The 144,179-nt window shown below is 37.5% G+C and overlaps 8 protein-coding genes, 2 long non-coding RNA genes, 2 other non-coding genes and 1 pseudogene across 18 annotated transcripts; 9 read left to right on the top strand and 4 right to left on the bottom strand.

Annotated features, from left to right (window-relative positions):
- Positions 1 to 40,249: 40,249 nt before the first annotated feature.
- Positions 40,250 to 42,782, top strand: LOC122009783 (annotated as a pseudogene).
- A 3,923-nt stretch (positions 42,783 to 46,705) lies between these two features.
- On the top strand, positions 46,706 to 48,034 carry LOC122009780 (protein LURP-one-related 8-like). The gene is made up of 2 exons (XM_042566070.1): positions 46,706 to 47,218; positions 47,588 to 48,034. Exons 1-2 carry the CDS (start codon positions 46,970 to 46,972, stop codon positions 47,963 to 47,965), a joined length of 627 nt encoding a protein of 208 aa, XP_042422004.1. The 5' UTR covers positions 46,706 to 46,969; the 3' UTR covers positions 47,966 to 48,034.
- A 237-nt stretch (positions 48,035 to 48,271) lies between these two features.
- On the bottom strand, positions 48,272 to 49,116 carry LOC122009781 (probable calcium-binding protein CML27). Its single transcript, XM_042566071.1, has one exon. The coding sequence runs from the start codon at positions 49,024 to 49,026 to the stop codon at positions 48,448 to 48,450; it is 579 nt and encodes a 192-aa protein (XP_042422005.1). The 5' UTR covers positions 49,027 to 49,116; the 3' UTR covers positions 48,272 to 48,447.
- Positions 49,117 to 77,419: 28,303 nt separating this feature from the next.
- LOC122009782 lies at positions 77,420 to 80,596 on the top strand. Its single transcript, XR_006119654.1, has 4 exons — positions 77,420 to 78,326; positions 78,521 to 78,600; positions 79,825 to 79,974; positions 80,360 to 80,596. It is a non-coding gene; the product is annotated as an uncharacterized LOC122009782 (long non-coding RNA).
- A 9,788-nt stretch (positions 80,597 to 90,384) lies between these two features.
- LOC122009779 (E3 ubiquitin-protein ligase RNFT1-like) lies at positions 90,385 to 103,274 on the bottom strand. The gene is made up of 8 exons (XM_042566068.1): positions 102,434 to 103,274; positions 101,800 to 101,876; positions 100,874 to 101,042; positions 93,177 to 93,265; positions 92,194 to 92,358; positions 91,993 to 92,067; positions 90,992 to 91,095; positions 90,385 to 90,783 (listed from the first exon to the last, which is right to left on the bottom strand). Exons 1-8 carry the CDS (start codon positions 103,068 to 103,070, stop codon positions 90,678 to 90,680), a joined length of 1,422 nt encoding a protein of 473 aa, XP_042422002.1. The 5' UTR covers positions 103,071 to 103,274; the 3' UTR covers positions 90,385 to 90,677.
- A 1,835-nt stretch (positions 103,275 to 105,109) lies between these two features.
- LOC122009778 (eukaryotic translation initiation factor 2 subunit beta) lies at positions 105,110 to 111,083 on the top strand. 6 transcript variants are annotated; one of them, XM_042566065.1, is made up of 11 exons: positions 105,111 to 105,316; positions 105,396 to 105,493; positions 105,576 to 105,653; positions 105,815 to 105,920; positions 105,999 to 106,054; positions 106,147 to 106,195; positions 106,714 to 106,811; positions 108,235 to 108,380; positions 109,087 to 109,229; positions 109,680 to 109,765; positions 110,801 to 111,083. In XM_042566065.1, exons 3-11 carry the CDS (start codon positions 105,609 to 105,611, stop codon positions 110,873 to 110,875), a joined length of 804 nt encoding a protein of 267 aa, XP_042421999.1. In that variant the 5' UTR covers positions 105,111 to 105,316; positions 105,396 to 105,493; positions 105,576 to 105,608; the 3' UTR covers positions 110,876 to 111,083. The 6 variants fall into 6 exon arrangements, with proteins under 6 accessions (XP_042422000.1, XP_042421999.1, XP_042421997.1 ...); XM_042566063.1 differs by lacking the exon at positions 105,396 to 105,493; XM_042566064.1 differs by lacking the exon at positions 105,396 to 105,493 and having other exon boundaries at positions 105,111 to 105,325.
- On the top strand, positions 110,156 to 110,238 carry LOC122013198. Its single transcript, XR_006120524.1, has one exon. It is a non-coding gene; the product is annotated as a small nucleolar RNA SNORD34 (small nucleolar RNA).
- LOC122013199 lies at positions 110,477 to 110,561 on the top strand. The gene has a single exon (XR_006120525.1). It is a non-coding gene; the product is annotated as a small nucleolar RNA SNORD34 (small nucleolar RNA).
- Positions 111,084 to 111,866: 783 nt separating the features above from the next.
- On the bottom strand, positions 111,867 to 115,212 carry LOC122009777 (receptor-like protein kinase FERONIA). 2 transcript variants are annotated; one of them, XM_042566060.1, is made up of 2 exons: positions 115,055 to 115,212; positions 111,867 to 114,919 (listed from the first exon to the last, which is right to left on the bottom strand). In XM_042566060.1, the coding sequence occupies exon 2, from the start codon at positions 114,753 to 114,755 to the stop codon at positions 112,092 to 112,094; it is 2,664 nt and encodes an 887-aa protein (XP_042421994.1). In that variant the 5' UTR covers positions 114,756 to 114,919; positions 115,055 to 115,212; the 3' UTR covers positions 111,867 to 112,091. The 2 variants fall into 2 exon arrangements, with proteins under 2 accessions (XP_042421994.1, XP_042421995.1); XM_042566061.1 differs by having other exon boundaries at positions 115,058 to 115,183.
- A 4,942-nt stretch (positions 115,213 to 120,154) lies between these two features.
- On the top strand, positions 120,155 to 121,916 carry LOC122009776 (WRKY transcription factor 55-like). Its single transcript, XM_042566058.1, has 3 exons — positions 120,155 to 120,469; positions 121,094 to 121,219; positions 121,349 to 121,916. The coding sequence occupies exons 1-3, from the start codon at positions 120,201 to 120,203 to the stop codon at positions 121,740 to 121,742; spliced, it is 789 nt and encodes a 262-aa protein (XP_042421992.1). The 5' UTR covers positions 120,155 to 120,200; the 3' UTR covers positions 121,743 to 121,916.
- A 70-nt stretch (positions 121,917 to 121,986) lies between these two features.
- On the top strand, positions 121,987 to 125,222 carry LOC122009775. The gene is made up of 4 exons (XR_006119653.1): positions 121,987 to 122,517; positions 122,596 to 122,655; positions 123,875 to 123,897; positions 124,013 to 125,222. It is a non-coding gene; the product is annotated as an uncharacterized LOC122009775 (long non-coding RNA).
- A 90-nt stretch (positions 125,223 to 125,312) lies between these two features.
- LOC122009772 lies at positions 125,313 to 134,486 on the top strand. The gene is made up of 16 exons (XM_042566056.1): positions 125,313 to 125,463; positions 125,617 to 125,718; positions 127,661 to 127,712; positions 129,764 to 129,851; positions 130,789 to 130,996; positions 131,467 to 131,629; positions 131,712 to 131,749; positions 132,579 to 132,654; positions 132,730 to 132,798; positions 132,903 to 132,928; positions 133,025 to 133,168; positions 133,241 to 133,366; positions 133,473 to 133,902; positions 134,028 to 134,080; positions 134,173 to 134,226; positions 134,348 to 134,486. Exons 3-16 carry the CDS (start codon positions 127,678 to 127,680, stop codon positions 134,449 to 134,451), a joined length of 1,614 nt encoding a protein of 537 aa, XP_042421990.1. The 5' UTR covers positions 125,313 to 125,463; positions 125,617 to 125,718; positions 127,661 to 127,677; the 3' UTR covers positions 134,452 to 134,486.
- Positions 134,487 to 134,598: 112 nt separating this feature from the next.
- Positions 134,599 to 136,545, bottom strand: LOC122009774 (protein trichome birefringence-like 28). Its single transcript, XM_042566057.1, has 5 exons — positions 135,918 to 136,545; positions 135,662 to 135,833; positions 135,385 to 135,584; positions 135,151 to 135,309; positions 134,599 to 135,076 (listed from the first exon to the last, which is right to left on the bottom strand). Exons 1-5 carry the CDS (start codon positions 136,433 to 136,435, stop codon positions 134,728 to 134,730), a joined length of 1,398 nt encoding a protein of 465 aa, XP_042421991.1. The 5' UTR covers positions 136,436 to 136,545; the 3' UTR covers positions 134,599 to 134,727.
- Between the last annotated feature and the right edge of the window lie 7,634 nt (positions 136,546 to 144,179).

Here is a 144,179-nt window from a genome sequence, read left to right as displayed (position 1 = left end):
ACGACAAAGGTATAATCTCTACCATGTAGATCTAGTGTAGATCTAGGAGAACAAAACTATGTATATGTAAATTTTTATCTTCGCACGGATCCGTGACAAGAACTTCGAGGTTTTTCGCAACGCAAAAAGTGATTTTTGTGGCTCGAAAGTTCCTACAGTGGTATCAGAGCCACGTGCGAAGCATATACTAGTTTTATTTGCATTTTATATAAAATTTGCAAATCTGTAAATTTCTATAAATTTACTAAATTTTAACATCTTTATGAGTATATTTCTCTTGGGGGCAAAACAACAAGTGTATAGTCACTTGGAGGTTTCGGCCACTAAGAGAAAATTTTCGCAAACGAGTTGGTCTCGGCCAAATCGGTGATCTAAATGATTTTAGGTAATGTAAGGTCTTTGTAACACTGACAAAATTAATTTTATGAGTAGGGGTGCTGCCCCTAACCCCGCAAGGGGAGTTGTTACTTGACCTCGGCCGAAAAATCAATAAACTAGATCGCCGCGAAGTTGCAGATCATAAAGGGTTATTAGAATAGTAGTAAATTTATGAAAAAAATGCATATTTTGAATATGTGTGTGATGTGTTCATGGTTATGGCCCAAAAGACCCAATATGATTGGAAATTATGTGTTGTAATTCATAATACGTCCTGCGAGCCGTCATTTGGTTGTGAATGTTGTATTTTGTTACACGACCTGTGTGTCGTGCCCTCCTTCTTTTAATATTCCTGTTGTAAAATAGTTTTAGACTCGAATGTAACTCGAGTTTCACTTTTGTAATGTACAATTTGAAGATGGAGTTACAAGAAGGAAGCCAACAACACAAGGTGGTCAAATGAAGACCTTAGAGAAGGTGCTATCCCTAGGTTGACCATTCGATCTTCTCTTTGGCTAGAGAGGATCGTAGTAGGGCCATAACCATGTCACATTATCTTTGAATATTGATATATTCTTTGTGTGTATGTGATGCATGCTATTGTAGGGTAATTAGTGCCTTAATGCGTATATAATACACATTAACGATTAGATTAGATCTTAATCGAGTCAACTCGAAATGCCTACCATGTTTTGATACCCATCACTACCTCGATCATTTGTTGTTGTTGAATCTGCCAAAGCAGAGCAACGCATATTATCTTGGTAGGGTGCGGAGGGACAATCTTGGTCCCGCCTATCAAAGCTTGGGTGAGTACAAACTCAATTAGATTGAGTACAACTAGTTAACTCAATTTGATCGGGTATAACTATAGGCATTTTCCAACGGTTGGAAGATAGGATAAAAATCACATTTATACTAAATCTTGGGCGATTTAGTCAAAGATAACTCAAGTTTTCTTATAAATGAGGATCTTGATCCTATAAACAAGAGTTGCATAGAGATGTAATTGATAATTCGTTATCTACCGATCATACTAAGTCTTGGGCGATTTAGCCAAAGCTAACTCAAGTCATAGTATGATGTGGATATTGTCCCACGAGAATTATAGCTAATTGGTAAGAATCTAGTAGTGTGGTTTTGACCACATCCATGACTTGATTCTTCAAAAAGTCCTATAATTCAGTGGGAGTATCATTTAGTTAAAGACCTAATTAAATGATAAATGAAATATGATATTTACTTTTTGCATTATTTCTGTTGTAGATTGCCATGTTGACAAACATGAACACTTTCTCCCTGCGTTATGTCCTTGACAAGGACAAGCTCAATGGAGCTAATTTCCTGGACTGATACAGGAATCTGAGAATTGTTCTCATACAAGAAAGAAAATTGTACGTCCTGGAGCAGCCCATTCCGGAGGCACCTCCTGTCATTGCCACGCGAGCCGACCGAGATGCTTATAAGAAGCATCAAGATGATGCATTAGATGTGTCATGCCTCATACTCGTGACCATGAACTCTGAGCTTTAGAAGCAACACGAGTAGATGCCTGCTTATGATATGGTTGAACATGTTCGTCAACTATATCAAGGACAAGCGAGGCACGAGAGATTCGAGATCTCCAAGGCACTATTTCAGTGCAAGATGCAAGATGGGACTCCCGTAGGTCCATATGTGCTCAAGATGATTGGGTACATAGAAAACCTACAGAGGTTGGGATTCCCACTTGGCCAAGAACTGGCCACTGACTTGATCTTGCAATCCTTGCCAGAGAGCTACAGTCAATTTGTCATAAATTACAACATGAACGAAATTGACAAGCCACTGCCTAAGCTGTTAAGCATGTTGAGAACTGCTGAGCTCAACCTTAAGAAGGTAAAACCCAACTCCATTTTGATGGTGCAAAAGCATAAAGGCAAGGGCAAGCCTAAAGGTAAGGGAAAATCCAAAGCCAAGGGCAAAGGCAAGGTAATGAAACCTAAAGGAGGGGTTGCCAAGGATGCTACCTGTTTCCACTGCGGTTAGACCAGACACTGGAAGAGGAACTGCAAAGGATACCTGGAAGATCTTAAGAAGAAGAGAAGTGAGACTTCTACTTCAGGTATATATATTATAGAAGTCAATTTATCTATTTCTGCATCGTGGGTATTGGATACCGGATGTGCTTCTCACATTTGTACTAATGTCAAGGTGCTGAGAAATAGCAGGGCATTGACGAAGGGCGAGGTGGACCTACGAGTAGGCAATGGAGCACGGGTTGCTGCTGTTGCTGTAGGAACTTACTTTCTATCTCTGCCCTCTGGGCTTGTACTAGAATTAGATGAATGTTGTTATGTGCCTACTCTCACAAAGAACATCATTTCAATTTGTTGTTTAGACAAGAAAGGTTTTTCATTTATAATAAAGAACAAATGTTGTTCTATTTACTTAAACGATATGTTCTATTGTAGTGCACCTCTGATGAACGGACTCTACATTCTAGACTTAGAGAACCCCATCTATAACATAAGTACCAAAAGGTTCAAGTCAAATAATATGAACTGAACCTATCTCTGGCATTGTCACTTAGGTCATATAAATGAGAATCGCTTATCCCATCTCCATAAAGATGGTTTGCTGGACTCATTTGATTTCGAATCATATGAGACATGCGAGTCATGCCTACTGGGCAAGATGACCAAGACTCCCTTTAGTGGACACAGCGAAAGAGCAACTGACTTGTTAGAACTTATACATAGTGATGTATGTGGCTCTTTCAATGTCGCTGCCAGAGGTGGTTATAGGTACTTCATTACATTTACTGATGACTTCAGTAGATATGGTTATGTGTATCTGATGACACATAAGTCTCAATCCTTTGAAAAGTTTAAAGAATTCAAGAATCAAGTACAAAACCAACTAGGCAAGAGTATTAAGATACTTCGATCAAATCGAGGTGGTGAATACCTTAGCCATGAGTTTCATAACTATCTAGCTGAGTGTGGGATTCTATCCCAACTCACTCCTCCTGGAACACCACAGTGGAATGGTGTATCCGAAAGGAGAAATCATACCTTATTAGATTTGGTACGGTCTATGATGAGTCACACAGATCTTCCTATGTCTTTTTGGGGATATGATCTAGACACAGCAACCTTCACACTTAACCGTGTTCCATCCAAAGCTATGATAAAGACACCATATAAGATATGGACTGAGAAAGATGCCCAGATGTCTTTTATGAGAATTTGGGGTTGTGAGGCTTACGTTAGACGTCAAGTCTCAGACAAGTTAGGACTCAAATCCGACAAGTGCTATTTTATAGGATATCCCAAGGAAACTAAGGGATATTACTTCTACATTCCCAGTCAGCACAAGGTAGTTGTGGCAAAGACTGGGGTCTTTCTAGAAAGGGACTTTGTTTCTAGAAAGACTAGTGGGAGCGCGTTCGATCTTGAAGAAGTTCAAGATGCGAACAATAGCACTGATGCCTCGATGGAAGTTGAACTGGAACCACAAAGTGTTGTGGATGATGATGTTCCACAAAGAGTTGAGGAACAACAACCAGTTCAAGTAGACATACCTCTTCGCAGGTCTGATAGGGTACGTCGTCAGCCTGAGAGATACTCATTTCTCTTGTCTGACCATGATGACGTTATACTCATAGATGATGAGCCTACCACCTATCAGGAAGCTGTGATGAGACCAGATTTCGAGAAATGGCTAGAAGCCATGAGATCCGAGATAGAATCCATGTACACCAACCAAGTATGGACTTTGGTTGATCCACCTGAAGGGGTAAAACCCATTGGGTGCAAGTGGGTCTTCAAGAGAAAGACTAACATGGATGGACTTATCTATAAGGGTCGCTTGGTAGCTAAAGGTTTCAAGCAGATTCATGGTATTGAATATGATGAAACTTTTTCTCTAGTAGCGATGTTTAAGTCCATTCGGATCATGCTTGCTATTGCAACTTACCACGATTACAAGATCTGGCAGATGGATGTCAAAACCGTGTTTCTGAATGGAAACATACTCAAGGATGTGTACATGACACAACCTGAGGGTTTTGTAGATCCACGGTATACTAGCAGAGTATGTAAGCTGCATAGGCCCATTTATGGACTAAAGCAAGCTTCTCGGAGCTGGAATCTTTGATTCGATGATGCAATCAAACAGTTTGGTTTCATCAAGAATGAAGATGAACCTTGTGTCTACAAGAAGGTTGTAGGGGACATAGTTGTCTTCCTCATATTGTATGTGGATGACATACTGCTCATTGGGAAGGGCATCCCTATGCTTCAGTCTGTCAAGACTTGGCTAGGGAGTTGCTTCTCAATGAAGGACTTAGGTGAGGCATCCCGCATTCTAGGGATACAGATCTATAGAGATAGATCTAAGAGATTGCTTGGCCTAAGTCAGAGTATATATATTGACAAGGTACTTCTTCGGTTTGCCATGAAGAACTCCAAGAAGGGATTTCTGCCGATGTCACATGGCGTGAGTCTTTCGAAGACACAAGGTCCCTCTTCTAGAGAGGAGAGAGACTGCATGGATCGGATCCCTTATGCCTCAACCATAGGATCTATCATGTACGCCATGCTATGTACTCGACCTGATGTCTCGTATGCTTTGAGCATGACGAGCAGATACCAGTCAGATCCAGGTGAAAGTCACTGGATAGCGGTCAAGAATATTCTTAAGTACTTAAGAAGGACTAAAGAATATTTCTTAATATATGGAGGCAATGATGAGCTAGCTGTAAAGGGTTACAGTGATGCTAGCTTCCAGACCGACCAGGATGACTATAGATCGCAGTCGGGGTTCGTGTTTTGCATTAATGGTGGTGCTGTGAGCTGGAAGAGTTCGAAGCAGGACACAGTAGCTGATTCTACGATAGAGGTCGAGTATATTGCTGCATCAGAGGCAGCAAAGGAGGCAGTTTGGATTTGCAAGTTCATCACTGAACTTGGGGTGGTTCCTAGCATTGTTGACCCTATTGAGCTCTATTGTGACAACAATGGAGCTATAGCACAGGCAAAGGAACCTCGCTCACACCAGCGGACCAAACACATACTACGGCGCTTCCATCTCATTCGAGAGATCATTGAGAGAGGAGATGTGAAGATTTGCAGAGTACCTACAGAGGCTAACATCGCAGATCCCTTGACCAAGGCTTTGGCACAGAGGAAACATGATGGTCACACTAGGTCATTGGGGCTTATAGACTACACTGATTGGCACTAGTGCTAGTGGGAGATTGTTAGCTAGAGCCCTAGATCCAATCATTTGATGATTGTATTTTGGACTTGTTGGATCATATTCTATATAAATAAAGGCATTTGGTTTTTGGTTATTATACTTACTTATATTGGTACCAAATAAACTAAGTATAATAACGTCCTTGAGTAGAAGGTTCTCACCTATATTAATCGGTTAGTTGAACCGATAGTGAGATGATATAGGGAACACTACTCTTAATCATTCCTAGTCGAGTATTAACATTCAGGGACAATGTTAATGCAATAAGACTAGCATATAGGTCAACTCGATGACTTGATCTCACAAGTCATGGATATAGAGATATCAAGTTGACACATGGGTATGCATTGGAGAATGTATACTGAATGACCCACCATGAGAAAGTATCATGGATCGTTATATGAGTGTCATATACTTTCTCATGTGGCTATTAGTATGACTATTAGTCCTTAGACCTGAAGTCACCATGGTTCCCTACATAAGGAGTTATGTACTTTGGTTTCATCAAACGTCACCCATAACTGGGTGGACTATAAAGGCGATTACTGGGTATGTAACAAATTATGCGGAGGGATGTGAGTGATGTAGATGGGATCTATCCCTCCTATATGACGGGAGAGACATCGGTATTCTTGATAGAGTGAGACCACGAAGTGCATGGCCATGCCCAAATGAGTCAATATGAGATATTGAACTCATTTGATTGAGTGAGTCTACTTGGAGTTCAAGATTTAGATTGATTAGAGGATGACACGGTCTATGCCTCACATTGATCAATCTAGATGTCTAAGATAGAAGGACACTTGTCATATATTGTGAGAAGTCACAATTAGTAGTCACAAGGTGATGTTGGATCTCAACATTCTTGTAACTTGGGTAGTAATGATGTATTGCTAGATACCGCTCATTACTTATGTTTCTAAATGAGTTTAGGGGCATTGCCAACGTTACAAGAACCTATTGGGTCACACACAAAGAACAAGTGGATGGAGATTAGGTTCATATGATGAACCAAGAGGATTAGATTCATTTGATGAATCAAATTGGATTAAGAGTAATCCTAATTGGGCTAATTGAGTTGGACTCAAGTTGATTCATGTGTTCAATGAGTCTAATTTAGATTATGACTCATTGAATCAATTTAATTAAATGAATTAGATTCATTATATTAAATTGGCTTGAATTAAATGGTTGGATTAGATCAACCATGAGAGAGATTAAGTCAAGTTTGACTTGACTTTATGCCACCTCATTGGTGAGTTGGCATTAAGTGGACCAATGATGATGCTCCACATCATCATGGTTACTCAAGTGAAGTGCCACCTCATGGGAGTTACCAAGAGTTGTGACTCTTGGTATCCCATGGAGGTTACAAACCACTTAATTAGATGAAAAGAGTTTCATTTTGCAAGTGTAACTCTCATTCAAGTGATCTTCCTCCTCCTAAGCTCTCTTCTTGCTCCTTCTCTTCTCTTGGTCGTGGGTTTCAAGCAAGGGAGAAGAAAGGAGAGTGAATCTAATCCAAGAAGAAAGGTTAGTGAAAGTCACATAGAGATTTTAGAGGAGTGTGTTCTCTTCTTTTCCTTTCTTCTTCTTCCAATCCTACCCGAGAGCCCTAGAGAGTGCTAGCACACTTGTGGTGCTCTCTTCTCCATCCTGTGTGTTAGAGAACACATCTTGTTCGTGTGGATACTTCTAGAGGATTGTCTACGTTGACAATCACGAGATCCGGCGTACCTTGGACGAGCGGGATTCGCGAAGGGCACGCATCGAAGGTATAAGATTTTCTCCATGTAGATCTAAGTGTAGATCTAGGTAAACTCGTATTCGTATGTTTTCGAAATTTTTCTTCGCACGGATCCATTAGCTAAGGGGTTTCGGGGTTTCCACGATGCGAAAAAGCGGTTTTCGCGGCTCGAAAAACCCAACATTGTCAACGTTACAAGAACCTACAGGGTCACACACAAAGGGCAATTAGATGGAGAATAGGTTCATATGATGGACCAAGAGGATTAGGTTCATATGATGAACCAAATTGGATTAAGAGTAATCCAAATTAGACTAATTGAGTTGGACTTAATTTGATTCATGTGTCTAATGAGTCTAATTTTGATTATGATTTATTGAGTCAATTTAAATCAATGAATAGAGATTCATTGAATTAAGTTGACTTGAATTAAAGGTTGGATTTGATCAACCGTGGGAGATAAGAGGTCAAGTTTGACTTGACTTGAGAGGGAAGATGAAGGGTCAAGTTTGACTTGACCAATTGCCACCTCATTGTGACTTGGCATAGGGCTGGCCAATGATGATGGTCCACATCATCAAGGCTACATCAAGTGTGTGCCACCTCATGAAGGAGACCAAGAGTCATGACTCTTGGTATTACATGGAGGTTTAAAACCTCTCAAGAGTGGCCGACCACATATTGATTGGAATTCAAGTTGGAATTCAAGTCTTCTTCTTCCTCCTCTCTTCTTCCCTCTCCCTCATCCTCCATTGCCGAAACCCCTTGAGAGTGCTAGCACACTCTAAGTGATTTTTCTCCACCTTTTGTCCGTGTGGATACTTTTAGAGGAGTGTTCACTTGACACTCTACGAGATCCTGCAACTTTTGGACGAGCGGGATAAGCGAAGGGCTTCGCGACAAAGGTATAATCTCTACCATGTAGATCTAGTGTAGATCTAGGATAAAAAAACTATGTATATGTAAATTTTTATCTTCGCACGGATCCGTGGCAAGAACTTCGAGGTTTTTCGCAACGCAAAAAGCGGTTTTTGCGGCTTGAAAGTTCCTACAATTGCCTGGCTCCTCAACAGGACTTTCTCCTTTACCAAGATCACACTTGGACTTTCCAACTGCTTGGCTCCTCACCAGGACTTTCCAGTTGTCTGACTGCTCACCAGGACCTTCCTTTGCCTAGCTCCTCACTAGGACTTTCCCAGTCAAGTCTCCTGTCAACTTTGACCTACTTGACTTGTATTCTCATCAACCTGGTCAACCCTTTGACCATCTCCATAACCGGACGATTGCTCCAGCAATCTCCTTATATTGTCAAATATCAAAACTCAAATCCTGACTCAAGCTTGACTTAACTCAAGTTTAGTCAAATTGATCATCCTTGACTTAGGGATATATATATATATGTATTATAAAAATGAGGTAGGACTTTGAAAAAGAGATTTTAAAAAGAAGTTTGATAAGGAATAAAAAAAAATTGAGGGATTTTAAAGAGAAGTTTAAATAAATAAAAAAAATTGATCCTTTTCCTGAATTTATTACTCCCCTGATTTTATTACTCCCCCTGATTTTATTACTCCTACTTTATTTATTACTCCCCCTTAATTTAATACTAAGGTTTGGGTATGTTAAATTTCATAGCCTTGACAAATTTTTCTGCCTAAATGTTTTAGGTGATTTAGAATTAGTAACACTTACGTTGATAAAGTTTATTATTTACATAATTTAAATGAGTAAATGATTTAACTTTTCACTTACTTCATTTTGGATTTAACTTAAGTAGGATTAACTAAGTTTAAAGTTAGTATTAATTCAAAGTTAAATTTATTCAAGTTATTAAACCAAGTTAAGTAAGGTTCAATTTAAGTCAACCTTTAATTAAGATAAATTATGATTGAATTAAAGTAGTTAACGTTTTAATGTAAAGTCAAATTTGATTTAAGATAATTTAGAGTAGAGTTAATATTTTGATTAGGTTAAATCTAGAAACTAATCAAGTCAACTTTAGTTTTCGAGTAAGGTTAGAGATAATTGAGTTTTAGTTTTTTAATTATTAATTATTTAATTAAGTTTATAGTTTAAGTTAATTGCATTTTGATTAATTACTTATTAATTAAGATTTAAGCTTTTAAGTTAGGTGTCTAAGTTTTAAATGAATTTAAAATAATTTTTTTTAAAAGGATTTCTAAAATAAACTTTAAAAGGATTTTTTTTAAAAAAAAATTAAAATATGTTTAATGTTAATTAACATATGTTTAATTCAGTTTTCATTTTAGATTTAAATTAATATTAGTGGTTAATTTAATTTTAATTTTAAGTTTTAGTTAAGTTAATTAAATATGGTTTTTAGGTTTTTTTTTTTATAATTTTTAGGTTAAAATAATTTTTCAAATAATTTTTAATTTAAAATAGTTTTTAAATTAAAATAATTTTTAAGATAATTTTTTAACTAATTTTTAAGATAATTTTTGAAATAATTTTAAAAATGATTTTTGAGTTAAAAAGATTTAAAATAAGTTTAAAAAGATTTAAAATCATTTTAAGTCTAAAAAGATTTAAAATAATTTTTAAGTTTAAAAAGACTTAAGTTTAAAAAAGATTTAAAATAATTTTAAATTTAAAGAGATTTAAAATAATTTTTAAGTTTAAAAAGATTTAAAATGATTTTAAGTTTAAAAAGATTTAAAATAATTTTTAAGTTTAAAAAGATTTAAAATAATTTTAAGTTAAAAAGATTTTTTTTAAAAAAACTTAAAATAAATTTTGAGTTAAAATAATTTAATTTCATTTCATTTCATTTCATTTTAATTTCATTTCATTTCAATTAAAATTTAATTTAATTTGATTTAATTTAATTTTAATTTAATTTTAATGTTCAATTCTTAATCATCTCACCCGATCTAAGTTTTCAATCAGGGAATCCTATAATGTTGTGAGATGAATTAGGTTCAGTTTTAGGATTTGGTTTAACTTTGTGTTAGATTCAGGTTAAGCTTTGAGTTCAACAAATAGATATTTTTTGGATAAACTTTTGGGTTATGGTGAGTCACTTGGACATCATTAGAGTAACTATGCCTTCGAGGTTTTCCAAATAGTCCTATCCACTAAACTTAATACAAAATCTTGGTCTAACTGGTTAGGATCCGTAAAGGATAGTTTCGGTTAGTTCCACTAAGTCAAATGCACCAGGTCGAAGTCATATCTTCCTAAACATGCATAGACACAGCTTCCCTAACGTACTATCATCCAAAACTTCACCAGTACCGTAGGTCAAGTTAAATTTTGTCCCTTTTTACTCTAATCCTAATGACCCTGCCAGGTAGGTCAGTTTTAGTTATCCTGTGAGTAAGTTAGTTTTGGAGGTGCAAACTATTCTGGAGTCTCCCCTAAATTATTAATTTTTCTTTTAAGATTTTTGTATAATTAAGATTAGTTTTAATTAAGATTTAATGTTTGATTTTGAATTTAGTTTTAAGTTTTAATTTAATTTTTAAGTTTTAATTCAATTTAAGTTTTAAATTTTATTTTTAAGTCAATTTAACTTTTAATTTAATTTTTGAATTAATTAAATTGATCAAATTTTCCTTCTTTAAAGGAGTGTATTTAATGTTTAAGTTTTTATTAATTCTTAATTTTGAATTAATTGAATTGTTTGAATTATATCTCTTTAAAGGTTTATCTTTTAACCTTTTATTAATTATTAATTTTGAATTTTCTAGATTATCTTTATTTAACATGTTATCTTTAACATTTAATTTTGTTAAATTTAGTTTTGATTTTGTCAAAGTGTTTGATTTTATCCTTATATTATATTTTATTTGCCTTTTAAGTTGATATTATTAGTTTAATTTATTAGATTAGTCTTGTCTTTAAAATTTAATTTTTTGTTAATTAAATTATCTTGGGTTTGGATAGAATTTTCTGGATTAATATTGTCTAGATTATTAAATAATTTATTAAGAAATTTATGAATTTTATCTAGATACCTTGTCATCATTATCATTTGAATTTTCAGATTTATTTAAGTTTAAATTTGAATTTTTCTCAGAGGTAGAGTCATTCAAATTGATTTGGTTATCATTTAAATTTTTAGAGTTATTAATTATTTTCTGATTTTCTGAATTTTCTAAATTAATTAGATTTGTTTTATCAGATAATATCTTAGGGGTATTTTTACATGTATTATCAAATAAACTATTTTCACGTATATTTTTAGAAATATTTACATGCATAATTTTTAAACTACTACTAGTAGGGTATTTTGGTAAATATTACTAACATTTAGTGCAACCCCTAATTCAGTAGGTTTTTCGATTAGATTTGACTCGAGTCCAGATTTGATTTTGACTTGATCTTCTAGTTCCATCGGCTCCTCGTGAAGCTTGATCAACTGAGTCCAAAGCTCATGTGCATTCTTGTATTTTTCTACTCTGCATAAAACATTGTTAGGTAAAATATTACAAATAATTTTACTTACATTTTTGTTTAGTTCTGAGTTTTGAGAAGGTTTTCTCAATATCAGCCAATAATCAAAGTCTAGACTTCCTAAGAAACATTCCATTCTTCGCCTACAGTAGTTGAAATCTTCTTGATCGTATGGTGGTAGTTCGTGGATGCTCTGTCCTTCTTGAATAGACATTGGTATATGCAAAAAAAAAATAGACAAGAGACAATTTCCAAGACTTTGTCTTGAGGTAAGCAGTGTGGGAGATAAAGAAATATGCGTGGAAAAATAATATTTTTAAAAAAATAATAAAATATTAAAAAAATATTATTACAAATTTTTGAAAACGACTAATGGTGAAAAGATAAAAATGAAGTTTTCAAAAATGATTTTGGAAAAAAAAAATGAAAGGCGTAAGGATATTTTTTAAACCCAAACGATATCTATTTTACTTTTAAAAAAAAAGACCCCCATTGCTTGATTGGTGGTTGCACCAATTCAGAGTGGTACCGGCTCTGATATCACTTGTTGGATCGTGAAAGTCGATAGAGGGGAGAGGGTGAATATCGATTTAAAAAAAGTCGAAAAGAGATTGAGTACGCAGCAGAAAAAATAAAATTAAAGCAACGCTAACACAAGTAATTTTTTACTTAGTTCGGAGCCTTGGTCGACTCCAACTCCAAGGCCCGCACTCATTGAGTGCTTTCGTTGGGCAATCCACTAGCAATTCAAAATATTATAAGTGAAAGTACAATTGCTTTAAAAAATACCGACAACAATAAGGAATGAAAAAGAGGCGCGTTGTCGGAGGAGCTTCCCAGCATCGCAGGAGTGTAGCACGGCAGAGCAAGCGTTGGAAGATCTTGTTTGTTCGTTGTCCTTTGCTCATGGGTGCATCCTCCTTATATAGGAGGCTCTGGGCGCCCGGATCCCTTCCGGGCGCTTGGAGTGTGACGTAGCCCATCCAACCTGAGTGCTCCACGTGGCGCTGTCGCTTGGGGATAATTTTTGCATTCCGGGCACCCGGACCTTTGTTTTTTCAGCAACTTGCAAAAAAAATTAGTCCGAGGAAAAATGCAAAACTACCCTACAAAACAAAGTATTAGCACAGTTAAGTTATAAGAGTAATAAAAGTAGTAATTAGATTCCGTCTCCTTGAGACCGGAATCTAGTCACGATCTCAACTTAGATTTCTGAAATGGATCTAAGTTGGATCGACGCCTAGTGTTCCCTTCTCGGGAACACGTCCTCATAGTCACTCCCCTCCAGCGACTTACCTTAACTTACCTGTCAAATGCCCGGTCAGCCCTTCGACCCGTCTGGACTTCGTGCCAACTATCAGGTCAGTCCGTCAACCTAGCTAGACTTCGTGCCAGACGTCAGGTTAGCCTATTGACCCGTCTGGACTTCGTGTCAGATATTCGGTCAGCCCATCGACCAGTCTAGGCTTTTTGCCAGCTATTAGGTCGACCCGTTGACCTAGCTGGACTTCTCTTGCACACTTCATCAAAGTGTTTAGATCAATATGAAACTAACTTAACCTACTTTGTCATTCATCAAAACTTGAGTTAGACCGTTAGTGCTCACCGCACTAACAGTTAGTCCTTCTGAGGTGTCCTTGCTCTGATACCACTTGTTGGTCCGTTGTGTTGGTTGCTACTCGGAAAACCTAGAGGTTCCACTGTACAAAAATTTTGTACAAAGGTCTGAACCTTTTTCCTAGCTACCATGTGTTCTTTTAAATTAAATTTTGGATCGCCTGCGGAACTTAACACGTTTGATCTAAAACTTAATCTATTCGTTCTTTTAGGTTTTGACTTGGGTCTCCTGCGGAACTTAACACATTCGACCCAAATCACCTTAAGTTATTAATTCCATTAAATATTAATTTCCATAATTGGTTCCCAGTACTGACGTGGCGAGGCACATAACCTTCTTGGATATGGGAGCAACCACCACCGACTAGACAAAACCTTTTATGGAAAGCTAATATTTAATTTCCTAAAATAACTTTAGGTTAACCGAAAAGAACAATCAAATCACAAGGAAAAAAAACAAAACAAAAGAACATAACATCGAAAAACATATTCGAAACACTAGAATCGTAAGCCTCTTGTATTTGGTATTATTTCCATAAATAACTAGTATGATGCGGAAAGGAAAAATTACTAGTTATACCTTCTAGAAAGACCTCTTGATCTTCTACCGTATTCCTCTTCTAACCTCGGACGTTGTGTGGGCAACGATCTTCCGAGATGAGAACCACCAAGCACCTTCTTCTTCCTTACAAGTTTCGGCCATCAAAACTTCTCCTAGGATGAAGAGGTTCGGCCACCACCACCATGCTCCAAGGGATGCTAGAAAAGAGACTTCTTTTCTCTCCTTCTTCTCCTTCTTAGATCCGGCCACCAAAGCTATCTCCACCATGAGAAGGTTTCGGCCACACAAAGTAGAGGAGAGGAAAGAAAGGGCCGGCCACACCCAAGGAAGAAAAGAGGGAGAAAAATAATAGAGTTGTTCACCCATGAAGACACTTCTACCCCCTCTTTTATAATCCTTGGTCTTGGCAAATAAGGAAATTTAAATAAAAACTTCCTTAATTCTTTTGCCATGAAAAGGAAAATTTATTTAATTAAAAATAATTTTTCTCATCTCAATTTACAATGGCCGGCCATTATACAAATCTCCAAGCAGATAAAATTTTAAACACAAATTAAAACTTCCTTATTTGCTTCCGGAAATTTATAAAATTTTTCCAATAATTTAATCCCTTCATGATTGGTTTATAAAAAGGAAATTTAATAAATTAAAATCTTTCTTTTAAACATGTGGATAAAAAGAAAGTTATCTCTAAAAATTAAAATCTCTTTTAATCTACAAATAAGGAAAGATATCAAATCTTTTCTCAATCTTTCGTAGAAACTAATAAAAGAGAATTATTAATTTTTAAACTTTCTTTTAAATCATGAACATGGTTAAAAAGGAAAATTTTATTAAAATTTAAAATCCTCCTTTAATCAACAAATAAGGAAAGATTTCAAATTTTAAACTCTCTTTTAAACATGTAGATGATTTACAAATAAGGAAAGTTTTTACCAAAAATTAAAATCATCCTTTTAAACTACAAATAAGGAAAGAGATTAATCTCTTCTCTTAATCTTTTGTAGAAAACTATAAAAGGAAATTTTTAATTTTTAAACTCTCTTTTAAAATCATGATATCCACATAAGAAATAATTTTAATAAAAATCCTTTTTAATATTCTAGTGGCCGGCCACCTAAGCTTGGGACCCAAGCTTTGACCGACCACCTACATGGCTCATCAACTTGGCTGGCCCTAGCTTGGGTTCCAAGCTAGCTTGGCCGGCCCCATTGGATGGGTAAGAAGGTGGGTATGCGGTGGGTATAAATCTCTATATACTAGAGGCTACGATAGGGACCGAGAGGAGGAATTGGTTTTGGTCTCCCGATGAAATTAAGCATCCCGTGTTCGCCCTGAACACACAACTTAATTTCATCAATAATAATTCATTCCACTAAAGAACTATTATTGAACTACCGCACCAATCCCAAATTACATTTTGGGCTCCTTCTTATTATGAGTGTGTTAGTCTCTCTGTGTTTAAGATAACAAATGTCCACTAATTAAGTAAGTTACTGACAACTCGCTTAATTAATATCTAGCTCCAAGAGTAGTACCACTCAACTTCATCGTCATGTCGGACTAAGTCCACCTGCAGGGTTTAACATGACAATCCTTATGAGCTCCTCTTGGGGACATTCTCAACCTAGATCACTAGGACACAGTTTCCTTCTATAATTAATAACACACACTATAAGTGATATCATTTCTCAACTTATCGGGCTTATTGATTTATCGAACTAAATCTCACCCATTGATAAATTAAAGAAATAAATATCAAATATATGTGCTTGTTATTATATTAGGATTAAGAGCACACACTTCCATAATAACTGAGGTCTTTGTTCCTTTATAAAGTCAGTATAAAAGGAACGACCTCAAATGGTCCTACTCAATACACTCTAAGTGTACTAGTGTAATTATATAGTTAAGATAAACTAATACCTAATTACACTACGACCTTCCAATGGTTTGTTCCTTTCCATCTTGGTCGTGAGCTACTGTTTATAATTTATAAGGAACCGACAACATGATCTTCTGTATGTGACACCACACACCATGTTATCTACAATATAAATTAATTGAGCAACTACATTTATCATAAATGTAGACATTTGACCAATGTGATTCTTATTTCTAGATAAATGTTTATACCAAAAGCTAGGCTTTTAGTATACACTCTAACAATCTCCCACTTATACTAAAAGACTAAGCTGCCATATCTGCTGCTATACATCTGATTCCCAACCCTTCAACATGTCCATCAAAATCTCTTGCCTTAAGGACCTTAGTAAAAGGATCTATAGGTCATCACCTGATGCAATCTAGGCAGCAACAACTTCTCCTCGTTTATACGATTTCTCGTATTGGGTGGTACTTGCACTCTATTGTGTTTACTTACCTTATAGACTTATGGTTTCTTCGAGTTTGCTACTGTACCAACATTATTACAATAAATTGTAACAATCTTTGGACAAACCAGAAATCATATCTAAGTCTATCTTGAGGTTATTGAGTTATTCAGCTTTTATGGCTACCTCAGAGGCTTGCCATATACTAAGCTTCTATGGTGGAGTCCAGAAAAACACCTATGCTTATCACTCTTCCATAGTTATGACTTTACCTCCTAAAGTAAACACAAAACCCCGAGGTTGACTTATTATTATCCCTATCCGATTGGAAGCCAAAATCCATGCAACCCACTAGGACCAAATTAACTGCCTTGTAAGCTAGCATATAATCTCTAGTGCCTCTAAGGTACTTCAATATATGCTTTACTGCAGTCCACTGTCCTTGTCCAGGGTTATTTTGATATCTGCTAACTATGCCCTTGGCAAAACAGATTTCTGATCTCGTGCATAGCATATATTAGGCTTCCGATAGCCGAAGCATAAAGAACTGCCTTTATTTCCTTTATCTCCTTTGATGTCTACAGAGACATATCTTTAGATAAAGTTACTCCATCCTAAAAAAGTAAGAAACCTTTCTTGGAGTTTTGCATGCTTAAAACGAGCAAGGATTTTTCCGATGTATGAAGCAATAAGTAAAATATTCTTTTCTTGCGATCCCTTATTACTTTGATCTCAAGAATATATACATTCTCCCAAGTCCTTTATATCGAATTGTTTGGACAACCATACCCTTACTTCTGACAACATTTTGATATTATTTCCAACTACCAAAAATGTTATCTACGTATAGTACAAGAAATACCACCACGCTTCCATCACACCTTTTGTATACACAAGACTTATCCAGTTACTAAATGAATCCAAAGGTCTGGATTACTTTGATAAACTGGATATTCCAAGACCTTGAAGCTTTGTATCAATCCATAGACTGATTGAGCTTGCACACAAGATGCTCTTAGCCCTTTGCAATGAACCCTTCTGGTTGCTTTATATGGATGCTTTCTTCAAGACTTCCATTAAGGAATGTTGTCTTGACATCCACTTACCAAATAGATAAAAGAATCCAGATAGACTTAAGCATGGCTACCAGTGAAAAAGTTTCCTTTTTCATCTAGCCTTGCTTTGAAAGTTTCTACCTTCCTGTCTATCCCTCTTTTCTTATTATAGACCTTTTTATACCCAAAGGCTTTTACACCATTTGGTGGTTCTACAAGCTTCCAGATTTTATTAGAATACATATATTCTAATTCTATTATTCATTACTCTTTGCCAAGATGTTGCATCTTTATCTTGGAGTGTTTCATCATATGTCCGGAGATCAGGTTCATGTCCTCTAGGGATCGAGTCCAAAAACTCTCCCAAAACATGAATCTTTTTAGGTTGCCTAACAACCCTCCCACTACGACAAGACACTTTCTGCAATTGTGTATCATTTGTGATACGTGTTGCAATTTCCTTGTGGTATTTCATCTTGTACAGTTGGTACTAGATTAGACATGCCTTTTATTATTTCCTTAAGAACAAATTTTCTTATGGGCACATGGTTTATTACATAGTCCTTTTCTAGAAATCGGTCATTGATGCTAACAATGACCTTTTGATTTTTAAGACTATAAACCTACTTTCATTTCACTAGGATAACCCACAAACAAGTGAATTCCTGTCCAACTTATCATTGTCTCTCTTCTGCATATGTGCTGGACTACCCAAATCCAAATATGCTTCAAAATAAGCTTACGCCTATTGATGTAGCCTGAAATCTATATTAAATGTCACAAATAGGCTTATCAAATTAACAATTTAATATTCCACTGAACCCCTTAATTTTGCAATGACGTTGTAGCAACGAGCCCAGGATCGATCCGAGGAACCAACAGTATGATGTAATTTAGGATTGTATTTTTATTCCTATTTTTGGGATTTTCGATATAAAAATGGAGTTGAGGGTTTTAAAGCTTTGAATATAAATCTATAAAGGAAAACACAGCAGTAAAGAAATTAATCTAAAGCATAACTAAAACCCTATGTATGTGCCAACAATCAAACCTTAACGCATTGTCACTCCTACATTGAGATTAAATCATTGACACACTCTTAAACTAAGGAATGAAATACAAGATGCAAATAAATCTTATCTACAACACCAATTAAAACCCTAGCTTGAATTTAAACTCTAAACACTTAACCAAGCAACAACTAAAACTTAAACTAAGCTTCAACAAGGAAAGAATACTAAATTACTGCTAAAAACATAACAAACAATTAATGAATCCAATCTAAGCTATAAAACAGAAATAAAATGAACTAAAAAGGTAAACCAATCCAATCTCACAATCAATCTCACCAAACTACACACTCTTGCCGTCACACAAGAGTGCCAAAGTCGAGACCACCCAACTTTGGACCTCAGCGGAGAATCTAAGCTGCAAATCAGTTCCAGGTATGCTCAGCAACGCCGACGGACCACCCCCGACGAGTTAGAACAACCCGGAACCCCATGAATGGCCGGAAATCTGCAAATCTAAGCTCTGGATCTGGGATGATGCTGCGGACTGCGGATGGGCATCGGATGAAGCTCAATAACGCCGGCGGACCACCTCCAAGCGCCACTGATGGGAATCGGAGTCGCCGATTGGAAGACCACCTCCAAATCGGGCTGGAACAGAGAAGATCCGAGAGCAGATTTCCGCCGGAGAGAACACCCAACGACGGTTCCAAATGATTGGGATGAGCTGCTGTAGAGATTATCCACCGAGGTTGAAGCTTGGGAAATGGATTGGAGAAGGAAAGGGATCGAAATCCCGGCAAAAGCTCGCCGCGAGCCCATCCGTTTTGTTATATTTATTCTCTTTTTCTTTTTTTTAATTCTTTTTCATTTGCTTTTTTTTCTGATTTTTTTTTTCTATTTTTTTTTCAACATGTTGTGCAACATTATACAACATCATCAATAGCTCAAATAAATAGATACAAAGCATGGTTTACCTATGGTGATCAAGCATGGTTTACCTATGCTTTCCTTAATTCCACTAAGCTATTTCTCTCCCCCCACACTTAAATTTTTGTCCGTCTCGAGCAAAACACTCATCATGTAACATCCAAGATATCCACATCCCAAGAGAGTAAGAGTGAAATAAATGGAAATAAATGGAAGAGAGAAAAGAATGATATGAAAAATGATATGGATTTTATTCAAGAAACATGTGATAACAAAAGGAATGAATGAAAGAAAGTGAGATAGCCTTCATAAAAATCATGCAAAGCCATGATAATGTGGTCTCGAAAGAATTAAGTAAGTTCTAGAGTAGCATTAACCACAAGTGCATCACACATCAATAGGAATAATAGGCTCAAAAATTCCCTCACTAGGTATATCAAAAATTATCATCTCAATCTACCAACATGAAATCCATCATCAAGTTGTAATCACATGTAATCCAAGAATCCAATCATGACAATAAATCATCAAATTCGACAATCAAATTTAACTAACTTTCACAATTTCTAAAATGATAAAAAGAACGCATAGAGAATTTATTATGAAAACCGACAAAGCAAACTCAAAATGAACTACTAAACAAAAGCAATAAAGCAAACAAAGCAACCAAAGTAAAGAAATATATACAAGCAAAAAGGAAAAGTGAGATGGAACAAACTCCCCAGAAATTCTGGCGGTCGGAGTCGATTCAGTTCCAGAAGCCAATCTGGAAGTGGAATGGTTGTAGGTGAAGTGAAGACCGCTCCCTCCACCTTTGACTCCTCAAAAATTTTCTCCGGTGGCCGAAGACGGTTCAGTTGGAGTGTCCACTCCAGAAGCTTCATTATTGTATAAAATGTTAGGGCTTTCTTCAAGTGATAGAATGCATCCTTGAATGATTTACTGCAAATAAAATATCTGAAAAATTCCTGTGAAATAAAAAGAGGATGCAAATCCTGCACGCATGCTATGTGAGATGTATCAGAAACAATATCAATATAAACAGAGCATGAATCAAAAGATATGTCACATCCACTACAATCAAAATGAACTACCTCCATGGTATTTCCTAAATATTCAGAAGAAATATCAACCTTACCATCCTGAAAGATACCTGGAGACTCTAGTATAGTGAAAGTGGCATTATCTTGGTCAGGTGAAAGAACTGGCTCTGGATCAAGTACAATCAATGGAAGTGATTCTTGAGTTTCCCCTACACTTCCATCATCACTAAGTAAAATAGCAGGCTCAACCGATGGTAGAATAATCATTGGAAGCGATTCTTGGGTCTCCCCTACACTTCCATCATCATTAATATCACCTGCAACATCAAGAACATCTGGAACAACAATATCATCAACAACAACAAAATTATCAGGATCAACTACAACATCACAATGTAAAAAACTAGAAAAATCATGTAGAGAAGCAAAATAAAAGTCAGGAATATCACAAACTCTACAATCCATCTCCTCAGAAATTGATGCAGTAGGTTGATCTGATAGCAACTGTAACTGTGTCGATGAATGTATTTTTGGCTGGAACTGTGTTTCTTGATGTTGTACAAGTTGTTGTGATTGCTCCCTAAAATGTCGCTCAGGCTGATGATGCTGAAAGTAAGGCTGGTAATGTTGAGACCACTCAGAATTCCTTTGTTGTGTATTCCCATACCCGAATCCTACAAATGAACTATACCTGTCCTGCTGATGAATCTGATAAGACTGAGGATCAGGCTGGTGATACTGGATCCTGGTCGGGAATACACTGACAAAGGAATGAACATCTTCAGTTATCAATGGTCTAGTCCCATATTGCTGATAATTTGCAGCCATAATCTCGATAAGTTCTCTGGCCTGAGTAGATGTCTTGTTAACTAGAGCCCCTCCACTAGCCGCATCAACCATACTCCTGTCCATGGGAAGCAATCCCTCATAGAAGTATACAATCAGAAGTTGATCGCTTATCTGGTGCTGAGGGCAAATAGCAACAAGTCTTTTAAATCTTTCCCAATAATCTTGAAACGGTTCTCCTATGAATTGTTGGATTCCACAAATACTCCTTCGAATAGCTGCAATCCTAGAAGCAGGAAAGAACCTCGCCAGAAATAATTTCTTCATCTCGGTCCAACTGGAAATTGAATTGGGTGGAAGACAATACAACCAATCTTTTGCTGAATCTGCTACTGAGAATGGAAATGCTCTAAGTCTAACATCTTCTTCTGATATGCCAAGTGGGCTCCATGAAGAACAAATCATCTCCAAATCATGCAGATGTTTGTTGGGATCTTCACCAGAAAGTCCATGAAACTTCGGTAATAAATGTGCAATATCCCATAACTCGAAGTCTGCATCTAAATCAGAATATTGAATACAGAAAGAATCGACTGACAAATCTGGTGCCCAAAGTACAAATGTATTTTCCACTGAACCCCTTAATTTCACAATAACGTTGTAGTAACGAGCCCAGGATCGATCCGAGGAACCAACGGTAGAATGTAGTTTAGGATTGTCTTTTATTCCTATTTTTGGGGTTTTCGATATAAAAATGGAGTTGGGGGTTTTAAAGCTTTGAATATAAATCTATAAAGGAAAACATAGCAGTAAAGAAATTAATCTAAAGCATAACTAAAACCCTATGTATGTGCCAACAATCAAACCTTAACGCATTGTCACTCCTACATTGAGATGAAATCATTGACACACTCTTAAACTAAGGAATGAAATACAAGATGCAAATAAATCTTATCTACAACACCAATTAAAACCCTAGCTTGAATTTAAACTCTAAACACTTAACCAAGCAACAACTAAAACTTAAACTAAGCTTCAACAAGGAAAGAATGCTAACTACTTGCATAAAAATATAACAAAACATAAAAGTAATCTGTGCTAAGCTATAAAAACAATAACAAAATGAATTAAAATGTAAACCAATCCAACTCACAACCAATTCCACAAGTTTCACACTCTTGCCGTCACACAATAGTGCCAAAGTCGAGACCACCCAACTTTGGACCTCAATGGATCGTCTCAGCTGCGTATCAGCTCGAGGAAGGTTTAGCTACACTGACGGACCACCCCCGGTAAGCTAAGAACATCCCGGAACCCCAATAATGGCCGAAATCTGAAAATCTGTCTCTGGATCTGATGGAAAACTGTGGAATGCGGATGAACGTCGAGTGAAGCTCAGGAACACCGGAAGACCACCTCCAAGCGCCACTGATGGGAATCAGAGTCGCCGATTGGAAGACCACCTCCAAATCGGGCTGGAACAGAGAAGATCCAAGAGCAGATTTCCGTCGGAGAGAACACCCAACGACGGTTCCAAATGATCGGGATGAGCTGCTGTAGAGATTATCCACCGAGGTTGAAGCTTGGGAAATGGATTGGAGAAGGAAAGGGGCCGAAATCCGGAAGATTGCCGCGAGGACGAGGCTGCTGTGCGTGGAGGAATCGACGAAGGCACTGTAGCTACTGTAGCTTCTATTTAAATCAGATCTGGATCTGATTGGACGGCTGAGATGATTCTGGGCTAAATCAATGGTGAAAAGTCATCTAAATTCTGATCCGAAGGTACTGATGTTGATCTAGGGTCTGGATCTACCCTCCCGTAGGTCGGATCGATCAGATCATCACTGGATGGCCCAGATCCGCATAGTCTTCAATAAACGGTCCAGATTAAGTCAGGCTGGATCAATAGCTAGATGAACTCAGATCTGCATCAAAACTTCTGGATCTTCATCAATGGCTCAGATCTTCTCCCCATTAAGTTGGATCAGCTAGATCTTCAATGGATGGTTCAGATCTCTCCTATTCTTGATAAACGGCCCAAATCGACCCAAAGCTTGATCTTGTCTTTTGAACTCCGATTTGAGCCCAATTCCGGTCCAAATAGATCCAAATCTAAGATCCTTTGATGCCTACAAAATAAGAATCAAATATTAGCATCAAATAACACCAACAATAATATAATTTGCAATTAAGTCCAAAATCTATGCAATGCACAAAAATGTAATGTAACCATGATTTAAACTATGAAACCAACATCAAAACCATGCATAAATGAATCAAAATAATGCAGTAAAATCATGGTTATCAAATCCCCCACACTTAGTCTTGAACGTCCCGTGCAAGTAAAGAAAACTAAAAATCATCTCCATAGAAAATTCCCTAGCAATATCTAAAAGATAGTAAAAAGAATTTAACTAAGATCATCTTAAAGATCACAAACAATCATGCATACCATTCAAACAATAATCAGTAGGTATGGTAGTTTCAATCCAATTGAACAATTAAGCAAAATGCAATCTCACAAAAGATTTATCTATTCTAGTTCTCACACTCAAAAATGTGTATAAGTGGAGCTCACTCAATGCAACTCACAACATTTCACTACCATAAGCTTGCTCATTTTCTAATTCTCCACCACTATAAACATAGCATACATGAATCAAAAGGATTTTATCATCAAAAATTTAAAATGGAGCAATAAGAACAATTTAAATGAATGAAGTGGCAAAGGAAAAGGCTTAAATGAAGAAAATGAGAGAATGAGAGTATGGGAGGAATATACTTGATGAGTTGACCATTTGATGTGAAAAGAGATGAATACCATTTGTTTTTAACAATTCAACATATCAAGCTAACCTCCCCTTCAATTTGATGGCAAACAAAGAATCTTGATACTCTATCTTCCATATTTGATACTCTTTTGATGTGCCATTTTTAAATTTTTTTTTTCTCACTGTTTTCCATTTTTCCACTTAAATTCCAGCATTTGAAACTCAAAAATAATCTCAAATCATCTCATGGAGAAGAGCTTCCTCCCCCACACTTAAAACATTGTCCGTCTCGGACAAATCAACATATCATGCTATCCATATCTACTGCAGATTCTTTTCTCTGTTTCTGTCATCAGCAGATCAATAAAGATGTGCATCATATTCTTTTCTCATTTCTCTGGTTTGATTAAAGCTTCACTTCAGATCTATGCTAAAGAGGACAGATTAACATTTCCTGCAACTTAGTCTCATAAATATTGCATCCTGCAGATTCTGCTTCTGGAATTTCTGTGCTCACTGCTTCAAAATTAAAAATCCATTCCCAGAATTTCAGTGCTTGAATCTTAACTCCTTTCAGTGACTTCCTTCTGCTTAGAAACAATTTGGTATAAACTTCACCCGTATAAACCAAAGGTAATAACTGAATTCTGGTTTTCCAGATTTCAGAAGTTTGAGTCATTCAAATTTAAATCTGAATAGCATTATTGCAGAGCTAAACTTGGTCCTTGAAATCAGGAATTTAATGGACTGATTCCTGATCAGCTTCCAGCTTTACCAAACTCACAGAATTCAACAATGAAATGCAGCTACCAAAACCAGAATTCAGCTTCTTTCACAAACAGAATTTCTGCATTTCTGCATTTCTACACAATACAATGTCTAGAATTCAGCCATTCCAATCTGCACAATTTAGCCAACCATTCCTCCATTTGAATTTAACAATTTGATTTGATATCTAACTAGATGAAATCTCACAACCTTTTGACTTTTGGAAATCTGGAATTCACTTTAAGAAGTTCAAAATGGGTTCTGATTTCTGTAATCTGCTGCTACAGATTTCAGTTAAAGAAATTGTAAGTCAATGAAAAGCTTTTATAGGACTGCAAGGGCTATTACTGCCTTGATGAAGTATCAATTCAAACTCCATGCACTTGCAACAAGCAGAGTTGAACCTGCTGTTCTCGCGGTTATCTTTGTTCAGAAAATCTGCAGATTCAAACTTTTGTTTCCCATCCATTTCACCAAATTTCCTTAGCTAGTAAACCTTGGAAGTTAGCACATTAACATGAATAAAACAGCTCAAACTCCATTCATTTAAGATTCAAATAGCAAGAGAATTTAGCTCAGATCATCAGATTACCCTTGACACAAAACATATCTGTTTCCAAATCAGGTTACAGTTTCAATTCTGATGCTAACTGTTATTGGCTTAACATCTTTTTCTACAAATTAACCGGCTGCTAGACTTACTTCCTTTTCCTGCAATAGCTCACAAACTCCAGCTTGGATTTTACTTTTTTTTTTCTACTGCATTTGCCATCTAATATCCAATCTGCAGTTGCAATTCTGATATCCAAGCTGCAGATTTGGTCAGTCTTCAACTCCAGCTGTGCTTTTCCATTTGGTATCAAATTCCTTAACTAAAAATCTTGTAAACTCTAGAGAAGAAAAACAACCATTAATCAAAACTAAATAGCAGCTGGGTTTCAAATTTTCATGAATAAAGAGCTTTAAACTCATTTTGTGCAGTACTGATTTCAGTTTATATCATTGATGCCCTTTGTATCACTATATCACTGTCAAGTCACAAAAAACTCTAACACTTCTTTCATCTTGACTCTTAAAACTCTTTACAATGCATCACGGAGAAATCTACAAGTTTCAGCATCTCTCAATATTTACAATCCATATTTCAATTTGGCACAAAACTGCCCTATTCTGCACAATCTACACTTTCTGGAATTTCTGCACTTCAATTCTGTCATTACAGCCCTTTTGTTTTCATTTGTTCCATTCCAGATCTAACATTCCGTTACTTGGATTAAACATCACTTCTCAACATCACTGTCTTCTTTGTGCCAAATGATCACCTTTATCTTCATCACTGCCTTCTAAAGCATAGAATACAGTTTCATAAATTTCTGAACTTGTTTTTCTGAATTCAGAGTATCATCACAGAAATGCTCCAGCAGCAGAAATTTCTGCTCTACTTTTCTGATCTTTTTGAAAATTCTAGCCAAACATTACAGCTTTAACCTTAATTTCCGGTAAACAATTAAGTAGTTCCATCTCTGCAGACTCAGATGATGCAGAAATTTCCAGTTTGAATTCTGGAGTATGGAAGTCATCAACTTAAAATTCAGCACCAGCAGAATTCAGCTACAATAAGCATAGCTTCAACACTCCAAACTGTCAACAAACTTCAAACATAAGTTGAACAATACAATCAAATTTAAAGGAATTCAATCCCAAATCATTTCTGCACTTCTAAAATTCAGAAACAAGTTTCTAATCCACCATTCAATACCACAGCAGCAGTCATTCAATCAGCTTCAGAAATTCAGCTAGGTCCAGCAACTCACTTCCTCTGCAATTTCCAGAATCAACAAAATTCAGCCTTCTTTCATTTCTGAAATTGTTCAAAAGAGTTGCTGGATTGTAATTTCTTCAAAGCACCATCTTGAAATGCTCCACGAGTGGAATGGTGCTTAACAAATGAATTTCGAATTTTGTTCCATTTTGATAAGATTTCAGTAGCTTCAAGAGTTCATTGTTTCTTCATTTCCAAATCTTCTATTTCCAGAACTTGATTCTTCTAGTTTCTGCAAAATTCAGTTTGAAAAGGCATGGAGTGAATTGAGAAACCAATTGTTACTGAAATTAATGGAGTTTCACTTGAGATCTTGCTGATTTTAGGACTGCTAATAAGAATTTGGTACAAACTTGATACATTAGAGTCAAATTACAGATTTCCAAATGCATGCAACTACTGTACGTCAGTTTCAGAAATCAGAATTTCAGAAATCAAATGTCATCTCAACCAAGACACAGCTGCTGTAAATTCAGTTAACAGAAATGCTACATTCCTTGTTCTGTAAAATTCTGCACTCTCCTTCATTTCTGTTCATGCAGAATTCTAGTAGCACTGCCAGAATTAAACAACTACAGAATTGTTGCAGAACTTCAAATGTCCAGATCCAGCCTTGTTAAGCAATCCAACTTCCAGAAACATCTTTGCAGAATCCAGCACATTAACTTCTTCTTCCAACAATTATCTCCTTGAGTTTGAATGTATCATCATTAAATCCTGAAATTCCAGTTTACTAGATTACAGCAGCAGTGTGCCAAAATTCTATCAGTTTGCAACATTCCAGCAACTGACTTAAATTCAGCAACTCCACCAATAGTAGCTGCGAAGACTCCAAGATGGCTTCAATCTTGAAGAAAAGAGAACACCAGATGTCTTTCACAAGGGATCAAAAGCTTCATTTAGACCTCTCAATAATTATAAATCTGCACACCAAAATTGGCACTCACAACTAAAATCCAATTCACTATTCAACTTCTTAACAAATTCAGTTACCACTTAATGGCTTTCAAGTTTTGAAGCATAGAGAAATCGGGAAGGGACAAACACTAACCAACAATGAGTAATAAAAAAACTCTACTATAATTCTTCAGTAATTAAGGAGTTTCAGCAAGAGGTTGTTACTCAATAGGCTAGGTTGATACAAAGTTCACTGTTGAAAACAATTCCCATATTTCTGATCCGTTAATATAACTTTCCATTGGGATTTTCTTTCTCTTTATTTGAAGGCCAGATACGATTTGTTGCTGCACAATATAGGACTCTACATAAGTTTCTCCCTGGTTTAAACTTGCTACTAAATTTTGATACATCTTGATACCAAATCACAGCACTTCTCATGTTCTGCAGTTTAGAAATTTGTTGAAACTGAAGTCCAGGAATCTTAAGGCGTGTCTGCAATTTTAAGCTTCAGAATTCAGAATTCAAAATCAGAATTTCCAGAATTAAGGCCTAAGTTTCAGCATTGAGATTCTTAGGTGGCTTCAGCTTAAATCAAATAGAATCCAACTAAGATGAGGGTATCATTTAGCTCTGGAATGTTAGAAATTTAAATTCAGATTGCTGCTATCCAAAAATAACATAAACATATTGGCACCAAATTCTGCATTTCTGCCACTTCATCAATTCCTGCATAGTTTCTGCTATTCAAAATTAGCATGCAGAATTGACACCAAACAGAATTTCAATTTCAAATTCCAGAATTCAGATTTACAGTTTCAATTGTGTCATTCAAAATACCACACTGCCTTAAGCAGTTTGAACACTTAATAATGCTCCAGCAATTTGATTAACTACAGTCTCTGAATTTTAAACCAAAATTCCAGCAACTAGTTGTTTTTGAAATTGAGTTCAAGAAATACAATCTGTTGCTGCTCAGATGGAGGAATTGCTAACTATACCAACTGCTATAATCCAATTTCAGAAATCAGATTTCAAGAATGCTCACTGATATTGGCACAAAACTTGTATCAAGCACTCTGATTTTAATCCTGCAGCTTGCACAGAATCTCAGCAATTCAACAATCAAATTCAGTTAAACTTCAAGAGTTTGCAACAACTTTCCTAGCTACAAGGTTTTTGTTGATTTGTGTCTGATTCTGACAGAAACTTAACTTCCAGCTTTTCAACTCAACCCAACTCACTGATTAGATTTCCAGTTTCCTGATTTACAACTGCTCACAGACTAATTCCTCAATTTCTCCAAGAATTAAACCTTTATCAATGAGCTAGCACATGTACCCATTCAAATTCTGTAAAGGAGACAAAACCCCTTTTACATTTTTCAGCTACAGCAAATATCAGGTTCATGTATTAAGTTTCAGCAACTGGAATTCAATGTGATTTCAGCTCAATGCATTACAACTGAATTTATCTTCTTATCATCCTGCTCTCTTCAATTTCTGCAGCTTTGTCCATCTTTGTATGGTTTTTGCTTCTCCAAAAATCTGAAGATAGGCTTCCAATTTAGCACTGAACAATTTTCTTTGAAATCATGATACACCAACTGATACTCTTCTAATTTGGATTCTGTTTTCCATGTTCCTCACTGCATATATGATTTCTTTGAGAATTCTGATTCGCATTTCTTTGAAATTCTGCATATATCGATACTCTTCAAATCTAGATTAGCAGCAATTACTTGTGAAGCTATATAGATCAATGAAATTTCTGGAAGTTGCAACTTGATGTGCCTATTTCGAAAATAATTACAACAAGCTAGAGTTGCTAATCTAGTTAGTTCCTATTCAAAATCAGAATTCAGCTTCTTAAAACCCCAATGATTCAAATCAAAGCAATTCTGATCAGTATCAATTTCAGCATCACCAACTCCTGCACCTTTGGTTTAATACATCAAACTTTTGAACCAACAAAACTAAAGAACAGAATCTTCAATTCCTGCCTTAATTACTGCACATTTTACACATCAAGCATCAATAGGAAAACATTGAGTCATCCGAAACCTTCCATACCTCTAATTTCATCCAAATCCTTGCATTTCAAATAAATAGTTATAGCAGAAAAGTCTGATTTCAGAAATTAGATTCTACAACAAATGATTTCACAATTCCATAATTTCCAATCAACTTGTATTAGGAACCTCCATGACTTCATAACATATGTATCTTCCCCCACACTTAAATCTTTGTTCATCTTAGCAATCTAACTGATCAAGGATTCAACCAAAACTCTTAATGAAATTATGACAAGCAAAGATAGTCAAGGGTTTGAATGCTAGATGAAATGAAAATGTTTCAAGAAAATTGTGGAGAAAGAAATGGAAAATATGATGGAACAAGAATGACAATATCCTTTATTTCCATGCATACATATGCTATTGTGACTTTGAAAAGAAATTAAGCAAGTTCTAGAGTTCAATTGTTATGAGTACATGCCACACTACAAGAAAATAAAGTGTAGGCTTGAAGTGGTCCTCTCTAGGCATTTTCATGCAATCAAGCTAAATCGATCAACATAGAATCCACTACCATTTTAACCAAAATCATGTAAGTAGAGTATCCAATCATGTCAAATGACCTAAAGTTGATGATCAAATTTAAGAGAATTTTACCATCTTAAAAGTATCACTAGAAAATTTCATGGAGAATTTTATTCACATGAAATGCTATGTATACTAACAAAATGCAAAGTATGGAAGCAAATGTGGAAATAAAATGCAAAATGTAAAAACAAAGTGCAAATGCAAAGTATGAAACCAAAGAAACGTATAACGAATTTATTAACAAGCATGAATTAAAATGTAAAAGAAAATAAAATTGGAACCAACTCCCCTTTCATTCCCGGTGGTTGAAGAAGGTTTAGAAGTAGAAGCCACCCCGAAAGTGGAGTAATCGTGGTTCCACTCAAATTCGTCTTATTAATCCTTTTTCCTTTCAAAATTCTCTCCGGAGGTCTTAATCGGTTCAGTTTAAGCACCCACTCCGGAAGCTCATGTTCTCCTACAACATCAATAAATATAAACACCTCCCACACACATGTGGGGCAAAAAGAAAATAGGAGAATATTAGTGCGGGCAAAAGATATTTCAAGAAATGATTCACATCTAATAAAATCAATAAATGGTACCTCTATGAAATTTTCTGAAAAATCACACAAAATACTCACCTTGTCATCTTGAGAGGTACCTGGAGTGGTGTTTGTTACCTCTTTCTCCTCAAATAAATGCTCAAAATCCAGTTCTGGCGAATGTTCAACTTCATGTAGTGATTCTTGGGTGCTTGGCTCCATAGCACAAGTCCCTACACTTACATCCTCCATTCTTGGTGATTCTTGAGGTAATGCTTCCAGTAAGCATTCCCCTACACTTAAATTCTCTTCTGCAACAAAACCTGCATCTTCAACAATATCTAAAGCAACATCATTAGTAGAATCAAAAGTAGGTTCAACTACATCATCCCAATAATAAAAAGTACTTAAAGAATCTAGTGAAGAAGTGGATGCAGTGTCAGGCCTGACAAGAGCTCCACAATCCATCCCTTCACTGGCGTTTTGTGTTTGTAACTAATGAATGGATGATGCAATCTGATCCAACTGAATCTGTATATTTTGTATCCTTGCAAATTGTTGCTCTTGATGCTCTCTCATTTGTTGCATAACTTCATTGCATTTCCACATTGATTCTTCAATTTGTTCTTGTGCATCCTCATACCTATTCCGTTGCTCCATAGGTAGGTAGAACTGATATTCAAGCTGGTAAAACTGAGTCTGAGGCTGATAACTTTTCCTCCAATCTCCAAAATACTGATATGGATCCATGGTCACATAAATGTCATGTTCTTACACTGAAACACTAGAAAATAAAATCAGAAGACTCAGGAACAAATAAAATCAAACACATGGATATAATCATGAAAGCAATCAAAACAACAATCCTAAAATTCCTAAACATTGCATATTACAATTTCCCCGGCAACGGCGCCAAAATTTGATAAGGCGAATCTGTCACATCCGCTAATCAAATTGTACAAATGTATTTTCCACTGAACCCCTTAATTTCACAATAACGTTGTAGTAACGAGCCCAGGATCGATCCGAGGAACCAACGGTAGAATGTAGTTTAGGATTGTCTTTTATTCCTATTTTTGGGGTTTTCGATATAAAAATGGAGTTGGGGGTTTTAAAGCTTTGAATATAAATCTATAAAGGAAAACATAGCAGTAAAGAAATTAATCTAAAGCATAACTAAAACCCTATGTATGTGCCAACAATCAAACCTTAACGCATTGTCACTCCTACATTGAGATGAAATCATTGACACACTCTTAAACTAAGGAATGAAATACAAGATGCAAATAAATCTTATCTACAACACCAATTAAAACCCTAGCTTGAATTTAAACTCTAAACACTTAACCAAGCAACAACTAAAACTTAAACTAAGCTTCAACAAGGAAAGAATGCTAACTACTTGCATAAAAATATAACAAAACATAAAAGTAATCTGTGCTAAGCTATAAAAACAATAACAAAATGAATTAAAATATAAACCAATCCAACTCATAACCAATTCCACAAGTTTCACACTCTTGCCGTCACACAATAGTGCCAAAGTCGAGACCACCCAACTTTGGACCTCAATGGATCGTCTCAGCTGCGTATCAGCTCGAGGAAGGTTTAGCTACACCGACGGACCACCCCCGGTAAGCTAAGAACATCCCGGAACCCCAATAATGGCCGAAATCTGAAAATCTGTCTCTGGATCTGATGGAAAGCTGTGGAATGCGGATGAACGTCGAGTGAAGCTCAGGAACACCGGAAGACCACCTCCAAGCGCCACTGATGGGAATCGGAGTCGCCGATTGGAAGACCACCTCCAAATCGGGCTGGAACAGAGAAGATCCAAGAGCATATTTCCGTCGAAGAGAACACCCAACGACGGTTCCAAATGATCGGGATGAGCTGCTGTAGAGATTATCCACCGAGGTTGAAGCTTGGGAAATGGATTGGAGAAGGAAAGGGGCCGAAATCCGGAAGATTGCCGCAAGGACGAGGCTGCTGTGTGTGGAGGAATCGACGAAGGCACTGTAGCTACTGTAGCTTCTATTTAAATCAGATCTGGATCTGATTGGACGGCTGAGATGATTCTGGGCTAAATCAACGGTGAAAAGTCATCTAAATTCTGATCCGAAGGTACTGATGTTGATCTAGGGTCTGGATCTACCCTCCCGTAGGTCGGATCGATCAGATCATCACTGGATGGCCCAGATCTGCCTAGTCTTCAATAAACGGTCCAGATTAAGTCGGGCTGGATCAATAGCTAGATGAACTCAGATCTGCATCAAAACTTCTGGATCTTCATCAATGGCTCAGATCTTCTCCCCATTAAGTTGGATCGGCCAGATCTTCAATGGATGGTTCAGATCTCTCCTATTCTTGATAAACGGCCCAAATCGACCCAAAGCTTGATCTTGTCTTTTGAACTCCGATTTGAGCCCAATTCCGGTCCAAATAGATCCAAATCTAAGATCCTTTGATGCCTACAAAATAAGAATCAAATATTAGCATCAAATAACACCAACAATAATATAATTTGCAATTAAGTCCAAAATCTATGCAATGCACAAAAATGTAATGTAACCATGATTTAAACTATGAAATCAACATCAAAACCATGCATAAATGAATCAAAATAATGCAGTAAAATCATGGTTATCACCTATTCAGCAATTCTATATGAGTAGAGAGTTCTGACTTTGGAAGGTACTATGTTCACTTCCGTTTCCAGAGTATATCCTTAAAATGAATTTGGTAAAATAACTCATCATCAATCTACTTATTTCCATAAGAGTCCTATACCTTCTTTCTACTACACCATTCTGTAGAGGTGTACAAGGTGCAGTTAGTTTGGATTGAATCCTACTTCTGATAAGTGACTCCTAAATTCTCCCAAGAGGTACTTGCCACTATGATTTCACCATAGTGTCTTTTTACTTTGTCGTTTCTCCACATCAGCCTAGTACTCTTTGAACTAATCAAAGTACTTAGTCTTGCGGTACATTAAGTAAATTTATTTGTATCTTGAATAGTTGTCTATAAAATAGACGAAATATTCAATACTACCTCTTGTCTGGATAGTCATAGGATCACACAAATCAGAATGAACCAATTTCAACATATCTTTGACTCCATACCCCTTAGACTTGAAAGCTTCTTGGTTATTTTTCCTTCCAAGTAAGACTCGCAGGTTGGAAAGATTTCCACTACTAATGAACCCAAAAGTTCATCAGCTACCAATGAATCATACTCAAGTTAATATAACCTAGTCTTAGATGCCAAAGATATAATTGGTTTATTTCCGAAGGTTACTTTCTCTTAAAGTTAGAAGATGTGTTACTAATTTCCATTTGTTGCATCGTGAGAGTAATTGGATTTATAAATTGCCAACCAACGTACCAGAACAGATAACTTCCCTCTTTTTCTTAATAACAACTTTGTTATTAAAAGAGGCAGAATATCAAGTTCTTTGAATAGTTTAGAAACTGAAAACTAGTTCTTTCTAAACTTAGTGCATAAAGACAATTACTCAAAAATCCATGTTTTATTCTTATCAAAAGATAAACATCTTCCACTGCAACAGCTACCATTTTTACAGTAGTGCCCATATGGACGGTGTTTTAATTTTCATTTAGTTGCCGGGTTTCCTGGAACCCTGCAATAAATTGCGGACATGATTAATGGCATCTGTATCTACACTCCAGGTTCTGGTAGATAACACCACTAAACATGTTTCAACTAATGAATTAAATACACCTATGTTGTTCTTAGTTTTAAGAAAACAGTCTACATTAATGTCCAAGTCATATTTCCAATTATTACAATTGAGACTACTAAGCCTTTTCTATAGTATGACTACTAGGGGATTGATAAATATTTAAATCCTAAGAATCACAAAAATATTTGGTCAAGATCAACTCCTTAAAAATCCCCATGAATTTTGTATGCCACGATAGTGTGGACGTATACAAAATCGAAGAGGAGATTTTATTCATTAATTTTATTATCTCGTCAACTTTACTTTATGACGAATAAAATTAATAGTTGATCTGTCTTAGATCAAATATTTGGTCAAAACTTTGAATTTAAAAAAATATTGATTCCTCAAACAATATTATTTAAATTCACCAACACCTCAAACACCGTGAATTTTGCATGCCACGTTAGTGTGGACGTATACAAATTCAACATTTGTAAGAGGGTTTTAACCCATTAATTTTATTATCTTGTCAACCTAACTTTTTGACAAATAAAATTAATAGTTGGTATCATTTGGTCACACAAATAATAGCAGTGACTCCGATGGGGAGGATACTGTTAGATGTGTCTAAGTGTATACCATTACTTGACACTAAGTCCATTAATAAGATTATGCCCCTTCCGTTGGGGAAGATCACACGCTCTTAATTAACTTCCTATAGTCATCCAAAAATGGAAGTCTGTTCTAGTGATCCACAAACAAGCTCATCCGTTATGGAGGAAGGCACTCAGAGCCAACGCGCAAGCTTGTTTGCATCACTTACAAACCAGTAATGGAGACCATGGGATTTACTTAAAAAATCCCTCTCCCACTTAGTTATTTATAAATGAGGAATTTTAACTATGCTAGTCTACCTAACATGCATACTAACAAGCAGACACAACACAGCATAAAAAGCAATAAATAGAAAAACTAATTTTCAACTATTATGACTTTTATCTATTGCTGTCCTCCGTGTGTCGCCAACCCTAGCCGCCATCTGGGTCATGCCGTCGCGTCCATCTTGCTTCCATCTCCTTCTTGCCACGCCTCTGGTCCTCAAAAGGTTCCACGCCTTGCGATCCAAGACATAAATAGAATTTTATATTTTTCGATCCTATATTCCTCGAAGGAATGTACATGTAAACTAGATCGAACATAAAATAAAATTTACATCCATCGATCCTATATTCCATAAAAGGAATGTACATGTAACTAGATCAAAAATAAAATCCTAATAAAACTAAATACAGCTCCTGCTGTATTTTATAATACAATCATGCACACACAATAAAATGCCCTTGACATGTCCAAGGGTCCAATCACACACATAATAACTAAAAGCCATAATAGTTGGATCCTGCATCCAGAAAGTTAGCACATCCTACTATTAACCTGCCTAAATTATGTATGACATGTGCATAATTAACCTAATACCAAATACACAGAGGCAAAACCCTAGCTCTGATACCAATTGTTGGTTGCTACTCGGAAAACCTAGAGGTTCCACTGTACAAAAATTTTGTACAAAGGTCTGAACCTTTTTCCTAGCTACCATGTGTTCTTTTAAATTAAATTTTGGATCGCCTGTGAAACTTAACACGTTTGATCTAAAACTTAATATATTCGTTCTTTTAGGTTTTGACTTGGGTCTCCTGCGGAACTTAACACATTCGACCCAAATCACCTTAAGTTATTAATTCCATTAAATATTAATTTCCATAATTGGTTCCCAGTACTGACGTGGCGAGGCACATGACCTTCTTGGATATGGGAGCAACCACCACCGACTAGACAAAAACTTTTATGGAAAGCTAATATTTAATTTCCTAAAATAACTTTAGGTTAACCGAAAAGAACAATCAAATCACAAGGAAAAAAAATAAAACAAAAGAACACAACATCGAAAAACATATTCGAAACACTAGAATCGTAAGCCTCTTGTATTTGGTATTATTTCCATAAATAACTAGTATGATGCGGAAAGGAAAAATTACTAGTTATACCTTCTAGAAAGACCTCTTGATCTTCTACCGTATTCCTCTTCTAACCTCGGACGTTGTGTGGGCAACGATCTTCCGAGATGAGAACCACCAAGCACCTTCTTCTTCCTTACAAGTTTCGGCCATCAAAACTTCTCCTAGGATGAAGAGGTTCGGCCACCACCACCATGCTCCAAGGGATGCTAGAAAAGAGGCTTCTTTTCTCTCCTTCTTCTCCTTCTTAGATCCGGCCACCAAAGCTATCTCCACCATGAGAAGGTTTCGGCCACACAAAGGAGAGGAGAGGAAAGAAAGGGCCGGCCACACCCAAGGTAGAAAAGAGGGAGAAAAATAATAGAGTTGTTCACCCATGAAGGCACCTCTACCCCCTCTTTTATAATCCTTGGTCTTGGCAAATAAGGAAATTTAAATAAAACTTCCTTAATTCTTTTGCCATGAAAAAGAAAATTTATTTAATTAAAAATAATTTTTCTCATCTCAATTTACAATGGTCGGTCATTATACAAATCTCCAAGCAAATAAAATTTTAAACACAAATTAAAATTTCCTTATTTGCTTCCGGAAATTTATAAAATTTTTCCAATAATTTAATCCCTTCATGATTGGTTTATAAAAAGGAAATTTAATAAATTAAAATCTTTCTTTTAAACATGTGGATAAAAAGAAAGTTATCTCTAAAAATTAAAATCTCTTTTAATCTACAAATAAGGAAAGATATCAAATCTTTTCTCAATCTTTTGTAGAAACTAATAAAAGAGAATTATTAATTTTTAAACTTTCTTTTAAATCATGAACATGGTTAAAAAGGAAAATTTTCTTAAAATTTAAAATCCTCCTTTAATCAACAAATAAGGAAAGATTTCAAATTTTAAACTCTCTTTTAAACATGTAGATGATTTACAAATAAGGAAAGTTTTACCAAAATTAAAACCATCCTTTTAAACTACAAATAAGGAAAGAGATTAATCTCTTCTCTTAATCTTTGTAGAAAACTATAAAAGGAAATTTTTAATTTTAAACTCTCTTTAAAATCATGATATCCACATAAGAAATAATTTTAATAAAATCCTTTTTAATATGGTCGGCCACCCAAGCTTGGGACCCAAGCTTTGGCCGCCACCAACTTGGCTCATCCTTGGCCGGGCCTAGCTTGGGTTCCAAGCTAGCTTGGTCGGCCCCATTGGATGGTAAGAAGGTGGGTATGCGGTGGGTATAAATCTCATATACTAGAGGCTACGATAGGGACCGAGAGGAGGAATTGGTTTGGTCTCCGATGAAATTATGTTCGCTTCGAACACACAACTTAATTTCATCAATAATAACTCATTCCACTAAAGAACTATTATTGAACTACCGCACCAATCCCAAATTACATTTTGGGCTCCTTCTTATTATGAGTGTGTTAGTCTCCCTGTGTTTAAGATAACAAATGTCCACTAATTAAGTAAGTTACTGACAACTCGCTTAATTAATATCTAGCTCCAAGAGTAGTACTACTCAACTTCATCGTTATGTCGGACTAAGTCCTTTAACATGACAATCCTTATGAGCTCCTCTTGGGGACATTCTCAACCTAGATCACTAGGACACAGTTTCCTTCTATAATTAACAACACACACTATAAGTGATATCATTTCCCAACTTATCGGGCTTATTGATTTATCGAACTAAATCTCACCCATTGATAAATTAAAGAAATAAATATCAAATATATGTGCTTGTTATTATATTAGGATTAAGAGCACACACTTCCATAATAACTGAGGTCTTTGTTCCTTTATAAAGTCAGTATAAAAGGAACGACCTCAAATGGTCCTACTCAATACACTCTAAGTGTACTAGTGTAATTATATAGTTAAGATAAACTAATACCTAATTACACTACGACCTTCCAATGGTTTGTTCCTTTCCATCTTGGTCGTGAGCTACTGTTTATAATTTATAAGGAACCGACAACATGATCTTCTGTATGTGACACCACACACCATGTTATCTACAATATAAATTAATTGAGCAACTACATTTATCATAAATGTAGACATTTGACCAATGTGATTCTTATTTCTAGATAAATGTTTATACCAAAAGCTAGGCTTTTAGTATACACTCTAACACGTTGGTGGTTGGCTAGAAGTGGGGTTGAATAGCCCTGCACAAATTAAAAACAAATACCCTTCTCGAACTTAAAGAAACACTTGCATAAAATAATTAAATAAATAGAAAGACAAAGCTCATAGGATTTACTTGGTTACAACTGGGGAGGTTGTTAATCCAAGGAAGTTGAAGCGCAATAAAGATCTTCTTCAGGAGGAGAAGCCTCTTACAGCATTCAAGCACAGAAAATGAGAAGCTAAACTAAACAAGAGAAGTGTACAAGTGTTGAATATCAAATTACTTGTTGTTATTTTATGTTCTGGACCAAGACTGTATTTATAATCTTGGTTGGGACGCCTAGAAGCGTTCAGGCGCCTAGAAGGGGATAAAACTTTATCCCTTTCACATAGAACACGTTTGACTGCGTTCTGGATAAAAATCCAGGTCCGGGCGCCCGGACCAAGAAAGTCAACAACATTGACTTTTTCGGTCCGGCCCTTCCACTCCGGTTCTCCTTGCCTCGGTCCGGGTCTTCCACTCCGGCTTCGCTTGCTTGGGTAATTTCGGCCATCCAAAATAGGGCTCACCCGAACCCAACTTCCGGCCTTCTCGAGCAGGCTTCCGCTCTGGCTTCTCGTCCCTCGAAATCGTCGTGTGCTTCCTTCTCATCCGCCAGTGTACTCATCCGCAGCTTTTCGTCCCTCAGACGCACCGAGCCCGTTGGCTCTCTCCCGTGCCGACCTTCTCGCTGGCTACGTCTCTTGCTCCTCGAGCAATCTTCCACTCTGGCTTCTCGTCCCTCGGAAACACCGCACACTCCCTTCTCGTCTGTCGGTGTACTCTTCCACAGCACTTCATCCCTCAGACGCATCGAGCCTGTCGACTCTCTCTTCCGTGTCGTCCTCCTCGCTAGTTGCGTCTTCCACTCGACTTCCTGCGCTCTTAAGTTCCTGCACACTTAGACATATGGTCAAAACGCTACAATACCTAACTTAACTTGTTTGATCATACAAAACAACCTGGGGTTCCAACATATTGAACAAATATAATTAAATTCTTGTCCCTATGGACTAACACATATGGTTCATATAGTGGTGTTATCACAGATAAGCCTTAGGTTGATTTCCATCGAATGCGGAAGTTTCGTGAGTTATCTCATCTCTTGTATGTATTATTGTTGTTGGGTGAAATCTTTTGTTATTTAACTGTTTCTATCTAGTGAGGACCGACGATACTGAGCCACCTGATATTAGCGTTATCATATTTTACTATAGAACATAAACAAATTTTTATCTAGAGAACAATGACAAAATGTCTTCTCTATTCATTAATATTAACGGATAAATTTTTCTTAATAGATGGTTAATCTAAAAAATATTGAGTTGATTTGAGGAGCCGAAGACAAATTTTTATAAGATTGACTCAGTTATTTGTTAAGTTAGATAATTCATCTCAAATAAAAAAAATTTAAAAAAATTGCCAAGTCTTATAGTAAACTTTTTTGAACGTGCGATTCTTTTACAGCTCATGATTGAATGCAAAACAGTCAAAGAGAATGAGGCCAAGAATGAAATCGCTGAAGCAATTTAACTGTGAACTTCTTAGGGGGCATTGTAAACCTTAATGGAATTCGAACCACCCACGTTTACTGTGTTTCCAATCATTTAAGTGGTGGCCTGGAGAAGCTTAATTATTTACCGTTGTTCTTCTCTGCACAGATGCAGATGCAGTGATGCGGCTACTCACAGCACAATGGCTTCATCATCAGTTCCAGTGGACTGGTTCGAAATAGCAACACCACCAGTAGCTCGTCGTGGTTCTTTGCAGCAGTCGAGCGCACAGAGATATTGAACTGCCCTTTCTCATCTTATCTACTACGGTAACCAGCCTCGCTCGTCTTATCTGTCGTGGCTTATCCTGTGAATGCGATCATCGAAGCAAATAAATAACTTAATCCGTTGCGTTGTGTGTTGCATGTGATGTATGCCATGGCAGTACTTGACCGTCTCTGTGAAAGTGGACAGAAAAGGACGGCCAAGGACCAGAACAGGGACAAGACAGAGAGAAGAGAAGATGGGCGTGAAGGCAATTTGAGATTCCATCGAGGTTGAAGACGGCGGTCTTGGGATGGAGGCAGAGAGCAGTAGGTAGTGGTGGTGGTGGTGGTGGTGGTGGTGGTGGAGGTGTAAAGGAGGGAGCTTTGACGGCGAGGGTGTGCTCTGGTGGAGGAGCTTGATCATGGACGCCTACGAGGCGACCAGGGTCGTGTTCGCCAGGTTGCAGAGCTTGGATCCGGAGAACGCTCGCAAGGTCATGGGCTTCCTGCTGCTGCAGGAGAACGGAGAGGAGGATGTCATCCGCCTCGCGCTTGCACCGGAGACGCACCTTCTTGCGTTGGTCGCCAAAGCCAGGGAGGAGCTCGGCCTCGCAGCTGCCGCCGCCTCGCAGGCTCCCTTTCTGCTCCGCCAGAACTCCGCCTCCCGCCAGCTGTCTCCCTCTTGGCACGCGCCCCCCGCCGCCGAGCTCCTGGGCTTGGACGAGCTCGTTAGCCCTAAGAATGTTAACGCGCCGCCCTTTTACGGGGCCGGCGACCTTGCCGATGAGTTCCACTTCGCTGATCGGAGCGCTAGTCGGAACGGCGACCGCGCAGGATTTCACTATGGACTGGGATGGGGAGTCAACGGCTTCCATCACCGCAGGAGCCCCTACGCCGCCGCCGATTTCCGCCTAGGAGAAATTGCCGGCGGCCTCGGCTGGGAGCCGTGCCTCTACTTCGCGAGAGGCTACTGCAAGAATGGCGCTGCTTGCCGGTTCCTCCACGGACTCCCGGAGGACGCGGCGCCGACGGTGGCCGCCAAGATGGACGCTGCGGAGCAGCAGTGGCAGGAGCTGCTACTGAGGTCGAGGAACCAGAGGGTGGCCGGCGCCTCGCAGCTCATGGCCTCAGCAATTCCCTACTCGCCGGCAGTCTACGAGCCACCGTCTCCGCTCTCGCCGCCCACCAAATCTCTCCACTTCCTGCTCCAGCAGCAGCAGAACGAGACCCAAAGGTGCTGCCTTTACACATCAAAAAGCTTATAACCTTCTTCAAATCTCCTCTAAAACAATCTCAAATCACCACAGAGCGGCGGCGGCGGCGCTGTTGCTGAACCGATCGAGAAGCGAGATGATCGCGAATCCTAGCTCGAGGCAGATCTACTTGACCTTCCCTGCCGACAGCACCTTCAGCGAAGACGACGTCTCCAACTACTTCAGGTCGGTAAGAACTCTAGAGCACAAATTGGCAACCAGAAAATCCGACCTTTCCGACTGACTTCCGGCCATCAATTCAATTTCCAAAACCTAAGATCTCCCCCTCTCGGATTCGCAGTATCTATGGGCCGGTGCAGGACGTCCGAATTCCCTACCAGCAGAAGAGGATGTTCGGCTTCGTGACCTTCCTCTACCCCGAGACGGTGAAGCTGATCTTAGCAAAAGGGAACCCTCACTTTGTGTGCGATTCCCGGGTGCTTGTCAAGCCCTACAAAGAGAAAGGAAAGGTCGCCGCCGACAAGTTCAGGTGCTCCTCCATCCTCATCCCCCCGCATCGCATCGTCTTCTTCGTCCCAAATCAAGTTATCGCCATTTGAAAGGTACAGGAAGCCACAGCTCATGGATTTGGGGTTGTACGACGTCAGCTGCCGACAGCCGTCGTTGAGAAGAAAAATGGAGGAGCAGCAACACGCGGCCGAGCTGCAGCAGGCGATTGAGCTGCAAGGGAGGCGATTAATGGGTCTACAACTCCTCGACCTCAAGAACAGAAGCCTGTCCTCTTCCGCCATTGCCACCGCCCACTCCCCCACCTCCGCCGCTTCCCAACCGGCCAATCCCGTGGATGTTAACTGCAATGGCACCACCACCACCAGTAGCTTAGATGAGTCGCCCGCAGAAGGTGAGGTGGATGATCTAAAAACTACTCTTCATTCATTCTTCTAATTAGTTTCGGTTCCCCATCATACAGTTCTCAACGTGAAGTTTCAATGTGAGAACTGAGAATTCAGATCCAGAATATTGTGCATATTTTTTTTATTAGCACCGTTATCCGGCCCCGACCGATTCGGCCCATAGAAATTTCTCATCGACCAGATAAATTCGGATGTGCTTCCGCCGACGGCTCAGCTCAACATCCGCCAAGCAACCCAACATTATCATCTCAGAAAATGTCCTGTTATACGTCTCAGTTAATAATTGAACCGTAATGCATGATTCTTTTGTGGAGGTTCATTATTCTAAAAGTTAGTAGTCATTCGTTATTTATTTTTTCTGTATTGATCCTAGGATAAATTGACAAAGACACTGGGATGAACATATTCACTTTTTTGTCACCATAATACTTTGGTGGAGGGAGTCAAGATCTAGTGATCGGTATTCAATCTATTTTTTTTTATAAAATAAAATAAAGTAAATTAATTAACTTTATAGGTTAAAGCTTATAAGAATGTCTTCCTGTGTTTTGTTTACATTGATCATATATAGAAATTGAATTTGGTGGTGAAATGTATATTTTTTTTTTCAACGAGACATATTTATTTTCTATTTATTTCTCTGTCAATTACAGCGATGTCCATTACTGTGATGTTGTATTAAAAACAGAATGACTAAGATATTGAATTTTATTAACTGTTAGATTTCAAATCTCAGTATCACTTTAATAGTGTATAAATTTTAAAATTATTCTTAAAAATTCAGCATTACAGTGATATTAAAATTCAACACCAAAATAATTGACAAAAAGGGTAAAATGAAAACCTAAGTAGACCAGAATGCCAGCATAATTGAATTATAGCTCAAAATGATTAAAATTAGTTTGATATGAGTTATTCAAATCTTAATTTAAAGATATTTATACTAAAATTATGAAAATAAATAAGTGCTCGCAAGTAACTCTTGAACAATCAATAAAATATTATGATTTTAAATTCGAATTAAAAAAATTATCAAATATATTTAAGTCCAGTTAAAATTTAATAATTTTGAATATAAATTAAATATTTTTTTATCCTAGCTGAGATATTTTATTTTAGTTGTATTTTATAAATAAATAAACAAATATATAGATAAAATGAAAAACACAATCTTAAGACACTTGTGATATTTCTAAAATTTGAAAGAAGAACAATAAACGAGAGGTCATCTTTTAGTCGCCGGAAGTTGGACGGCGACGGCGACGGCAAAGAAGACGTTTCCTTTTCGCATAATTATTGCGACAAATGATTTGACCGAAGAGAAAGGAAATAAAATGGCAAAGAAAGTCAAATATTCTAGCAACACTGCAAAAAAAACAAAATGCCACACATCAACTTTTTTTTTTAATGATCATTTGTAATATAACATGTCTTATGTGTCATGTCGTGATTAGTTATACGATAGAATCTATCGTTGTTAAAAAATCTCAAATAAAGCTATGATCCATCATGTGCGACATCTTCTTGTCATTTTGAATTGATAAAAATTGAATTAATCTTCTTGTCATTTTGAATCGATAAAAATTGAATTAATTTGTTTGATGAAAAGAATCTTCTTATAGTAGCTCGTTAGCCAATCGATCCAGTAAAACATCTTTATTTGACCAAACGCAAGAATTTATGGATGACCCTTGTGTATACCTATCAAATGTAAAGTTAGGGCACTCAATGTAACTTTTTCTAGAACCCACGTTTTTTGTATTCTCCTACTACCATTTAAAAATATTGAATCAAATAACATTTAATTTAATTTAAGGTGACCGATTTAATTTTATAGAAGTTTTTCATTGATTATCACTCGCGATGATGATTCAGAAATCCAATATTCTGTTATATAAATACGTTATAATTAAAGATAGATATCTAGATGATAACTTAATATTCTTTCATTGTACTATAACCTCGGAGGCCTTTGAACACAATTAAAGATTCTTTTGCTCATGGATAACAAATTGATATTTGAGGCATAAGTTTTTAGATAAAAGTTTTTTAAATATGTTATTTTATCTTAAAATTATAGAAATTTTTAAATACATTTTTTCACCTCAAAATTAACATGGTAAGTGAGACCAATAACCAATAGGGTCCACAAATGAAATATAATTTTTTTTATTGTAGAGAATTATAAATTTTGATATAGTATTGAGATGATATATTATAAACTAAAAATAAATAAATAAATTATATAGAACTAAACTAGTGAAGATGTGCTAAGATAACATGGACCATTCGTTAGTCGTGGGGTGGAAAGTAACTTGAACTTCAGTGCACTCGTCTGGTTGGATGATAGAGTTGAGTTGTCCATTGAATAGTGGAAGAGAAAGAATAGTCAGAAATTTAAAATTTGAAGGGGTTGTTTTGAAGATATAAACGGGGTATTATGAAAAGAAACGTAAACTGCGAAGCAAATTTAAAAATCATTTTTTTGACTAACGTAAGGGGCATTTATTGATGACTCTTGTGTATACCTATCAAGTGCAAAGTTAGGGCACTCATTACAACTTTTTGCTCGAACCCATGTGTTTTATATCATTTAACGTAGTGAAGTCACTTTCATTGGGGATCCGAAAGTGAAGTCATTCGTTTTGTATTCTCTAAAGACCATTGAAAATTCTTTTGATCATGGATAAGAAAGTGATTAATTTGAAATTTAGCTTGCTCATCTGGCTAGGCGATTGGATGATGCCATTGAGGAGTTCGAAAAGAGTTGAATAACTTATGTCAATTAAAAAATAAAAAATAACGGAAGAGTTTAAAAAAGAAATAAAGAATAGTCGGGAATTCAGAATTTAAAGGGGTTGTTTTGAAGATGTTAAGGGGTAATATGGCACACAAATTGTAACGTGAATTGAATTTTTTAACAAGTTATAAGCGCAAAAATCACAAAAGCATCCTTTCTGTTTTTACTTTCTAAAAAAGACACGTTATGTTAAAAATTATCAAATGAACGTCTGGCCCTATTTTTTTTATCCCAAAAAATATTTTTTTAATAGACTGATGCATCAATTATAACAATTTTGATTAAAAAAATTAATATTGATAAAAAAATACTCTAATATTAATCAAAATTACTCTCAGGCGTAGCCAGAATTTTAGATCAAAAGAGAGATGATTTTATAAAAATTCTAAATATTAGTATAAATCAATTTTTATCCTCCAAAAATCTAAATTTCAAATTTAAGGAGTTAAAAATGAACTTAAGTTTTAAAAAAATTTAGTTTAGCCCTTGATGTTAGTTGAAACAATGATCTATGGATCCTCAAACCTTATCTATTACTTAAAGCCTAAGAATCAATTTAGATGGAAGAGAGAGAAAGGAGGATGTAGTGAAGGGGGATGCCCTATTTGAAGTAAGTATATCTCATATTTTTTTTAAATACTTCGACATTGTTATTTCACCTAATTTATCATTAATATAATATTTTAGGCACATAATCACTTAATTTAATGTCTATTTTTTTAACCATTCAAAAATAATAATAAAATTGATAGTAAACAAATAAATGTGAATATGAAAAATTGACACTATATATTTTTTTGACACTTATATCCGTAACGAAAAAGAATAAATAAGAAAATTTTACTTTAATCAAAAGGTGTTTGTTGTGGAATATTGGTGTAGCGACAACGATGACACTGGTAGCAAACAATGGCGGTGCTAATAACAATATCGTACGGTGACAATAATGTGTATGGTAGTGACAATGACATGAGATGAAGAATTTTGAGGATAAAATTAGGGTTAGGAAAAAAATAAGAAGGGGATTAGTGGAGAAAAAAAGGAAATAAAGTGAGAGAGGGAAAAATTAAGGAAAAAAATAAAATGCAATATTGAAGAAAAATAAAAAAAAAATAGGAGAGATGGAGGGGGAATTATGGGGGAGAAAAACATATGGTTGATTTTCATTGAATTTTTTTATAAAAGTCTATAAAATTTAAAAATTTATAATTAAATGTTTTTTTTTATTTTTCTTTTCCATATATAGTTTTTCCCCTTAAATTTCAGGAATTTATAATTACATGTTTTTTTTATTTTTCTTTTCCATATATATTTTTTCCCCTCAAATTTCAGGGGGTGTGCTCTCACCCCCAAAACTTCACCTAGCTAACGCCCCTGCTCTCAGATTGGTTAAAATTGCTGAGATATTAATTTAAGTGATTGAGAGTTAATTAAAATTATTTAGGTGGATCAAATTGCTCCAACATGTTAAAGTACTTTTAACTTTATCGGCTTAGAATAATTTTGAAAAAGAGTGCTACAACAATAGTAAACTAATCGAATAAAAAAGAAACATTAGAAGAAAATTTAGGGTGAGATAATTTATAAAGAAAAATTAGAATAGGAGCCTCTTTTTGATATTTTTTTCTAAATACAAAATGTACTTTTTTATGGGGCACAAAATAAGAGGGTACTTTTTTGAATTTTTCCCAAGTTATGGGATATCATCTCGTAGTAATTCCTTCAATGTTTTGAGGGCATTTTCGACTTCCAAAGCTATAAATATGCGTCCCCCTATTCGCGTCTTCTCGCCGGTCATCAAGCAGCCAATTGACCTCCGCCGCCGCCGCCGCCGCCGCCTTCCACTCCCTCCTCCTTCTGCTGCCTCTCCGGAAGCGCACCCGGACTTCGTCGATGGCGAAAGTCCACCCGAGCGCCACCGCTTCGTCGAGGCCTTCCTTGCCCGCCCTCCCTGCATCCTCCGCCGAGGCGGCGTCGCTGACGGTGTGGCGGAAGTCGCTCGTCTTCCACGGGGACGGCTTCACGGTCTTCGACGCCAAGGGAAATCTCGCATTCCGAGTCGAAAATTACCCCTCAGCTAGCAGGGCGGAGATCGTCCTCATGGACGCCGACGGCAAGCCGCTCCTAACGATCCGAAGGAAGGTGAGTTAATCCCCCTCGATATATTCGATTTGGTTCAGTAAGACGAGAAAGATCTGATCTCTGATTCGTTAATCGGATTCAAAGTGCTTTGGATGCAATTGTTCTCCCCAAATTTCGCCATAAACATCTTCCTGTTTCATCCCCAATCTGTGCCCTAAGGAATAAAAGAGATTGCTTCGATTGGTTTTGTTGATAAGCAAATCGAATTCGAAGTGCTTTAGGTGTGATTGTTCTTGCCGAGGGAGCGTAAAAATCCCCAAATTTCGTACGAGCATTCTCCTGTTTCATCCCCAATTTGTGCCCTAATTGATCTGTAATTAGCCCATAAAAGAGCGATCTTTAACTCGCGTTTCCTCTTTCTTGGCGCAGAAGCTGAGCCTGGGAGACCACTGGCTGATCTACGACGGCGAGGCGGCGACCAACCCGCAGTTCGCCGTCAAGAAGCACGTCAACCTCATCGGGTCGAGGTCGCTGGTCCACGTCACAGCGTGTTGCCCCGGCGCCGCCAAGTCCTGCCTCAGCTACGAGGTGGAAGGATCCTACTCGCGGCGGTGCTGCACCGTCTACGATCATCGGCGACGGCAGCTGGCGCAGATCATGCGGAAGGAGGCGTCCCCGGGCGTTGCCCTCGGCGCCGACGTCTTCCGTCTCATTGTGGAACCGGGACTCGACGCGGCCTTCGCCATGGCCGTTGTCATACTCCTCGACCAAATGTTCGAGTCTCGTGGATCGATCCTTAGAGTTTGAGCTTCTCATTGTTCTTCCTCGAGCTTCCATTTTTAAGCTTAATCTTTGACGGCGAGGTGGATCTCTCATCACCATCATCATCAGAAAAATCTCCTTTTTGCTGCTTCCATGCTGCAAAGGAAGCAGTTTCAGAGATTTTGCTAATTTTGGTGTCTTCAATTTCACTTTTTGATGAAGATTTTTTCCCTCTGCTCTATAAAACCATAGTTTAATCTTAATATATTTTTTCTGCCAGAGAAAAATTAGTTGATTTATCAAAACGGTAATTATAGTTCACTTAAGATACAATAAGATCAACTAATAAGATTGATAAGAAAATCAGTTATTTTTTCATATTAAACTTCATTTTGTGATAAATCAAAATAAAATTAAAGTTAAAAGCCAAATCAAACTGACACACACAAAAAGGAAAACTTGAAATAATAAAAAAAAAATCTGAAGTCAGAAATGGAAGGGTGGGTCGGCTGCATCTGGGCCGTTGATCAGGCTCCCCAGACGGTTATACCCTGCATCATGTGCTTGAACTCGCCGAAGTCCACCTGACCGTCGGAATTCCGATCGACGGAGCAGATCATCTCTTGGACGCGGGCGATGCTGCGCCCTTCGGGAAGACCAAGCTTGGACAGCACCGCCTGCAGCTCCGCCGCCGAGATGAACCCGTCGCCGTCCTCGTCGAACACACGGAACGCCTCCCGCATGTCCTCCTCCTCTTCCCCCTCCTCCGCGGCCTCCGGTGGGCCGCCGAAGAGGTCGTCCCCCAGGGCGCGGTGGAGGTCCTCGAAATCGGCGAAGGCGAGCCCGGCGCGGCCGGGAGGGATATACACTTCGACGGTGGCTCGGATCTCTTCGGTGTCGGCTCCGAGGCCCAAGCGGTCTAGGGCGAGCGCGATCTCCTTCACCGTGATCTCGCCGTCGCCGTTGTGGTCGAAGAGGTCGAAGACGCGTCGGAGGCGGAGGGTGTTGAGGCTTTCGGTGCGGAGCCGGAACGACGGCGAAGGCCGCCCGAGGGACTGCGCCGGAACGGATAATTGGCGCTGACCGGCCGTGGCGACTCCTTCCATGGCCAATTCACCCGAGAATTCAAAACCCTAAATTTGAATCAGAGGAAACCGATTTCAGATCTCAGATCGAGGATGGAGCGGAGCAGGAGCTGAACTATATATGCTGAGGCAAAGCGCGTGGCATCCGCGTGAACTCCGGTATCCGCGTGAACTCCGGTAAGCTATTTAATTTGTTACTTTTCTTGTTTCAACTTCTGAATTCTCAAAGTAGGATGTGTTTGAATCTTCTTGAGGTAACTTGGTCAACTTGATTTCATGGCTGCTTCAAGCCTAAAAGTGATGATTAATTTATGGCAATTAAATCTTAATTCTCTTTTTCACTTTTCTTGTTTCATCTTCATCTTCTGAATTCTCAAAGTAGGATGTGTTTCAATCTTCTTGAGGTAACTTGATCAACTTGATTTCATGGTTGCTTCAAGTCTAAAAGTGATGACTATTTTATGCCAACTAAATCTTAATTCTCTTTATCACTTTTCCTGTTTGATCTTCATCTTCTGAATTCTTAAAGTAATTTGTGTTTGGATCTTCTTGAGGTAACTTGATCAACTTGATTTCATGGCTGCTCCAAGTCTAAAAATGATGACTATTTTATGCCAACCAACTAAATGTTAATTCTCTTTTTCACTTTTCCTATTTCATCTTCATCCTCTGAATTCTCAAAGTTGTGTTTGAATCTTCTTGAGGTAACTCTATCAACTTGATTTCATGGTTGCTCAACTCTAAAAATAATGACTAATTTATGCCTATTAAACCTTAATTCCCTTTGTTGATTTTCTTGTTTCATCTTCTGAATTCTCAAAGTAAGTTGTGTTTGAATCATCTTGAGGTAACTCTATCAACATGATTTCATGGTTGCTCGAGTCTAAAAATGATGACTATTTTATGCCAATTAAACCTTAATTCTCTTTGTTACTTTTCTTGTTTCATCTTCATCTTCTGAATTCTCAAAGTAATTTGTGTTTGGATCTTCTTGAGGAACTCGATCAACTTGATTTCATGGTTATTCCAAGTCCAAAAGTTATGACTTTTTTTTATCAACTAAATCTTAATTCTCTTGTCACTGATCTTCTCAATTCTCAAAGTAAAATGTGTTTGAGTCTTCTAGAGGTAGCTTGATTCATGGTTGCTCGAAGTCTACGAATGATGATTATTTATACCAACTAAATCTCAATTCTCTTTGTCACTTTTTCCTGTTTCATCTTCTTAATTCTCAAGTAAGATGTGTTTGAATGATGACTATTTTATACCAACTAAACTTTTTCATTTCATTTTATTTTATTTTAACACCATTTTTTTGCGCTTTTCTAATTTTTAAGATTGCTGCCATAGAAGGCACTTCTTTTCGACTATGAGGAGAGTATTGGCATTTATCATTATCTGAAAAAAGACATTAAAAAGGTTTAGAAATAGAAAATCAATCTATTATGTTTAGACATGATTAAATCATTAAAAAAAAATATAGATTTTTCACTGTTTTTATCTTTGGAGTCTTATGGGATGCCTCAATGTGATTCCAACCTTTGGACCGAGATAATGGAGAACATTCAGACCACATATTTCATATTCAAAGTACTTTGGCTTTTGTTCCCATCAATTCTATCAATTTAAGAACAAATTCCAACCCAAGAATTATCTACTACTAATAGAAGATATATACCAGTTTTTTTTTCTCTAATACGTATAAGGTGATTGACGCAGTTCAATGAAAGGATAAAGATAAGAACCTCACTTAGAGGAATTAAGGAGGTACACAACTTTTAATAAAATTAAATTCTTGACTAGGTTAGCAATAAATTAAGCATACCATTTAAAAAATTAGGCTTGGTTGACACGAATGGCGTGAGTCCATGTTATGAGAAGTTGAAGCCATGTTACTTTTGTCTAAGTGAGAGTTTTAGCTGTTTGTGGATTGGAGGTATTTTTTTTAAAAAAAAAAAATGAAATGAAAATTATATAATTTCTCTTCTCCATGTGGTGCCCCATCATGTGGGAGGCTAGTAATTAATTAGGAATGGTGTTGACTTTTTATCAAGTAGATATGGTACGCGTTGACTTTAGAAAGGCTCTGAATGAACTTTGCTTTTTTAATATTATCTTAAGAAATGACTTGTGGTTAGATTTTCTTCTTTTTTTTTCCTAAAATATCCATGTCGTCGTAAGTGCAAACTTGCGAAGATTATACATCTTTTTGTTTAGTTTAAATAACTTGAGGTTTTCTTTTTCTTTGGATTTCTTGTTTCTTTTAAAAAAAATTGAAGGTATGTGTTCTATTTGAAGAGTTAATGAGGGCAATTAGCATTATGGATGAATCATTTTGTTTATGGGTTGATTATAAGGTTTTTGGATCCAATTTGGATGGAATTTAAAGTTAGAAAGGCCAATTGAGGCTTGGGCCAGTTGTCGATAGACTTCAGTTGCTTCAGGGTCAAATCATAGTCATGAATTGGACTATTTGATGGCTTTTTGTTTTGTTGAACCACTACTGAAACAAGTCGAGCCAATTCAATTCGAACTAGGATGTCACTCTCGGTTAATCATCATCATCATCATCATCATATACATGGTCTTGAAGAATATTTATAGAAGTGTTGCCAGAGGATCAAGTGATCAATACAATTAAAGGCTAGTTCTATCTTATTTTTTTTCCAGTTATGCAGTTGGATTCATAATCAGTTGGTGCGAGAAGAACATGGAGGAAGTGATGTTGCTCGAGTTGAAATCAGCCATGCTGATTAAGAATAAAAAGAGAAGTTGGTTAAAATGCTAGAGGGGTTAAGACGATGTAACCTTTTGTCATTTTACCTGTTTATTGTGTTAGTTGATGCTCTTCGCCGTGTCATAGGGAAAGGTAAGAAAACAGTGCTTGTACTTCAAGTTGGTCGTGAGCTTGTGCTATAAACTTCTCAAATTCTAGAACTCACAGATCATGAACCTGATGGTGATCCCGACTGTGTTTTCGCAATCTGAACACAGACTATATATAATAAGTCATCAGCATCCTACATTAGAAAAGATTCTGAGGAACGGGCATAGCTATTCAGGTATCACCAATGATACTTGCCCTCCATTGTTGTTTTTATTATCTAAATCATGAACCTATATATTCTTTCAGTTTTGAGATACATATGCGTCACTTTTGTATTACTTTTGAATCTAACTTTGGTCACTATAAAACGTTAATCCAGGACTAACCTGGAGGTGAACGGCCCAGTCTGCAAGGTCTGTCACCAGGTAAATTGGAAATGCAACTAGCTTTGGTCGCTATAGACAGATGGATACGAGGAGAAATAAGTGTAATGCTTGCTACGCACCGAGCAAGTTTTTGACTAGTACTTAACATTAAAGCACATGAACTAGACAACATTGAAGACGATGACGGCCTCCTAAGTCAAGATGAGGAAGGATAAAGTAAGGGGGTGTTTGGTTTAGGGGAATAGGAGTAGGAATCATTGATTGTCATTGTTAATGTTTGGATTATAGGAATAGGAATACAAATAAAGAAATGAATCCTTGAAATTAGGTAATAACTCATTTCTATGTATCTCTCCTTCAATGAATCATTACCCTATTTTCATCATCAAAATATTCCCTTATTCCAAAAATACCCTTGACTTAAAATTAAAATTTTCTCCCTTAATATCAAATATCAAAATATATTTATTTATTTTTTCTTTCATATATTACTTCTCTCTCCTTGTTCTCTCTCATCATTTTATCACACACTTTCTCTCTTTAATTTCTCCTATCACACTCTTTTTCCTCTTTTTTTCTCATTACACTTTCTCTCTCATCATACTTTCTCTCTCCTCAATCTCTTCCATCGCACTCTCTTCCTTCTTTTTCTCATCATACTTTCTCTCTCCTTAATCTCTTCCATCACACTCTCTTTTCTCTTTTTTTCTCATCATATTTTCGCTCTCATCACACTCTCTCTCCTCAATCTCTCTTGTCATACTCGCTCCTTTTTTTTTCTCAACACACTTTTTCTCTCATCATACTTTCTCCCTCATCATACTTTCTCTCTCCTCAATTTCTCCCATCACACTCACTATTCTCTTTTTTTCTCATCACGCTTTCTCTCTTATCATACTTTCTCTCTCCTCAATCTCTCTCATCACACTCTCTCTCCTCATTTTTTCTCATTACATTTTCTCTCTCTTCATCCTCTCTCATCATACTTTCTCTCACATCATATTTTCTCTCTGATCTTCTCTCATCATGCTCTCTCCTATCATTCTCTTTTCTCATTTTCTCTCATCACACTTTTTCTCTCTTCATTCTTTCTCATCACACATTCTCTTTCTTCATTCTCTCTCATCATACTTTCTCTCATCATTCTCGTTCATCATATCTTTCTCTCACATTCATCTTTCTCTCACATCTAGTTTTTTCTCTTATTTTAATTTCCTTTAAGGGTAAAAAAGGAAATTTTAATTTATTCCGATAGAAAATATGCAACTAACCAAATATTACTTTTAAGAATGATATTCATGCTCATACTCATTCTCATTCTCATTCCACAATATAATGATTACGATTCCTATTCCTAAGAAAGAACTAAATGCCCCCTAAATTTTTAAACTTTGAATAGAAGTTTTTTACATTTCAAAGTACAATCTCTTATGTAAAAGAGAACCCAACTTTATCGAATAACTTTCAATAGTTGTGACTAAATCTTTTATAGCACGGTCAAATTTTAGATAGCACGGTGAAAATAAAGATCTTTTAATAGAAAGTTCTACAATAGGAGCTAGCCTTCATATGATAAGAACTCTGTGCCCTTACTCCAGCATGTTCATCTGATCTCAATTTTTCAAATTCAGGATTGTTATATAATTAATCGATCGACAAATTACGATACTCCACGTGCAACAGAGAATATATTTTGCCTTGTAATTGGTAAGAAATTGCATGGGCTTGCAGTTCTGTTTTGGTTAATTTTATGTCTTACATTCTGTTGATTGATCATATAAAGGTCTTCTTTAAGTTGTTGCATTCGCCATATCTTTAGTAGCATCCTGAGAGATCGACTTATAAGCGTGTATAAGTTGTGCTTCAGATGTATCATATAGACAAATCAAGGAAAGACCATCTACAATAGGGACGGATACAAAGATAATTTTTAACGAGGGTTAAAAAAAAAAAGTTTTGGCAACAATAAATATATTTAATAACAAAAATTTCAATTCAATATAAAAAAAAAGATAAAATACTAAATTAATCAATTACAACATTACTAATAAAAAAGATAAAATATTAAATTAATCACTTACAACATTACTATTAAACTATTGCTTATTGAAGTATTAGTTAACACTTGGTGACATATTAGGTAGTCGTCGGATAAGAAAGAGGAGGCAATTACATCCGGTAGCTTTTCATCTTTTGAAAATACTATAATATTTGCTCATTTTCAATTGTTGAAAAGATATCCTTCTCGATGTATACGACTAGACTGTCATTTATTCACTTGTCTTTCATTCTGTTACGTAAATAAGTCTTGATCATTTTCATCATAGAAAATTCTCTTTCAATAGAAGTAGTCGCAATTGGTAAAACTAATGTCATCTCAATAAAACGATAAATCAATGGATAAACTTGATTTTTTAGAGTTTTAATAATTTTTTGAGCAAGACTTTCCAAATCTTCAATTCTAAAAAAATTTAAATTCTATCATATATTATGAATGAAATTATGAAATTGTTGCTTAACAACTATATAATCATTTGTGTTGGTGCGGGAAGCATCCGACGATCGAACCTAGATTTAATAATGACAAAGGATTCAAAGTTAAAATTATTTGTGATCTAATGTGTTGAATGAGCTTGTAGGAAAGGTCCTAAGGTATCTTAGGCAAAAGTCCTAGCTGCGGTTAGGCTGGCAGAAAAACCCTAGAGGGTGGTAACCGTAAGTGCAGCGAAGATCGGCAAGAGGGGAGTGAATTGCCTAAAAAATAAAAGTTATACTCTCCTCGTTTTTTCAACTCAAAAATGCAATAGTAATAATAAAATAACTGAAATAAAGAAACAGAAATAAAGCAGAGACTCAGCAGTTAATCTGGTTACAACCAAGAAGGTTGTTAATCCAGGGCGATGAAAAGCGCACTAGAAAAAGTCTCCTTTACTGAAGACGGAGAAGCTTTTTACACTCTAACAACTCAGAACTATTACTAGGAATGACTGCAGAGTTGACTGAACAATTGATATCTAATTCATAGGTCCAGGGGTCCTTTTATAGGCCCTGGAAACTCTATCTCGTAGGTCTAAGGCGCCTCCAACAGAGGTCCAAGGCGCCTCCAATGAGTTGTTCGGATAGAACTCTATCCGAACCTCAACGGTCATTTTGACCTGGCTCAAGGCGCCTTCAGCAAGCAATGAAGGCACCATCAATGTTGAAGACGCCTTCAATGCATGTTTAAGGCGCCTTCAAAGTTCCTGTTATAAATGCCTTCCTGCTTGCATGGTATAAATAGTCTCCAGTCTCTTTTGACTCCTTTTCTTCTTCGCTTTGACTTCCGAAGCTCCGTTTGTTTGGGTGATTTCGGCCAACCGAAATAAGGCTCACCTGAACCCAATTTCCGGCCTTCTCCTCGAGCAGCCTTCCTCCCCGGCTTAACGTCCCTCGAACGCCGTGCACGTTCTTCTCGCCCACTGGTGTACTCTTCCGCAGCTCTCTCGTCCTTCGGATGCACCGAGTCCGTCGGCTCCCTTCCCGTGTCGTCCTTCTCGCTAGCTGCGTCTTCCGCTCGACTTCCTGCACTCCTAAGCTCCTACATACTCAGACACAGGGATCAAACACAAAGCAGGACCTAACCAACTTGGTTGATCACATCAAAACAACCACGGGGTCTAACAATCTCCCCCTTTTTGATGTGCATCAACTGAAGTTCAAGTTAAGGTAAAAATAGACAAACAGTAATTTTAAAGAAAATTATTAAACTAACATGTTAAGCATAAATTTGTAATAAATAAAATTACAACTATTTAATTAAGAGTTAAACAAAATTTTTCAAAAATATTTTTAAAACTCAGAGTTAAAAAAAAACTCTCTCCCCCTACACTTGTACCTATCTTGGTATCAATCTCCCCCTTTTTGATATGCATCAACCCAAGTTCAAGTTAGGGTAAAAATAGACAAACAGTAATTTTAAAGAAAATTACTAAACTAACATGTTAAGCATAAATTTGCAATAAATAAAATTACAAATATTTAATTAAGAGTTAAACAGAATTTTTTTAAAATATTTTTAAAACTCAGAGTTAAAAAAAAACTCTCTCCCCCTACACTTGTACCTATTATTGGAACCCCAAGGTTATTTTGGTGTGATTAACAAGTTAAGTTAGGTCCTGTGTGTTTCTAACCTTGTGTCTAAGTGTGCAGGAACTTAGGAGCCCAGGTACTCGAGCGGAAGACGCAGCTAGCCAGAAGGACGGCACGTGGTGTGTCCGAGGGACGAGGTGCTGCGGAAGAGTACCCCGGTGGACGAGAATGAAGCGTGCGGTGGTTCCGAGGGACGAAAGCCGGAGCGGAAGATTGCTCGGGGAGCAAGAGACGCAGCTAGTGAGAAGGTCGGCACGGGGTGCGACCGAGGGACGAAGACTGCGGATGAGTACGCTGGTGGACGAGAAAGAAACATGCGGCGATTCTGAGGGACGAGAAGTCGGAGCGGAAGGCTGCTCGAGAAGACCGGAAGTTGGATTCAGGTAAGCCCTATTCCGGATGGTAGAGATCACCCAAGTAAGCGCATCTGGAGCGAAAGACCCGGACCGAGGCAAGACTGAAACGGAGCAGAGGTCCCCGACGAAAAAGTCAACCAGAGTTGACTTTCGGGGTCCGGGGCCCAGGAGTTGACCGGGGCGCCCGGACCAGCCTTTTACCAGGATCGAGTTTTGACTCGATCTGATCGTTGGGGGATAAAGTTTATCCCCCCAGGGCGCCCGGAACCCTTCGAGACGCCCCGACCAAGGCTATAAATATAGCTTTAGTTCAAAAGCTTTTAAACGAACTCTGAATTGTAATTCCAACGCTTGTAAGCTTTAGTCTAGAGTTGAGCTTCTATTTTCTGCGCTTCAATGTTGTACGAGGCTTCTCCGCCTGAAGGAGTTTGTAGTGAGCTCAATCTTCCTTGGATTAACAATCACATCGGTTGTAACCAAGTAAATTCTTGTGTCTCGCTTTTTCTTTATGCTTTTAATTTATCGGCTTACTTTATATATACAAGTGTTAGCTTAAAGAGTTCGAGGAAGGGTTGTTTTACTTTTTGTGTTTACAGGACTATCCAACAACCCTCTTCTAGCCGACCCAATGGTCCTACAAGTGGTATCAGAGCCAAGACGCCTCAAAAGGACTAACCGCCGTCTGAAGCAACAAAACGATGGCCGAAGCTAGCGACTACCCACCACCATTCGAGGGGGAGTTTTCTTCTTGGAGGCAAAGAATGGAGGTATACCTAAACTCAGATATTGGTATTTTTCTAATAATGAAAATAGGTTATGAAGCACCGAAGAACACGAACGGAGAAAAAATCGACATACACCTCTGGAACAAGAAGGAATACCATTCTAAGCGCGAAAGAGTCCATGGCAAATGCTCGGGCAGAGTTTCACATTCTAAGCGCAATACCATAAAGATTTCGACAGAGTCGGAGAGTACAAAAGCGCGAAAGAACTTTGGGAAAAGTTCTTAAAGCTCTACGAAGAACCGGTTGAAGTCGTCTCCTCAATAGACATCGAGCCATCATCAGAAGAATCCGAGACGGAAGAAATTACCGAGACAACCCCAACAGCCGAAGTACATCCCGAGGACACAGAAAGCCCCTCGTCAATCAGCATCGATGGAGAGAAAGAATCTTTAGAAGAAAGCAATTTAATAGGGGGAGAACCAACGGCCAACGAGGTAAGTAAGGTATGGCTTCTACCTTCTGAACAATTAGTTAAAACAATTGAAAAATTACCTAAAAAATTTTCCGAATTAGAAATTATGTTACCAAAAGATTCTTTCGAATCCAAAAATATTTTTGAATCACAAAATCTATTGTTGAACGAGTCTTGCAAACTACAAAATATTCTTTCGAACAAATCTTGCACATTGCCGAAAGAATTTTTTATATTGTCGAAAAATTTTATCAAGTTAGAATCTATGCTATTGAAATATTTTTGTGAAATTGAAATTCAAAAAATAATAGAAATTAACATGATACAAATTGTTGCATGTTTAATATTTGTGGCTTTAAATCTGAAAAAGTGTAATTTAAGAAGTTATGAAAAATTAAAATGAAATTTAAAATTTTCTGATAAAAGCATTAGAATAAAATAAATAAATAATTGCATACAAATTTTTTTTAATGTTATCAATTGTCTTAAATTTTCTTGCATAAAGTTTCTGACTTAGAAATATTTCCTTGACTTGGAAATATTTTTTCTGAAAATCATTGAAATAGATTTTTATAAGTTTCTAAGTGTCAACCTTTAGACTTTTCTTGCAACCCCAATTTTTTATGTGATCAAAGGGAGAGAAGAAAAAGTATAAGTTTAGGAGGAGGTAGAAAAATTGAAAATTAGAATTTTTGAAATTTAATTTTTCTATTTTGTTACACGTTATTGAAAAATTGAAAATTGTTTAATTTTCATATCTATTTTTGACCCTAGCTTAACTTGGGTTGATCACATCAAAAAAGGAGAGATTGTTGAAACTCCAAGGTTATTTTGGTATGATCAACAAGTTAAGTTAGGTCCTGTGTGTTTCTAACCTTGTGTCTAAGTGTGCAGGAGCTTAGGAGCCTAGGTACTCGAGCGGAAGACGCAGCTAGCGAGAAGGACGGCACGTGGTGTGTCCGAGGGACGAGGTGCTGCGGAAGAGTACCCCGGTGGACGAGAAGGAAGCGTGCGGTGGTTCCGAGAGACGAAAGCCGGAGCGGAAGATTGCTCGGGGAGCAAGAGACACAGCTAGCGAGAAGGTCGGCACGGGGTGCGACCGAGGGACGAAGACTGCGGATGAGTACGCTGGTGGACGTGAAAGAAACATGCGGCGATTCCGAGGGACGAGAAGTCGGAGCGTAAGGCTGCTCGAGAAGACCGGAAGTTGGTTTCGGGTGAGCCATATTCCGGATGGTAGAGATCACCCAAGTAAGCGGATCCGGAGCGAAAGACCCGGACCGAGGCGAGACTGAAACGGAGCAGAGGTCCCGGACGAAAAAGTCAACCAGAGTTGACTTTCGGGGTCCGGGGCGCCCGGAACCCTTCCGGGCGCCCAGACCAGCCTTTTACCAGGATCGAGTTTTGACTCGATCTGATCGTTGGGGGATAAAGTTTATCCCCCCAGAGTGCCCTGAACCCTTCGGGGCGCCCTGACCAAGGCTATAAATATAGTTTTGGTCCAGAAGCTTTTAAACGAACTCTGAATTGTAATTCCAACACTTGTAAGCTTTAGTCTAGAGTTGAGCTTCTGTTTTCTGCGCTTCAACGCTGTACGAGGCTTCTCCGCCTGAAGGAGTTTGTAGTGAGGTTAATCTTCCTTGGATTAACAACCACATCAATTGTAACCAAGTAAATCCTTATGCCTCGCTTTTTCTTTATGCTTTTAATTTATCGGCTTACTTTATATATACAAGTGTTAGCTTAAAGAGTTCGAGGAAGGGTTGTTTTGCTTTTTGTGTTTACAGGACTATCCAACAACCCTCTTCTAGCCGGCCCAACAGTCCTACACCTATCTCTCCCCCTTTGATCACAGCAAAAACGGGGTAATAATAAGAGAATATGAATTTTTTTTAAAAAAAATTCTAAGTAAAATTAGTTTTTAGAATTTTTCAGGAAAAAAATTTCTAAGTAAACTGAATTTTTAGAATTTAAAAAAATCTAAGTAAAATGAATTTTTAGAATTTTTCAGAAAAGAAATTTCTAAGTAAACTAAATTTTTAGAATTTTCAAGAAAATATTTGAAAAACTTTCAAAGTATTATTTAATTCTAGTTTTAATACTTTTTCAGAAAGTTAATTAAACATTTTATTTCAATATTTCATCTTCTAGGTCGTAACGAGACGCTAGACCTTCTTGGTTATTGGAGCAACAACCACTTCCTTAGATAAAGCCTCATAAAGAAATTTTAACGTTTAATTTTCTTGCTGGAAGCTTTAATAATAAAAGAAATTTATTCTAATAAGGCTTTTGGAACCCAATAGAGGTTCCTTCCTATTGGATTAATCAGAAACTTAGGGGTATATAATTCTTGGGAATTTTCCTAAGTTGACCTTGATGATGTTTAACATACTAGTTTAATTTTACATAAATCTTAAGTTTTGACTTTTGAAAAACATTTGTTTTAAAACATGCATCAGTCTTCGATTTTTCAATTTCATCTTTCAATTTTGCATTCTCTAATTTTAAATGTTCATTTTCCTTTTCTAATTTATCTAACTCTTTAGAAAGGGCTTTAATATAGCGAAAGGACTGAGTAGGGGTAAGATTACACACCTGACTTACCTGACTTGGTGATGCTCCTCCTTCACTGCAGCTTTCCTCTTCTGATGTTCCTCCCCCTTCATTTATGCTCATCTCTGAGCTTGACTCTTCTTCCAGCTGATGGTTAGCCATTAGCGCTAACCCCGAGAAGGTTACGACGTCTGATTCGGAAGAAGACGAATCTGACCAAGTGACCTTCAGGTTCTTGTGCTTGAAGGATTTTGGTTTCTTGTACTTTGTCTTTTCCTTCTTGTTGTGCAAAGAGAGGGCAATACCTCTCAACCTTTCTGAACCGCGGAAGAAGAGGAAGAGAGAAAAGAGATCGCGCGGAACAACAAGACAAAGACGCACAAAAGAGAGCAAACACCAGGAAGGAGAAGAAGAAGAGAAAGAAAAAGAGTTACCGTGGTTCGGCGACTTGCCTACTCCACAAAACGGCCGAAGCTTTATTAGAATTCTCTTCTACACAAGAGAATCACATCTAATGATTCTTGTGTTGTTTGATCTACAATGGGTTTACAATGATCCCTATAAATACTGCTAAACCCCCAGACCCGGTAAAAACGTAACAGAATTTGTTATGAAAAACATAACAAAATTCTGTTATATAAAATCTTAACAGAATTTTATTACGAAAAATCTTAACAGATTTTTCTTCCATGACATCCTTTCATCCAAATATGAGCCACTCGTCAACAATCTCCACCTTGGCGAATATTCACCCCTTCGAAGAATACGAATATCCGGACAAAACTCCATCGGATCTCTGGGTCTGGGCTTCCTTCCTCTAGCATCTAGAGATATGGATCAAGTTCAAGCAATGCTTAAACTTCTCTAGGTCACCGGCTTTGTCAAGATATCTGCAGATTGTCTGCAGTGTGAACCTTCTCAAGTTGAATTTCCAAGCAATCAACTCTCCGATCTTGTGAAATGTGTTTGGTTCTCGCATGATACACCGATTCTTCGCCAAATAGATAGCACTCGACTATCGCATAACAACTTGACTCCACCTTGCTGAACACCCAGTTCTCGACCAACCCCGTAAGCCATAAAGCTTCCTTCACTGCTCAGCTACTGCCATGTACTCGGATTCCGTAGTAGACAATGCAACAATAGATTGTATCATAGATTTCCAACAAATAGGTCCTCCCGCCACGGTGAATACATATCCTGTAGTAGACCTCCTGTTATCTAAATCTCCTGCATAGTCTGCATCTACGTATCCAAGAACTAAAGGATCTTCCGGTTGTCTACTGAACATGATGCCATAATCAGTTGTATTTCTCAAGTATCTGAAAATCCATTTCACTGCATCCCAATGTGGTCGACCAGGATTTAAGAGAAACTTGCTTACCATACTAACTGCTTGCGCCAAGTCTGGTCTCGTGCAAACCATGGCATACATCAGACAACCAACTGCACTGGCATAAGGAACCTTTGACATTTCTTGGATCTCGTCATCTGTCTTTGGACACTGTGTACTGGATAACTTGAAGTGATGCGCCAGGGGTGTGCTCACCGACTTTGCATTCTTTATGTTGAACCTATCCAGCACCTTCTCCACATAGCTACATTGAGACAACCATAATCTCTCTATTCCTGTGAATCTCCATCCCAAAAATCTTCTTGGCCTCTCCCAAATCTTTCATGTCAAATTCCTTGCTCAGTAGCCTCTTCAATTTGTCAACCTCTCTCATCTTTTTCGCAACAATAAGCATGTCATCTACGTATAGTAGTAAGAAAATCAGTGATTCATCTTCAAGGCTCTTCACATATATGCAGTAGTCATACTCGCATCTCCTATATCCGTTTTGAATCATGTATGAATCAAAACGTTTGTACCATTGCCTAGGAGATTGTTTCAGTCCATAGAGCGATTTCTTCAACTTACAAACCAACTGCTCTTGTCCGGGCTGACTAAATCCCTCAGGTTGTGACATAAAAATCTGCTCCTCCAAATTTCCATGAAGAAATGCCGTCTTCACATCCATTTTCTCCAAATACAAATCGTGATGTGCCACCAAAGCCAATACCGCTCTAATTGACGTATGTCTTACCACTGGAGAGAAAATTTCTTCATAGTCAATCCCCTTTCTCTGTGAATAACCCTTTGCTACCAACCGAACCTTGAACTTCACTTCTTCTCCCTCTGACATTGCTTCTTTCTTCTTGAATATCCACTTGCACCCTATAGCTTTCTCTCCTTCAGGAAGTTCCACTAGATCCCACGTTTGGTTCTTATGCAACGACTCCATCTCCTCTGCCATAGCACCCGTCCACCTGTCCTTCTCAGAGCTATGTATTGCCTCCTGAAAAGATGTAGGGTCTCCGCTACTAGTGGTAAGTGCATAAGATACCAAGTCTTCGAATCCGTATCTAGTGGGTGGTTTTACGACTCGTCTCGTTCTACCACTAGCTATAGTGCGATGCTCCATGTGCTCTGAGCTAGAATCATCGAAGTCATGAGTCTCTAGCTCCACCTGCATAATATCTTTCTCTTTGTTGCTTTGTGGTGTTTCCTTTCCTTCTTCCTGAGTACGTTGTAACATAGCTTTCTCGTCAAACACCACATCTCTGTTGATCACCACCTTGTTTGCCTTAGGATCCCAAAGCTTGAAGCCTTTAACTCCTTTCTGATAAGCCAAAAAAATGCATTGCTTTGCCTTTGCATCCATCTTTGATCTTTCCTCCCTAGATATGTGCATATAGGCTGGACATCCAAAAACTCGAAGATGAGAGTATTCTACTTGATTCTCTGTCCATACTTCCTCCGATACTTTGCCTTCTAGTGCTGCCCTTGGTGATCTATTAATGAGATAACATGCCATGTTAATCGCTTATTCTTTGCAAGCCCTGCATTCAGCCTGAGACATCTTGCCTTCTCAATGATTGTCCTGTTCAACCTTTCCGCTACCCCATTCTGCTGAGGTGTCCTGCGAACCGAGAAGTGCCTCATTATCCCATGTTGCTCACAGAATTCCTGAAACTTTGAATCTGTGTACTCAGTCCCATTATCTGACCTAAGGCATTTGATCTTCCTTCCGGTCTGGTTCTCTACTTCAGTTTTCCACAATTTAAACTTTGCAAAAGTTTCTGACTTGTGACGCATAAAGTATACCCATACCTTTCGTGAGAAATCATCAGTAAAACTCACAAAATACAAGTGCCCTCCACGTGATGCTACACTGGCCGGTCCCCAGAGATCCGTATGTACGTAGTCCAGAATCCCCTCCGTCTTGTTTGTTGCCGTCTTAAATTGCACTTTGCTCTGTTTCCCAAGAACACAGAATTTGCATAATTCAAGCTTGCACGTTTTGACACCCTTCAACAAATCTCTCTTGTGAAGTTCTAGCATCCCACGTTCACCCATATGCCCTAGCCGCATATGCCACAAGACAATACTATCTGATTCAGACTCCACCGAGGCGACTCCACCTACAACTGTAGTCCCTATCAACTTGTAGATGTTTCCTGCTACCTTTTGTCCTTTCATTACCGTCAGAGCTCCCTTGCTGACTTTCATCACCCCGCTCACTGATTTGTAATTACAACCAATACCATCCAGTGTGCCTAGTGAGATCAAGTTCTTCCTTAGCTCTGGTATATATCTGACATCACATAAAGTTCTGATCACACCATCAAACATCTTGATTCTGACATTCCCTATGCCGATAACCTTGCATGATGCATCGTTTCCCATCAACACTGAACCAGAATCCACTGCCCTATAGGTGTCAAACCAATCCTTGTTTGGAGTCATGTGATATGAACATGCAGAGTCTAAAATCCATGCATCCGCCAGCTGCTCCGAACTTGACATAACTGATAGCATATCTCCATCACCGCTTTCTGAATTTTCTTCTTCAACTATGTTTGCAGACTTTGTCGAACTACTTTTGTTCTCTGCAACATATTTCTTTATCTCTGGACAATTTCTCTTGATATGACCTTTACCTCCACATTTGTAGCACGTGATCACCTTCTTCCTTCTCGACTTAGAACGAGTCTTGTTGTTGTTGTCATATCCATGTCGAGATTTGCTCCTACCACGCTCTTGGTTGCTATTTACCACAAGTCCTTCTCCTTGAGAAATTTCATCGCTTGTTTTCTTCCTTTGGTGAAAACCTAGCAACGCACTTGTGATCTCCTCCAATTTGAGAGTTTCCTTACCCCACATCAAAGTAGTAACCAAATTCTCGTACGTAAGAGATGAAGGTAGAGAATTCAACAACATCAGCGCCTTGTCTTCGTCTTCGTCTTCACATCAATCCGCTTCAGATCACTTACAATCTGGTTGAATACGTTGATGTGTTGGCTCAGATCGGTTCCTTCCGTCATCTTCAGCCCGAATAATTTCTGCTTGAGATACAGCTTGTTTGTCAATGATTTTGACATGTACCGGCTTTCCAGCTTTTGCCAAACTGTCACCGGTGACTCCTCGTCCATGACATGGTACATCACGTCATCCGTAAGACAAAGCCTGATTGTTGCTACTGCCTTCGCCTGAAGTTCTTCCCAATCTGATTTCTCCATGCTTTCCGGTTTTCTTTCTCCTAGCGCCTTCACCATGCCTTGTTGCACCAACAAGTCCTTGACCCTTCTTTGCCATAATCCAAAGTTTCCGGTTCCGTCAAACTTCACCATATCAAACTTCGCAGAAGTCGTCCCCGACATGTTGAAGAAATCTGCCAAAAACCTGGAGCTCTGATACCAATTGTTGTGCAAAGAGAGGGCAATACCTCTCAACCTTTCTGAACCGCGGAAGAAGAGGAAGAGAGAAAAGATATCGCGCGGAACAACAAGACAAAGACGCACAAAAGAGAGCAAACACCAGGAAGGAGAAGAAGAAGAGAAAGAAAAAGAGTTACCGTGGTTCGGCGACTTGCCTACTCCACAAAACGGCCGAAGCTTTATTAGAATTCTCTTCTACACAAGAGAATCACATCTAATGATTCTTGTGTTGTCTGATCTACAATGGGTTTACAATGATCCCTATAAATACTGCTAAACCCCCAGACCCGGTAAAAACGTAACAGAATTTGTTATGAAAAACATAACAAAATTCTGTTATATAAAATCTTAACAGAATTTTATTACGAAAAATCTTAACAGATTTTTCTTCCATGACATCCCTTCATCCAAATATGAGCCACTCGTCAACACTTCTCTTTCTCCTTCTTTAATTTTGGGCAGTCATCTTTGATGTGCCCTTCTTTGTTGCAGTTGTAGCAACGAACCGTTCTTTTTCTTTGCTGCGATCTAAATTTATTAGAATTAAAAATTTTATTTAAGCGTCTTACCAATAGTGCTGCTTCGGATTCGTCGATCGAGGCTTCAAAGTCAGAATCGTTTGTTCTTGCCTTTAAGGCAATATTCTGACTTGTTTTCTCCACTTCATTGGGCTCTGCAATTCGAGATTCGTGAAGTTCAAAAATTGAAAATAAATTTTCTAAAGTACTTACCTCGAAGTCCTTAGAGATGTAGTACGCATCTACTAAGGAGACCCACTCGGGAGTTCTCGGGAAGGCGTTGAGCGCGTACCGGATCGGGTCTCGGTTTGTTACCGATTCTCCGAGATTGTTGAGTTGCGTGATCAGCTCTTTAATCCTCGCTTGGAGTTGCGCTACCTTCTCGCCTTGGTTCATCCGGAGGTTCGTAAGTTGAGTCCGGAGGATATCGCATCTTGCAAGCTTCGCTTCGGATGTACCTTCATGAAGCTCCAGGAATTTTTCCCAGAGGTCTTTCGCGGAGTCGTAGCTTCCGATCCGACTTACCTCTTGTGGTGGAAGCAAGCTAAGCAGATGGAACTCTGCTTTTCCGTTGGCGACGAAATCGGCTTGCTCCTTTTTCGTCCAGGTGTATTCTTCCTTATCTTTTGGAACTGCATAACTATATTTCATGATTAAACAAATATCAAATTCTGTCTTGAAAAATACCTCCATCCGGCGTTTCCACGTCGCGAAGTCTCCGTCGAACTTCGGGGGATGAATGCTTGTTCCGGCCATCATCTTGATCTTCGTGCTTCAGTCGGCGGTTAGTCCTTCTGAGATGGTCTGGCTCTGATACCAATTGTAGGTGCAGGGAGGCCGACAAGAGGGGAGTGAATTGCCTGAAAAATAAAAATTATACCCTCCTCGTGCTTTCAACTCAAAAATGTAATAGCAATAATAAAATAACTGAAATAAAGAAACATAAATAAAGCAGAGACTCAGCAGTTAATCTAGTTACAACCAAGAAGGTTGTTAATCCAGGGCGATGAAAAGTGCATTAGAAAAAGTCTCCATTACTGTAGGTGGAGAAGCCTTTTACACTCTAACAGCTCAGAACTATTGCTAGGAATGACTACAGAGTTGATTGAACAATTGATATCTAATTCCTAGGTCCAGGGGTCCTTTTATAGGCCCTGGAAACTCTATCTCGTAGGTCTAAGGCACCTCCAACAGAGGTCCAAGGCGCCTCCAATGAATTGTTCGGATAGAATTCTATCTTAACCTCAACAGTCATTTTGACCTGGCTCAAAGCGCCTTCAACAAGCAATGAAGGCACCTTCAATGTTGAAGGCTCCATCAATGCATGTTTAAGGCGCCTTCAAGGTTCCTGCTATAAATACCTTCCTGCTTGCATGATATAAATAGTTTCCAGCTTCTTTTGACTCATTTTCTTCTTTGCTTTGACTTCCGAAACTCCGTTTGTTTGGGTGATTTCGGCCAACCAAAATAAGGCTCACCGGAACCTAATTTTCGGCCTTCTCCTCGAGCAGTCTTCCTCCTCGGCTTAACGTCCCTCGAACACCGCGCACGTTCTTCTCACCCACCGGTGTACTCTTCCGCAGCTCTCTCGTCCTTCGAATGCACGAGCCCGTCGGCTCCCTTCTCGTGCCGTCCTTCTCGCTAGCTGCGTCTTCCGCTCGACTTCCTGCGTTCCTAAGCTTCTGCACACTCCGACACAGGGATCAAACACAAAGCAGGACCTAACCAACTTGGTTGATCACATCAAAACAACCACGGGGTCTAACAGTAACCCTAGGCGGAAAGCCTTGGCGGGTCGAGGTTTTCGAGCAAAAGTCCTAGAGTCGGATACTCTAGGTGGAAAGTCCTGGTGTAGCGAACCAAGTGAAAAGTCTGGACAGGTAGTGGAGCGGACGTCCAGCGGAAAGACCTGAAGACTCTGGCGTTGAGCAAAAGTCCAGTCGTTCTGGAGGACCGAACTGGCAACAGGTATACTCTCCTGAGTGGAGTAGGTGAGGACGCGTTTTACGTTGAGGGAACTGTAGGCGTCGGTTCGACTTAGGGTTTCCGGTCAAAAATCCGAAGTCAGAATCAGACAATCCGGTGACTATCAGAATTTTATATTCATGTTATTATTTTGCGTTAACTTTGTATTGCAGGGTATTTTTGGGGCTGACATATCTTGCAGGGACAAAGGAGCAAGCTTTGCCTCGGATGAACAGTACCCGAGGCGCCCTCCATGGAGCTTGGAGGCGCCTCGGGTGCAAAGGATGAGGGGTGCGCGCAGCGAAGTTAGAGGTGCCCTCATGGAGTGCTGAGGTGCCTCGTACGGCATTGAAGGCGCCCTCCAGGAGGTTGGAGGCGCCCTCAAGTGGATGAACAACGAAGAGGTCAGGCCTTATCCACGCGCGGCTGACCCGGTGATTGGAGGCGCCCTCAAGGGACTTGACGGCGCCCTCAATAGCCTTTATAAGGCAGTCTCGACCAACAGCTTGAATGAATCAGAATTCGACAACCCTTCTTCCGTGTGCTTCTCAAGAGACGTTCCGACAAAGCTATAACAAGACTCCGACAACCAGAAGTTTCAGTTTGCTATTTTCATTGTCGGTATAATTGTTATTTTAGTTCTAATACTGTACTTTAAAGTTGTATCTTTTCCGAGCTTATAGTGATTGCCCAAAGTAAAAGCTCAACGAGAGTGGGCCTTGGAGTAGGAGTCGCCCTAGGCTCCGAACCAAGTAAAACCAACCTGCGTACTTGGTGTGTTCTTCTTGTGTTGGTTTTCTTTTATTTCCGCTGCATTTACTCGATAGTTTTTCGAATATGAAAAGTGAAAGCCATGAGCGCTATTCACCCCCCCTTTATCGCGTCTCGATCCAACAATTGGTATCAGAGCGGGGTCGCTTCGACTTGGTGCAACCACCAGTCAAGCAATTTTTTTTCGTGGTGATTTTTAGTTTTTTGGAGTCGATCGGAATCGGTATTTTTGTCGCCCTTCGATTTTTTTCGTAATTAAATTTTTCTCGAAGTTGGTGCAATACCACTCAAGATAACATGTTAGTTTTTCTTTTAACCCGCACTACTAATCCAGGATCAAGTCCTGGGACAAGTTTCCTTTATTGTTTTTCTTATGCAAGTTATATGGCTCTTCAAGAAGGCTACAGTACAGCCCGACCTCTGTCTTCACTGGAGAAGACTTCATCTACTGGAAGGGCCGAATGGAGTCGTACCTTCAAACACATTTTGAAGTCTGGATGATCATCAAAACCGGTCTTGAACTCCCAACTGACAACGATGGCAAGCTGATATCGTGCGAGAACTGGGATGCATCTCTGATAAAGAAGGTAGAAGCAAACGCCAAAACAACCTGTACACTTCAGTGCGGCCTAACCAAGGAGGAGCTGAATCACATCGGCCCCTTCTCGAGCACCAAAGAATTGTGGCAAAAACTGATTGAGCTACACGAGGGTACATCAGATACGAAGGTAAGTAAGAGGGATCTCATTCTGAATCACATCGGCCCCTTCTTGAGCACCAAAGAATTGTGGCAAAAACTCAAGTCTAGGATTTGAAGATCACATTGGAATGGTTTACACTGGGTTCCAAGAATCTTGATTTGATTCTTGGAAAACAGAAGGCTGTATACAATAGATCCGGACTAGGATTTAAAACTAAAAGGAAATATCGTTCATATCTATCACTTGTTAACAGACCAAATAGAAAGGTAGTCCAAGCATGGGTACCTAAGTCTAACTTGGTCAATCAAGTTGGACTAGGTCATTATTGGGTCCCCAAGGATCAGATACATTACCTTGATAGACCATATCGAGGCTATGATCCAGGGGGGACCAATAAAAAAAATTATCTTTATAAATAAATAGAATTGCTTGATGATTGTTATTTTCTTTTCTTTATGCATGCTTAGATTAGGATAGATTAAGGATCTAGGCGTAATTTACACTTGATTGGTTAGTCCTAGGAATTTCAAAAGGAAAATTAAATATATAATTTCTTTGAAAAACTCTGTCTAGAAATAGTGGATGATCTCATATCCAAGAAGGCCTAGTGTCTCGCCATAGCCTTGGAGCCGATCTTTGAAATATATATTTAATTGACTAATTGAAAAACCTAAATTTAACTCAAACGTAAATTAATCCTTAGACATAATCTAAATTAAAAGATAATCATCTCACAAAACTACATAGGATTTCCTAATTGATAACTTTGAATTGGGTGAGATGTATTTAGGATGAATTTAGTCAAATTTATTTAAACCTTCAATTCAATACAATTTATGTTGGATCGAGACGCGCTAGAAGGGAGGGTGAATAGCGCTCGTGGTTATTTCGTTCGATTCGTAAAACTATCGGAGTTAAAACACGTAGCGGAATAAAGAAACAAACACAGAGACACAGTGGAATTTACTTCGTTCAGAGCCTAGATCGACTCCTACTCGAAGGTCCGCGATCCTTGATCGCTTTCCGTGGGCAACAACTATAAGCTCGTAAAAATGTACAATAAGATATTACAATTGAAAGCACTAAAACAAATTATACCGACAACAATAAAGTAACAGAATCTGAAGCTCCGGGTTGTCGGGGGCTTGTAACAGCACTTCTGGATGTTTCTTGAGCAGCTTGTAGCGTAAGGATTACTTGGAGTTCGTTGTGCTGAGCTGCTGGTCGAAACCCTCTTATAAAGGGTGTTCAAGGCGCCTTGAAAGTCATCCAAGGCGCCTCCATACTGGCCGAGTCACACGCTGCGATAAGGGTTGAACTGGTCGAACCTTATCAGGTTCAAGGTGCCTTCATGCTTCCTCAAGGCGCCTTCATCCACCGGTCCAAGGCGCCTTGAGCCTCCTTCAGGGCGCCTCCAATCCTGCTTCGCAGCCAGCTCATCTTTTGCACCCGAGGCGGCCCCAAGCTCCATGGAGGCGCCTCAGACACTGTTCATCCGAGGTAAACTTGTGCTCCTTTGCTCCTGCAAAAGTGTTAGTCCTAAACACATACCCTGCAACACAAAGTTAGCACAAAACAACAGTAGATATGATAACAGAATATAATGACAGTCTCCAGACTGTCCGAGTCTGACTTCGGATTTTCAACCGGAAACCCTAGATCGACCCGACGCCTACTGTTCCCTCTACGGGGAACGCGTCCTCACCTACTCCACTCAGGAGATTTACTTGTTGCCAGCGCGATCCTCCAGATCGACTAGACTTTTACTCGGTGCTCAATGCTTCCGGACTTTCTGCTGGACTTCCGCTTCCCGGCTGGTCCAGTCTTTCACCTGGTTCGCGACACTAGGACTTTCCACCTAGGGTTACCCCCCCCCCCCCCTTAAGACTTTTGCCTGAAGCACTCGACCCACCAAGACTTTCTGCATAGGGTTACCACCCCCTATGACCTAGGGTTACCACCCCCTAAGGTTTTCCCCTGCCTAACCACAGTTAGGACTTTCCTGAAACACTTAGTCAAGCACGTTAGATCACAACACACCTTAACTTTGAATCCTTTGTCATTATCAAGACTCAGGTTCGATCGTCAGATGCTTCCCACACCAACAATCTCTCCCTTTTTGATTATGGCAATCCAAATTCAAAGTTAAATTAAAAACAAATGCATAAATATATCAAAAGGTTTAAGTGAGCAAGCTTAAGTACATAAATTCAAATAAAAGCATAACTTAAGCTAACACTTAAACTTTGTGAAGCTCCCCCTTAATACAGGGCTTCCTTTTACTTTTGAATTAGATAGATTTTTACTTTTTGAATTTCCTACTCTCCCCCTTTGCCATTTATCAAAAAATAAGTCAGTTTTACTTTTGAATTTCCTACTCTCCCCCTTTGTCATTTATCAAAAAATAAGCCAGCTGACAGCAAGTTTTAAGTTTCTAGAAAAAAAACAGATTTAGTCTTTGAAAAAAAACTTGTGTATTACTTAACTTATAATTAAGTTTTACTGAAAAAAATGTTAGTTAAGGGAGAAAGAGGACTTTAAAAAGAAATATTTTTCTCTTAATTTAAAAAAGGTTGCAAATCATTTTGAAGTTTCTTTTTACCTAGCAAAAAAAAAAATTTGAAAGCCATGAGTTAACTTTTGCAAATAAAGAAATACGCTTTTAATATTTTTAGCTAAGTATAGAATTAATCTAATAGGTAACTTAGCAAAAATTCATAAAGATAACTAAGTTTAAGGGTTGCTATATGAGTCAATTAGCTAAACCTTTTGCAAATATTAAATTTTGAAAATATAACTTAAGTGAAAAGATACTTAGCTTAATTTGAATAAAATAATATTTATTTTTGAAAAAATTATGAGTAAGAACTTGTTAATTTTTAGGACGCAGAAGGAGCAGCTAAAAGTTTAGGTTATTTATTTAGTTGGTCCTTAAGTCCAAGCATAAGTCAAGTTAAATAGTTGTTAACTTATTAATTTGTTTTGATCAGGTATCAGAGCCCTAAAGTACAAGCATGCTTAAGCTTAATATTTCTATTTCCTTCACCAACTGTCTAATCTTTAGCTACTTGTTGATTGCCTAGAGGGCAGCAGCTTTCACCTAGTTAGTCAAGTTAAGTCATTTAGTCCAGTTAGATTTGACTAAGGCTGGAAGACTTGACTTGATTACTGTTAATAAAGTATTTAACGCTCAGACTCATATTGATGTACAGAAATAAGCATTCTTAAGTGCAGGCTGTACCCTATGCATCTCACACCATTCTATATTTTTCAAATACAAGCAAGGTATACCTAGATGTTTGTGAGATGCTCTGGCTTAGATCTAGGGGAACAGGATTTCTAGGGTAGAGCCTAGGCTAAAACCAGATTTTCGAAAAGTCTAAGAAAAGGAGATTTTAAAATCATTATTTTTCCTAGATTTTAAAAAAAATAAGAGAATGAGTTTTGAAATAAGATAATGAATTTTGAAAATTAACATCTATTCTACCCAGCACATTCCTATTTGTCTTCTAAGTGCACTGAATTCAAGTTCAGATAAGGGTTTTATGAAAATGTCAGCTAGGTTTGATTTGGATTCAACATAGTTGAGTGCAAGTTCACCTTTAGCTACGTGATCCACAAAGTGGTGTTTTACCTCTATGTGTTTAGTTCTAGAGTGGTGAATTGGATTTTTTGTTAGATTGATTGAGCTTATATTATCAATTAATATTTTTGTATTTTTATATTCTAATTGATAGTCTTTTAAGATATGCATCATCCACAAAAGTTGAGAGGCACACTCTCCTAGGGCTATGTATTCAGCTTCAGTGGTGGATAGAGCAACACAATGTTGCTTTCTGCTTGACCAACTTACTAGGCACTGACCTAGGATTTGGCAGCTACCACTTGTACTTTTTCTGTCTAATTTGCACCCGGCATAGTCTGAGTCAGAATAGCCAATCAGGTCAAAGGTGCTAGTTCTAGGGTACCAAAGTCCTATATTGAGTGTGCCTTTTATATATCTAAGTATTCTTTTGACATATGTTAGATGTGATTCTTTTGCACAAGACTGGTATCTTGCGCACATACCAACTGCAAATATTATATCTTGTCGACTTGTAGTTGTTAGGATCGATGGTCGCGGCTAGAGAGGGGGGGTGTGAATAGCCGACCCCAACTCCTCGTTTCTTTCTACAAATCAAGGTTAGCGCAGCGGAAATAAACAATAGAAACGACAACGGAGAATAGCAAACCTCAAACTCGTCGATGTAACGAGGTTCGGAGATAAACTCCTACTCCTCGGTGTGTCCGTAAGGTGGACAAGCCCTATCAATCCGTCGGTGGATGAGTCCCCGGAGAACCGGCTAATAAATACTCCTTGTGGGTGGAGAAACCTCGCCACAATCTCTTTGCAACAGCAATAAGGAGTACAACAGTAGAGAAAGCAAACAAGAACAATCGAAATGTAAAACCCTTTGCTTGCCTTCTCGTTGCCGACTGGAATCCTGACGAAGCAGCAACTTCTCAGATCCAAGCTCAGCTAGAAAACCAGCAAGAAGCTCACCCGAAGCTTCGGCAACGAGAGCTCAGCAGAACTTAGCAGGAAGAAGAAGAAGGAAGAGTAAGAGAGAGACTCCACTGTAGAAGCCCTCAGCCCTTAGCCCTTTTATAGCCTGCATCCACCTGCGAGAAGAACAGAGGCCAAAGACAGCAGAAGAATCTAGCCGTTGTCTCTCAACGGCTAGGGCCAGACCGATCAGGCATCACCCTGATCGGTCTGGGGCTGATCTGATCGGTCGTGGGGACCGATCAGGCCCCAGTCTGATCGGTCCCCGGACCGATCCGACCTCTCTGTAAGAGAGGTGGCTGCGTCTTTGATCGATCGTGGAGACCGATCAGACTCCCTGCTGATCGGTCTCCAGACCGATCAGATGACTTACAGAACCCTTCTGTTTGTTATCTGATCGGTCACCAGACCGATCAAATACTCAGGCGTATCGCTGGATCGGTCACCAGACCGATCCAGGTTTAGAGCTCCAGCCCTAAACCCTAAATGGTCCTGAGAACGAGCTACCGAGCCCTCTCTTGACCTAGTCCGGAGAACGAGCTACCGAGCCCTCTCCGACTTCGTCCGGTCCAGAGAACGAGCTACCGAGCCCTCTCTGACCACAGTCCGGAGAACGAGCTACCGAGCCCTCTCCGACTTTCCGTGCCAAGTCTCCAACTTGGTCTTCTCCGTGCCAAGTCTCCATACTTGGACTTTTCCCGTGCCAAGCTCCCTGCTTGGACTTTTCACCAGATGTCTGGTCAACCTTGACCCATCTGGATTTCCCTTGCCTGGCTTCACTCACCAGGACTTCCAAACTGCCTAGCTTCACTCACTAGGTCTTTCCCCTGCCTGGCTTCACTCACCAGGTCTTTCCCAACTGCCTAGCTTCACTCACCAGGACTTTCTCCAACTGCCTGGCTTCACTCACCAGGACTTTCACTTTCACCTAGCTTCACTCACTAGGATTTTCACCTGGCTTCACTCACCAGGATTTCCTGACTGCCTGGCTTCACTCACCAGGACTTTCCGAACTGCCTGGCTTCACTCACCAGGACTTTCCGAACTGCCTGGTTTCACTCACTAGGACTTTCCGAACTGCCTGGCTTCACTCACCAGGACTTTCCGAACTGCCTAACATCCCAGTTAGGACTTCCCAGTCAAGTATCCGGTCAACCTTGACCTACTTGACTCTTCTTCATCCAACCTGATCAGACCCTGATCAGTATCTATCCGCATGGACAACTGCACCTGCATTGTCCATCTACATGTCTTTCTGTATTGTCAAACATCGAAACCATGACCAAGGTTTACGCTTGGTCAACTAGGTCAACCTTGACCTACTGGAAATTGCACCAACAGTAGTTAGGTATAGTAGGCTTCTTATTATACTTCTATAGTATTTTGGGTCTACTGATTTTCCTTTTGAGTCAGAGTCAATGTTGATGTTAGTGGCCATTGGGATATTTATAATTTTTGAGTTTTCCATGCCAAATTTTTTAATTAATTCTTTAGCAATTTAGTTTGGTAAATATAGATTCCATCTTTCGTTTGTTTTATTTGTAAACCTAAGAAGAAATTTAGTTCTCCAACCATACTCATTCCAAATTCATTTTCCATTAATTTAACGAATTCTTTTAGAAATTTAGAGTTAGTTGATCCGAAAATTATATCATCAACATAGATTTGGGCTATGAAGATGTCTTTTTCTATAGTTTTTACAAATAGGGTCGGATCTATGTGACCTTGATTAAAACCTTTGGATGTTAAGTAATTGGATAACCATTCATACCATGCTCTAGGAGCTTGTTTAAGTCCATATAAGGCCTTTGTCAGTTTAAATACATGATTAGGGTAGTCTAGGTCCTCAAATCCTAGGGGTTGGTTTACATAAACCTCTTCCTTAATGAACCCATTTAGGAACGCGGATTTTACATCCATTTGGTATAACTTAAACCCTTTATGTGCTGCATAGGCTAGCAACATCCTAATGGATTCGAGCCTAGCTACTGGTGCATAGGTTTCGTCATAGTCTAAACCCTCAACTTGACTGAATCCTTTGGCTACTAGTCTGACCTTGTTTCTAATTATTTCACCCTGATCATCCAATTTGTTCCTAAATACCCATTTGGTGTCAATTATGGACTTATCTATGGGTTTAGGTACAAGTTCCCAGACTTGGTTTCTTTCGAATTGTGTTAGCTCTTCCTGCATAGCAATAATCCAGTCTGGGTCGGGTAGGGCTTCTTCTATAGTCTTAGGCTCAATCTTTGAAATAAGGGCAATCTGACTCAGGTTTCTATACGAGGATCTAGTTCTGACTCTTAGGTTTGGATCACCCAAAATTTGGTCAGGTGGATGAGAGATACTTGCTCTAGTTGGTCTTATGTTTGGGTCAGAAATTGGTTCCTCTAGTTTATTAGTGTTGGGATGAATTTCATCGTCTTCAATATTTCTTGGATTAATGTCAACATTTTCATTTAAGTTAGGTAGATTATTTTCTTCATCAAATATTATATTAGTTATTTCTTCAACTTTTAGGGTATTTTGGTTATAGACTCTATAGGCCCTACTGGTTGTTGAGTACCCTAAAAAGATTTCTTGGTTTGATTTGGGTGTAAATTTTCCTAAGTAATCTTTAGTATTTAAAATATGAACTTTACACCCAAAAACTTTTAGGTAGTTTAGGTTGGGAATTTTATTATAATATATTTCATAAGGAGTTTTATTGTGATATTTGTTAATTAGAATTCTATTTTGAATATAATTTGCTGTATTTATGGTTTCGGCCCAAAATTGATGACTTAAGTTATATTCATTTAGCATTGATCTAGCGGCTTCTTGTAGGGTTCGATTTTTACGTTCCACTAGACCGTTTTGTTGGGGGTTCTAGGACATGAAAATTCATGTTGGTATCCATTTATTTTACAGAATTGGGTAAACCTATGATTTTCAAATTCCCCCTATGGTCACTTCTTATTCTTTTAATTTTAGTATCATTTTCATTTTCTGTTAACTTGCAAAAATTACTAAATTCTTCAAAAGTTTCATCTTTTGTTTTTAGAAATTTTACCCAGGTGAACGTAGAGTAGTCATCAATTATTACTAAGCAATACTGGTTCTTGCTTAGTGACTTGGCTCCATATGAATCAAATAGGTCAAGGTGAAGGAGCTCAAGTAAAGAGTTAGTTCTTTCTAGATTAGTCGATTTGTGGGTTGACTTGGTTTGTTTTCCTTATTGACAAGCATTACAGATTGAGTTTTCAATATATTTTAATTTGGGCAAACCTTTAACTAGATCATTTTGACTCATTTTTGAAATGAGTCTAGTGTGAGTGTGACCTAATCTTCTGTACCACAACTCAGTTTCCTCTTCTTGTGTTAGAAAACACTTTATTGAGGAAGTGGGTAGATTAATTGAGTACATGTTATTTTTCCTATGTCCTTTAAGTGTGATTTCCGGGTTTTCAATATTTTTAACTAAATAACTAGATTTGTCAAAGGTAACTAAATATCCACTATCACATAATTGGCTTATACTTAGAAGATTAAAATTGAAGTTTTCAACTAACACTACAAGAAAATTGAGATTTTACAACACTTAAAAGACAACATTTTTTAAAAAAAGCATTGTCTTTTTCTTTTTAACAACGATTTTAGTGAAAAACGTTGTCTATTTCTTTATTTTCTTACTAATAGACAACGCTTTTTTAAAAATTGTTGTCTATTAGTGATTTTTATAGGTCAAACACAATGTTTTTTAAAAAGTGTTGTCTATTGTCAAGCCCTCATCTAAATCTAGGATGATCTGAACCGTTGGATGCAACTAAGGAGTAGAAAAGACCTAGGTTTCACTTTGGCACCCACCTTTCTCTGAATCTCTCCTACCAACTCACCAACTCATGCATAGTCTTCTCCTCCCTCTCCCCAGTCCGCGAATCTCTCCTTCGAACTCCTCTCCGTCCAACCTCTCTTCCACAAACCCCTCTCCACGAATCTCTCCTCCGAACACCTTCAAACAGTGAGGTTTTTTAGCACCAGTCGCGCCTTGCCTTGAAAGCCTTCACTGCCGCTCGAAGCGAGCAGTAGTACGATGTCGATCTCAACCTCTACGTGTCTCCACCTTGTCCAGGTGCGGATCGCGGCAGGAGATCGATACGTTGGTTGCTGATCTAATGGAGGAGGGATGACTCTCCACGGAGACCTCCAAGGGGGTTCCCTAATGGCCGATTGATGGTGAGGAGGAGAGCTAATCGGCGAGCCGATCAGCGGTGGTGTAGAAGGTCAAGATTGGATTTTACTTCGCCACGTGGTGAGCGTTGAACGTGGTGTTCAACATCTACAACAAGAAGGTTCTTAACGCCTTCCCCTACCCTTGGCTGACCTCCACACTCCCCCTTGCTGCCAGCTAGCTCCCTCATGTTTTAGGTCAAGTTTGATTTAACCTCTTCAAAGAACATGTTGAAATGACAAAAAGGATTTGTGGCAATGCAAATGTCCGTTACGCATGGCTTGCTTCCTCCAAGGATGCGGTGGATGAGATGATGTCTCATGGGGTTCTGAAGCAACCTGTGCAAAAATGACTTTATGGAAATGGACTTCATCTTGCCCTTACAAATTGCTCTGATATCTGGTAATGCTTCAAATACGACTACATTCTTCATGTTTTTTTTATCTTGAGAATTAACACTAATTTCTCTTTGTAAAACTGCCAACCATTTCTTAGTGTATCACCAAGTGCTTCCTCTATTTAGATTTTTTCTTTAATAATAGCCCATTGTGAACAATAGCTCACAAAATCAATTTCTTCAAATGCTTGTTCCTCAGCATTGCATAAGCTTTGTGAAGATGCTTCGGCAGTTATGCAGGATCTATAAAATCTTGAAGTTTTGATCTGGATAGGCGAGGTAACAAAATACTATAGATGTAGTTGTAATACATGCAATTTAAGGTGCAACAAGAAACTACATGATCTATAGCTTGAAATTTTTGTCTGATGCTGATATCCGTCTGCAGCGAAAAATGTATTCATGCCACTATACAGTGTTTTGATATAAGCAATGAGGATTACCATCCTTGTTCAGAAATGATTGTAAGTTGTAACTGAATTAACATCTGCTATTGCTAGTTCAGGCCATGTTGCCAAGAAACTTCCAATGTATCTCTAGTATTCACTGTTTTGCAGTATGTAATCTGTTTGAATAGTTTTTTCCACCATTAAGTTTAAGTTCTTTATCAGTATTTGATTGTAGATGTTGAATGACCATCTTGTTCTCTGCTGTGAAAGATTTATTATCAGTACCATATACTTGGGTTCTGCATGATCTGAATGTATCTATGTTATATTCCTTTCACATGAAAATTGGCTTCAGTGGCAATGTAAGAATGTGCTATACAGACAGATCCTGTTTTTTTTCACCTCCTCTAAATGAGTATGAAATGATGAGATGCTATGCTTTTACTGCAATTTCCTATTAGTTTTAAATCTTTTAAGACACAAAAGCTACACTTTTACTGATCTTCACATAGATAAGAATATTTCAAAGAATCAAAATCGAACTTGATAGCAGGAAACAATTTATTTTGTCAATCCCCAGAACTTGATAGTAGGAAACAATTTATTTTGTCAATTGTGGCATTATAGCTTGATAAAGTTTGTTGGTATCTTCTAGATAGATAGAACCGATTACCCAAAAAGTGAAATTGTGGTTTTCTGTCTTCTAATCCTGTTGTTATAGGGAAACTGCATGAAAAAATAGATTTCACCGATTACCCAAAAAGTACTTGTATCTTCTAGATAGATAGAACCATTGACAAATTGTAGGCCTGTAAAAATGCTGAAATATCACTTTCATAGTTGTACATGTATTGATGAAACCATCCTCCTAAAGCCTTTATGAATATTTCAAAAGGGGGAGACCATCTATCTTGTAAGCTATATGATCATCCAATGCTTATAAGTCCAAGATTATAAGGCATGTAAACAATCAAGAGTGTTTATCTAAAATATTGGAAGATGTTTGGAAGCTTTCTATTTTTTAAATTTTTTATGTATTTGGGCAATCTTGGTGTTTTCTTCATAAATTGATATTGATTGGTTATTTGTTTTGTGTAACTTCTTTCATATCTAGGACTTGGAGAAATGGAATCTTTCATATGAAGAGGAAGAGGAAATTGTTAGTGCAATAACTCTTACACTCAATACAATTGTTAACAAGGAGCTGAAGAAGAGTTCACTGTCTAGATTACTTTCTTCTAGCTACAAAGCCATTGAGAAACTTGTATGTTATTTAGCTTGCATTTTTAAATTGTAAATAAAGTGAATCTTATGCTTTCTAGAATTCTAGTTCATCTGACAGCATTTTTAAATTATAAGTACCTCTCAATGATTATGTAGGATGTTTAGTAGAAGATTGATGTTGAGGAATTATTATACATGATCACATGGATAATTACACACTTTATGATATCTATATTATATATAATATTGTCAATATTGGTTACATTGCTGTGACATCTATCGTTTATATATTGTTTATACTTTACAGACGCTGCAAAGGAAATTTTGTTTTTGTTTTTGTTGATTGTTGACTAAATTTTCCTAATTTTCCTTAACGTACGAAAATTTCTTTTGCATAATACTGATGATATTGTTTTCTGTGACAGATACACAGTGGTAGATGTTTTGTCTCAGTCTCAAGCCATCAATCCATTTTGATCAATATATCTAGTAGAAGTAAGCATGTAGATCGTTGTCTTCGAGGCTGGCTAGCTATTTTGTGCTTTTTTTGTTTTAAATTTGAATGTCACTAACTACTTTGAAACATAAATATTTAGTCTTTGTGTATAGTTGAATTCTCCTGTAAATACTAATACTTTGTAGTTGAATTCTATTGTTTGGTACGAGTTTGAAATCATTAGCTGAGTTAATTAATGCTATTTTATATGTCAAATTCGAATCTGGATATGGTAAAAGAAAATTAATAGCTTTGTAAATATAAAAAAATGGTTTTGTAAATAATTTTTTTAATTTAATTTTTAAAAGACAACGCTTTTAAAGCGTTGCACAAGTGTTGTCTTTGCCAAAAACAACAACGCTTTTAAAGCGTTGCAATAATGATGTTTTTGCAAAAAAAATACATAACGCTTTTAGAGCGTTGCAAAAGCGTTGTCCTTGCTACAAACGACAACGCTTTAAAAGCGTTGTCGTTGAGCAGACTTTTAACAACAGTGCCTTTAACAACGCTTTTTTAGGCACAAAGACAACGCTTTAAAAGCATTGTCTATTAGCTTTTTTCTTGTAGTGTAATAGAACTTTTCAAATAATAAAATCGGAACTAAGTTCGATGTTACCTCTTCCGATTACCTTAAGTTTGTCGTCGTTGCCGAATGCAACAGATCCTAGATTCTTTAGTTTGAGCTTTGTGAACTTTAGTTTATCTCCAGTCATGTGTCTGGAGCATCTACTATCTAACATACACTGATCCAATTCTTTATATTCCTACACATAAATTGTTTGAATTGGACTCTATTTGATGAAAAGAAAGTGAAATGATTAAGTTTAAGTTTGTATTTGTTGAAACACAGATCTAACTTTAGGTTTATTTTGAAGTTAATAATTTTAAGTTAGTTAATTTTAAAGACTTTTTCAGATTAAGTTTTAAATTATTTTTAAAATAATTTTTAAAAGATTTTTCAAATGATTTTGAAATTAAGTTTTTAAAAGATTTTTTAAAATAATTTTGAAAGTAATTTTGAAATTAAGTTTTTAAAAGATTTTTTTTTTAAAATAATTTTGAAAGTAATTTTGAAATTAAGTTTTTAAAAGATTTTTAAAATAATTTTTAAAAGTAATTTTGAAATTAAGTTTTTAAAAGTTTTTTTTTTAAAAAATAATTTTTAAAAGTAATTTTGAAATTAAGTTTTTAAAAGATTTTTAAAATAATTTTGAAAGTAATTTTGAAATTAAGTTTTTAAAAGATTTTTTTTAAAATAATTTTTAAAAGTAATTTTGAAATTAAGTTTTTAAAAGATTTTTTTTAAAATAATTTTTAAAAGTAATTTTGAAATTAAGTTTTTAAAAGATTTTTAAAATAATTTTGAAAGTAATTTTGAAATTAAGTTTTTAAATGATTTTTAAAATAAATTTTGAAAGTAATTTTGAAATTAAGTATCTTTGAAAGTAATTTTGAAATTAAGTTTTTAAAAGATTTTTAAAATAATTTTGAAAGTAATTTTGAAATTAAGTTTTTAAAAGATTTTTAAAATGATTTTTAAATGATTTTTCAAATTTTGAAATTAAGTTTTATTTGAAAAAATAATATTAATTATGAATCTAATTTTTGAATTTGAATTTTAAATTCCTTAGCCATCTCACCCGATCTAAATTTTCAATCAGGGAATCCTATAATTTTTGTGAGATGAATTGAGGTTCAATTTAAGGGTTTTGTTTAACTTTGTGTTAGATTCAGGTTTAGCTTTGGGTTCAACAAGTAAGCATTTTTGGATAAACTTCTAGGCTATGGTGAGTTACAAGGAACTCATTAAAGTAACCATGCCTTCGAGGTTTTTCAAATAGTCCTACCCATTGAACTTAATACTAAACCTTGGTCTAACTAGTTATGATCCATTTAAGGGTAGCTTTGGTCAGTTCCACTTGGCCAAATGCACCAGGTCGAAGTCATATCTTCCTAGACATGCGATGCCCAAGCTTCCCTAACGTACTATCATCCAAAAACTTCACCAGTACCGTGGGTCAAGTTAAACCTAGCCCATTTTATCTAACCTTAATTACCCTGCCGGGTAGTCTACTCTTGTTTATCCATTTCGGGTAGATTAAGTTCGGTTACCCAGTTGGGTAATTTAGTTACGGGTGTCAGTTATTCTGGATCCTCCTTCTAATTTAAATTGATTTAAATTGAAATTGAATTAATTTCGAATTTAATTGAATTTTGAATTTTGAATTTTAAATTTTGAATTTAATTTTGAATTTTAATTTAATTTTAAATTTTTAATTTTTAATTTTAATTTAATTTCAAATTTTTAATTGAATTTTGAATTTTGAATTTAATTTCAAATTTTTTTAATTTAATTTTTTATTTATTTTCAAATTTTGAATTTTAATATTTTAATTTATTTTCAAATTTTAAATTTTGAAATTATGTTCATTTTATTAATATTGTTTTCCTTTTTGCTCCCCCTGGATCATAGCCTCGATATAGTCTATCAAGGTAGTGTATTTGATCTTTCGGGATCCAATATTGACCAAGTCCAACTTGATTAATCAATTTGGACTTGGGGACCCATGCTTGGACTGTTTTTCTATTTGTTCTTTCTACAAGAGATAAGTAGGATTTATATTTTCTTTTTGGTTTAAATCCTAGACCAGTTCTATTGTAAACGGCTCTTTGTGTCCCAAGAATTAGGTCAAGATTCTTAGAACCTAAAGAAAACCGTTCTAGTGTTTTCTCCAGATCCTTGACTTGAGTTTTCAGACTGGAGTTCTCTTCTTCAAGTTTTTGAACTTGAGTTGAGTTTCCAGTCTGAACTGGTTCAGTCAAAGATTTGAAGTTAATCGCTTCTTTAAGGACTTCTACTTCCTTTAGAAGGGACTTAACTCTAAGGTTCGACTTAGCTAATTTTCGCAAAAAGTAATTAACTAGATTATTAAGGCGAGGGATACTTACAGGGGGATTAGGCCCTTCGGAAACGGATACGGATCCGTGGCTTTGCTCGGACTCGACCTCCGACTCGGTCTCGCTCTCGGATTAGTCGATCTGGTCCCGGGCCATCAGTGCGAGTAAACTCGTCTGATTGAGTTCATTGTCGGTATCTTTTTCTGAGGATTCGTCCCACGTCGCGTTTAGGGCCTTCTTCTTTCTTTGTTTCTTCGCATCCTTTTGATTAGGGCAGTTGGCCTTGATGTGCCCCTTCTGATTGCACCCGTAGCAGATCACTTCGAACTTTACCTTAGAACTTGGTTGGGCCTCCTTGGATTGGACTGCCTTCTTTAGGTCCTTCTTGTTGAAGCCTTTCTTCTTCTTGTAGAGTCTCTTCACAAGGTTCATGAGCTCGGTTGTTAGTTCTTCATCTTCATCTTCTGAGTCGGGTTCTTCTTCTGACTCTGGTTCAGTTCTTCGTCGTGATCTCGGTTCGCACGTTCGACTAATACCTGCAATCAAAGCAACCCCCTTCTCGGTTGGCTGTGCATTAGTCTGCTCGTGAAGTTCGAATTCTGAAAACAATTCATCTAATTTAATACTAGATAAATCCTTGGAGACTTTGTAGGCATCTACCATTGATGCCCACAATGTGCTCCTCGGAAACGAATTTAGTGCGTACCTTATGACATCCCGATTCTCTACCTTTTGCCCGATTCCGTGGAGAGAATTGAGGATGTCTTGAATGCGCGCGTGTAGCTGGCTTGCCGTCTCATTTTCCTGCATTTTTAAGTTATACAATTTATTGAATAGTAAATCATGCTTACTTACTTTAGTATCGGAGGTCCCTTCGTGAAGTTCGATCAGCTTCTCCCATAGCTCCTTGGCGCTTGAGAATGGACCGATGCGGTTTAGTTCCTCCTTTGTTAGTCCGCACTGGAGGGTACAAGTTGCTCTGGCATTTGCCTCCACCTTCTTGATTAATGCAGGTTCCCAATCCTCGCAGGGTGTAGGATTGTCGTCTTTATCCGTTGGCAGATCCAAACCAGTCTTGACGATCATCCACGTCTCGAACTGAATCTTCAGGAAGTTCTCCATTCTGCCCTTCCAGTAACCAAAGTCCTCTCCGGTGAAGAGCGGAGGACGGACAGTGCTATAACCCTCTTGTTGGGTCATTTTAGATCAATTAAAAAGAAATAAACGACAAGAAAATTTCAGGACTTGGTCCTGGATTAGTAGTGCGGGAAGTATTTAAAAGAAAACGATCTCGAGTGGTGTTGCACCAACTTCGAGCAAAAATCGATTCGAGAAAAGAATTAGAATATAGCTATAAAGCTAAATTCTAATTGACTCCGAAAACTCTGAAAATACCACGAAAAAATTATTTTGAATGGTGGTTGCACCGATTCAAAAGAACCCCGCTCTGATACCAATTGTTGGATCGAGACGCGCTAGAGGGGGGTGAATAGCGCTCGTGACTATTTCGTTCGATTCGTAAAACTATCGGAGTTAAAACACGCAGCGGAATAAAGAAACAAACACAGAGACACAGTGGAATTTACTTCGTTCGGAGCCTAGATCGACTCCTACTCGAAGGCCCGCGATCCTTGATCGCTTTCCGTGGGCAACAACTATAAGCTCGTAAAAATGTACAATAAGATATTATAATTGAAAGCACTAAAACAAATTATATCGACAACAATAAAGTAACAGAATCTGAAGTTCCGGGTTGTCGGGGGCTTGTAACAACACTTCTGGATGTTTCTTGAGCAGCTTGTAGCGTAAGGATTGCTTGGAGTTCGTTGTGCTGAGCTACTGGTTGAAACCCTCTTATAAAGGATATTCAAGGTGCCTTGAAAGCCATCCAAGGCGCCTCCATACTAGCCGAGTCACACGCTGCGATAAGGGCTGAACTGGTTGAAGCTTATCAGGTTCAATGTGCCTTCATGCTTCCTCAAGGCGCCTTCATCCACCGGTCCAAGGTGCCTTGAGCCTCCTTCAGGGCGCCTCCAAGCCTGCTTCGCAGCCAGCTCATCTTTTGCACCCGAGGCGCCTCCAAGCTCCATGGAAGCGCCTCAGACATTGTTCATCCGAGGTAAACTTGTGCTCCTTTGCTCCTGTAAAAGTGTTAGTCCTAAACACATACCTTGCAACACAAAGTTAGCACAAAACAACAGTAGATATGATAACAGAATATAATGACAATCTCCGGACTGTCCGCGTCTGACTTCGAATTTCCAACCGGAAACCCTAGGTCGACTTGACGCCTACTGTTTCCTCTACGGGGAGCGCGTCCTCACCTACTCCACTCAGGAGATTTACCTGTTACCAGCGCGATCCTCCAGATCGACTGGACTTTTGTTCGGTGCTCGATGCTTCCCGACTTTCTGCTGGACTTCCACTTCCCGGCTGGTCCAGTCTTTCACCTGGTTCGTAACACCAAGAATTTCCACCTAGGGTTACCCCCTAGGACTTTTGCCTGAAGAACTCGACCCACCAAGACTTTCCGCATAGGGTTACCACCCCCTATGACCTAGGGTTACCACCCCCTAGGGTTTTCCCCTGCCTAACCACAGTTAAGACTTTCCTGAAACACTTAGTCAAGCACGTTAGATCACAACACACCTTAACTTTGAATCCTTTGTCATTATCAAAACTCAGGTTTGATCGTCGGATGATTCCCGCACCAACAATTTAAACTTTAATTTAATTAACATAATTAAACATAACTTAATTAATAACTTAACAAAATTTATCTTACAACTAATTAACTTAACCTAATTTATTAACTTAATCAAATTAACTTAACCTAATTAATTAACTTAATCAAATTAACTTAATCAAATTAATCTAATTAATTAACCTACCCAAATTAATTAACTTAACATAATTACTTAACTTAATCAAATTAATTTAATCAAATTGACTAACTTAAATTAATCAAATTTAATTTAATCAAAAATAATTGACTAATTAATTAACTTAATTAAACTTAACTTAATTATTTTTTTTTAACAAACTTACCATAATTAATTAACTCTAATCTTAATTAATTTAACTAACAAAAAAAAAGAGAAAAAATAAAAACAAGGCGCCTCTCGAAGGCGCCTCCAACGCAAAGGAGGCACCCTCGAGAGTGACGGGAAATTTCTCGCCGAACCCGTTTAGGGCGCCTCCTACTGACATCGAGACGCCTCCCATACCACCTTTAGGGCGCCTTCAAGGGCATTGAAGGCGCCCTCAACACGAGAATTTCCAGCGAACAGAGGCTTCTCTGTTCGTCGTTTTCTCGCGAATCACTCACACCGAGGTGCCTTCAACTCGAGTTCCTCCCCTCTAAACCTCATCAAAGCCTCACAATGCCTCCTAGGTATACCCCCAACCTATCTTAAATGTTTCTATATACTTTTATTGTGCATTTTTGTTATTATATTTGTGTTTAGTTAAAATTAGGAAACGACGTAATATTGCGTCTACTTCCAGTAGTGCCCGTCCGCCGATCCTAGGTTCCCCACTGAGCGACATAGGATTGAGTTTATTGAGCATACATTTTCTCCAATTAAATGTAGATATTTGAGTAGAACATTTCTTTACTAAGTATTGTCAGCCCGTTGTCCTATTGATTGAGCACTTTCAGTTTGGTAAGTTGGTTTACTGCAGTAATGCAGTAAATCAAGACATATGTGCTCAGTTCTATAACAACCTTGAGAGGGTTGATGATCTGACCTACTCCACCAGAGTTGGTGAAAGGGACTTTCAGCTTACCCCCGCTTTGTTATGTACTAGTCTAGATCTTAGACCCTCTACATGCCCCTTTTTGTGCTACCCTAGTAGGGATCTACCATTTGACGACCCCTACTCCCACATTACATTATATACACTCTATATATATTTTTTGGGGGAGGAGAGACCACCTGTAGTTTCTGACTTCGGGTCACTATCTCTTAGGGTCTAGGACTACATTATGTATCGAGCCCTGACAGCATACATTTTACCGATCACTTCTCAGGATGTCCCAAGATGCGTCCTTCACATTCCTTCTTTTTGTATGCCTTATATCAGCATTTAGATATAGACATCGCACTACACATGTTTCATAACATCATTCAAGCGGTCAGTCTCGTTACGTCCCTTGTAGTCCACATGCCTTACTGTCATGTCCTGACATATATCTTCTCGACTTTAGGGATAGATACGACTCAGGGGACGGTTACCTCCCTTAGACCTTATGACGAGATTGGCCAGCATCACCTTAGGTTAACTCATATAGACATCACCGCTCAGGGGATCTTCACATGGAGAGGTGGGCCGCCGCCGACCGATCTAGCTGAGGATGAGGTTGTTGCTCTAGCCGAGGGGTTCGTCCTAGCTCCAAATGAGTATTTTTATCCCGCCGAGGGACAGGAAGAGTTATTAGAGTTCACAGATATTGAGATGTTTGGGGTTCCTCTCGATCAATCACAGCCCTCAACTTTAGCCCAGCCCTCGGAGTCAACCCAGCCTTCCACTTCCATATCTATCAAGGATAGATTCGCTCGACTCGAGGAGTCTTCCGCGCAAACACGACAGCTCGTCTTGGACGGCTTCCGTACACTACGGGCTGAGATGTCCTTCGGATTCACTTCTCTCCGAGAGGAGATTCTTCAAGCACTACATGCACCCGAGCGACCTCTATCACCTCCTCCAGCTGACGATCCTCCTAGTTGATCATATTTTGGACATGCATTGTATCTATTGGACTTACACTTACTCCTTGTGTAGATAATTCTTCTTTTTGTTTGGTCTTGTGCTTAGTAGAATAGAATTGACTTTTATTACTTTGTTCTTTTAATATATATATATATATATATATATATATATATATATATATATATATATATATATAATCAATCTAAATTGTCATTAAAAAATTCTAGGAAAAATAGTTTTCAAAATCCCAATTTTGTTAGTTTTAAAAAATTTGGACTTAGCCTAAGAATTTACCCCTAGAAATCATGTACCTCTAGTTTCAGTTAGAACATCTCACAAACACACTAGGTTTAACTTGCTTGTGTATGAAAACACTTAGAATTGTGTGAAATGCATAAGGTACTGCCTGGACTTAAGAATGTTTATGTCTGTGCATCGACATAAGTCTGGGTAATAAATACCAATTTACATTAATCAAGTTAAGTTCTCTTGTCTTAGTCAAATTTAACTGGATCACTAACTTAACTTGACTAACCAAGTGAAAACTATTGTCTTTTAGATAAGCGGCTAGTAGCTAATGGTTAAACATTTGGATAAGGAAATTTAGTTTTAATTTTGTTAATTACTCATGCTTAGACTTTAGGATTTTTGGAAAAGAGAGCTAACTTTTTTTTTAAAATTGGCTTACTCTTCTAAGTGAAAGTGGGCTTAGCTAAAGTTTTACAAGTTGATACTATTTAAGCTAAGTATTTTTTAAATTTAACAAAGTAAAATTAATTTTTGAATCTCTAAATTTTTTTTTTGTTTTATCAAATATTTTTGTTCGCTCTTTTTACACTAAATTTTTTTTCTAAGTTACTTTTCAAAGTCAACAAACTTAGATAAAAACTTCTTTCCAAACTTAGTTTAAATTGTTTTAAGGAAAAAAGTTTTTTTAAATCTAAGTACTTTCTCAAAAAAATAGATTATTTTTAAACTAAGCTCCCTACTTAACTTTTGATAAAGGTTTTTTTCTATTCATTCACTTAACTAAAAAGTCTATGAGAAAATTTATTTTAAAAGCTAAGGGTGTGTTTGGTACACGTGTTTTTCATTTTCATTTTCTGAAAAACTCACGTTTTCTAGAAAATAGAAAATGACTTTTTATCATTCTCTGTTTTTCTAGAAAACGCTAGCTATTTTTTTAGAAAACAAGCACGAAAAACGCAAACCAAACACCATTTTTTAGAAAACGTGTATTTTCCAGAAAATGAAAATGGAAAACGCGCATACCAAACACACCCTAAGTGTTTATCAAAATGTTTTCAACTTCCTATTTAAGGTAAGTTAGTTTTAGCTAAAATATTTACTCTCTAAGGCTTTAAAAATCTTTCTAAAACTAAAATTTTTACAATTCATCTATCTTTCTAAAGCTAAGTTTTTTATAGCTAAGTTTTGGCTCTTCAAACCTACTGAAAAGCTAAGGAAATTCTCTACTTCTCTGTTCTTATTTACTTTACCTTCTTCTTGTTGTTTCTTCTGATATATGATAAAGAGGGAGAATATAGAAAATTCAAATCTAAAAATCTATATAAAGAAAATTTAGGGGAGCTTTTATTAAGGGGAGCTCTGCACTTAAGGAGGAGGAGGAGGGGGGGGCTTTGCACTTAAGGGGGAGCTTTGTGCTTAAATTTATTTATGCTTGTACTGTTCAGTTATGCCAGTTACCTGGGCACCCCCGGGGCGCCTCTCCCAGCGAGAGCTGAATTGAACTTGTCCGAGTGCTCAGACCAGAAATATTATCAAAACGTGACATGGCAGTATCCGTTGCAAAGTGGATAAAATTGTATCCACATCCAGGCACCTGGAACCCTTCCAAGCACCCCGATTAGGACTATAAATACAACCCTGATCCCGAAGCTAAACAACACTGAAAAATACAAAGAAGAACACTTGTAAACGTTCTATCTTGAGTTTAGCTTCGTAATTCAGCTTTGACTGTTGTAAGAGGCTTCTTCGTCCGAAGAAGATTTTAGTAAACTTTTAACGTCTTGGATTAGTAATATTATAAACCAAGTAAAATTTCTGTACCTCATTTTTTTTAATTAGTTTTTAAATTCTTTCCATGCAAGTATTTATTTTATTAAAGTTGTAAAAATTCGAAAAGTTGATTTTGATTTTTAGGATAATTCATCTTTCTGTTGTCGACCTCCAGTGGACATAAAGGGGATAATTCATCTTCCTGTTGTCGACCTCCAGTGGACATAGACCAAATAGATAGGTCAAGCAAGTCGAGTGACACGGGCCTAATAAATGAATCAATCCAATTGACTTAGTCTAACTAGATGAGCTAAGAAGACCAAATAAGTTAAACTCACATATCCTTTCATATATTTATTTTCATCCACTGAAATACAAAAGAGTTGACAATCCTCTTATTTACATTTTGATAAATGCTGTAAATATTCTACAAGAACGAAAGCAAGGGAGAAATAACACGTATACGATAACATATCTCTTTCGGTGCACACTAGAAGGAATACCTGTGTTACAAAAATATGGTCATGAACCGCAGCGAGCGATCAGTAGAGTCTGGCAATAGCTTCCTGGGAGGGGACAAGTCTCCGATGCATTAGTGAATCCTGCCAATGCGGGAACTAGAACAACTGAACGAATAAGCCGGTTGAGCCATCTGCGAATGACCGGAGACCTGCTGCCTTGACCAATGCCCTGCACAATGGGCATGTTCGTTCTCTCTCGAACCTGACGAGGGAGGGAATGCATCCTTGTTAGTAGCTAATTAAGATACAGCATTTACAGGGAAGCCAGTTAGGAAACTAAATCAATATCAACTGATCCAATTCCAGTGGAATTTCAATTAGCAAAGTTATAGGCATCGAATTTGAATATAATATATAATGCTCTGGTGAATTCTATCGGCCAAACCAACTTTATATCAGAGAGAATTTACCACTCTGAGACGCAGTCCTCGCAGAAAATGTGCCTGCAGTGAAGTGAGATAGGAACATGCATTTTTTCTTGACATATGGCACAAAGATCACCAGCTGCAACAACCTGCAAAAATTCTACATGTGAGTATATAGAGAATTTTGTTTGTTTTTGGATTACAATGGAATTCATTCGTAGTGTTATTACAGTTAATAAGTCAAAATGCACAGGAATAGGGACAAATGGAAATTTCTCAGCATTGAGTGAACTTATCAAAAAATCAAATGAAATAGAAGGATTCAAAGAACAGAGACACACTGATTGGTTACAAGCCAAGGTGTACATCAGGTTTAAAGCACTAGATAGATCTGATAATTTCTGGCAGTTCAGTCTGGTTTCAGTATGTGAGCATAGATTTTCTTAATTAAATTCTAGATTGTGTATGGTTCTCATCCAGTTTCCTTTTCGATTTAATGAAACCAGATTGTTCAATGATTTATCATATTTTAATAGCCTCAAAAGGAACTGCTTAAAAATCATACTCCTGGTAAAGGAAATCAACTTCATTATTCTATTGGTGGCTATGTGCCAAACCAATTAATTACCAACAAGTTATTAATCAATGTCTCTATTCTGTACACGTGCAAATTCACTATAAATTTCTCCTTACATTTTTTTTCTTCCATTTCTCATTTTTCATTCCATTTACTTCTTGTTTCATTTTCATTCTCTGTTGCTCTCTACTCTGAACAAAATGTAACCCGACAACAAGTGACCAAGGCTTTACTACTAACACCGTGAACCAACATGGTAAAAGAGGCTAAGTTGTCGTCATCAAGTGTAGTTGTTCAGGTTAACTACAAGTATCTTATACTTCCATTGAGGTCTACGAGTAAAGGGACTAAGTATTCAAGAAAAGATCACATAAAACCAGGGGAAACTTGATCAAATATCTACAGGTACACATGCCAATCAGATTTAAATTATATTAGGTTTAATATAGTCGAAATATTGAGATTTTACCTGATCTGTTGTTGCATAAGAACCATAATATACTTTTCGTGATAGTGCTTTCAATGCAGCAAAAAATGATTGAATCTGGGAGAAGTAAAAAAAAATTGGCAATGTTTCCAAATGATACTGAATGGTGATTATTAGGCTTATGAAAAGTATCAAAATTTAGCAGAAGAGACACTAGTTCCTAAAAAAAGAAGAGTAACACACTTTCTCAATGACTGAAGTCAACTTGAAAGTAAGATATAGCCCTGTAGTGAGGGACGAGAACAGGCTCCCATATTCCTTGTTCAGGAAGAACCGGTACCAAACAGGCGTTGGTAAGAGAGCGCGGTATAGTAGCAGGAAGTATTCAACAAGCGTTAACAATTTCCCCTGAAAAGAAATAAATAAACAGTTAAAAATTAGCTTCACCAAAAGCTGCTGGGAATTCCGTAACTAAATACATTTACGTGGTTACTTAATCACTCAATACTGTGCTGAGCTTTAGCAGCTTCAAGCAATTACAAACTTGGATTGAATATTCATCCTAGCTTATTCTAAATATTCCTATATAAGCATAGAGAAAAAGATCATGCAAGAGGCAAGTAATAACGAGCCTTGGTCTACAGTCACATGCTGTGCCTATGGCTGTTGCAAGGACAAAATTCGCCTTCCCAACCAACACTTTATATGTTCAGATGATAAACAAATATAGAACTCATAGTTTCAGAATTGAAGTCACTAATGACACTTTCTAGAGATCCTTTTTGTAATGTTGGAGTGAATGCATTTGTATGCTTAAGAAAAATTGAAGAGAGGATATGAGTATCCAGTTGGAATTACGTTGAAGTCAATTAGCAATACATCTTTATTCAATTTCTTCTACAAGAAAATTTGAAGAGAGGATACGAGCATCCAGTTGGAATTATGTTGAAATCAATTAGCAATTCATCTTTATTCAATTTCTTCAGAAATTCACATTAAACGATTTAAAAATCCATAAGTGGAACAGTCCAACCCCACACTTCCAAGTTACAAAGCAGCTCAAAACTAAGCTCCATTTAAATAGTAACAGTTAATACCATTAATATTCTTCTAAAAATTATTTGTTACTTGTTATCATGGGATCTTATCCAGATATGTAAAACCTACTCGAAGATAAATTATTGACATGCTTTAAAGACAACTTGAGACAATACATGCTGGATTACCTGCTTTCGATAGTTATGTCCTCTACTATTTTTGTAGTAGATCAACAGCAAACACTTAAGAATCATGGCTGCTTGGCGGACCAAAATATCTGAAACATATGTAACAGGTCAAGATATGCTAGCACACCGGGTGTAATTTAAAGCAAAGATGCAAAATGTTAACTAGCCATTGGAGTTCTAAAAATTTAGCAAGAAATCAACAAAGGAATAAAAAATCTTGAAAAACATCAATGAATTTAATATCAAAAGGACATTCAAGAAAATTGATTGACAGTTCAATTTTTTCTAGTGAATGGATATATCCCTCTCTTTACATAAATTAGAAAATATCTCATGAAAGAAGAAAATTAAGACACTTGACAAAGGTGAGGAGAACACAACACTAAGAAAAACAATTGAGGAACTCTGATGATGTGATACCCTAGATTGATCTTCAAACGTTCACGGCTCACTCAAATTATTATTTCAGTTTTATTTTTCTGGAATTTGCATTTCAGTGTAGCACAGACATTTCCAAAAATATTTTTTTGGAAGTGTCGGACACAGACACAGACACGACACGGACACGACACGCAAATACACGTGTCGGACACGGCAAAACCATGTCATTGACTTTTTACAACTTTGACCAGTCAGATACGGCTAGGACACGGATGGGACACGTTTCCAAACACGTTTGGGCTCAATTGCAAAAAAAAATTAAAAATTGAGGGTAAAATTAAAAAATAATAAAATTATGAGGACTACTTATTCAAATGGAAAAAAAAAACCCTAAATTACTCTCCCTACTCCCGATTCTCTTTTGCCATCGCAACACGACCTTTCTTCATCGCGACTGTCGCCTACACCGTTGTCGCATGCGCTCTCCGCTGTTCGCCTGTGCTCTCCACTGTTCACTAGCGCTCTCCGCTGCTCACCAGCGCTCTCCGTCTCTCTCCATCACCTGCCGCTACTCGCAGAAGCCCTCCACTGCTCAACAGCAACCCGCCATTGCTCGCAGAAGTCCGCCGCTGCTCAGAAGCCGCCCACCGCTGCTCGCAGCAGCCCACCGCTGCTCGCAGCAGCCCGTCGCTGCTCGCAAAAGCCTAGTGCTGCTCGCAAAAGCCCGACGCTGCTCGCAAAAGCCCGCCATTGCTTCCCATTGCTGCCCTCTTTTTGGTAAGTTTACTTTTTTGTTTTCCCTTCTGAGATCACGAATTTATTTTTGCTTTTGGTAAGTTTCTGGTAAGTTTAACAATAGGCCCCCCTCCGCTGCTTCTTAATTGTTATTTTCAGCCTATTTTCCATGGAAAGTTTTCAAAATGAGAGTGCACAGGAGGATGTTGATGATTATTCTCCTTTGTGGAAATTTGTAACCAAGGTGGAAAAGACAAGAGGAAGAAATGTCACTTTGTCATGTAATATATGTAGTAAAGTGTGCAAAGGATCATATTCAAGAGTGAAAGCACACCTGTTAAAACAAAAAGGTGCTGGAATTGCAGGTTGTACGGCTGTTACAATGGATCAAATGAAGCGTATGCAACAACTTATTGATGATGCAGAATTGAGAAAGAAGAATTCTAAACAGAAAGAAGTTACGTTGCCTTCGTCTTTTGGATCATCAAATATGGCTTCAAAATCCTCATTTTGTTTTAGTGGTATTTTGCAAAATGATGATCCAACAAAGAAGAGGAAAGGACCACTTGGCCCGCTTGAAGAAACTTTTAACTTGAACGCCAGAGATAAGCTCCACTCTAAAATTGCAAGGTTGTTTTACACCGGGGGATTATCTTTCAATATTGCTAGGAATCCTCATTATGTTCGTGCTTTCAGTTTGACTACTCAACGAACAATTCCAGGTTATCTTCCACCTGGATACAATTTATTGAGAACTTCACTTCTTCAAAAAGAAAAAGCTCATATTGGAAAGCTTTTGGAGCCAACAAAAGCTGCTTGGAAACAAAAGGGAGTTAGTATTTGTAGTGATGGGTGGTCAGATGTGCAAAGAAGACCGCCAATTAATATCATGGTCGTGTGTAAAAGTGGTCCTATGTTTTTGAAGACGATAAATTGTGAAGGTGAGTACAAGGATAAAGCTTTCATCTCTAAGTTGCTCATTAATATCATAAATGAAGTGGGACATCAGAATGTTGTCCAAGTGGTCACCAATAATGCTCCTGTTTGCAAAGCTGTTGGGTTACTCGTTGAGGCAAAGTACCCACACATATTTTAGACTCCTTGCGTTGTGCACACATTGAATCTTGCTTTGAAGAATATTTGTGCACCGACTGACTCTCTACAAAACAAAGAAGCCTTTCAGAAATAGCAAATGATGCTTCAATGATCAAGAATTTTATCATGAATCACAATATGAGATTATCAATGTTCAACGATAACTCAAACTTGAAGATGCTATCACTTGCGGATACTCAATTTGCTTCCACAATCATTATGCTTAAAAGGTTCAGGCAAATCAAGAAATGTCTTGAAAACATGGTGCTTAGTGAAAGATGGGATTTGTACGAGGATGATGTAGTGAAGGCCAGATTAGTGAAGTACAAGATATTGGATGATCAATTTTGGGAAAAAAATTTGATTATATACTTGCTTTCACAAGTCCAATTTATGAGATGCTAAGGAAAGCAGACACTGATCAACCTTGTCTTCATTTAGTCTATGAGTGGTGGGATGAAATGATAGAAAAAATGAGAGTCGCTATCTCAAAGGGGCCTCATAGTGGAGATTCAAAGTTTTACGAGGTTGTTCATAATATTCTAGTGGAGTGATGGAATAAAAGCAATACACCTCTTCATTGTTTGGCGCATCCTTTGAATTCAAGGTAAAGCTCTAAAAAATTTTAACTTTCTAAATTTTAACAAATTAGAAATATTAGTTCATGAATGATGTTAAACTATCAATCTTTTTATGTAGGTACTATAGCCATGAGTGGCTCCAAGAATCCCCCAATCGTCTTCCTCCTCATAGGGACATCGAAGTTTTAAGGGAAAGGAAAAAGTGCATTAAAAGATATTACTCCAATTCATCCAAACGAAGAAGTGTTAATGAGGAGTTTGCCTCTTTTTCAGCTTCCATTGATGATTTTTCTGATAATGATTCAATGTGTGATCGAGGTTTGATGTCTCCAACTAAGTGGTGGGTTATCCATGGTACTTCTGTTGGAATGTATACTGAAAGCCTAAGCTTTGTAAACATTTATTATGAATAAAGAATCACATTTGGTCTAATTGTCTACATTTATTTGTAGTTGTTCATTTAATTTATATTGTAGATAACATAGTATGTGGTGTCACATACAGAAGATGATGTTATCAGTACCTTATAAATTATAAACAGTAGCTCACGACCAAAATGGAAAAGGAACAAACCATTAGAAGGTCGTAGTGTAATTAGGTATTAGTTTATCTTGACTATATAATTACACTAGTACACTCAGAGTGTATTGAGTAGGACCATTTGAGGTCGTTTCTTTTATACTGACTTTATAAAGGAACAAAGACCTCAGTTATTATGGAAGTGTGCTCTTAATCCTAATATAATAACAAGCACATATATTTGATATTTATTTCTTTAATTTATCAATGGGTGAGATTTAGTTCGTTGAATCAATAAACCCGATAAGTTGGAAATGGTATCACTTATAGTGTGTGTTGTTGATTATAGTAGAAAACGTGTCCTAGAGATACTAGGTTGATAATGTCCTCAAGAGGAGTTCATAAAGATTGTCGTGTTAAACCCCGCAGGTGGACTTAGTCCGATACGACAATAAGGTTGAGTGGTACTACTCTTGGACTTAGATATTAATTAAACGAGTTGTCGAACTCACTTAATTAGTGGACATTCGATATCTTAAACACAGGAGACTAACACACTCTAATAAGAAGGAGCCCAAAATGTAATTTGGGATCGTGCGGTAGTTGATGATAGTTCTCTAGTGGAATGAATTATCATTGATAAAATTAAGTTGTGTGTTGCGAACACGGATGCTTAATTTTATCGGAGACCAAAACCAATTCCTCCTCTCGGTCCCTATCGTAGCCTCTTATTTATAGAGTTCTATACCCACCTATACCCACCTTCTATACCCACTGTAAGGGGTCGGCCAAGCTAGCTTGGGAACCAAGCTAGGGCCGGCCTCCGGCCCTAGCTTGAACCCAAGCTAGTAGGGCCGGCCAAAATAAATTAAAAAGAAATTTAATTTTAATTTTTATTATAATGTGGAAGATATAATTTAAAGAGAATTAGAATTAAAATATCTCTCTTGTAAAAGATTTACAAAAGATTAAAGAAAGAGATTAGATCTCTTTCCTTATTTGTAGATTGGAGAGTTTTTTATTTTCTTTAAAATTATTCACATGTTAATAAAATTAAAATTATAGATATTTCCTTTTATTAACCATGAAGAGATTTTAAAGAGAAATTTTATTTTTAAAAATTTCCGGAAACAAATTAGGAAGTTTTAATTGTTGAAAACTTGTCCTCTTTGTTTTCCAACGATGTGGCTGGCCACTTGAAATTGATTTGGGAAATTTTATTTTATTTCTCTCAATTAAATCAAGTCAAGGAAATTAAGGAAAATTTATTGTAATTAAATTTCCTAATTTGCCTAGGCCAAGGAATATAAAAGAAGGGGTAGGGGTGCCTTCATGAGACACAACCTCTATTGTTTTCTCTCCCTTTTTCCTTGGTGTTGTGGCCGGCCATTACCCTCTCCCTCTCTTCCTCTTGTGGTGGCCGAATACTTCATCTCTCTTGGAGTTCTTGTGGTGGCCGGATACTACTGGAGAAGAAGAAGAAGGAGAGAAAGTTAGCATCTCTTGGAGCTTGGTTAGTATTTTGATTTTCTTCTTTGGTAAAGTTCTTCCTTTGTGGCCGAACCTTGCTTGGAGGAGAAGAAGGTGGTTGGTGGTTTCTCATCTTGGTAGATCGTTGCCCACACAACGTCCGAGGTTAGAAGAGGAATACGGTAGAAGATCAAGAGGTTTTTCTACAAGGTATAATTAGTAATTTTTATTTCCGCATCATGCTAGTTATTTATGGAAATAATACCAAATACAAGAGGCTTATGATCTAGTATTTCGAATATGTTTTCGATGTTGTGTTCTTTTGTTTTCTTTCTTTTCCTTGTGATTTGATTGTTCTCTTTGGTTAACCTAAAGTTATTTTAGGAAATTAAATATTAGCTTTCTATTAAAGGTTTTGTCTAGTCGGTGGTGGTTGCTCCCATATCCAAAAAGGCCATGTGCCTCGCCACGTCAGTACTGGGAACCTTTTATGGAAATTAGTATTTAATGGAATTAATAACTTAAGGAGACTTGGGTCGAACGTGTTAAGTTCCGCAGGAGATCCAAGTTAAAACCTAAAAGAACAAATAGATTAAGTTTTGGATCAAACGTGTTAAGTTCCGCAGGCGATCCAAAATTTAATTTAAAAGAACACATGGTAGCTAGGAAAAAGGTTCAGACCTTTGTACAAAATTTTTGTACAGTGGAACCTCTAGGTTTTCCGAGTAGCAACCAACAGCTTCTACACCAACTCTTTAAAGTTTAGCCTTAAAGCTACTTGCTTCTTCTTCTTCTTGTGAGAGAAATTGGAGCACCTACAATTTCATACACTCATTGAAGAGGAACAAGATAACACCACAAAGAGCGGAAGATTTGGTATATGTTCACTATAATCTTCGTCTTTTATCTAGGAGGAGTCCACATTATAATGAAGGAGAAAGTAAGATGTGGAATGTTAGAGTAGATGGATTTGATTCCATGGACATGGAGGGTGCTGCTATCCTTGAAATTGCCAATTTGTCTCTTGATGAACCTGAATTGGAGTCAGTCTTATTTACTGACGAAGGCGATGTTGGTGATGAGACTGATACGGATGTTTGATTTTTTTTACTTGTTTATTTAAGATGTATTTGATGTGCTGCATTTTGTTATGTTTACTTTTTGTTTGTAATGGATATTATGGTTGATGTAATATGAACATGATTTTCTATTCTAGGATTTTTAATTTTTAATACGATATATATATATATATAATATTTTTTTTATTTTTTAATAATCGTCGTATCCTAGCCATATCGTGTCTTATATTTTTAAAATTTTCGTATTGTTGTATCCGTGTCGTATCTGATACGATACCCGTATCTGTATCCATGCAACATAGTTGCATTTTAAGCACTCCTACATTTTGACATCAATTGGATTCTTTTTTCCTATTTTCAAGTTGGCCCTCATTTTTTAAGGGTGGGCCACTAAGCCTCAACTTCAAAGTAGGTTTGGGCACATTTGGGTGTTGCATACCATGGTGTCAATACTAAGAAATGGAGAGAAGGGGCGTGACATGGAGAGGAGGGCACAACTTCACATCAGAAATTCAATCTCCACCTAACCCTCTGTTTGGATGGAGTGAGGGAAGGTTCATTAACGGAAGGGGAAGGGAGGGGAAAGAAGGGGGAGTGAGGGAAAGTAAAGTATTTAACTTCTCCTTGTTTGGGAGGGATGGAAGGTTCATTAACGTAACATGTGTTACTTTGTTTGGGAGGAAAGGAAGAGGAATGAAGGTTAAATAGATAAAGTTACAAAAATACCCTTATTTTTTAAATTAGAAAATTTTCATAATATTAATATTTATTTTATAAATATAAATTAGATATTTTTAATAATAAAATTAATTTTTTATATTATCATTTAAATTAGCTTTTTTTAATAAAAAATAAATTTTTTATACTATTCATAACAAAACAATGAATTATCGATAATCAAGTAATTAAATGAGAAATAATGAAAATAATGATTTTAAAAATCTTAAATAAAAAAATTTGAAAGATAACGCTGATAACGAGAATTTCTATTTTTTTAAAACTTATTAAATTTTGATGAAAAAATTTAAAAAAAATAGTAGATATCCTCTTAAATTTTTAGGACAAAAATAATTTCTCCCTTCAATTCAGTTAGGAGACGTGTCGGATCCCCTCCTCTAATAATCTGGTAGCAAGCGAGCTGTGAAGAAGACGAGGAAATTGAACTCCGATGATATAGTAAAATTAGAAATTGAAATATTTCTTAAACTATTAAGAACAAGGATAAAATTGGAATAAAAAATATTTTGTTTTCCCTTCCCCTTCCTTACACTCCAATTCGGGGTGTAAGAAAATCTCTCTTTCCATGGGTAACGAAGGTTAAAACTTACCCTTTCTTACCTTTCCTTCCCTTTCCTCACTTCTTCCCAAACGAGGTTCAAAATTTCCCTTCCCCTTATTTCCCCTTCCTTCTCCTTCCCTCACCTCCTCCCAAACAGACCATAAAAGGTTTGAATGAAAACCTTAACCTTGATCTAACCTGCGAAGATACAGTGACACCAAATTGAGAGGAAAAATATTGTAGTGTTCATTAAGAGAGGACAATCATACTGTATATTTAAGGCTCAAACATAATATTGAATAACTAAATAACCCATGTGCAACTAAAGTATAACTGAATAACTATTAACCATAACAACTTTAACAAAAATAAATGTAAAACTGAAATAGATTTGCATGAACTAAAGGAAACTATAAAGCAGAAGCAATGTTAACGCAAATGGAAAGTCGAACATTTGATCAGATTTGACAGTAAATTAGTATGTAGTATGCAAAAAAAAAAAATAGAGTTTCATGGAAATTGTAACATTAAGAAGATAGAAATCAGTGTTGCAGATACCATTGACCATAATGATAAATATGGCATGCCAAAATGGTGGTATTTCTTTGGGGGGCAGCATTATCAGTGGGTATAGAAGATCATCATTTCTGTACTGCCAATAGACTCCAAACACATGAATCATGAAGACTAAGGTCATCCCAACAAGCACAGATATTTTTCTCTCACCCTGCACAGACCAAAATCAGAAGGTCTAGTTCATTCCAGAAATTTAGGTTTTATTCTTCACTGGAAAAATCTAGATATCAACAATGCACTCAAAGTGATTTTTTTTATCAAAATGTTTTTATTATCTCACTAAATTTCATGAAATTCTAAGATAAAAAAAATGTAACCTTTTGCTTGATTTAATCCTGAGCCATTTTGGAAGCAAGACAAAATATAAGTTCATATAAACTACAAAATATTGCATTATCACTTACACATAACTTCAAAAGGATATGTATGTCGGTTGTGTGAATACTTCTCCAAAATGGCCATCTTGGGAGGTGTATGTAACTTACATCACATGTAATTGAGTATTTACTGGAGTCAAAATTAAACTAGTAGTCAGTTGTATATGTGGTGTGTGGTGCCTTCTCAATTAGGATAACCTGCATTATGTCTTTTATTACTGGAAAAATCGACCATTAAGTGTGAGCTCACTGAAAAAAAAGTTGCACAAAACTTTTAGCCTATATCCAACATTTAATTTCTCCTTTAGTTAGGCCAACAAATTATGTAAGAACCTTCATAATTCATTTGGCCATTTGTATTTCAAATTTACTGGAGGCATCCAAACATTCCAAATTGCCGATTATAGGTCTAGAAACGAGGCTCAGGTAAATACACATTTTTTTATGGACAATATTATCTAACAACAATTTTCATATATCCAGAGTAGGTTGCACATTGAAAGAGATAAAATGTGGATTAGGGATACAGACCTTTAAAGCAGTCTGTTTCCTCAGAATATCATTAGACTTGAACATCACTGCAGCAATCCAAATAGTTACGAAGAATCCTGTCAGGTTGCACAAAATATCACAAAGGGGAAATTATATAAAATATAATCTTTTATCCATGCTGAAAAACACGAATAGTTTATTTCAATGAAGTTTATTATATTAGGAGTAGATATAAAGGTAAGATACCAGACTACAGCATGTAAATATTGGATTCAAACTCCAATAGAAGACCGTCTCCAAGTGAGCAGATGACTTGCCCAAATAATATCATTTAAAAGAATGAAAATTTGATAAGCATGATAATATCATCTTGTGTACCCAAAATTTTAGCATGTGATTTTCCCAAACTTATCATCTGAAGGAATTACCCAGACAAAAGAAAAGAGAATGACAGAAATTTCTATCACTCCTAATGTACCCAAAGAAACCTCTAGCAGCCAATTAATAATGTCACATAATCAATAACAGCATGACATTTCTTTGATAAGTTGTTTCAAATTTTAGAAGATAGCACATAAGCTTAAGAAATGGATAAGGCTCAATCACATATTGTACTCATGGACATCACAATGAATGGGGGGAAAATGAACAGTTGATACCCATATAGTCACACCTTGCAAATGCTGTCTGATGAAAACCACCAAAAGCAACAAGGAGAATGGCAGTATCTGTTCGGTCCACCTTGCTATTTGCTGTATATCATATCTCTGGTGCACCGAGTCTCCACTACTTCCTCCTGTGGCGTTTGCCGCTTCGTCCGCGCTGCTACCAGCTGTGGTCACCGACGCCGTCGATGAAGATGCTGACGACGCCGACTCACCAACCTCATCGCCACTCCGTTCATCTCCTACTTGACTCCTCGACAAAGAAGAAATCGATTCACTGGGAGCACCTGGACCACCGGAATCGCCATCTCTCCCAGTCCCCGCGCTCGCCCCCGCCCGCAGACTCTCCTGATCTCCCACGCCAATAATTCGAATCGCCACCTCACCTTCGCTACCACTAGAAACCACGGACTCCCCGATCATACGGCCAGAACCACGGCCCCTCAACGCCGACGACATCAAGCTCGCCTCCTCCCTGTGATTCGCCGCGGCCCGTAAAACCCCCAAGTGCTCCAACGCATCGGAAAGCCGCGCACGGATGAAACTCGACGGAGCAAGCTGCATATGGTACCTTCTCGACGACCTTCTACTGGGAGAAGCAGACCGGCTCCGTTGGGGGCCTAGTCCTCCGCCGGACGACTCCATCAACGGCGACCAAATTGTAGAAGAAAAACCTCAAAAAAAATCCTCACAGAATTTCGATGGACGAGTATGATGGGTGCCGAGAGGGTTGCGGAGAAACCCTAAACGATCTCAATCGAGCACGGAGGAGGAACACGATGGCAGATCTTTCAAGCGTTGATCGATTAAGAACCGGTCTCGGTTTCCCATCAGCCCAAGGTTTCTCTTTCTTAGACACGACATTTCGTGGACCAAAGACGCGACTTAAGGTACGAAAATGACTGGTGTTTTTATTAGACCAGATCAAAAACTAAGCGCATTTCGTTACAGTTGTGAATAAGTATTATAAAAACTCATTAAAATATGATAAATTGTTAGATGTAAATTTTGTAAGACGTTTATAAAATAAAAAAACTTTTAAAAAAAAATGTTTAAACCTTATAGAGGTGAGGTGAGGTTTAAAGTTTATAATTCATATCTCTAACGTAAACTTTTTAAAAGGGGTGTAAAATTTAAAAAGCTTTAAAAAAAAATTAATGAGTGTGAAGGTAAACTTTAGAATTTTTTTTGTTTAAGAGTGGATTTGATGTTTTAAACTTATTTTTTCTCTTGGAATGGAACTAATAATCATTGAGAAATAATAACCATCCGTTGCTATATTTATATTAGTATATTTATTTTATTTTATCTTTTAAATTTTCATGATTTATAGATGATGAATTTCTTTTTTTTTTCATTCAAACTACAACTATCCATTTCTTATTATTGATCATCCAAACTACTCATTTGTCCTGCCATTCTAATCATCTATTATACAATCCTCCCAATGTCAAACGACAACAATCTAACTAGAAATAATACGATCTGTCAATTCTTGCGTTATGAACTAACGGATGATGCTGATGAAAGATTTATGCTAATGCTTATGTAACAACACCAAAATGTTGATGGAAGTAGATATGAGTTATTTAACGGGCGGAACACATACGAGAACATATTTAGATCGGGAGAGTGAAGTCAGGCACGCTCGTCTTTTCAATGATTACTTCTCTGATCAACCAGTTTATACTGATGAAATGTTTTGGCGAGATTTTGAATGCAAAGAGAGATATTTTTGGGCATTGTCGAAAAATTACAAAATCATTCAGAGTATCTTTAATGGAGAATCGATGCAACGGGAAGGATGAGCTTGTTGCCACTTCAAAAATGCACAACAGCTCTCCGTCAATTAGTATATGGAGCCCCTGCCGACCAATCCGATGAATATCTAAGGTTTGCGAAAACCACTGCTATCGACTGTTTGATCAACTTCTACAAATGTGTATATGAAGTATTTGAAGGTCAATACTTGAGAAAACCAACTGCAGCTGACACCTAACATTTATTTGAAATGCATGAGTGAAGGTATAGTTTCCCTGGCATGTTAGATAGTTTTAATTGTATGTATTGGGAATGGAAAAAATGTCTCGCCGCTTAGAGAGACCAGTTTACTCAAGGCGATCATGGACACCCAACAATTGTGCTTGAAACAGTCGGATCTATTGACTTATGAATATGACATGCTTTTTTTGGAGTTACAACATCACGTAATGATATAAATGTGATTTACGAATCACCTCTATTCAATAAAGTTTTGGAAGGAGGTGCACGAGAGGTTTATTTTACAATAAACGATACAACATATACTATAGTTAAATCAAACTATAAAATCATGAGGGTTTAAAATTGATTTGATTTCTTTTCGTGAGATTAAGATATTATCAAGTTTTTAATTAGAATTTATTTGATTATTTAAAATTTTTATATTTTAAATTTGTTAGGTTAATTATTGAATTTGATAATATAAATTTATTTATTTAATTTTTTTATTTAGCAGGTTAATAAAAATTTTATCGATGTATATAATTTAAGAATATTGAATGGAAACGAGTTGAACGTAAATGTCGAAGATTATTTGTTTAATTTAATATATATTTTTTAAAAATATTTATTTAATTGATAAAATATAAATAAGCTTATGGAACATCAAATTTATTCACGTTCATGTACCGTCCTAATCAAAACCGCTGGAGTTGTCATGGTTCAATGGGCCGGATCAAGGGGTTGACTGCAGCGGCATCGCAGCAAAACCCTACCCCGAGCGTCAACCTAACTATAAATAGCCAGCAAGCTGCAGTGCAGCCATGGTAGCGTCCGTCAAGGGAGGATACTACAGAGCTGTTTTTGCTGCCTTCGCCGCGGAGTAGCTCGTTAACGATTACGGGATACAGGTTTGGATTGTGAGTTGTTACCAGGTACTTGAGATTTCTAGTCGATGATTTCGTTGTATTCGATTTGATGGAGATGTAGCACGCTTTTGTTTGGGGGAAATGGGATGTGGAGTGTGGCTGATCTTGTTCGAGATCTGTTCCTAGTCTTCTTATGTGTTTGTTTTCTGTTTACGTTTGGTATCAGAGCTTCGATCTGATGGTTCCTTTCTCCGGTTGTTGTTTTTTGCTCTGATTGAATTGCTGTTTACGGTTTCTTCAGATTCAGATTTGGGCATTTGAAGTCGAGAACAATATGACGGGTGAGGATCCTACAGAGCTGAAGGAAGAGGTGCCTGAGGTATTCGATTACTGGGTTTTCGCTAGCTAGTTCTTGTTATTGAATTGTTGGTTGCATTGCTCCTGTGGTATTTGGCCACTTTGGTCTGCCGTCAATTTTGCCCTTCTCCGCAGCAATTTTTCCCTGTTAATTATTTTCTTTTTTGGAAACAATGGATGTAGATTTTGCCCTTTGATCCAACTAAGAAGAAGAAAAAGAAGAAACCTGTGGTTCAAGATCCTGCTGAAGTGCTAGACAAATTAACTGAGAAAACAGAAAATCTAACTGGTATGGTTATTGTTGAAAACTCTCTACTCTTTAAATCTTATATGGAGTTTTAAAAATAAAAGTATTTCCTTCGTGCAGTTACTGAAACAAGTGAACCAAGTTTAGTTGGCTTGAAGAAAAAGAAGAAGAAACCTGTCAGTAGGAAAGCTCTACTCTGATTTGTGTCAAATTTGCTATAACTATTTTTTTCCTTAAATATATCATTCTTTTGTTTATCTGTTGACAGGTTGAAACCAACTTCCTGAATGATGAAAATGGAGACCAAGACCAAACTGGTAAGATCTATTTGCATAAAGTCTGCCAATTCTGATTTGTATGAGATAATTTAATCTGTGTTCTTAAAAATTCAAATATGGGATACATTCTGAATAATGAATATGCATTTTGAGCAAAATAAAATATTCATGCTCTTAAAACATAATTACTCAGTTATCCATGGTATTGAGTGTCAATTTGCAATGAACCAAGTTCACTGAGTTTTTAAACTCAGCTTACTCTCTTTTGAGTTTAACTACATTGACATTCACTTTATATTGAGTCTTGCAATTCTTGTCTAGGGTCATTTGTGCAAAAGTAAATATTTAAATAAAAAGTTGTTTTTGGCTAATTTTAAAACAATTAAGGTGCCCTTCAGCTATTTACATTAACTAGGAGCACCTTAGGATAAGTCGCCTAGTGACGTTTTTGAACTATGCATAGTGAAGCATATGCAGCATTCACTTATACCATTAGAAATTCAAGAAAATCTTTTTGATGAATTGGATATCAGATAACAATGTAATTTGATCATCAGGTGATCAAGTTCGGGAGGATGAAGAAGGAGAAGGCATTGTCCTTGGTGTTAGTCGATATCCTTGGGAAGGAACTGATCGTGATTATAAGTACGAAGAGGTGTCGTCAACTTATTTTCCATATTTTTATCCTATTGAAGATGTTCTTGAAAAATGGCTTTGTTTAAGTTTTATAGTAGCTGTCCTTTTGAAGTACATGTTCCAGAAAATTCTTTGGGTGGGGATAGTTTTGAAAGTTTGTTTTCCTTTCTTATGTGTAAAGCACTCATTAGATTGTTACATTGGGGTTAATAAACTAAAGTGATGAATGTGCTTTTTGGAGGGACGGGAGAGAGTAAATAATTACACTGTACACTTCTGCAACCATCTTAGTTGATGTTTTCTTTGGTTACAATCATTGTACCCCCTTTAATGACCAACCAAACTCAGATTCTCTCTTTATCAGTGATTGAAATATCATTCCGTGCCAGGCGGCATGAGCAATTTTTACTGTTCCAACGGTGGAGCGAACTGGCACTGTATGTGCGACAATTTTGCGTGAGTCACGCTCGCGTGTTGTGCGTCAGAAGATGGGTCGGAGGCATCCCGCAATGTGTGATGCCGTTGGAGGGGCATCACACGAGCGCGATGCGCCTATTCACCGAAGAAAATTAAAATTAGATTTAATTAATCAAAACAATTCTCAATTTAAGTGTGATACTTCGAAGAGGCTTTAATAAATCCTAATTAAATTATTCTAATAAAATATATAAAAATATATTTAAAATTTTAATAAATTTTATTAATTAATAATCTGTTTTTTTATTGTTTTAACTTTTAGTTAAAAATTCAAAAAAAAATCTAATAAATTAAATTTATATTTTGATATTTTTTAAAATTGTTTACTGTTTTAATGTTTAATTGATATTTTAATTTTTTTTACTATTTTAAATATATATTATTTAAATTAATAATTAATTAAATGAATAAATAGTTAATTTATATAATGATTATTATATAAAATAGCATTTTTTGTATTAATTTATATAATTATGATTATTTAAAGAACCAATACTTTCATCTAATACACGTCACTCTTTTTAGTATTAATAAAGTAACATATTATGATGTATCAATTTTAATTTGATTCGTTGATAGATCAATTTTATTAAAAAAAAACTATATTTAATTATTTTTTTAACAATATTAAGTTGTTCAATAATGGAGAACTTATATAAAATTAATATACAATTTATTTTTAAATTATACACCAACATATTAATAATTACTATATATAAATAAAAAAAATATCAAAATCATATCGGCATGTCACGATACGATACTGAAATCGTATTATTTATGTCTAGGAGCGAAACCTCGGCACGGGTTAAGATTTTAAACTTTGGTTTCTATGCTATGTTGTAAGTTTAATTTACGGAGGCCTGTGCTACAGTTCCATGGCTGCTGGCCTCTTGTTTCTTTCAAAAGAATTATGGTTCTTAGATTTTTGTTTGAACTCATGATATTTACATATGACAATGCAGCTTATGGGTCGAGTATTTAATATACTGCGTGAGAATAACCCTGATCTCGCTGGAGATAGGCGTAGAACTGTGATGAGGCCTCCACAAGTTCTTAGAGAAGGAACCAAGAAGACAGTTTTTGTGAACTTTATGGATCTTTGCAAAACGTATGACTTCTTTCTTTTATGTTTGGATGCTCTTTTACATCAGTCTTTCTAATAGCTAGCACATTCATGCTGTTTCTTATATGTCATTGTGGATACTACTTTTTTGATGTACAATTTTTAAAGCTTGTCAAGCAATAACGTCTGTTGTATTAGGATAAGCTTGGCTGGTTTATTGTGCTGGAATGGTCAATATGCAAGATGATCTTAGGCCTGTTTTCCACATTAATTTTCCTCATTCCTGTTGTAAACTTGGCATGTTCACTTTTGTGTTTTTCGGTTACTTTTGCCATGTCCCTGATCTCTTTTATGCAACTTGAAAATCAAGTTGCTGTTAATATGAAAATCATTTTGTTGGTTAGTCTTAATTTGTAAATTTCATCTGCTATAACTCTAGCCAAAGCGAAGGGGAGCCTTGGCGCAACGGTAAAGTTGTTGCTTTGTGACCAAAAGGTCACGGGTTCAAATCTTGGAAACAACCTCTTTTTGCAAGGTAAGACTGCGTACAATGAATCCTTCCCCAGGACCCCGCATAGCGGGAGCTTCGTGCACCGGACTGCCTTTTTTATAACTTCAACCAAAGCCTATTTCTTTTGTTTACGTTACCATAAATCTATTACACAGGAAATTTTCATAGCATATTTTTTCTTGTTTTCACGTCTTGATGACGGCAAACTTGCATTGTTCTAAAAATGGCTGTGTTTTCCAGGATGCATAGGCAACCAGAGCATGTTATGAATTTTTTACTTGCTGAAATGGGAACAAATGGATCGCTTGATGGACAGCAGAGACTGGTTATTAAGGGTAGATTTGCCCCCAAAAATTTTGAGGGCATCCTTAGAAGATACATCAGTAAGCTTTTATAAGAAATTTGAAATTTAATTTCTGATGCATCAACTGTCATTATCGGTGGTCTGTTTACTGCATATCATTACTGGTTTCTGCTGTCTACTTTTTTAACTTTGGATATATTTTGATCATTAGAATATTTTCTCATTTGAACTGGCAACACAAATCAAAGTACCGCTTCATTTAAAACTTGGGTTTGTAACTCAGCTCATCATAACACATTGTAGCCTGCTGGTCGATTTCACCTTCAAATCTAGCCAGTTACTAGCATACTTTAACAGCCTGTTTACTCGGGTGGATGCATAGGATAAGGGATGGGGGGTAGTGGAGGGAAAGGGAAAGGAAACAGGATCTCCCTCCAGGCCATTCGTCCATATTCATCTGCCCACTTAAGTGTGTCATATGTCGTGTTTCTTTCTGATTTGACCCATAATCATCATTATTTTTGTTCAGATGAGTATGTCATTTGCAATGGCTGCAAAAGTCCTGATACCATACTTTCAAAGGAGAACCGATTATTCTTTCTTCGTTGTGAACAGGTGAGCACTTAAACTGATTGCACATGTCTTAGTTAATTGATTGTTTTACTTAGATCCTGTTTGTGGATGTTTTCTACTATCTATGTTCCATAACATCTATGATGATCAACTAACATACTTTTGCCTACATTTCATGATTAGTTGTATGATAAAAAACAAGGTGTTCTGATAAAACATGATGTGATTTGATTTTTTATGACAAATATAACAACTAATATCTCTTCGTATCTAGTTGTCACCCAGCAGGGGTATATTCAGACATTCTAGAAAATTACACTGGATATTCTTTTTTTTGTTCAGTTAGTTGAGACTGCACCTTTTCTAAAATGATAATGCAATATTGTTCTCATTCCTTTATTTGTGGTCCGTATATTTGTTTATATTCGTCACAGCGCCTATGATGACCGACTAATATTTTGCCTACATTGCTTGATTAGCTGTATGATAAAAATATCGAGTTGTTCTGAGGCTCTTGTAAGGATTAAAATTTAAAATATAAGCAGATTGGATTTTACTTTATGTGAAACAGTAAACAATATTCGGATTCGTCCTTTGTCATCATTGACACTTCATGTTCATAATAAATATGTGGTGCAGACTCCATAACTTTTAAGCTGTCTAATCTTCATTCTTGATATGGTGTTCAAATTGTAATTTTCTTTTTATGCTTCTGCATTTGCGTATAGCAACATTTCATGTTCGAATTCATCAAAATGCCCATGATGATCAACGACTTATATTTGCCTACATTGCTTGATTGCTGTATGATAAAAGAATACGTTGTTCTGAGGCTTTATGAAGTGTTAAAGCATGCACTCATGCTAAAGAGCACAGCATCTGTAAGCAAAATCACGCATTGTTAGAACACAAACAATATGCTGATTGATGCAGTCTGTATAAAACCTCACCTCATGCTATCTGTCTCATCGTTTTCTTGGAAATTGTACTGCAATTTTAATCTCCCTGTTATAGAACTTTTGTTTCTTCTACTCCTTGGTTTTCTTTTTGCATAACGAATTAGCTCATCTTGTGCAGTGTGGCTCTTCGCGTTCAGTTGCTCCTATCAAGGCTGGTTTTGTTGCACTTGTGAAACGCCGCAAAGGCACTTGAGCTGAGCATTTGCCTGTTTGTTTCTTGCTTTTCTAAAACCAAAAAGAAATAGCGTCCCAGAATCTCAGTATTTTCATTTATACATTCAATTATTTGCCTGTTTAGCATCCATCAGTATGATCAAGTATTTATGTGTCCTAACGTAAATGTGGTTGGATTTGCTAGCTTTGTTAAAATTGTCAAAGTTCCAAAAAAAAATTATTTGAGATGCATTTTTTTGCTTCCTAGCTTTAATGGTTTTGGAAGTGTCTGTAAATTGCTCATAAAGCGACATCCTGCAGCCATACAATTTCTTAAAACTATTTAGGGTTGGATTTCAGAGATCACAAAGAAGATTTAAGGTCAGTGTGTATTGCTCATAAACCGACATCCTGCAGCCCTACAATTTCTTAAAACTATTTAGGGTTGGATTTCAGAGATGTTCACAAAGAAGATATGTGTTTCATTGGGTAAATTTTGAAGATGTGTTTTTCTTCTTTAAAGACTGCCAAGTTATTTATTATCTTGTGCATGATTAGACAAAAATAACTAGTAAGTTGGACTCGAAGACAGTTTAAGATTCTGTTTATCCTGAAAGAAAGTGAGCAAATTTTTGGAATGGTGAGATTTTTTAGAGAGTGTCGTAAAGTTGAGCGTTGAGCGTGTTTTGGAGTTGATTCGGCGAGGAAGGTTGGTTGTATGAACAATCGGGATGATAGGTCAGGCACAAAGGCACGGGAGATGTCGACCTCTATGACAAAGTCGATAGCATAATGACAACCATTATAGAAGCGGCATGGTTGATAAAGCATGACCCTGCAGAGCAACGCGGCTAGAACATTTTGTAGTCGAATATAACGGAGTAGACTCACACATGAAGAGTCGAATATAACGGCGGCGAAGTTTTCTTTGAAGTTTTGCATTGAACATTTAGGAAACCAAATCCACCATTTCAACAGTAATCAAACGGCAAAGACCGAGCCCAATATTTTAAAATTACAAATCATTATAGTTCTAGTAACAAAACTACCACCTTTTATTTTCTCGATACAACCATTATATTCTTAAAAGTACACAATCCAAGATACACTCAAGTTCTACGTGTTACTTAAAAACTAGATATCGAATAACATTACAATGCAAACTTAACAAATACACTTTATAGAGATATGAAATCAAAATGAATGAACGGGCTAGGTTCCATGTCGAAGATTGAAGCACCAAAGCACCTTTGCGCTCACCTTCCCTTTGGATTCATGATCTGTGAGAATACAGCACTAGGAGTCAGACCATCAGAGTCCTCACTCGCTAGACTCTGCCCTCCGATACTGATTGAGGTGGTTGATGTAGTTGTGATACTCGGTTCCATGGATGGATCATCAACTTCTTTCTTCCTGATCATCAGAGTTTCATCAGACATGCTGGCACTGATAATGCCACTTTCCTCAGCACTCTCCTGCAGCTGGAGGGCAAATTCAAGGTTCCAGAGCACATCACCCATGGATGGCCGTTCCGTTCCGACATCTGCCACGCACTTCTCAGCAGTCTCTGCAAACTTCTTGAGACACTGAGGAGCAATCTTGCCCTTCAGGAAAGGATCAATTATTTGATCGAGAATTCCCTTCTTCTGGCAGTGCACTGACCACTCAGCCAAACTTACTTGTTCCTTCGAAAGTGCAGGGTTAAGAGCTGGTCTAGCACAAAGAACCTCAAACAACACAACCCCAAACGAGTAAACATCAGATTTCTCGGTGAGTTGCTGCCTCCTAAAGTACTCTGGATCAAGATATCCAAAACTACCCTTCACGACTGTACTGACATGGGTGTGATCCAATGTAGGACCAGTCTTGGAAAGACCAAAATCTGAAACCTTAGCAACCCATTTCTCATCTAGCAGGATGTTTGTGGTCTTCACATCTCGGTGGATGATGGTATACTTCGCGCCCGTATGGAGATAGTGCAGTCCACGGGCAGCTCCAATACAAATCTCAAGCCGCTGCCTCCAGGTGAGGGGTGGCTTCTGAGTCTTGTATAAGTGCTCTCGCAGTGTGCCATGCGCCATATAATCATAAACGAGGATCATCTCACAGTTCTCTTCGCAATAACCAATCAAGGAGACAAGATGCCGGTGGCGGAGCTTCGAGAGCATCTCAATCTCAGTCTGGAACTCATGAACACCTTGCTCGGACATTGGATTACCGCGCTTTATAGCAACCATTGTCCCGCCATCTATCACCCCACGGTAGACCTTTCCGAATCCACCAACCCCAAGGAGGAGGGATTCATCAAAACCTTTCGTTGCAGCCTTTATCTCCGCGAATGAAAAGTGGCGGCAGAGGTTGGTAGGGAGCGATGAGGCATAACTGCCAGTGGCATTTGTTTTGGCTGATGTAGCTGAATGAGAATTTCCATACAGTGAGAGAGGAAGCCAACCGGAAGGCCCATCGCTGCTAACTGCATCCTTTCCTCCCACCTTGCGACGCCTGTAGAACCCCACAAGGCAAAAACCGACAATGAACAAAGCGAACCCTCCAACCACTCCGCCAGCAATTGCTGCAGCTCTACTCTTATGGCTTGTGGACTGCCTATAAATCCTGTTAGCATCCACCTGCGGTTCAGGCCTTGGCAGCGGATTAAGTCCAGCAAGACTAGCATTACCATCTTGAATCTTAAAGACCTCAAGTCCATTCAAGATTGCATCATAGTATTGTGGTTTAAGTCTAACATCTGGATGGAGCGCAATCCACATATCAATCTGTCCACTTCCTGATGTTACCACAACATAGTCCTCAAAGACAGGCTTACCTATTCCACCACTCCATGCAATTACATCTGCTTCTTTCCAAACAGTCTGGTTGCTAACATAGATATCAAATACCCTCTGATTTTGCTTCGTAATCGGATACTGTATCTCACAGAAATGGAACCTTACAAGATAATAGAAGCTAGCATCGACCGTAACAATCCATGTGAGGTTGTAGTTCAGGTTGACATGTGCATCAGGCCCCATCGATCGCGCAGTTGAGTAAACATCCAATGGCGCAGTGTAGTTCGGAACACTGGTGGTGTAAGTAATTGTGACATTGGGATCCTTGGAGTAAGTTACTCCGAAAGCAGCCCCAAAAATGTATTCTGAATCATCAGTCCAAACACGATACAAGCCTGAATCCTTGATAGGGGAGAGAGATTGCCCGCCGACATTGAGCCGATACATGGTCTCCATTGCTATGTCTGGATCTACAGTGTATGGAATAGGAGCTCCACCCGTGACAAGCTGAGGATTTCCTAAGGTGAAGATATCAGGGATTGACACAATCTCAATACCATTGATGAAAGCAAAGGAATGTGGATGAGAGTTTGATGGGGCGAAGGTGAGGTTCAGACCATCAGTAGAGGTATTAACCGAGTATTCACGCATGAGGTAGACATAATTGAGAGAATTAGCGGTCAGGAAGGCGCTGAAATTGCTGAGAAGGGTGTGGTTGTTGCAGGTGACGCTGAAGAAGGCGTCGGACGGGGCATGGCTGGAGTAATTCGCAGGGTAGAAGTAGAGGCGAATGAACTTGCGTCCAGGGCCAACAGGGAAGGAGTAGGTGAATGGGGAGGTGAAGATCCTGGCGGTCATGTAAGGTACTTCCGGGACTGAGGGGTCTTGCTCGGACGCAGTGAAGCCGTCGGCATTTAGGGAAGATGCAAACTTTGATCCGGTGTCCCCGTTCCAATCCCGGGAATCTGAGTCAATGGCATGCCCAGAGGAGCCACAGTTCAGGAGGATGTAATCCCTGGGGACGTACGTAGAGTTATCAGCGGCGGCGACAAAGACCGGCGCCGCCGCGACGAGCAAGAAGAAGAGGAAGGAAGCAAGGAGAAAGGCCGAAGGCCATCTGAAATGGTTCCTCATGTGAGAAGATGAGGTTTCCAACAAGAAGGGACTCCGATCTAGGAAGAAAGAAACCCTAGCTACAGCAACAAAAAGGGGAACTTGCAAGAAACCCTAGGGATTTCACTCAAGCTCTCGAACTCTCAACAGAACGATCAGAGAAACAGTAGCATCTCTACAAAATCCTGCGAATTCATCCCAAAAATGGCGATTTTCAGCTCAAAACCGTCAAGAAAAAACACACAGCACCAGATCTAAAAAATAGCAGCAAAACCGAAACAAAACTGACGAAGCAAGAAGAGGAAAGAGTAAGGGAATACCACCGATGCGATCCGCGAGTCGAACGAGAACAGCACCTGAAGCTTTAGCTCGCTGCTCTTTTTTGGTTTCCAGCTCTTCGATCACTGTCCCTCCTCCGCCTTCAAATTGCGTGGCAGCTCTCTTCCCTACGAACGCAACCGCGTCGCCGTGCCAGCTGTGTGACAGCGGATGAACGGCGCGATCGCGAGATGCGGTGCGATCGCAGCCGCCGGATGGACGCGGGGAGGTGGGTCGTGGCGGCGGGGCCCGCACAACGTGGGCAGCGCGAAGATGTTGGTTTAAAAGTCTACGGAGCGACGGCAGTTAGGTGAATGGAACACTTCCTTAATTGGGCTAATTTAAATGCTTAAGTCTCCACTTAATGACGCTCTTCACGGCAATTATTATTATTATTATTATTTAATAGATACATCTTTTTCTTAGCTTATTTATTAGATAAAATTGGAGGACCCCCAAAGAACATTTCTTCTCTATTTTAATTATATATATTTTAAAATTATTATTCTTTTTGCCTTATAAATCTTTAGTAGACAGTAAATGGATTTAGAAAACTCATGGATGTGCATGTTGTAAATTTAGATAAGTTTATGTCAATTTACCATTCTAAGTAAAACTACTATATCAACTTAAATTGGTTTAAATCGGAAAAGAAAGACATATAATGAACGCATAAGGGTAGAAAGGTATACTAGCATTTGTTTTTAAATTTAGAAACAAATGAGATATGATACGATTGAAATATGTTGGTGGACCGGAGTTGGAGTGAATTTTTTGACCAGGAATTAAAAGCCTCTCTATTGAGAGAGATTAGGGTTAGTTACTCATATTGTCATCAATTTTAATATTTATATGGGATTATCACCTAAACCTTAAAGCCCTAAGGTAATTGGACCTTGGGTATTTTCAGAGGGTCCGAATCCAAACCCTAAGCCTAGGTTGCAAATCATGTGGGCGCTACGTCCAATTATGGTCCGAGTATTGATGTTCTAAGAGCCAATGCAAAGTTGACAGATTTGTCCAATCAAAAAGTTAAACAAAAAAGCCCCAACAATTATTGACATAAGATTTGGGATATTTAATTGAAGAGTAGTAGTGAAAATTTAAAATTAATTTTTTTTCTTTCGAAATTAATAATGTGAATATAGTTAGTCATTAATTAATACTGAGGTCTAAGATTTGTAAGAAGATTTATTTTTTAATTACGAAGAAGGTAACAGGTTTTTATGCCTATAATATAACATATTGAAAAATATTAAAAAAAAATATTTAGGGTGCGTTTTGTTTGCACCGTTTTCATTTTCATTTTCTGGAAAACGCGCGTTTTCTAGAAAATAGAAAATGACTTTTTATTATTCTCTGTTTTTCTAGAAAACGATAGTCAATTTTTTAGAAACCGCGCGCGGAAAACGCAAACCAAACACCGTTTTTCAGAAAACACGCGTTTTCCAGAAAATGAAAATAGAAAACGTGCGTACCAAACACCGAATTCTAACAATTAGAGATAGCCTAAAGAACATCCATAATGAAATTTTGTTCTCATTGTGGAGCTATGTGAGGGAGTTCCTTCCCTTATGTGATAGAGTCGTTCCTTTGTTTTCTTTTGTTATTATTATTAACTTTTTTTGTTTCTATTTTAAACAATATTTTTTTAAAAAAAATAATAAAACAGAATGTTAAATTTTAGCTGTTGAACAACGACTAATTTTTATTTTTTATTAAAAATTTATCTATAAATATATTCTCAACCTTTTATCCTTCTTATTATTTTTTCTTTCAATTCTCTACTTCTTTTAACTATGAAAATTTCTTGATTTATTTTAAATGGATAAAAATTCAGATCAATCTATACTTCGTGAATTTTAGAGAAATGAATTGATAGAAGATACAGAAGATATAGATAACCAACGAATTCTTCGACTATATGAGCAACGATAAATGGTATGTCAAAGAGCTTAAAGTTCTTTTGGTAAAACACAAAGGAGAATATATTAAGTTGAGCATGCTCGTCTTTTCAATGATTACTTCTCTAATGAGCCCCGTATATCCTGATGATATATTTCAATGTCGATTCTGAATGCAAAGAGAATTATTCCTTCGTATAGTCGATGCCTTGAAAAATCATTCAGAATGTTTCAATGGAAGGTTGATGCAATAGGAAAAAAAGTTTATCGGCACTTCATAAATGCACGGTGGCAATCCGTCAATTGGCGTATGAAGTCTCTGCTGACCATTACGATGAGTACCTATGAATTGTTGAAACAACTGTCATCCCATGTTTATTCGATTTTTTGTCGATGTATAATTAAAGTGTTTAGAGCTCTATATTTGAGAAGACCTGATGCTCTTGATATCCAACACTTGAAATGCATGAGCAGATACACGATTTCCCTGGTATGTTGGGTAGTCTTGATTATATGCATTAGCAATTGTCCAATTGCTTGGAAAGATTAGTTTACTTGGGAAGATCACAACGTTTCAACAATTGTGCTTGAAGTAGTCATATCTGCAGACTTATGGATATGACGTGTCTTTTTTGAGATTGCAGCATTGCGTAATGATATTAACGTGTTTAACGAATCACCTTTATTCAACAACGTCTTACAAAGAAATACACGCGAAGTTAATTTTACAGTTAACAATACATAATATACAAAAGAATACCATCTAACCAATTGGATATATCTAGAATAAGCTATTTTAATTTTATCAAGAACTTTCCATACCTCCAGCAAGGGTGGAGTTAGAATATTAGTTGAGTGTAGACCAAATTTGACGAGTTAGCGTGGCAATGCAGCGACATGGCAACCTCGCATCTCGTGAGCGTTCGCTGCCACGCTAGGTAGCGATGCGACTTATGCCCTACTAAGAAGTGACCTGGTCGTGCAAGGTAGAGACCACTCGTGAGGTGGTCGCGTCGCTACCTTATGGGGCAATAATTGGTTTACAAGCAACCGCGTCATTGTTTGGTGGGCTAGTGGGCACTCGGGAGGTTACCACGTTGCGTCCTTGTTGAGTAGCACAAGCGGTCATGTCATTGCATTGCATTTTTTTGTTGAATAGGAAAAAAAAATTAGGATTACCTTTTAGCAGGATTCCTTGTTTGATGCATAGAGGGTGTTGATTGTTACAGAGAAGAAAGAAGATAGAGGGTGTTGCTTGCTGCGACCTGCAGAGAGGGAAGGAGATGAAGGGGTTGCTGGCTCTGAAGAGTCAAGGAGACGAACAATTTTGGAGTTTAAAGTAAAAAGTGTGCAAGACGCGGATGTGCAATAGCGTGTCATGGAGAAAATTGTGTTGATGTCGTCGGTTTCTCTTTCTTTCATTTTGAAAATTGCTAAGACTGTATCTTATTTGTTGTCAATGTGTAACAGTGTGTCATGGAATTGCCGCGATTGGTGCGGTCGGAAGATGGGAGCTCATGCGTTGTTCTTTAATAAAATTACTCTACTACTCGACATCCATCCACTACTGCATTAGTTGAATTATTGGGTCCCACAATTAAGAATTATTTTTAAGAAATTTTAGTTGTCTGATATGCAGATGGGAGGCAATCTTCTTAATTTTATCTGGCAGTGTGAGGTCTGTGGGCAACATTTTGTCTGGTCCAGCATAGGCAATTGCCCACACTGGGCCAACTAAGCTCCGCCCATGACCTCTAGGATCCCAAGAGAAAAATGTTTAAGGAACGACAAAAGACCACAAGAAAGGATGTCGAGTTGATATTTAGGGTACTCCAATCTTGATAAGCAATGATTAGAGGTACAGGACGATTTTAGTACAAAGATAATTAGAAGGGCATCATGTATATATGTATTATTTTGCACAACATGATTAAGAATAAGGGAGATGCAGTAGTCAATTTGTGAGATAATGAATGAGATCCTCCATCATAAATATTTCAAAGCTCTAACTAAAAATTTCAAGAATACTTTTGGAGAAATTATGAGTTACGTGATAATCAACTGTATCATCAACTTTAAGTTGAATTGATTCAACATATATAGGTACGCTATGGTTGTAATTCATCAAAAAATAATTTATTAATTATGTTATATTTATTTATCATATATGTGGTGCTCGATTTAAATAATTTATAAGAAAGTATGAGATAAATGAGTTATTGAAAGATTCTTTTTTTTTTAATAGTTAAAAGATATGTAAGATTTTTCTCTTTGACGTAGAATGCGAAAAACGAAAGAGCCCTGTATGAGCTCCAACCACTATGGATAAAGACTGATGCCATAAGAGAATGATACACCTAAGAGAACGAGCTCGACATATAGAGCCTAGGGAGCTCAAAGTGCTCGTAGGGGAGGGGTGGCTATGGAAGTCAGGTACTAGATATTACGGAGAACTCGAGAAACTGAGTGTCATAAGAAATTCGAAAAGTCTGAGTCATGCGAGGCAGTCAGGAGCTCAAGTTGATTTGATGTAATTAAAATACTAAAGTTTAATTTATGAACAAATTATAACCACCAAACATTATGCTCCTTCACAAAAACAACAATATAGTTTACCACTTCAACCTTCTCTGTCCCAAGATTTAGACAATTCAAAGTCCCTACAAAAATCTAAAGAGGAAGCAATAGACATGATAGATCACGATCCACGCTTGGAAACAGCTAAAATCCGACAATATTGCCTTCTTTTTTCCATTTTCAGTGGCCTAAACGTCAACCTAAAGGCCAAAGGGTTTAACGGTTAATACTCGAATAGTGATTTATCATATTAAAATGAGAGACCGATTCTCGTGGGATTTGTTCCTCAAATAAATTAGGAAAAAATATTGCACCCATCTAAGAGATCACTTGTATTAAAATTTATCTATTTATATTTTACCTTTTTTTTCCCACGTTAAATTGGAACCTAAAGGTTAAATCGATCGAGTTGAATTGACGTTTGGACCGGGTCTGTCAATCGAATATTCAGTTGGTTGGTCAAGCTCACTTGGCTGATGGAACCTTCGAGTTAACTTTAAACCGAGACAGTCTTCCCTACGACCCGAGAACGAAAATTAAACGCCATGACTTGGACCGAGTCGAAGGTCCAACTTCCCAGCCCCATTCCTTACACTAACTAACGGATATATAAACTCTTGAGGGCTGTCAGGCAAATCCCGTCCCGATCCCGTCCGGTCGAGCCGACATGGACCGGATACTGAACCAGATCCTCGACGCGTGCGGTCTGGCCGACGAACTCGACCGCTCCCTCCGCAACTCCGCTGGCGCCGCAGACCTTGGCTATCTCCTTGCCTCCTGCGAGGACGCCGCCGCCGCCTTCCAAAGGGCCACCGCCGAGCTGCGCGACCTCATGACCGAGCCTTCCGCCGCCGTGCCGGCGGTGGGGGAGTTGGCGTTGGAGTGTGGAGCGCTGCCGTTACGGACGGGCGACGCCGGGTCGTCGTCGCGGAAGAGGTTTGTGGGATTGGGAAAATATTCACTTTGGTCCATCGGAATTCGATAATTATTTTGTTCACCAAATCATCTCTTTTTCAAAATTCGCTGGGGTACTTTGAAAATAATAAGTGATTTAAAGGTGAATAATATTAATTAAAAATAGCAATTTTCAATTTAAAAATGCTCTTGAAAAATTGAAATTATTATATTTTCTATGATAAAATAATTACAGAGTATAATAAGCTATTTATTCACCATTCTATTAGATAAATTAATATTTAATTTTAAATTGTTAAAGTTTCTATGATAAAATATTCATGTAATATATGATTGATTTGAAAAGAGTTTCAAATTTTTTAAATATTAAATTTTACGATACCTAATATTATATATGTGATTTATTATGAAATTTTAACAAATAAATGATTTGGTGGATTCTTGACATTTCTTACCAAATTAATGGTCGAAAGGTAATTTTGGAAATATGGAGGAGGCCAAATGAAAAGGTAAGCCGACTCCACTTCGTTAAATTTCGTTGACTCGGAATATCAATGGTCAAAGTGTTGACCAATTTTCTTATTTACCCACCTAATATTTTTTTTTAAAAAAAATAAAACTCTGATACCATGGATTAATTTCTAGGAAAGAGGGGACTAGAACGCTAATAGTGCCGGCGACGAGAACTGGGAACCCGGACAACCCACCGGACGATGGGTACACGTGGCGGAAGTACGGCCAAAAGGACATCCTCAATTCGAGATTTCCTAGGTTTTTAATATTAATTAAGCTTAATTAATTTCCTTTTACAAATTAGCAACTATTTTTTTTTCGGTTTAAAAAAAATTAATTAATAAAAATAATAATAAAAAATAATTAAAATTATATATAATTTGACAGGAGTTACTACCGTTGCACGCACAAGAGTTTCCACGGTTGCCCAGCAAAGAAGCAAGTGCAGCGACTCCACAACGATCCCTCCGTCTTCGAAGTCACCTACCGCGGCACGCACACGTGTCAATCATCCCCCACCCCGCTCCTCATGACGGCCGACATAGGCGGGGATGGCCCTTCGGCGACGGCGCCCCTTCTGCATCTCGAAGTCATGCAGCCCGCGGTGGCGGGGGGTCAAGTCCCTGACTGGCCGGGGAGGACCCGTAGCCTCCTCGGCGATGGCCGGCAGGGCGGAGGCAGAGACACCGACGTGTCGGTGGCGGAGCTCGCCGACGCCATGTTCAATTCCGGCAGCAGCAGCGGTGGCATGGACGTCATCTTTACGGCGAGGCTGAATTAACTAATGATGAAAGTTTTAGGAGTTAATCAATTATAATTTTGGTTCCAATTAATATTTTCAAAATAATCTATCTCCATTTCGTTGGCAATGGAGGACAGATTTGCAAATACTGAAAGTGTAAGGGTAAAACAAGAAATTGCAGAAATTTAAATTGTTAATTCCTTTTCGCGCCTATGGTTCCACCTTATCATACCGGCTATCGTATTATAAAAACGGCGGCCCTAGTTGCTCTCCATTGGTTGACTCATTTCAGGGAGGAGCTCGATCTCGACCTCCGAAGCCGACGCTTCACTCTGCCTCTTCCTATCCGGCTACTTGAAGGTGATCTCCGATCTTCCACTAATCCAGAGCTGGATTTCTGGGTAAAACGTTGATCTTCTCCTCGATCCGTTCGTGAGCAAACAAGCTCGATCAAAGCTAGGTCTTGTAATTTTTGGTTAACATTCCATTCCCCTGCATTTCCGTGTGCTTTGAGATGTTCATGAAAAACATTAGGAGGCGAGGCTACGAATTAGTGTCCGTTGTTTTTTTTTTGGTTCTCGATTGACGATTTATTCCGGGGCTTCTCTGTTTAGGGTTTAGGAGGTTGTTGGCGAATTTTCGACAATCTTTGTATTCTCATTTTTAGGTGCATAGGTTGCCCTCGATTAAGCTTTATTAGAGATCTCGCATCGTGTGATTCGTCTACCCCGTGCCTCAGATCAGCCGATGAGCAGATTTTCTGTCCGCAAAGCGACAGAAGATTGAGATATGTCGTCAAGCGGGCTTCCTATTAGTGAGTCGTTACGTGCCTATATGTCTATATGCGTATCTTATGTGAGAAATGAGTCATATTCTGCTATTTCATTTTCAGGCAATTAACATCACAAAAATGTTGCAGTGGATGGGAGGCTCGCGGAGAAAGGTGAATGCTGTGAGTATTGTTTCACACACCTCCCAGCACGTTCCCCAGCTAGTGACTTCCATAGAAAGTGATGTTAATATTCTTATTGTTAGTATCATAGACTTAGGTTATCTTTAGGGCAATCTAATTCAATGCCTTGATGGAATCAAATCTTAACAAGTCACTTTACATGTGTTATCGTTTGCAGTGTCATTTTTGCCTAGCAAGTGACTACTTTTAAGTTCCTGTTCTCTAATCTCTATCCACTTTGTACTAGATACCCAACACATTTCAAATATACCTGACCTGCAAATTTGAGTAATTTCAATTTTTGGCTCAGGTGTTGGGTTAAGAAGTTTAACAAATGTTGATATTGGTTGATTTCAGGTATCTATTCTAAAATACCAAATGATCTAACTCAAGTTTAATTGCATAATTTACATGAGATATGAGTATTGTACTTAGTAAGCTATCTAATTAATCAAAGTAATTTACTTCAAGAAGTGCCTCCTCTAAGTCTTCTATTTGCCAATATGGTAATCCTGAATTTTTTACATCTCGTGGCTGTAACTTAAATTAATGCGATGTTCATCAGCTTCAATCATGTCCATATTCCCTTAATGAATTCCTCTTTTCTACAAGTGAGAACTATTTTAGCAAAACATAGTCTCTATTTGGTAATTGGGCATTTACTAACTAGTTTTTTAGTATTGCTCTAAAAGCTTGATAATTGACTCATCCAGAATCAATCATCTTGGGTTGGGTTGGATCTCCCATACTTTATTTGAATTACCATTTCAAATCAATTTTTCTTGGCTTGGAAAATTTCGGTCATGTCAAATTCTGGTCAAGAATCGACCAATGTGACCTAATGTCTCCCTTAATTCAACCATTTGAATTCAAGTTGGTATCTGCACTGCAGTGGAAAGTCTGACATCGAAGACTTGGAACCCTATATCTTTGATTTTACTCTTATTAATTGTGTCTTTCAAGTTACACTTTCACATTGTTTTTTGTTTTTTTTGTTTTTACTTTCAATTATATTTTTGTCCCAAAGTTGGTTTAGTCTCTTCCACACAATCCATTCAGTATTCGTCTACTATTTATCTTTATTTTTTATTCTTCATCTTCAGTTTGAACGCATGATCTAATGATTCTATACCCCATATATTTACTAAATTATATCTAATATATCTTTTTTTTTTCCTTTTGATATGGTGCAACCATGGATGGATGGTGAAATTAACAGTCCAGAAAGTCAATGCTTAACAAGTAAGTCATAAACATCATTCAAGGCATTTGATTTGATTTATATGTTGTTCAATAAGATGTTCCCTTATCTACACACGCAATAGAGTTTAATCATGTTTGAACTTATACCTTGAAGGCAAAAGCATTACTTTGAACAAAGGAAACGTCAACTACAGAGAACTGGACTGGATGATCATATTGGTGTTAGTAGCAAATGGCTTCATTATAATGAGGAAGTGCGATCCCTTGACATATTGAACTTCATAAATTTGGCTACAGTTACTCGTGAAGGTTGTTTAAATTAGAGCATTTATGGGATTAACACCTTTTGTGTGATTGCGTAAATTTTGTTAGCTCTTGGTAGTATGAAGTTTAATTCATAAAAGATTGAAAATCGCATTCCTGAATTTTTGTATACAAGCTTTTGTCCCCTGCATATACTTTTATTTGCAAAATAATTTAGCACATTCTGGTCAACTTGAATGTTCTCATTCTCAACTTAGTTCTAAATTCTATTGCTTAAAAAAACCGTATTTTACTTTCCCTGACTAATTGGACCTACCATGTGAAATTTTTATTTCTGCTCATTTTTTTCTAGGAACTAATGGAAATTTTTTTCTGAATTCCATTGCTTAAAAAACCTTATTAGTTTGCTGCTAATTGATAATAATCTGAAGTCCTTACTTCTTAGTTTTGGGCATATTTGATTCCTTATCCTACAACTTTATTCCTTACATCTGAGCCAAATGTTTTAGAAATAAGTTTTCAAGGATTATATTGGTCTAAATAGGCATGAAAATATTGTACTACTATGTAACCAATACTTGACTTCCATTTCACTAAGTAATCCTATTCTTCTTAAATGGAGAAACTATTGTAAGCTTCTACCTTATGTATTTACAATTGAACTCAACTTGTAAGGTTGTATCCAAGTGGAGTTGTTTTAAAATATCATTTTCTCCCATGAATTTTAGTTTGTGGTCATTGGAAGATTGGATATGTAGAATTCAGTTGCAGCTTCATAAAGCTTCTGTAGAGCTCTTTTTAAATGAAATGGTTTGTCATTATGCTAGAACATTCCTAGTAATATAGCCTTGCATAGACCTCAATACAGGGAGAAGATATATGTATCCAATTGACCCCAAATAATTGGAACAACAACTTGAAGATGATGGTGATGATTTTTATGCTATGTCCTGGAAGAAGTTTCTTAAGCTTGGAGTTTGTATGTTTTACTATAACATATATTAGTTTGTTGTAAACAACAGTGAAGACTATTTTGGGTGCTCTCATTTTATATTTATTTGATGATTGCTACCAGGTAATCAACTAGAGACTACACGGGCAAACAAGTATGTCATGTTTTCCTTTGATATAACATACTTATTAGGATGTCCTGACCTGTGCTGAAGTAAATAAATGAATTTTAGAACAGCTGTTCTTCTTCTATTCTTCCTGAAAAAGCATCAGCAACTCAAAATCTTGGCGGCAAAGTTGAAGGCTTTAAGTTGTCAGCAGCTTCACGTGAATGTGGTTCAAACTCTGCTCATTTTAAATCACAAGCAATTGAAGAACAAGTTCAGGATGGTATGCAATCTGCATAATGATCTTTTAAGCAGTGCCTCCTTGAATTGAATGATTTAAATTCATTTGCCTTGTGGGATTATCTATTTAAAGAGTCTCCACATTTAGTTATTTATTTTGTTTCCTTTAATGTTTTTAATAAATATTTCTCTGTAGAGAATTTGGTTCTTGGTTTACTCAACGATGATGACAAAGATAGAGAAATAGACAACAAAGCAAAAGTAGCTCCTGAAACTCATGTTGCATTTTCAGTTGGAGGTATAAAAATAAAACATGCTGAGTTTATGCTTTTAATAGATGAATTTGGCTTTTTTTTTGCTTCTCACACTTTCTTTCTCTATTGTGATTTTGCATGGCATGTAACCCATCTTTGGCAATAAACTATAAACAAGAAATCTCAAAGAACATGATGGCCAAGCCCAAATAGTTGGGACAAACAAATTTTGATGATGACGATCTTAAAGAACATGATACTACAAGTTACATAAAGATAACTGGGTAGTGGCATAAAATTCAACGTTAGAACCAATTGGTAATTGTTTTAGCACATAAGGCACCTTGTAAAAAAGGAGTGTTGCTTGGACTGCTCTTAGTTACTCTGAGACAAAGAAAATGAAAATTGAGAAAGAATGGTGTCTTGTGTGAATTCATGTTTTATGACAAAACTTCCATACAAATGGAATCATTTACCTGTAAATTGGCTATAAAACGTCACACTAGTTTCATTTCACATGGGGACTAGTGGGCTGATCAAGGGGTTAAAGGTTTGGAAATGATTGCTATCATCGTGGGCAAATGTTCAATTCTTTCATCTGAATGGGCCCTTATACTTGGTATCAAAGGAGACAATTGTAGACATGACAACAAATTTAGAAAGGACTATCTCATGTTGCTAGACACACCATCATTGGGTCTCACATATTGCCAATTTGTGATGACTTTTTGTCTTAACAGGAACATTATGCCTAAAGTGAGGAAGAGATGGTGAAACTCTAGCTTGGTGGCACATGGAGAGCTACGGGCTAAGCAAGGGAGTTTACAGCCTTAGAGACAAGTGAACTATTATTAGGTTAGGCTTAATCTTTTCAAATCATTGGTTGTGTCTAACAAGTTAATGGGATAGTTCTGTCATTGATGTTGGTCTTTTCATTTAGTACTAAAGGCATTTAACCTAAATATGTTTAGGTGTCTTGAAAGTGTTGTGCTTGCTCATGTGACAGTGAAGTTCCATTGGACGTGACATTTGCGATTGAGGAGTCGGATTTGGGTCTCGATTGAGATCTCAAGAATTAAGTGAGTGAGATTGTGACACTTTTAGCTTAGTTCCAGTTGGAGAGTTGTGGGCTAATCAATGGGCTTAGTTGAGTGAACCACTCTTAACATGCGCTTAAGCATTTAGGTCAATAGTCCCTAACAAGTTGATGGTTGATTTTCTCTTATATGCGGATGGTTGCATGAAATGACAATCATATAAGACTTTTCTTGCTAACAACATAGCTTTTAGTTCTTGACTCAGATGTTAACTAGTATCAATAGGAAAATATGGAAGGATTAAAATGTTTTCTTCTTTGTCATCATTTAGTGTTACAAGAACTCCAAAAATATGTAGGTTATCATGTTGTACTTAGGTTAAGAGGACTTTCTGTTCAACACTTAAACTAATCCAAACTCAAATCAACATAGTCCTTGTGTCTAATTTTTCATTTGTTGTTAAGGCCTTAGTCACAACATTAACTTCACATGATGATTGGAAGTTGCTAAGAAGTACATTCTAGCTTAAGAGGTGTCTTGTTAATCATTCATTTGCATTTGAATTTCCCACTTCCAGACTCAATCATCTAAAAAAATTGATTGTACATATACTAAATAATATGCTATACATCTAAATGGAAGAAGTTAGCTGACAAGCACACCAACGAGCAAGGAGGCAGGCTACACTAATTTGGTAATCTAATTGGATAGATAAATTAGATTACTAAGTAAAGAATGACACAATGCTAGTGCTTTTGTTTTTTAAGCAATTTATTGGGTGCTTACAATTGTTGACCCATGCATGACTTACATTACATGTATGCTATGTGAGCATTTCCATAGGTAATCATGAGAGTACCAATAGTTCCATGATCATACATTTCCTTTTCATATGAGACAACTAAGAAAACAAACTTCTAGTTTTAAATTTATTTGTTCTTCATGTCAGGTCTTGGCAAGGTCAGGATGGAAACTCCTGCTCACTCACCAAGAACACAAAGGTTTTGTCATGAAACTTGTGATTCAACGTTTTCAGCATTTACTTGAACATGCCTGTCTAAAATATTAATTCACACTAGAGAGGATTTACATTGAAGTCTTAGAATTTTTTTTTGACAGAAAATACTAATTATGCTGATGATATATAAGGTCACCCAACCTATTTCCACCAAAGCAATGCAAAGATTGTAAGTTTGAGTTGGAATGATGAAGTAATGTCCTTTCTAGTTAGTTGATTGAATTTATTGATCTGAACTCCATCTTTTATCTATGTATGTACTTAGGGAGAAATAGAAGAGACTAGGCCCTTTAAATATGGTCTACAAACTCTATACTTAAATCACACCTTGCAAAAATAAAGGAATTATAAAACAAACCTAATGTAGTGCTCTGGTTCTGGTGGACCGACTCCATAATAAATCTGATTACAATAACAAAATTAAAAATATAGTGATGACCAAAGTTAAAAAAGTTGAGTCATGCCAGAGTTTTAATCTTTGACTGGTGATGGCTTAATATAAGGGTTGTTTTCATTTATATTTTTATCATGATTTGGCAACAACCTTGACTAGCTAAATGTTTTACTGATTAGACTGAATTTAGAAGTTGAAATCATTGTGTTGAGAAAACTCTGAACTATGTAATATTCCTTTGTATAAATAGCTTTATTCCTGTGTACTTGAGTTGAAGCTTCTTTATGTACCTATGATTCACACATAACCAAATCCTATGACAACAAAAACTCTAATATGGCTATCCAAATTCTCATATTCATACCCTTTTTCAAATGCTAAAGAAATTTTATCTTTGCACAGTGGTCCAAATTGATTAGTGCAATGGAATGCTCAAGTTGGATTTGTATCTACAAAGGCCTATCCAACCTTTGTTGAGAAATGGGGCATTTCATAAGATCGACTGGGAGATTTAGAAAGTGAACTTTTGAAGAAATTACTTAGGGGGTGTTTGGTTGATGGGTTTGGGAATGAGGGAATGGAATGATAGTAAAAGATGATATTTGGATTGTGGGTTTGGGAATGACAATTTGGGAATGATTTCTAGATTTATGGGAATCAACCAAACCCATATAACTAGGTGGGTTTCATTTCCATTCTCATTCCCATTACACCTTACTATCAAACCCATACCCATAGCCATTCCCATCATTTAACCAAACGCCCCCTTAGTTTTACCAAAAAAAGTTGAAAATGGGCATATTCTGTTAAATCAAACTAATTTTGAAATCCATCAATATAGTTGATTTTTGACCAATCCTAGCTAAAATTCTAATTAATTTGCACAAAGGAAGATGATTCTTCGTAGCTCACATAAATTCCACATTCTTTCTCCACAAAAGATAAATTGTTTAACCTTGTCATCACTAACTAGATCGAGTGTCACTTTGATTAATATTATTGATATTTAAGTTAACATATTCTGCTATTAATATAATTTTATTAACTATTATTTATTATTTTTATACTGTACTGTTAATAACTATCTTTTGCAATGTCATATGTGAAATAGTTTCATTTATCATTCTTAATACCATTAATGTCGGTTCCAAGCCTGAATGAGAAAAGTTGAGGATTGTGTTAAACCTACACAGTCAACAACAAAATTTGTTTGAAGCTATAAGCATGAACTTCAATCCTATTTTACATAAGGCTAGGTTGTTACTGTATGTTACTAGTGTTATGGCCTTGATACAGCTCAATGGATAGATAAGTTTCTTGTAGTTGGCCCCAAATAGTTGAAACAAACTTGATGATGATGATAACAATGATTTCACAAGTCCTAATCCTATATGATTCATCCTTAGATATTTTGACTATCCGATCCAATACCGATACCTATTTAAACAACCATAAATTTATTATTTCTAAAATTACATGACACCTTTTGCTGGTTGATAATTATGGGAGATTATATTGATTTATCTAAGCAGTACAGTTGTCTTGAAAGATAGAGAGGTTTACTTATTTTAATGAGAACTTTCAGCGGTTAGAATCATGAGTTATATTCTAAACCTTGATGTTATTGATCTGTTCTACAGGGGTTTCAATTCACCACCAAGGGTGGCTGGACTCTTAAAAGACTCATCAAAGTTTAGGTCCATGTCTTCTGATCTTGGGCTAGAACGGGTAATTATTCTTTTTTTTTTCCCTCTCTAAATCATAATTTATGTCATATCAAAATATGTCTCGCAAATAGTATGATGCTTAGAAGGGGAACCTTGGTAAAGTTATTGCTTTGTGACCAAAAGGTCACGAGTTCGAATCCTAGAAACAACCTCTTGCAAAAAGCAGGGTGAGGCTGCGTACAATGGATCTTTCCCCAAGACCTTGCATGGTGGGAGCTTCGTGCACCGGACTCTCTTTTTAAATAATATGATGCTTATAAAGTCCATGCTTTCCATGAATACAAACTCATTTTCTATAATTAAATAAGAAAAAAGAAATAAAGTATCTCATAACAAAATATTAGTTTTCTTTCAACACAACAAATAAAGAGCTCTTTTCTCTAATTTATTCCTGATTTGCCTATAATATCAATAATTTCCTGAAAGTGCTTGGTGTTGTAGTTCTTTATATTTTTGTTTACATTTTGTATTTAGGTTTCTTTCTATCCATAGCTTTCATGGCATCACTTGGCAGCTTGTGATGATAACATTTGCTTAACCGTGATTTACATTCCTTTTCATCCATTTTCGATGAAAATTGAGAACTCGTTTTTTGTTGAACATTGCCAGTTTACAAATGTTTTCATCTTCATAGATTCATTCTTATATTCTATTGAGAACTCGTTTCTTGTTGAACTGGGTAGTTTAGCCAATTCCCAAAACACCAGCTGTGTCCACTTTAAAGAGATGTTTGTTGTGTCACATCTTACTTGGTTGATTCTGTTGCTGAAGAACATAGAACTCTAAAATCCAGCTCATGCATTTCTTGCTAGCAAAGCCATATCAGTAATAAAAATCCAACTAGATAACCAACTAGACATGCTTTTGTTCGGTGTTATTTGATGCCACATTTTTTCGTAAAATCAGATTTAGTATTTTGTTTCTCCTTTGACTTGCAGAGTGAAGCTATGTATGATATCAGTAAGCTAATTCACAGGGATTCTGAAGTAGTTTGCAAACAGAAGTGTTGTACTTATGAGAAGAGGAATAGGGAATCTTCGAAGTTTGTTAACTCATGTATCTACTCAGATGTGCTTGATGATATGCCTGATTTCCTTGGTAGTAACAATGAAAATTTTCAAGAAAGGCCATATGAATTAAGAGAATGTAAGTTTCTTCATTGTCTTGGGATGAATATTTTAATTCAGATCCTTGTTAATTGTTTTTCATTGTCTGATTTTTTACATTCACTTCAACCATGGGAGGACAGTTCTTTGTTAATTGATTTTCTTAACAATCAGTTCTTTGTTGATATGGTTACCTGAATACTTAGTTCATCATCTTAGTAGAGTCTAGAACTTGCTTAATTGTTAGGATCAAGTTTACCTTCAGTGCACTTTCATGCATTTGGTATTAGTTCTGAAAATTTTAAATTTCTATCATGCATAATTATGGACCTTAGAAAATGCTTCTACAAATGTCAAATGTGAGCTATTGTTTCATTGCTATCTTCCCCCCTGATACTTACCTGTCAGAATGTTAATTAGTCATTTACATGGACTATCTGCATCAATATTGTTTGTTTCATTCACTTCGAAGTCCCACAGCTAAAATAAAACCATCAACTCATTTCCCAGATAGTAATGATATTCTGGACGATAGTTTCATGGGCATATGGGAGCATGATGCAGCTTGCGACATTAAGTCCTATTCTAGAAATCACACTTCTGCCATCTCGAATGCAAATACATCGGAGTTGAATAACAATTTCTTTGGGGATTTCTCTTTAGATACTAGCAGGTTCACTATCCGACATAATGCCTTTTCTATATAAACAACCAATGATCTTACTGTTTTGTTTTCTATGTTCTTTTTTCTCTAGCTTTGGAGCAGAACAACATAAGAGACACATCAATTCAGGTTGGCTAATATCAGTTTCTTTGTTTTGTCTTTAGATTATTGGTATTCCATAAAGATGTCCTCAGTTTTTTTTTTCTCTAGAAAAATGAATGGCAATTTGGTGTGAAATTGAATGTGGAGGAGAAGCTCGATGTGATGAATTGAGAGTTGCATGCAAGTGGAACCGAGAGATATTGCAATTTAGAGGAGTTCGAAGTGACACTAGCTTTGGTTTCTAGCCCATCCCCCTCCACTTGTTGTATTGAGGATCTTGTATGCCAGTCAACAAACAGAACAAAAAAAATTCACTTCACACTTGTGTTTGATTCGATTATATTATACGAATATAAACATCAATTGTTGCAATGAGTCTTTATGCAGTAATGCCATCATGATTGCATTGAACCACATATATCTTTAGTGACTCGATTCTGTTAAGTTCTTTGATTTGAGAAGAAATACTCATTGTTACTCTTTCAGTATGAAGTATGCCTTCTTCCAGGGCATTGGATCCCCATTTATTTTTTTCCCTAAAAGCATCAATAGCTTATTCATGGCAATTTACGGAGTTCAAACTCAAGTTAAACAGTTAATTGTTTTATGCTGAATATCTGTGTTTTTCAAAACAGAATTCGATAATTGTCATACTGCTAACGTTAATGTTGTACATTAACCTTATGCTAGTCTGATATCGCTTCCCAGAGTTGACTCCTGCAGATTTTTATTTGTAGATCTTCTTCACATTGTTGTTTAGCTTTTGCCATTTGCCCCTGCTTCCTTATAAGTGCAAATTTCTCTTTTAGTCATTGTTATTTTATCTTGGTGACACTCTTCAACCGCTTAATGTCAGAAATGGAGGACTCCTTATTCAGTCTTTCAGCAATAGAAAAAGAATGCAATCTCATATTTTTTGACAAAGATAGAAGGTATTGCCCTGTTAGCTTATGACCATGAACTGCAATGTGGTTGATTAAACTTTGGATTGGATCCTTTCTGGACAGTAATTTCAATCTACCTTCTTGGTCTTTCACTGAAAAGGAAAATTTGCCAGACAGCGCAAGCTCTTTAAGGTAAATAAATGCATATCCTCTTGCTCCTCTCACCCAACCCCAGTGGACTTTCCTTTTTCAGATCCTAACAAAGTTCATCTTATACTGGTTGGAACTTTGTGCAGTGAAGAGTCATGCACATCTACTGCAGGTCATTTATTGATTGTTGCCGCTAATTTTTATTGCAAGTTTATAATCCTAACAGCTATATTTATTCATATGAATCTAAGTAAAAGTTGATTTTCAGCTAGAGAAGATAAAAATTATGAATTTCTATCACATTCAGCAAAATTGAGAAGCAAGAAAAGACATCTAAGTGACCTGGACAAAACCTTCATGAATCTGAATGCAATCAAGAAAAACCACATGGATGAGATGGATATAAGCTCAGGTAATAACCTCAGTTAAGGAAAATAAGTTATCAAATTTGGAATTTGATGGAGTGTTCGTTACATGAATTCAGAACCTGGAAAAGATAAGTTCGTACCAAATCCATTAAACTCTAAAGCTCATCATTGCTCAAAAGTTTCACCTGGACTTCAGAAAATTCCAGATCTCAGTTTCAATTTTCATCTGGAGGAACTTTCAGGTAATGTGGTTTGAATAAAGTTCTGGATCCAAAAGTTTTATGGAAATAAATTACATATCATAATGGCAGAATGCATCAATGATTTGCTTTTGCTGCCACAATGCAGACTTCAAAGAGAACACATCTAGATTGAAAATGCCTGTTGACCATGCAAGTCGTTTTGATTTCAGTTTCGCAAATGATAGATCAGAAGAACTATCAGGTTTTTCTGTTTGGAACAAGAACCACAAACAAACTAGGAAGACAGAAGTTTGCTTACCATATTCAGTCTTCTCTGGGGATAATCAAGACAGAATTCCGATGCCTGAACCAATGAGGCAAATAAATTCTTCTATCAATGAAGGAGATGTAGATGGTAGTTCCTCGAATCTAGAAAGCAAGGTATTGGGTGAAAAATCGTTGTGTTCACAGAGCAGCAGAGAAAACAGCAAGGAAATACAAAGCGGCTGTGCAGAACTGAATAATGAAACAAAAAAACCATCTTTTGGTTCTGAAGGAACCAACTCAGGACTTCAAACTTACATCAATGAAAAACTGTAAGCATGCACTATCTTGTAATTCTCGTTCATATGCAGTTCTTTCTTTGTCGAAGTCGTAAAATAAGTTTCTAGCATAAAAAAAAAATAGTGACTAATACTCATTGTCTGCTGTTCTGTGTTAGTGAACATGATTGCAGTACCCCCGATCCGAATCCAATACAAATCCTAAAGAAAGGTCTCTTATGCGCTTTACTTGGTTTTGTCTGTCGAATTATGTCAACTAATTTTCTGAGGAAACAACCTCCTTATTTCGTCACTCTTTTACAGGTTCTGTCGAAGAAAAGATGGGATCTGAAGTGGCAATTTTTAGAAGTTTATCAGGTATCTCTCTGATTCAGAAACTATTTCTATCAAACAAATGAATCCTTAGAATGCTCTTTTGCATCTTTGTAATACGTGAAGGGAAGGATTGATAAGTTGTCTCATTATTTTGCAATTGAAGGGAAGGACTTCTCCAAAGAGCATGGAACCGAGACCATGATGAAATTCGACAGTCTATATATCCGTCTCTTGCACAAAGAATTTATCTGGAAGTTGACCAAGTAGGTCTGTGCTTTCCCTGCACTTTGTTACAAGCTTACAACCTCTTGATTAACTTTGGTCGTGTTCTAAGCAAGCCGGAGAGTAAGAGCCTTATGAACTCTGTTGCGTAATCTCCTACTGAATTTCTTTTTCCGCTATTAGGGCAATTCATTTTACCAGATTGAGTTCTTGCGTGATGATAATTAAAGAATTTAATCTCACATTGAAAACAAATAAAAAATCGTGGATCGGGCGAGCTGGGTCGATTGAGGTCTGGCCCATTCATCCGGCCCAGTTTTGCTATGGCCGCGAAACGATCCGAGCGTACACGAATTCGTTCCACGTGTCCGGGAGGCCCGGCAGGCACCAGTGGATGCAGTCGGCGTAAGTGGCCGGATCCCTCTGCTGCTCCGCCGTCAGCAGCTTCCCCTGCCGGAGCGTGTGCACCGACGTGTGCGCATCCTTCCGGAACTGCGACAGCTTCGTGATGTTGATGAACGCCGCCGGGAACCGCATTGCCCGCGTCGCCTCCTCCTCCGCCCGGAACAGCCGCCAGTCCGTCCCCAGCCTCGCCGTCTGCGACGCGTTCGCGATCGGCATCGTCTCCATCGCGCACTTCACCCCCTTCGGGTTCCCCCAATCCTTGCTCCTGCGATCGAAACCGTAATAGCCACCCGTCGATCCCTAAAAGGAAGCAATTTCGGAGGAGAACGAAATCCCCACCTCATATGATTCGGTGACAAGCTCATGAAGATCACCATCGTCTTCTTCGGATCCAGATTCCTCTGCACCCAGCTGGCCCACGTCGCCATCACTCGCCGGTACGCCACCGGCCGGTCGACCAGATCGTACTCCCTCGATCCCCTCCTGAACGAGCCTCGCCTGTTGTAGAGATTCCCAAAATTTCATGAATCAGAAGCCGGAAAATGAAAGCCATCAACGGCGGAAGCTACTCACAGAAGCTTCATCTTCGCTGTGTTCATCCACCAAATGTAGGTATTGAAGATCAAGTAATCCACCCCCTTCCAGTGCTTCCCGTGCTTGGCAATGGAGTCCGCCATGATGATCCGGTCCCGGATGCTGTGAATCTGAGGATCGTCGGAGTTGGACTCCACCAGGAACGGCGCCCAGTAGAACTCCACAGTGGCATTATACTCCTGAAAGCGAAGATCCAGAACAGGGGACTCAACTACTCCGTTGATTTCAGATCAAAATAACAAAAATGGAGCTTCACCTCTGCTCGGAAAACATTGAACGAGCCTTTCTTCACCAGAGTCTTCCTGCCCTGCGGGATGGCGGATTGCACGAGGCAAACCATGGATTCCCACTGGTTCCTGTTGAGAGAATCTCCGACGAACATGAGGCGCTTCCCCCGCAGCCTCTCCAACAGCGCCTTCGCGTCAAATCTGTGTTTTTCTCTCTCTCTCAGTAGGGAGATCCCTCGAAGGAGGAGCGATTTTAGGGCGAAGAAGAGGTCGTTCGATACCTACCTGGGCATATCACAGTCCCGGGGTTGCCACCGCCATTTCTGGTAGCTGTCGTCTGGGCGGCCGTTCCGGATGCAGGTCACCTGCTCGGTCAGGAACTGGCACTCGTGCTCCTTGTAGAGCGGATACGAGACGTCGTCGAACACCCACCGCCCTACGGCGAGTTCGCACTCGTCTTGCGCGGCCGCCGCAGGCCGCCTGTTGGCCTCCACCTTCGGCGGAATCTGAGTCCGCTCCGGCACAGGGTCGGCGACCGCCGAAGAAATGCCGGCCGGCGGCGTATTTCTCGATTCGCCGGCGAGGTCCTTCTGGTACTTTGATCTGGCGGCTGTGCCGAAGGAGTAGTCGGCCAGGGACTTGATTTCGTCGGTGTAGAAGAAGATGAGGAAGAAGAAGGCGGAGAAGAGGAAGAGGAAGAGGGTGTGGGAGGCGTTCTTGCGGCTGCCGGTGAGGAGGGCGCGCTTCACTGCTACGGCCTTGGGCGCAACGGAGAGCGTCGCTCTCCGCCGAGGCGAAGCCATCGAACGGGCAGAAGACGGCGACCGAAGGCGGAGAGATTTGAGCAGGCAGAAGTGGCAGCGGAAGAAATTGAGAAGGATGTTGATGTTGAGTGGCCGTGAAGGATGCAAATTCAAATTTTACAGGGGCCCTTTTGATTTAGGTTTCATTTACCGTGAAGGGAAGGGAAGGGAAGAGGGATGGGATTTTCAGAGATCTCCCTTGTTGTTTACCTGAATGGAAAAAAAAAAATAATTAATTAGGTTGGATGATGAGTAATGTCAAGCGGAGGATGATCAATTTAATCCAACAAAAATTTTCTATAAATAATTAAGATAAATTAAGAAGTACATAAAACACACGATTAAAAAGTATATCATCCTCAAAAGTAATTTTAGCCGCCAAACATATCCATTCAAAATAATTATTCTTTCTTTTAGCACTATTGTAAAAAAAATAAATTAGGATAACATCAAATTATTTTAATTTTAATAAAGTTTAAATTTTTTTAATTAAATTGGTAAAAAAATATTCTCATACAATAATATTGTATGTATAGTAATTTAAATAAAAATAAAATAGTTAATTTTTTACCCAATGAATTATAACTATTTGACAGTTGTCATAAAAAATATTGAAATATGGGGATATTTTAGATATAAAATATTTAGTGGGTCCTTTTATTTATTTATTTATTTTTTTTGAAAAAAAGCTGTATTTTTTTTTTTTTTTTATGATTTGCGTGATTTAAAGAGTCTATTTGTTGCTACAACTATATTTGTTTTTTTCCTAAATATGAGAGAGGGTCCATTGATAAGCTTTGCATATCTCTGTCCCTTCCTATTCAGGTAAATTCATCGACCGCATGGACTTTGTACATTTTGCTCATGCCCGGTTACTTCTCTGTAAAGAGCTTTTCATAGCAAATAGATTTAGTAAAATTCAAGAGAATCATTATTCCTTTTGTTCGAAAGTATTAGATTTTGTCGTATTTAAATTCCAGTTCAGGGCTGCGGACAGCGGTTTTATTTATTTATAATAAATCAAAAAGCTGATTTTGGTCCCCGAGCGTTCCTCATCACTCGTCTTACAAAGAAGAGATAAATTACGTATGGAACAATGTGTTAGGTGGGAGGCCATTAAATCCATTCAAGTAGTGAATAGTGCGAGCAACTTGCAGGCCTGAGATTGCCGAGATAAATTTAAAAATGCTCAAAAGAATTTTTAGTTAGCATTAGATATTTAATTTTTTTAAAAAAATTGATTAATTAGAATATTTTATAAAAATTTTGATTATCTGGATAAATTAGGAGGCTTCCAAGAACACCCATAGTAATATTCTTAATTCTATATTTTACTGGAGCAAAATTTTTTATAATGATTAGAATTTAAATCTTAAAATTTTAAATTATTTATGAGAGGGTTTAATCTTTGCACGATTGGCCGGCGAGGTTATGCCCAAAAGTTACACGGACAACTGGATGTGATGGAAACCTCACCGACCAAATTTGATGCGAATATGAATACACACGGAAGAAGCGGTAATGTTAAAATAACTATATTATGTTTAATATGATATAGATTATATTAATAGAGGAAGAGATAATTTTTTTTATTAATAATGATAAAATAAAATAAAATTTATATAAGTATAAATAAAATTATAATAACAGAGCGAATCCAATAGTGTAAAATCATACATATTTATCCCATATCGCTTGGTGGAGTAAATTATTGAATTATGCATAAGTTAAAATTGTTTTTTATTGAAATAGTCAAAAGTCTCAGGCTTTTTTCACTTATTACGAAAAGGATGCCCTATCTCGACTATATATATTTTACTTTTTAAATTATCTTTATATTTTTACTTATTATAATAGTTAATAGATAGTTATAATATAATACTGACTAGTATTAATAAAAAAAATTTTTTTTTTATATTACAGTGACTATGATTTATAATTGTTGTAATAAGATGTTATATATTAGACCGTATGGATTTGAGATGAAATATTTATATTATAAAAAAATATAGATATGTTATATTAACGATCTTGATATAGAGGGAGGTACATATAAATACATAGACATAAGATGTATAATGAGATAAATTTCAGGTTGTCAATTTCTAAAAATCAACTCTTAATTATTATGTCAAAGATGTCGTATGTTTATCGTCTGTGTTATGTTCTGAGATTGAAGTATTGATATTATAAGAGTCATGTCGAAATGTTAACATAAAATAATAAAATAATATTGATTAGTATTGATGAAAATAAAGTATTTATATTTTGACAGTGATGAACTATAATTATAAATTATATCTACTAAATATATATTGTAATAGCATTTTTTTAGTTTCGAAATAGACATATAGTGAAACGAAATAAAGTGTTTTGTTGATAATACATCAAAAAGGAATGTCGTTTAACGATTCCAATAAAAATATACGTTCTTTAAATTTTGGTCTTGTAGTCACTAAGCAGGTTTGAGAGTGAGTTTTTTTTCTCGATTATCCACTCTTCAATTCTTCTCATCCTTATCTTCTCCCTTTTTTTATCTTCTTTCCTCCCAAGTAAACCTAGACCTGTAGAATAGGGAGGTGCGTCTGACACTAATGACAGAGAAATGCACAACGAAGACAAAATTAAAAAAATATATATATTTAAAAGAGATGCATGAAGAACATGCTCCCGAATTATAAAATTTAGATTTAGTCAGAATAATTATGGAATCCATTAATTATTGACCTATTTTTCTGAAGGAGATATTGAGTGCACAACACTGTTTATCAAAGATGATGTTGGATTGAAAGTGCTAGAGGAGGGATAGGGGATGAATAGCGCTCGAGATTATTTCATACGTTTCGGAATTGTAAGAAAAGCGTATCGAGTTTAAAGCAGCGGAAAGATAAATAGAATAAGCACAAACACACAGAAGACAGAAGACACCAAAAATTTACTTGGTTCGGAGCCTAGGGCGACTCCTACTTCAAGGCTCGCGATCGTTGATCGTTTCCGGTGGGCAATAACTATAGTATCGAAAAGATGATTACAATCTGAATTACAGTTAAGTGCAAATAAAAGAAAAACTATACCAACGAAACGAGAACAAAGAAATTTGGAGCTCTAATTCGTTGGAGTAGCAGAGCGTCATTGGAGCATTTGTAGCAGCACACGGACGAGCACAAGTTGTTCTGTTCGAGATGTTGTGTCCGGCTGCTTCCGAGGCTCCTTTTTATAGCTTCTGTGAAGCTGATCCAGATCCCCAAGCTTCGAGATCTGGCTTGACTCGAGGCGGATCAGTCAACCGATCCCTGCGTTCGGTCAACCGATCAGACAGTCTTCTCCCATCCGATCCGCTCGCTCCGCTTCGATCTGGTCAAGTCTCATCCTCGATTCGGTCGACCGATCCCATCGTTCGGTCGATCGATCAGCTCCTCTGACCCGATCAACCTGGCCTGATTCAGTCGACGCTGATCCTTGGTTCGGTCGACCGATCCTCCGGTCAAGCCTGGTCCAATCTCTGGAAGTTTGATCTGCTGGCTTCGGGGTTCGGTCGACCGATCCCAATGTTCGGTCGATCGATCCTAGTCAGACCTAACCCAGCATAAACATATTAGGGTGCGTTTGGTTTGCTACATTTTCATTTTCATTTTTCTGAAAAACGCATGTTTTCCGTTTTTTAGAAAATGACTTTTCCGCGTTTTTCGTTTTCTTAGAAAACGCTCTCTCATTTTCTTAAAAATAAATGTGGAAAACGCAAACCAAACGCGTTTTCCATTTTCTCAGAAAATGAAAATAGAAAACAGCGTGGAAAACGCAAACCAAACGCCCCCTTAGTTTCTTGCAAAACAGAGTTAGAACACAAACGATAATATATAGAAATAAATTTGACAGTCTCCATACTGTCCGGGTCTGACTTCGGATTTCCGACCGGAAAATCCTAAGTTGACCCGACGCCTACTGTGTCCCTCTGCGGGGAACGCATCCTCACCTACTCCTCTCAGGAGAGTTACCTGATGTCAGCTCAATCCTCCAGATCTACTGGACTTTTGCTCGGCACTCGATGCTTCCGAACTTTCTGCTGGACTCCCGCTTCCCGGCTCGTCCAGTCTTCCACCTGGTTCGCGACACTAGGACTTTCAACCTAGGGTTATCTCCCCCTAGGACTTTTGCCTGAAGCTCTCGACCCGCCAAGACTTTCCGCATAGGGTTACCGCCCCCTATGACCTAGGGTTACCACCCCCCAGGGTTTTCCCTTTCCCTAACCGCAGCTAGGACTTTCCTGAAACACTCAAGCATACATGATCCTATCCGAACGCTGAATCAACGGACGCTGGGCACGTGGCTCTCTCCGAATTGCTGACGTAGATCTCCAACCGGTCGTATGGACCTCCGGCGAACCTGCAAGGAAGTCGGGCCGGGAGGGGGTTCCCGGCGACGACCCTCCGATGCTCAAGTCAGGCAAGAGGAAATGCAGAAGTGGCTTCGGATACGAGAGAATGCGTGATCGCGTAAAAAGCGTACCTCTGGCGAAGTGTGAGGACCCTTATATAGAGCTGTGAAGAAGCTTATGCACACACACCGAGGCGAATACGTGTCCTCTTACCATACCTCAGTATGAGCTTGTCAGAGGAGCTTGCTTGACACCATACTGCTATAGTCCGAGCACCTCTCTGATAGGACAATAGAACCTTCCGTCATGGGCTTTTGCGTATGGGTTAGTCGTCGAACACGCTGGTTGTCAGAAGATGTCCCTCGATGTTTCCCTTGTCCTTTTGTCTCTTCTGTTCCCGCGCCAAGCGTCTGGCCGCTCGGCAGTCCCCTCACGTCCGACTGGGCATAAGTACTTATCCGCTCGGGAGATTTCAAGTCGTGTGCTCGGATGAAACTGTTCACAGTATTACTGCTTGATGCCTTCGGCCGAGCGGGCTACCCGCTCGGCCATACGACCCTGTTCAACATGAGCGTCGGAACCCCAACTCCCTGTCGGGGTGTCTTTGCTTCCGTTCGGAACTTTCGGTCGGTCGCCCCAATCTCTATCCGCTCGGCCAAGCCTCTAGTTGACCTCTTACCTTTCAACCTCCACGTGGCGTTGACTCTGCTTAAAAAGGGGGTCCCCCATCCTCACTGTCGGATCAATACACATTAGATAACAATTAAACTTAACTTTGAATCCCTTTGCCATTATCAAAACTTGAGTTCGATCGTCGGATGCTTCCCGAACCAACAATCTCCCCCTTTTTTATTATGGCAACCGAAATTCAAAGTTAAGAAAAAATGCAATAAAGATAAGCATAAATTAGCAAAAGTATAAATAAAATGTAAGCACCTTAAAGCTCCCCCTTAATAGAAGCTCCCCCTTAACAAGAGAACTCTTATCCTTTATTTGAATTTTTGATCTACTAAATTTGAATTTTTGTCCTACTCTCCCCCTTTGCCATACATCATAAAACTTTGTAGAAAAACTTAGTAAAAATGTTGAAGCCAAAAAATAACATTTAAAACACCTGGCTTTTAAAACTTTGTAGGGAAAACTTTGTAGGAAGACTTAGAAAAAATTTTGAAAAACAACTATGTTAATTTTGAAAATTTAAAGTAAGGAAGAAACTTAAAAAAAAAAAACACTTAGTTTTTTATAATTATTTTTCATTGTAAGACTCTTAGATAGATTCGAAAAGCTTTGTTGGTAAATATTTTCTTAAGTTTGAACAAGCTTTTTGAACTATAATTTGGAGGAGCAATAAGTTTAAGCCTTAATGTCCAAGCATGAGTCGAGTTAAATTGATTGCCAGTTAACTAAATTCTTTTAATAAGGTATCAAAGCCCTAATGTGCAAGTTGAGTAACCGTCAAAATCAAAAACTTAATTTCTTGGCCACATGTCTAACCATTTAGCTACTAGCTGATTGCCTAGAGGACAACAACTTTCATTTGGTTAGTTAAGTTGAGTCAATAGATCCACTTAGATTTGACTAGGACTGATGACTTGACTTGATTACTGTAAGTTAGGTATTTAACGCCCAGACTTATGTCGATGCACTGACATAAACATTCTTAAGTTCAGGCAGTACTCTATTCACCTCACACCGTTCTACGTATTTTCAAACACAAGCAAGGTAGTCCTAGTATGCTTTGTGAGATGTTCTGGCTGAAACTAGGGGTGCAAGATTCCTAGGGGGAAATCCTATGCTAAACCAGATTTTGAAAAACTAACAAAATTTGGAGCTTTGAAAATCATTTTTCCTAAGATTTTAAAGCCAAGCTGATTTAAAGACAAAATTTTCAAGAGAAGATAAGTCCTATTCTACTAAATACATCCCTATTTGTCTTCTAAGTGAGCTGAACTCAAGTTCAGGTAAGGGTTTTGTGAAGATTTCAACTAGGTTTATTTTGACTCAACATAGTTGAGTACAATATCACCCTTAGCTACATGATCCCTTATAAAATGGTGCTTCACTTCTATATGTTTAGTCCTTGAATGATGAATTGGGTTTTTTGTTAGATTTATTAAACTTATATTATCAATTGAGATTTTTGTTTTCTGATATTCCAGTTGATAGTCTTTAAGGGTATGCATCATCCATAGCAACTGAGATGCGCATTCACCTAAGGCTATATATTCAGCTTCAGTGGTAGATAAAGCAACACAGTGTTGTTTTCTACCTGACCAACTTATTAGGCATTGTCCTAGAAACTGACAGCTACCACTTGTGCTTTTTCTATCTAGCTTGCACCCGACATAGTCTGAGTCAGAGTAGCCGGTTAGGTCAAGGGTGCCAGATCTAGGGTACCATAGTCCAACATTTAGGGTTCCCTTAACATACCTAAGGATTCTTTTGACAAGGGTTAAATGAGACTCTTTTGCACAAGATTGGTATCGTGCAAACATACCTACTGCGAAAATAATGTTTGGTTGGCTCGCAGTTAGGTACAGTAGACTTCCTATCGCACTTCGATAGTATTTCAAGTCTACTGGTTTACCTTCTAGGTCTGAGTCAATTTTAGCATTAGTAGCCATTGGTGTATTAATGATTTTTGAGTTCTCCATTCCAAATTTTCTAATTAATTCCTTAGCATGTTTAGTTTGATAAATATAAATTCCATCTTTAGTTTGCTTAATTTGTAAACCTAAGAAGAAATTAAGTTCACCTACCAGACTCATTTCAAATTCATTTTCCATTAGTTTGGTGAATTCTTTTAAAAATTTAGAGTTGGTTGATCCAAAAATAATATCGTCGACATAAATTTGGGCTATAAAGATGTCGTTTTCTAATGTTTTTATGAAAAGGGTTGGATCTATTTGTCCTTGGTTAAATCCTTTTGATATTAGATAATTGGACAGACATTCATACCAAGCCCTAGGTGCTTGTTTTAGTCCGTATATGACCTTTTTTAGTCAAAAGACATAATTTGGTTGTTCTAAGTCCTCAAATCCTGGGGGTTGACCTACATACACCTCTTCTTTAATAAATCCATTTAAAAATATGAATTTTATGTCCATTTGAAATAGCTCGAATCCTTTGTGTGCTGCATAGGCCAGCAACATTCTAATGGATTCAAGTCTTGCTACAGGGGCATAGGTCTAATCATAGTCTAACCCTTCTACTTGATTGAACCCATTAGCTACTAACTTAGCTTTGTTTCTAACTATTTCACCTTGATCATTTAATTTGTTTCTAAAAATCCATTTAGTGTCAATTATAGTCTTGTTAACGGGTTTAGGCACTCATTCCCAGACCTGATTTCTTTCAAATTGTGCCAAT

This window comes from Zingiber officinale, chromosome 8A, assembly GCF_018446385.1.
Source record: "Zingiber officinale cultivar Zhangliang chromosome 8A, Zo_v1.1, whole genome shotgun sequence".
In the NCBI taxonomy this organism is placed as follows: Eukaryota; Viridiplantae; Streptophyta; class Magnoliopsida; order Zingiberales; family Zingiberaceae; genus Zingiber; species Zingiber officinale.
The sequence above is the reverse complement of the archived record's forward strand: the minus strand, read 5'-3'. Positions and strand labels throughout refer to the sequence as shown.

Coding starts and splice junctions, on each gene's coding strand:
- LOC122009780 (XM_042566070.1), top strand. CDS start 46,970: ATGGCGAAAGTCCACCCGAGCGCCACCGCTTCGTCGAGGCCTTCCTTG. Junction 47,219..47,587: donor TCCTAACGATCCGAAGGAAG/GTGAGTTAATCC, acceptor TTCTTGGCGCAG/AAGCTGAGCCTGGGAGACCA.
- LOC122009781 (XM_042566071.1), bottom strand. CDS start 49,026: ATGGAAGGAGTCGCCACGGCCGGTCAGCGCCAATTATCCGTTCCGGCG.
- LOC122009779 (XM_042566068.1), bottom strand. CDS start 103,070: ATGGAGTCGTCCGGCGGAGGACTAGGCCCCCAACGGAGCCGGTCTGCT. Junction 93,266..100,873: donor ATTTATCATTATGGTCAATG/GTATCTGCAACA, acceptor CATATGTTTCAG/ATATTTTGGTCCGCCAAGCA. Junction 91,096..91,992: donor CTTATGCAACAACAGATCAG/GTAAAATCTCAA, acceptor GAATTTTTGCAG/GTTGTTGCAGCTGGTGATCT.
- LOC122009778 (XM_042566063.1), top strand. CDS start 105,609: ATGACGGGTGAGGATCCTACAGAGCTGAAGGAAGAGGTGCCTGAG. Junction 108,381..109,086: donor TTTATGGATCTTTGCAAAAC/GTATGACTTCTT, acceptor TGTGTTTTCCAG/GATGCATAGGCAACCAGAGC. Junction 109,230..109,679: donor CATCCTTAGAAGATACATCA/GTAAGCTTTTAT, acceptor ATTTTTGTTCAG/ATGAGTATGTCATTTGCAAT.
- LOC122009777 (XM_042566060.1), bottom strand. CDS start 114,755: ATGAGGAACCATTTCAGATGGCCTTCGGCCTTTCTCCTTGCTTCCTTC.
- LOC122009776 (XM_042566058.1), top strand. CDS start 120,201: ATGGACCGGATACTGAACCAGATCCTCGACGCGTGCGGTCTGGCCGAC. Junction 120,470..121,093: donor GGGTCGTCGTCGCGGAAGAG/GTTTGTGGGATT, acceptor ATTAATTTCTAG/GAAAGAGGGGACTAGAACGC. Junction 121,220..121,348: donor CTCAATTCGAGATTTCCTAG/GTTTTTAATATT, acceptor ATAATTTGACAG/GAGTTACTACCGTTGCACGC.
- LOC122009772 (XM_042566056.1), top strand. CDS start 127,678: ATGGAAACTCCTGCTCACTCACCAAGAACACAAAG. Junction 130,997..131,466: donor GCCATATGAATTAAGAGAAT/GTAAGTTTCTTC, acceptor CTCATTTCCCAG/ATAGTAATGATATTCTGGAC. Junction 134,081..134,172: donor AATACAAATCCTAAAGAAAG/GTCTCTTATGCG, acceptor ACTCTTTTACAG/GTTCTGTCGAAGAAAAGATG.
- LOC122009774 (XM_042566057.1), bottom strand. CDS start 136,435: ATGGCTTCGCCTCGGCGGAGAGCGACGCTCTCCGTTGCGCCCAAGGCC. Junction 135,834..135,917: donor CGGGACTGTGATATGCCCAG/GTAGGTATCGAA, acceptor AGAAAAACACAG/ATTTGACGCGAAGGCGCTGT. Junction 135,310..135,384: donor ACAGCGAAGATGAAGCTTCT/GTGAGTAGCTTC, acceptor TCTCTACAACAG/GCGAGGCTCGTTCAGGAGGG.